Source organism: Drosophila ficusphila, unplaced genomic scaffold (assembly GCF_018152265.1).
Source record: "Drosophila ficusphila isolate 14025-0441.05 unplaced genomic scaffold, ASM1815226v1 contig_348, whole genome shotgun sequence".
NCBI lineage: Eukaryota > Metazoa > Arthropoda > Insecta > Diptera > Drosophilidae > Drosophila > Drosophila ficusphila.
The window spans coordinates 1,343,497-1,487,675 of NW_025064257.1; the positions used below are offsets into that span (position 1 = coordinate 1,343,497).

The following is a 144,179-nucleotide window of genomic DNA, read 5'->3' on the forward strand; positions in this document are numbered from 1 at the left end:
ATCAAAATGGGATAACTCTATCATTTAGCTGCCATATGAAAGATCGAAAAATATAAATATATAAATAATGGAAAAAAAATTATAACATCGTTGTTTTTAAACCCACGAGCATGATTTTCCAAATATGGAGTTTTTAATTACCGTTGAATCGAGAAAAAATTTCATTAAAATCCGAAATCGTTATCATATATGTAGCTCCCATAGGAAGGATCGAAAAATCTATGTAGAAGTAACGGAAATAAAATTGTAACATCTTTGTTTTTATCAGAAAATTTTTGGAATACAGAGTTTTCTAATGACTCATGATTTATTAATAAAATTTCATAAAAATCGGACGACTATATCATATAGCTGTCATATGAACAATTGTAGAAATTATCAAAAATTAATAGAAAAATCATCATAGCTTCGTTGTTGTTTAGCCTTTATGTATTTTGTTCAACATCTTTGATGTCTGCAAGGGTATATAAGCTCCGGCTAGCCGAAGCTAGCTTCCTTTCTTGTTTTATGTTAACTTTAAACTAGTAAAATTAAAAAAAAACAATTTTGCACTAACACATCTTAAATTTTCGTGACCATTATGCTCTGCTTTTTACATAATCTGACTTTTGATGAAGTTAAATGCAGATAGTTTTATAACTAAGAGATTAGTTAGCTTAGAAACATACAAACAGGAAGACTGATAAGCGCTTATTAAGTCGCTGATGTACTTAACATGACTACATACACATTATAGGGTCGGAAATGCCTCCTTTGCTGTAATGCAAACTCTAGACTGAAATTGTAATAGTAACAGTATTAAAATGGAAAAGCATTTAGTACTAAATATGCTGCATATGAGTAATGCGACATCAGAAAAAGACAGCTGATAAGTACTTTCCCAAGTCGTACCAAACAGCAGAATCTCAACAATAAGTTAAACTGGTTTTGCTTCGGTTTATTTTCAATTTTTATATTTCGCCTAGATCAGAAGACCGGCTGGTAACAAAGCATCAGCTGAGTGAGTATCTAGGTACGAGCGCGCTCTTTCGCATTTTTTATTCGTTTCTCTTTCTGAGTCTGCTCTCTATATGATAACACTTAACTAAAGCCGTAGGTTAGCTTCTTAATAAAGTATCGTCCGTGCTTTCATTCACAAGCGAGCAAAGCTTGCAAACGGACGCCAATGTGCTTTAAGATAAAGACACCTCGATAAAAAGTTAATTTAACCCTACGCTGCAGCAGCAAAGGCCAACAAAAGTTTTTAAGTGCCGCGGCTACGAAAATTAACCACGGAATCCATTTATAAATAACTAAAAAAATAGACCAACTGCAAATATGAAGGATTTCGGTAACCTTTTTGCGCGCCGATATAGTGCAGTTTGTGTCAACGACGATGAGACCAGAAGTCAGCGACAATCAATTATGACCTCTGGAATTGCCATGAGCGCACAATCCGAAAGAGACCCTGTGGCGTCAAGGGCCGCTCACGCCGCCTTGCATCGTATCCAGCGCCGCAAGAGTCTCAAAGCAAGTCGTTCAATGTTGCCTTTAGACATTTTGGGCAGCTTTTTCAACGAGCCAAATCAAGGAAAACGGAATAGAGTTCCTACTAGTAAGTTCTTACCAGTTCAGAGTCCATTATTTGTTCTTGAGAAATTATATTTAGTTGTTTCAGTGGTTAGATCTTAAACCATGTAATACTTGTTTTGAACTGCCAAAATGTGCCACTGCGGGACCTAAGCCTAAAAAAAAACAACAAAATCTGTTTAGCTTATTACTTCTTATCTGTTTTTATTTTGACTAGCAAATAATAGGCAACGGACACAATCAAAAGCTATTGTTTGGTTTAGAGTTTTCTCGAACTATCTTGTCAAACCGCAAAAAACGTGCTCACCGTTTGTATGATTGTATCAATTACTTATGGATTCAGCTCGACCCTGAACTTGACCATAAAGCAAGCTCAAACAACCTGAATTGGAATACTTTCCATATATGAGACGTCGGGTAGGTATGAGTTTTAAAAGTTACGCGATTATTCGGATAGCTGATGCCGAGGCTGGGGAGAGGATTTAAACAATCATCACTGACCTTAAATTGTAACTTACAACGAGTCTTAAATTATAATCATTTTACTGTTTAGGATAGACAAAACATATATCTTTTATTTAATTGAAGGCCTGAGTGAACTAAAACCCACTTTGAAAATATAACAGGTTACCTTTATAACCTTTTAACATAAATTTGTTTATTTTATGGTTCGACCAACATAATTTCTTTAATATACTTAATCTAATTATATTTAATAAAACTTCCGACCCCATAAAGTGTCTTGTAGCTATTGCAGGTAAAATTACATACTTAGGTCGAAATTACCCCAATTTTACGACTTTATTATATATCTCCCATAGGAAAGTTCTAAAATATAACATCTGTATATCTAATATGTATCTACATATACGTTACGTCGTAGTTTCTCAAATTACAGGCATGATTTTAGTTATTTAAAAAAAATTAGTGCTTTTGAAATAAAACATCATATCATATGATTTTTGAAAAAGCGTTTTGTTTTTATCAAAATCGGAAGGCTTCATGTACATGTGTAAAAAGAAAATTCGAAAAAATTATAGAAAATAAACGAAAAATCGTCAAAGTTTTTATATTCTTAAACTTTCATGCAGTTAGTTCGAAGCTAACTTTATTTTTTTGCGATAAAAGGTAATAAAAAGGTGTTTTTATAAAGACAATAATGGCAAAAGAAACTATAAAATAATGGGCACTAAACAAACGATAAGAACAAATCTTGTTACTATAGATTTGTAAAGTTCTAACTGTTTTTTTATACACTTGCAGAGCAAAGGGTATTCAAATTTAGGCTACAAGCTTGCAACGCAGTGAAAGACCCTCAGACCCCATAAAGTATATATATTCTTGATCAACATCGCGATTTGAATCGAAATATGTCTGTACGTCTGCTCGTCTGTTCATAAGACAGCTATATGGTATAGTCGTCAGATTAAGTCATTAGAAAACTGTATTTTTCAAAAATTATGCTTCATTTAATAAATAAAAAAGGTAAAAAAAATTTTTAAGTTAAACCGTTTCATGTAAAACATGTACTAAATGTACTAAAAGCCTAAAAATAATATAAAATAGATACAGACGTGGGAATTATAAACATATGCATAGGCTAGACTAAAATAAAACCGTGGGGCAAACAAACATTTTAATCAACGATTGTACACAATAGACTTGCCCCACGGTTTTATTTTAGTCTAGTCTAAGCATATGTTTAAATTTCCCACGTCTGTATCTATTTTATATTATTTTTAGGCTTTTAGTACATTTAGTACATGTTTTACATGAAACGGTTTAACTTAAAAATTTTTTTTACCTTTTTTTTTTATTTTCTAGTTTTTAGTTTTTATTTCGCTTTTTTATTTATATTTTTTTTACCATTTTGTTCCCACGAGTAATAGTCATTTAAACCGTCGACGCCCCCAGAGGTCCAATAATTAGTACATTTATCTTAAACATTGCAATGTATGTTTAACATAAAACCTTTTAAATTAAAAAGTTTTTTTAACAAATTTGATTAAGTTTTTATTAGTTTTTAATTCGCATTCTGTTTAATTCATTTAGTGATTCATTATTGCTTGGTTTCTTGCCCGTTAGTTTGTTGCAGTCCAACTCCTCTATACGTAGTCCCTGCAAAGATCTTACTCTACTAAGAGCCACGTAAGCTTTACCTTCTTCAAACAGTTTCGCACCTAAGTATACGACTGCGTGATCCACAGTGCTGCGCTGCATTTTATGTATTGTAGAAGCCCATGATAGTATTAAAGGCAACATTCTTCTCTCAGCCGTCCCGTAATTGTACTTAGCTGGGAACTGTATGGCTTTCGGGTGTATAAGATGTACTCCGTCTTTTTCGAAATCAATTCGGACGGAAGGTACATCTGTTGCATACATCTGAGTTCGACGAAATTGAGGCCAAACGATTTCGTTGATGTAGCCTATAGCGCCATTTACTAATCCCTTCGAAAAGTCAAAATTGGACCGTAGCAGTTTAGCCCCACAAATATTTCCAGTTCTGCTGGTAAACCTCCAGTTTTGTTTCTATCAACTTCACTTTCTTTAGCTCGTTTTGCTTTATAAAATAACAAATATTATTTTAACATATTGTGGATCTAAACCATCCTCAAACGCCCTGGAATACACACAAAAAATTTCATCAAAATCATTCCAGGCGTTGTTGAGTTATGCGCTTACCAACGATTCATTTTTATATATAAGATTTAGCTTACCCCGTTTGTTGTCAGATTGATCTGAATTAATCTGATGTGTTTGACAGTGACAATGATCCCCATGTTGATGAAATTGATAAAACCTAAGTTATCCGCCATTTTGCAGAGGCCGCCAGCTTAAATTTTAATTTTATATAATACATTGTACTCTACTTGTTGAGACCTTTCATTTGATACCCATATTGATGGGATTGATAGAACCTACGTTATCCGCCATTTTGCGGCCGCCATCTTGGATTTACAATGTTATTGACATTACTATTTTGTATTGTCATCGGAACTGAAGGTGTGTACCAAATTTCAGATCAACCTGACAACAGGAAGGTACTTAAATTTCAATTTCTAATTTTGACCCTAGGGTGACCTAAATAAAACAGTTTAAAAATGGAAAAGACAAACGACCCTCCGACATATACATGTTGTGTTAATAGCCTTCTCGAATGCCTGCAGATTATAAGCTCTGCTCTGTGTTTTTGATGCTTTTTGTTCCCGTCGTTTCTGTAATCGACCATTTCTATCAACTTCACTTTCTTTAGCTCGTTTTGCTTTATAATTTTCTTTCGCTTTTTGAAGCCTTCGTTTACGCTGTGTTGCAGTTTCTTTCATAATTATTATTATTATTTAGCTTACCCCGTTTGTTGTCAGATTGATCTGAATTAATCTGATGTGTTTGACAGTGACAATGATAGCCATGTTGATGGGATTGATAAAACCTAAGTTATCCGCCATTTTGCAGAGACCGCCATCTTGAATTTTAATTTTATATAGTACATTGTATTCTACTTGTGGAGACCTTTCATTTGATACCCATATTGATGGGATTGAGAGAACCTACGTTATCCGCCATTTTGCGGCCGACATCTTGGATTTACAATGTTATTGACATTACTATATTGTATTGTCATCGGAACTGAAGGTGTGTACCAAATTTCAGATCAATCTGACAACAGGAGGGTACTTACATTTCAATTTCTAATTTTGACCCTAGGGTGAGCTAAATAAAACAGTTTAAAAACACCGACGTTATCAAGTTATTTGCATTAATTCTATATATATTTTTCGATCTCTCGTAACGCAGCTATACGAAATAGTTATCCGAATTTGATAAAATTTAATTTGAAAATCGATAGTAGTTAGAAAACGCCATCTGAAAGAAATCAAGTCGATATGATCAAAAACGCCGTTGGCGTGAGAATTTTTTTTAATCTCTCATATGGGAGCTATCCGATATAGTTGCGCGATCCGGCCCCTTCCGACTTATATACTGCGGGCAATAACTGCACACCGTTTGGGAAAGTTTCAGTTAGATAGCTTTAAAACTGAGAGGCTAGTCTGGGTAGAAACGGGCAGATGGACAGACGTACAGACGTATGTATTTCGATTCAGATCGTCCTGCTGATCAAAAATATATATATTTTATGGGGTCTGAGGTACCTCCTTCACTGCGTTGCAAACTTCTGACTGAAATTATAATACCCTTTGCTCTAAAAGGGTATACAAACGTACTTAGCTCTTTCATATAGTTTCATCGAGTTTTCGTCACAAAACCCGGACAGACACTATAGGCGGAGTCGTTATAACAGGATTCAACATTATATATAAATAATGGAAAACAAGAAAGGAAGCTAGCTTCGGCAAGCTTATATACCCTTGCAGTCATGAAATATGTCGAACAAAACGCATAAAAGCTAGACAACATCGAAGCTAAGACGATTTTTCTATTCATTTTCCATATTTTCGACTATAGATCATATGTGAGCTATATGATATAGTTTTCCGATTTTGATCAAATTTAATTCGTAATTCAAGAGTCGTAAGAAAAAAACTCTATATTCCAAAAATCATACTTGTATGATGAAAATCAACGATGTTATAATTTTATTTCCGTTATTTCTATATAGATTTTTCGACCTTTCTATGGCAGCTATAAGATATAGTTGACCGATTTTTATGAAACTTTTTTCTCAATATAAACGTTGTTAAAAAACTTGATATTCAAAAAATTATGCTCGTGGGATAAAAAACAACGATGTTATCAAATTATTTTTATTAATTCTATATATAATTTTCGATCTCTCCTATGGCAGCTATATGATAGAGTTATCTGATTTTTATCAAATTTAGTCCGAAATTCAATAGTAGTTAGAAAACGCCATCTTGAAGAAATCAAGTCAATCTGATCAAAAACAACGGTGTGAGAATTTTTTATTTCATTCTCTCGTATGGGAGCTATCCGATATAGGTAGTTGGCCGATCCGGCCCGTTCCGATATACTGCGTGCAATAACAACACAACTTTTGGGAAAGTTTCAGCAAGATAGCTTTAAAACTGAGAGACTAGTTCGCGCGGAAACGGACAGACGGACAGATGGACAGACGGATAGACGTACAGACGTACCTATTCCGATTCTACTCGTGATGCTGATCAAGAATATATATACTTTATGGGGTCTTAGGTGTCTCCTTCACTGCGTTGCAAACTTCTGACTGAAATTATAATACCCTTTTGCTCTTCAAGGGTATAAAAATGATTATGTCGTTGTTTATAAACCAACGAGCACGATTCTTAAAATATGTATTTATTTTTTTAATAACACTGTGCGACAAAAAAATGTTTAAGTTGATTTTTTCTTATTTTTCACTTCTACTAGTCAAAATAAGAATATAAGTTTTTGAATTTGTTAATATCAATAGCCAATCAGCTTCTACGCACACTCAAATGTCCCAAAAACGCGTGTTTTTCCATATTTCACAGCCTTATAATCACATATTGGGAAAATATTTTTTCACCGTTATAAGCGTTTTATGCAAGTTCAATATCTATTAATTAAAATGTATTAAGCAAATATACCGTTAGGCTTTTATAACAATGCTTTAAAATTTTTTTCTCCCAGCTCTATACTCTGGTCGACTACGTATGGAACTTGTTACGCGAGGATACCTCTGAAAAAGCCAAAAAAAATCTGGAAAAAAATTCACTTTAAAAAAAATAATAGTTTATTGGAAGTAAAAAATAAAAATAATATTTTGTGTTAATTATTTTCATAATAATAATTTCATAAAATTTATCATAAAAAAAAGAAATCCTATCACTTAGAAGGTGGCATAGATATTTTTGTGCATAATTTATGCATCTTAACCGAAAACAATCAAAAAAGTAACTTAAACAAACATTTCGTTAAATTTTGTCGCACAGTGTAATTCTTAAGTCGAGAAAAACGTTTCATAGAAATCGGACAACGTTATCAGATAGCTGTCATAAGAAACATCGAAAAATCTTTATAGAATTAACTGAAATAAAAAGATAACATCGTTGTTTTTCATCAGACAATCATGATTTCTGAATATAGAATTTCGAATAAATTTCATCAAAATCGGACGACTATATCATATAGCTGTCATATGAAAAATGATCGAAAATGTGGAAAATAAAGGCAGGTTCTCACCTTGTAGGGCCGAAAAATTTACATTTTTTAAAAAAATTGCTTCGAGGAAACGGTTAAAGATAAAAATCTGAAATTTGTAACTTTATTTGAAAACATACTTATTTTGCGAAAAAAAATTTCAAAATTGAAAAACCAAAAAAGGGGCGGGAGTGGTCGTTGCTCAGTTGCGGATTTTGGAAAAAAGGTGTCCCGCTTACGGAAGTGATTCAGCCAAAACGGGCAATCGGAAACACAAAAACCAAAAAGATTCTTAAAGTGTAACATACAGTACTGTGCATAAAATGAACTAGGATCACAAAAAAAAAATGAAAATTGCTTTTGAAAAAAATTAGCTTTTGAAAAAAAATTTCGATTTTCGCGCTTTTTTTCTCACTAATTATTTTCTCAATTAATCAGTTTTCAATATTTTTGGATAATCCTAGTTCATTAGTTAAAGGAAACAATTAGGAACATTTAAAAAATTTGATGACGATTGGTTAACCCCAACGCCTTCAGTTACTTCCGTAAGGTCCGAAAACGTGGTTCCGAGATAAACGCGTTTAAAGTTTTGGCTTTCAATGGCCGGTGCTCGACATGTGCTCCATGTAAGGGCCTGTAACTTTTGTAATATTTCAAATTCGGATCTGAAATTTTTTGAGAACATTTTCGGAACATATCTATACGATAAGCCAAAAAAAAATCAATTTTTTTTTGCCACAAGGTGAGAACCTGCCTTAAAAGAAAAATCGTCATAGATTCGATGTTGTTTAGCCTTTATGTATTTCGTTCGACATACGATTTTTAATGTCTGCAAAGGGATATAAGCTACGGCTCGCCGAAGCCAGCTTCCTTTCTTGTTTCAATTGATTTCGTTGTGGTTAACATACTTATACTATAATATTATTTAAACAATTTAATTGATATTTATTTTTGAGGTGCACAAGTTAAAGAAACAAAATTCACGCAACTAAAAATTGATATTATCCCCACTAAAATAAAAATATTTTAACGATATCACTAGCAGAAAAATTTACCTCATCAAGAGTCATTAGAAAACTCTATACAGTAGAATCCGCTTATAGCGACTTTCAAGGTACCGACGAGTTTTCGCCGTTATACCCGGAAGACGCACTAAGCAAAGGATACAGTGGTGGCCATAAGTATTTTGTCAAAATAAAAGTGAAATATACTCGAAACCTGAACTTGCTTCTTTTAACTTTTGGTATTAATGGAAAGGTAATTCAAATGCCGTTTGAATGATACCATACTTTTCTCAACTCATTCGATATTTATTGAAAAGGGCAATTTTAAAAAAATTAAAAAAAAAACTTTTTCCCTCGGCTTCAAAACTAAAATTTTTTGATGCAAAAAGTTTCTTTTAACAAAAATAATAGGAACTGCAAAAAGAATTTTTAAAAAATAATTTTTCTTCTATTTTTTATGACTTTTTGAAAATGACTAGATATACGCATTTCAGCCATATTTGTCTCTTTTCCATACAAATTTTTTCTATTCTAATTTTTCCTAATTTCCGCAGCGCAGTGAAGGAGACACCTCAGACCCCATAAACTATATATATTCTTGATCAGCATCACGATCTGAATCGAAATCCGTCTGTACGTCTGTCCGTCTGTCCGTCCTTCTGTTTCTATGTAAACTAGTCTCTCAGTTTTGAAGCTATCGTGCTGAAACTTTCCGAAGACTTGTGTAGTTATTGCACGCAGTATATAAGTCGGAACGAGCCGGATCGGCCGACTATATCGGATAGCTCCCATACGAGAGAATGAAATCAAAAATTCTAACGCCGTTTTCGATCAGATCGAATTGATTTCTTCAAGATGGCGTTTTCTAACTACTATTGAATTTCGGATTAAATTTGATAAAAAAAACTCTATCATATAGCTGCCATAGGAGAGATGGAAATTATATATAGAATTAATGAAAATAATTTGATAACATCGTTGTTTTTTATCCCACGAGCATGATTTTTTGAATATCAAGTTTTTTAACAACGTTTATATTGAGAAAAAAGTTTCATAAAAATCGGTCAACTATATCTTATAGCTGCCATAGAAAGGTCGAAAAATCTATATAGAAATAACGGAAATAAAATTATAACATCGTTGTTTTTCATCAGACAAGTATGATTTTGAAATATAGAGTTTTCTTACGACTCTTGAATTACGAATTAAATTTGATCAAAATCGGACAACTATATCATATAGCTCACATATGATCTATAGTCGAAAATATGGAAAATGAATAGAAAAATCGTCTTAGCTTCGATGTTGTCTAGCTTTTATGCGTTTTGTTCGACATATTTCATGACTGCAAGGGTATATAAGCTTCGGCTTGCCAAAGCTAGCTTCCTTTCTTGTTTTTGTTTAACGTCAATAAAAAACTCATATAGAAATTTTTTTGTTTACGTGCTGAAGCTCATTTATGTGCAAATCGTCAGTTAACTTATATTTTGACCTCTCGATAGAGCCATATCGATGGGTGTATAACCGAAAACTTAATGCGACGTGGCCGGCAATACAAACAAACAAAATCTTTCGCCCTTCCATTCCAATTTCGATGAACGATTTCCTATGCAAAAGTCTATTTTAATACGGGGTGAGTTTTGTGCCTAAAAGTTTGACGTCTGCCCCTACCCCGAAACACGTACAAGGTATTGTATTGCATGCAAAGTGTTTAATTAAGGTTTTCCAACAAGAAAGAGGGAACCTATGAAAAATAAAGTTTAGTTACCATTGAAATTAGTTTAAAAGTAAAATCTGCATCATAAATTAAAAAAAACGTCAACAACAGTTTATCAGATATCTGTTATTAAGGAGAAAGTTATATTCAATAACATTTGAATATACTTTGGGGTGTACGTTGAAGACTGAACTTGTTTCTGTAATTACGCCTCCCACATGAATTTTGATACAGGTGTTCGAAAAAAGTGTTCCAACATAACAAAACAAACGATCGATAATCGAAAATTCGTTGCGAAATTCGAAAAGTGACCTTACTCTTTGAACGAACCTCGTATGGTATTAAAATAAAAAGGAAACCTGAATCTCTTTTCTAATGTACGCATATTGTATAATTTTTTTTTTTTTTTTTTCTAACCCCTTTATTTATTACATCTATTCAATAGAATATTAAGTGATTGTTTTGGAAGACAACAAGTGGGCTTAACTTATTACCAACACCATTGTGTCGGTATAACTTTTTTTAATTTCGCTTATTTTTATTTACTTAACTTTATTCTGTTATTGGTGCGCTAGTGCTGTGGGAGTTCTCCCTTTTAGTCTTCTTTGTTGTGCTTCTCTTCTCGGAATGTCTCTTAGGCTATGATTCTGGTGCGCAAGTAATTTTTGGATGTGGATAATGCAATTCTGCTTAATTATCTCTGAGATCGTCTGTATTCTTAGCTCTCTGTGGATGTGGTCATTTGTTGTGTATCTGTCTGAGTTAGTTAATATTCTTAATATTTTCGACTGGGCTGGCTGTTCCCCATATTTCTATACCATATGTCCAGATTGGTCTTATTATTCTTTTATAGATTAGTAGCTTGTTGGATACGTTTAGGTTTGATTGTCTTCCCAGAAGCCAATGGAGTTGTCGGAATTTACTTTTTACTTCGTTTCGTTTGTTTATTATATGTTTTTTCCACGAAAGTTTTGAGTCAATAGTGAGTCCCAGGTATTTTGCGCTAGTACTTAGTTTCAGGATTTCGTCATCTATTCTTATTCTTGTTGGGGTAGTTATTTTCTTTTTTGTGTATACCACCTGTTGGGTTTTGTCCTTGTTTATTTTAATGCCCCATTTTTCAAACCATGACATTGTTGTTGTTAATATCTCTTGAAGTGTGTTTGCTGCTCTTTTTTCTGTGTAACTAGAGGCCAATAGCACTGTATCGTCAGCAAAGGTTGCAATCATGGAACCATGGGTCAGTGGGTTTGGGATGTCTGCTGTGTATATAAGGTATAATACTGGTCCTAGTACGCTGCCTTGGGGTACACCCGCTGCCACAGGCATAAGGTCTGAACATTCATCGTCGCATTTGATATAGAAATATCTGTTAGTCAAGTAACTTTTTAGTATAGTGAATAGGTTAAATGGTAGGATGTTGTGAAGCTTATGGAGTAGTCCTGTATGCCATACTTTGTCAAACGCCTTTGCAATGTCCATGTATACTGCTACGCAAACTTTCTTGTTGTCAAAGTCTTCTGTTATTTTGTTGATAACTCTGTGCACTTGCTGCTCCGTTGAGTGTTTTCTTTTGAAAACCAAATTGATGGGGTGGGATTACATTTTGTTCTACTAAGATAGGGTTGATTCTGTCAAGTAAAATTTTTTCGAAGATTTTTGATAAAATTGGTAACAGGCTTATTGGTCTATATGAGCTAACAAGAGATGCACTTTTATGAGGTTTTGGGATTGCTGTAATCTGCGCAATTTTTCACGTCGAAGGGAAGAACTTCAGTCTTATCACTGCATTAAAAATGTCTCTTTTAAACTTAATCGTATTGTCTGGCAGCTCTTTTAGTGTTTTACCACTGATTTGGTCATAGCCCGGTGTTTTTTTGTCTTTGACTTTTAATATATGTTCTCTTATTTCGTTTACCGTTGTTCTTCTGATTGCACAGTTGGGTTTGGGTAAATGTGATGGAAGCTCAACGTTTTGGTTGTCCATACTGTTCGTAAAAATTTCCTCAAAGTGTTCTGCCAGTGTGTCAGCTTTTTCTTTGTTTGTTCTTGCCCATGAGTTTTTCTTTGTCTTTATTGGATGTTTATGTATAATTGCTTTTGTCAGTTTTTTAGTTGCTTTCCATAGGGAGTAGTTTGTAGATGTCGTTGTTCCCAGATTTTCCAGCTGACTCCTGATTTGGCTTTCGTTGTACTCTTGTAGCGTTTGCTTGAGATCTTTTGTTGCACGGTTTAGCTTGGCCTTGTCATTTGGGTGCTTGGTGGATTGCCATATTTTTCTTAGTTGGCGCTTATGTTTGATTTTGTCTTTTATGTGTGATGGAGGCCTTTTGGTTATTACGGGGATCAGAGCCGGCGTCGATTGCCATAGAGCTTTAATTATGTTGTCGTTTAAGTGCATTATAGCAGAGTCTAGTTCTTCATTTGTTTTTTAGAGAGGCCATGGTATCCATGTTGTCAAGTAATATCTCCCTGAATAGGTTCCAGTTCGTTTTGTGGTTGTGGCTCGGAGTGTTGCTTGTCAGGTCTGGTGTGCTTTTTATAGTTACTAAGATTGGTGAGTGGTCTGATGATAGGTCCAGGCTTGACTTTATTTTTATGTTTTGGTGTGTCAAGTTTTTGGTAATGCAAAAGTCAATCAAGTCGGGAAGTTTTTTTGTATCAGTTGGCCAGTAAGTTGGCTCTCCTGTACTTATTGTACGGCTATTATTGGCTTTGATAGCTTCGTAAAGTTGTCTTCCCTTTGCATTTGTCAGGCGCGATCCCCACATGGCATTCTTGGCGTTGTAGTCTCCTCCCGCCAGGTATCGATTCCCAAGCGAATTTAGGTAGTTTAGGTATTGCTCTTTCGTGTTATTAAATTTGGGTGGGCAGTAAACAGCCGATATGTTTAGTTGTCCAAACTGGTCCGAAATTGATATTGTCGTGGCTTGTATGTTTCCAGCCTTATAGCCTTCTACCTCTACACATTTTAGGTCATTTTTGATTATGATTGCTGTGCCTCCATGGGCTTTGTTGTCTGGGTGGTTGTGAAGAATATGTTATAGTCAAGAATGCTGATATATGTTTTGTCTGTGGCGTGGGTCTCTGAAATTAGCATTATGTCAATCTGGTTTTCTTGTAGAAAGCTCTTTATTTCTAGGATATGGCGCGATAGTCCATTTGCATTCCAGACTGCGATAATCAAATTATTGTTTGTCAAGTTTGGATACAAGTATGGTAACTATGTTCATCATGCTTGACATCTGTGCAATCAGTTGTTTCATAAGTGTCTTCAGTTCTTGCATGTCCTCTTGTTGTTGGTTATTGTTTGTTGGAATGGACGGCTCATCATTGTGTAGGAAGGTTTGGTGGGTTGATGTTGGAGGTTTGTTTTTTTGTAGGGCTTCTGCGTATGATATTTTAGGATTGATCAGGTCAGGTGTACTTTTTGTGGCAATTTCGGGTGGGGTCTGGATTTGTGGTATTTCTTTTTGCCGGAGACTTGGATATTTTTTAAGTTGTAGGGCTTTGTAGACCATACAACCTTTATAATTGGAGGTGTGGTTCTCGCTACAGAGACCGCATTTTATTTGGCTCTTGTCAGAGTTGGTTGTTTGTAGGTGGCAGTTGGCTGATTGGTGTTTACCAGCGCATTTTACGCAAATGGGATCTCTCGTACAGAAGTTTCTTGTGTGTCCGTATTTTTGGCAGTTTGTACATTGAGGTATTATACGTTTTTGGTGCGGTGGCTCAAAAACAACTTTGCAGTGTAGTAAATGGCTTATTTTGTATATGTCTTTATTGTTGTCTTGCGTTTTAAGTTCAATTGAGAAAAGGGGAGTGGCTTTTTTGTGTCATTTCGTTAGATGTTGTAGATGTTTAGTACTGTGTGCCCAAGGTCGGCTAGTTCGTTAATTATTTCGTTTTTTTCGGTAGCATGGTGTACGTGGCGGAGTATTACTTTAAATCCTCTCTGTTCTTTTGGTCTTTACGTGTAAAATTTGGTCTCTTTGTCTTTAAGTAACTTTAGGATGTTTGTGTAGTGTATACTTTCTTGTGGTTGTATTTTTATTTCGTTCGTTGAGAGAGCTTTTAGTTCGAACTTTGTCTCGGGCAGTGAGTTTAGTGCAGTTGTTAGTGCGTTAATATTTTTCACATTTTATACGTAGATCGGTGGAGGTTTGGGTTTTCGCTGTGGTATTTGCGTGGTTAGGTTCCGATCTGTTCCTTTGTCGCTTGTTTGAGCGTAGTTCTGCTAGCCAGTACTCTTTGAGTGTCTTTTGAGTGGCTCTTTGGTTTTTGCTCCGTTGTTTTTTGGTTGAGTTCGTGTGTTCGTTTACTTGTCCAGGCGACTGTCTATCACGAGTCCGTTTAAGGCTTTGTTGACTTGGTTGCGGGTTAATTTGTTCGGTATTATCCACTGTTGTTGTAATAGAACAGGACGGTCTGGTAGAGTAGCTTGTTGTAGTTGTTGTTGTTAGGGGTGCTGTCGTAGTTGTAGTTGTTGCAGATGTTGTGGAGAGTGGCAGGGACGATGTTAGGAGCTTGGAGTTTATTATTGTGGTACTTGCTGCGGTATTGTAAATCGTTGTTGGCAAATTTGTGGGTTGGGTTGACGTTGAGGTTGGCGGGAGAGTAGAGATCGTGGGCAACGGTGAAGTGCATTGCTCGCTCCAAGATAATTGCTCCTTAGGGAGAGCGGCTGGTGTGTTTGTGGAACCGTTTTGATTGTGGTTGTTGTTGTTGGGCGTTGCTTGTAAAAGCGCGGGAGAGCAAGAGCGTGCTCTCTGAGGCTGCACTGAGAGGGTGCTATGTGCATTTTTGTTGTCGGCGCTTGTAATTGTAAAATAAGCGTTGTTGATGCTTGGGCGAGGGCGCGCACTCTGAGTTTGAGTGCAACGCTCACTCACTTTGGCTTGGGGCTGCTTATTTGTTTATGTTAGGTATAATAAGGTAAACACAAGGGTTTTTTTTATATGGGAAAGCGTCTTTTCGCTGGGGTTTGTTGGGTGCACTAGTGAGCCTATAATTTCGCTTTTGGATGCTGGTAAAATAGGAGATTTCACTGAGCGATTGAAAAACACGTCTATACACTGCGGCGTTTCGACTATGAATGAATTTTGCCGAACATTCGTCTATATACGATCGTGTTTTTCGGTGCAATGCTCGCTTACAAAAGAGCGCATATAGATTTGTTGCTCCTGGAAGAAATTTCTCGTTTTTTACTTTTTTTCAACCAATTTTTGTTTTTAACTTCTTCTTAAAATAAACTAAATATAATTTTAGTAAGACTGAATTTATAAATTTATCTTAACATCAGGGGCATCTTCTTCTTCCTGCAGCATTCCACGAGTCCGATGATTTCCGGTGGTGGGCCAGCTTCATCACCAGCAAAATACGCCGACGCTATGGCGGTCGCTGGTAACTTTCCTGTGCCGCTCACAGTTACTGCGACACAGTCACTGCTTAGAAACTCTAAAAAGATATTATAATTGATGTCTTTCCTTATTAATATGCATGCTCTTGGGTGTGCACCCCGTTGGTCGCATATTAGCTTTGATTGTGTACAGGCCTTTAATGCCCTGATTGTACCAAGGCTCCTGTATGAGAGCGAGCCCGAAATGTTGAGTGGTGAACAACCTGGCCAGGACGGCTGATGCCGCCTTGGCTCGGTGTAGGTTCACCTGGGCTTGCCTCGTGCTGCTGTGTGCAGCCATCATTGGAGCGGATGCTCCATCTTTGGTGAAGGGGGCGGGTGTTCCCCTCCACTGCCATCCGTCAGAGTGATGTCGGCCTCCTTCTCATCGTTATCGTCCAGGAGAGGCGCCTGTGCCAACTCCTGGGAGGGCGTAGGATGCTCCTCATCCTCACTCCCACATCCGTTGAATCGAGAAAAAAAAGTTTATTCAAATTCGACATCGTTAGTTGCCATAGGAAAGATCGAAAAATCTACGTGTGTGTTCAAAAAGTATCGCGAATTATGTGTTTTTTCAAAAATTATTTATTTATTCATGAATATCTATTTTGTCCCCTTCAAAGTAATCCTCATGAGATATTATGCACTTCTGCCAACGGTTTTTCCAATCTTCGAAGCACTTCAAAAAATCATTTTTTTTATCTTGTTCAGCTCCTCCTTCGATGCCGTCTTTATCTCGTCAGGCGTAGTGTAACGTCGTCCTTTCATAGGCCTCTTCACTTTAGGAAACAAGAAAAAGTCACAGGGAGCCAGATCTGGGGAATACGGTGGCTGCGGTATCATTAGTGTGTTGTTTTTGGCCAAAAAGTCGCGCACAAGCAACGATGTGTGAGCAGGGGCGTTATCGTGGTGCAAAAGCCAATTTTTGTTCTCCCACAAATCCGGTCGTTTTTGGCGGATTGCTTCGCGCAAATTGCGCATAACTTGTAGGTAATATTCCTTATTGACCGTTCTTCCCTGTGGCAAGACCTCATGATGCACCACGCCCCTGCAATCGAAGAAAACTGTCAGCAAAACTTTCACATTGACCGAAGTTAGTGCGCTTTTTTCGGTTTTGGGTCGTGCGGCAGCTTCCATTGAGATGATTGAGCTTTGGTTTCCACGTCGTAACCATAAACCCACGATTCGTCACCAGCTATGACCCTCTGGAGCAAGTTTGGGTCGTCGCGGACAGAGTTTAACATCTCATTAGCAATGTTCATGCAATGCTGTTTTTGGTCGCAATTGAGCAATTTTGGTACGAATTTCGCGGCGACCCGTCTCATGCCCAAATCATTGATAAAAATCGAATGGCACGAGACAATCAATTTGTTGAGGTCCTCAGCAACTTCTCTAACGGTGATTCGACGATTGGCCAATACCATTTTCTCCACTTCATTAATTTTTTCTTCGTATGCCACAGTTAACATTCGGAATGCATCCACGCACTTTTTTTTTCTTCTCCTTACTAGACTAACAATAAGTGTATCAAATCTTATACTATAACCTAACAATCAGTCATATAGACTGGAACAGTAAAAATGGCCCTGACAAATTATGGCTGGGTTGGAAGGTCGTTACGTTGTAGGCGGGTTCTTCTGGAAACCCGAGTCAGATCCCATGCGAGGGGATTTGGATGGGCTGAGATTTTTTCCTTGTATGACGCTTTTTGCTTTTCTATTTCATCTTTTACTGCTAAAATGCCAAGATCCCTGTGGATGTTTTGGTTTCGAATATACCACGGTGCCCCGGTGATAGTTCTCAGGATCTTTGCTTGAGCGCGCTGTATGATGTCTATGCTGGATTTGCTCACGTTCCCCCAGAGCTTGGAGCCATACTTCCAGATTGGCTTAAAAGTTAGAGCAGTAGCTTGTAGTCCAGACATATGGGCGATCGGGCGTTTATAATCCAGTGGAGGCTGCTGACTTTTAGTTTTAAACGTAGTTTCTTGCATTCGATATGTCTACGCCATGTTAGAAGTCTGTCGAGGTGGACGCCGAGATACGTTAATTCTTTGATTTGGGGGATCTGTGAGCTGTTCATGTAGAGCGGAGGGCATGTTTGTCTGTTAAGAGTAAACATTATGTGTTTACACTTCTGTTCGTTTATTTTGATACGCCAGTCGGAAAGCCATTTCTCTACTACCGTGAGGTGGTTGGCAAATTGGGATGTTGCATGGACTGGGCGGCGAGGATTGCAGTATTGTCGGCGAAGATGGATGTTAGTAGTCGTGGGAATATTCGCTGTGTAAAGGACGAATAGAGTTGGTCCAAGTGCGCTTCCTTGTGGGACTTCAGCTTTTTTCTAGTTGTCGGATGTTGTTGTGTTGCATCTCTGTTGTAGAGATACGACTCACAAGTAATTTATGAGTGTATCCGGGAAAATGTGTTTTGACGTTCTGCATGAGACCGTTGAGCCAGATGCTGTCGAATGCTTGAGATACGTCGAGGAATATCGCGCTGCAGACTTCTCTGCGAATCTATGATGTTATTCTCTTAACTTGCTCAATATTTCCATGTTTTCTCTGAGGCCAAATTGATGGGCCGGGATAATATTATAAACTTATTATGCGTGTCAGAAGGTATTTTTCGAACAGTTTGGACAGGAATTTTTTAAATTACATTCTTTCACTTCACCCGGGAGCATAGAGCCTCTGCAATTTTTAAAGAGGATTAATTTATCTTTGGTTTTTCGATCGTACTGGTGATAAGCCAGTAGCGACTTATCTTAGCAGTGGGGTTGTCACCTGGCGCCATCTAGGAGTGACTAAAGTTCTATATTTGTGTCCATAGTAACGTGGACGAGGGGGTGTGCGGGTCCGGGGATCCGAAATTTGTTGTTATTGTTAAGTGAGCGATAGAGCATAGAAGTGGTGGAGATTTGGAAAAAGAGACCGTTTCTTTTTCTTGGGGAGCCTGGGATTCGAACCCGTGCCTTCCGGATAGGAGGCCAGCGCTCTACTTCACTTTCAGGTTGGATTTTCAGTAGAACAAAAGGACTTGCAGCAGGGTTCGGCTGGAAGACGCCCCTGTCTGTGTCGCTGCGCGCCCAGTATCCTGAAGAATTTTTTATCGGGAAGACAGATTAAACCGGACAGTTAGATTTGGGTGAGCCCTCCACAAAGGATGCTTTGCACTAGTTGGAGAGTACCTCTTCCAGCGTGGCGGCAGAACAGTCGATGTCCGCTTCGATATTGATTTAGGCGGTAAGCTCAATCAGGATGTAGGGGTGGTCCGTAATTTCTGGGCTTTAAAGGAGGGTTATCAATAATGGAGAATGGTCTAATAAGAGATCCGGTAGGGCCTTGGCGCTTATTAGGTTGCGTGGGATGTTTTTTGTCACAGCGAAATAAATTAGATCTAGAGTCTTTCTGGGATCTGCTGGCCAATATGTGGGGCTACCAGGAGAAACGTAGTCCAACTTATTTCTCACATTTTTAGGGCAACTTGCCTTCCCTTGGGAGAAACGAGGCGTGATCCCCAGAGCGTTGTAGTTGTAGTCTCCAGCAGCTATGAAACGATCCCTGAGTTGTAGATATGTATTGACCTTCAGAGATTGTAAAGCGAGGTGGGCAGTAGACAGCGGCGATGCAAAGGTTGTCGTTTCGTAACTGCACTTTTATGGACGTGGCTTGCAGTTAATTTGTTGCAAACCTTTGGTGAATGGTGTTTGATGCATGCTCTAATTAAGATGCCGATGCCGCCTTGGGCTTTACGATCGGGTTGATCTGTGCGGTAGAAGGTATAACCCCGTATGTGGAAATTAAATTTGCTTGAAAGGTGCGTTTCAACCAGCATCATGGCGTCGATGTGGTTTACATTCAGGAATTGTGTTATTGCACGTTTATGCCGTGAAATGCCGTTGGCATTCCACATAGATGCCTTTGGTGATACTGAGCGGACCGAAAGATGATCTGGCTGCCTTGGCAAAAAAATACGTCTTGCGTAGTTTTTGATTTAAAATACACATTTTGTGTATTTTGTTGACGCGTAGCTGTCGCTCGTCGCATGCGACTCTTCACCTCCTTGTAGACCAAACAGCCTCTGTAGTTTACCGTATGGTTTTCTCCTCAGTTTCCACATTTTTTTGTATGGGGATCTTCTTTGTTAGCAGGGCAGTGTGAGGAACTGTGGACTATGCAGACTGACCGAAGTGTGCAGTATGTCCTGGTGTGTCCAAACTCCTGAAAATGTTTGCATTGCACTGGGCCGATCCATTTGTGTTGTTTCCTTCCCGGAGATCCTCCGATTCAATAAGAACTGCAGCTTGTACATAGATCGGGGCACTTCATTTTTATTTAGGGTTTTGCTATCTGGCTCGAGCTCGACCTTGAAGAGTGGTTGAGGCTTTTTATTTGTGTGGACTCTGGCCAAATGCAGAGTTATTAGAAAAAAAAACGTTCGACTTGTTTTCTTCTCTAATATGCACTGATTTTAAATGTTCGATTTCGAGATTACAAAAGAGAGATATGTATGTATGTACATGTGTGAGCTGCATGTATAAAAGAGCGTAAGGCGATTTCAAAATTGAAGCATATGATTACAGTATGGGGTAGTTAAGTAGAACAAGTTGGCAAATAATTCAAATTATTAAGCAGCTTAAACAAAGTTATTTATAAAAAATAATAACAATTAAATGAAATTAATATTGACTTATGATGTCATCAAGCATTGTTCTTATTAGTAATGTTGCTAACATTCTTAGCAGAGAATCCCTTGTCTTTAAGGGCTTCTAGTATCCCAAAGAGGGCGACGTCGGGCTCGATTCCTTTTAGTACTACTGTAGTCTTTTGCTGCTTTTTAATTGGTACGTGTAAAAGTTTTTTTGTTTCCTCCAGGGATTTGGACACAGATCGGAAGTGTTCTTCATATTTGATTTGAACTTTAGTTTCGTGGATGTTCCCTTTAATATTTGGAACAACATGAAAATTTTCATCCCCGACCAGCGCAACAACTTTGTTGACCCGGGCGTTTGAGCTTTTTTTCCCTAATATAAATACGTGGGTGCTTTGCTACGGCTCAGCTTGGTTCTCAGCATCTGCTAAGAGGGAAAATCTGTTGCTGTTGTGAAAAATCCTGGTTTTTTCTTTGGTTTAGTTTGTACGGTTGATCTTTGGTTTGTTACCAACCGTGTTTGGCGGACTAAGCTTACGCTTAATCTGGATGTAGCGATCCATACCGGTCTGTATGGCCGGAACTGCTTGTTGCTTATCAAAGCTTACGGTTTTTGTTGCCTTTGCAGTTGGCGATGGAGCCGTTGACACCGTTTTCGCAATATTGGTCGTTGCTTTAGTTGTTGCCGTTACTTTTGCTGAGGTAGCAAAAATTGAAGCACTGCTTGTTGTTGGTGCGTCTTCCATAGAAGCCGGTGGCGGTGGGGTGTGGCATTGATAGCTCCAAGATGTAGGAGTTGGTAATAGAGAGCGAGCTCTAATGCTTTCTACGGCCAGTAGGGCCGGGTTGCTCTTTGTAGACTTTTTCTCTTCTTCGGTATCGCGAGTTGAGAAATAAGAATAAGAAACAATTCTTTGGTTAAGTTTCTATGCTTATTATTTTGATCGCCGCTCGTTTATTTGAGCTTATCGCGAGTGGCAATATTTATGAAAAACTGTATTATATCAATAATATTAGTAATTAGATATAGGCAACATGAGCACAAGTACCCACGCGTACCCTGATCGTCTTTTCGCCAAATAAAACTCAGCTATTTTCGAAGTATTTTTAGTTCTCGGCGGAGCGATTTAAAAATACGTCTGTTGTCACTGGCAGTTGGAATTTGTTTACCTGACGTCAGGTTTTTTTGAACAGACAATATAAGAATAATAATACGGACCATTGTGCCGTTCGCTTGAAAAAGAGAATCCCATTTTTGTTACGATCCTTCCATCGATTGCAGTGCAGATTATTCTGAAGCAAGGGATCCATGAACATTGTCTGTGTGCACTGTAAGGCACAGAAATTAGACAAGAAAGGAAGCTAGCTTCGGTAAGCCGAAGCTTATATACCCTTGCAGTCGAACAAAATACATAAAGGCTAAACAGCATCGAAGCTATAACGTTTTTTCTATTAATTTTTCATTATTTCGACTATTGTTTATATGGCAGCTATATGATATAGTTGTCCGATTTTGATGAAATTCAATTCGTTATTCAAGAGTCGTCAGAAAACTCCATATTTTAAAAATCATGATTGTCTGAGGAAAAACAACGATGTTATCTTTTTATTTCAGTTAATTCTATAAAGATTTTTCGATCTTTCCTATGCCAGCTATATGATAGAAATATCCCTTTTCGATAAAATTTAATCAGAAATTCAATAATAGTTAGAAAACGCCATGTGGAAGAAATCGAGTCGATCTGATAAAAAACGACGGCGTATGGGAGTATGGGAGCTATCCTATATAGTAGCCCGACCCGGCCCGTTCCGACTTATACACTGCGTGCAACAACTACACAACTTTTGGGAAAGTTTCGGCAAGATAGCTTTAAAACTGAGAGACTAGTTTGCGTAGAAACGGACAGACGGACAGATGGACAGACGGACAGACGTACAGACGAATTTGGATTATACTCGTGATGCTGATCAAGAATATATATACTTTATGGGGTCTGAGGTGTCTCCTTCACTGCGTTGCAAACTTCTGACTGAAATTATAATACCCTTTGCTCTGCAAGGGTATAAAATGGAAATGTCCGGCTAGTGTTGTGCAAACAATAAATTTAAATTGACACCCTTACTACAACCTCCAAACCATTATGCTTATTAGTTTCAGGAACAACCCCAAGCTCTGAACACTTTCTGACATATATCTATATAATCAAATGAGTTGAAGCGGGTGTTGGAGCGCTCATCACTTGAGAATGACTGAACCGATTTCGGATCTTTTTTTTGCTATCTTCAGATTACTGACTAAAAAGGCACACTCATCCAAAAAGTATTCCCGGGCATAACTTAAAATTATAAAAATCATAGCTCGTTGAGTGAACGTGCTATATTGGTTGCAAAAAGTATAGATATCGACAAATTAAATTGCAGAATCCAAAATCAGATTATTAATAAAACAATGATAGTGAGAATGATAGCCTCCATTACCCAACCGAATTTCTAACCTCGCTGGATGTAGCAGTGTTATAGTCTTATAACAAAAATTGAAAACTAAGATTTTCAAGTTCAACAACATGTGGTTTTTTAAACAAAATCAAATTATTATTAATTAGTGATAGTGAGGATGATATCCTCCATTACCCAACCGAATTTCGGTTGTAACCCTGACATTCTGGAGTTTTTTAGACCTCGGATTCGGATTCAGGGACCCTGAAAACATATAATAAACATGGTCTGGCCCACGGACTCGAATAAAATTTTGTATGAGGTTTTTTGAGGTTATGTCAGAACCCTGACGTGCTGGCGTTTTTTGGACCTCGGATTCGGATTCAGCGACCCCGAAAACATATAGAAAACATGGTCTGACCTCCGGGCCCGAAAATTTTTTTTTTTTTGTGTGGCTGTGTTATTGAAACACTGAGCTAGAGAGGTCTGTCCGTTCGACGAACAGAGTTTTGTGGTTGTCTTGGAGAAATTCATCAGACCCAAAAATCCCTCGGGCTGGACCTTCGAGCAAGACTTAGCGCTGGAATAGAGATCTCCCGTATGGCGGAGGTGGAAAATTCCACCGGCTGGATCTTCGGGCGAGGACGCAGTCGACAGAGTGATCTCGGAGCCGAAATGGGAATCACGCACCCGGCGTAGACGGAAAACTCCACCGGCTGGACCTTCAAGCGAGGACGCAACCGAGAAAGTACTCTGAGACTTGGGGAATTACTCGGCACGCGATAGGAAGAATTGCATACAGGGAGGATCCGCCGTCCCTTTCCCCTTCCTAACTAGGAAGGATCGTCCGACCCAAAAACGTTTATTTACTAGGGAGCATTCGCCGTCCCTTTTCCGACCTAACTAGGGAGGATCGTCCGTCTCAAAACGAATATTCACTACGACGGCGAAGAGGAGTAGCAGAGGAGGGGAATTTTAAGCTACCAAGTCTACGTTGTTTGGTAGCAAGATGGCAAGGAAATTAATATCAAGTGGTTAATTTTTCTACTTGCGTCGATTACAGTGATCCTCTAACCTGACGCTTGAATTCCACGTCTCTTTCTTTCTCCTTTTCCCGTTATCTTTCTTCTCGTTCGTCTTGTGTGCGTCCCGGCTTCGTATTCCTTTGGACGTCCGTTCTCGGTCTCGACCTCGTTAAACTGCCCCGATCTTCTTCCCCAGTGTGCCCGCATGCTTTTTCTTTCCCGCCTACGCTAAGCTTAATTTAGTATCTTTCTGGATTTCTGGTATCTTTCATAGAATCGATACCCGGGGCAGGTGTTCATGACCTTGCTTAATCGTGCTTACATTTATATCTAGTTTTATAATAGTTAAAATGTTTATTACTCTTGGCTTTTTGCCGCAAATTTCAAGGTTTTCTATTACTTAAATAACTATTTCTTACAACTATAAAACTTAAATAATACTTCACGCTGGATTTCTTTTAAGACTAGGATAATAATAACAATAAAAAAACAGAAGAGTTTCAGTGCGGTTCTAGGCTAAATGTGACGGTCTGACCGTCAGGCTGCAACTTCCAAATCTTGCAGTTCCCTTTACGACTTGCATTTGCAATGAAAATATTTAAGTCACAAGTCATTCAATGTTTGCGGTATTTATCTTTAAAACCCATGATTTTTACATGGTCAAACTGTCAGCATTATACATTTATTTACCAGAGAAAAAAATGAAGAAAGGTGTGTTTCATACAGCATTGCGGTAAAATGAATCAAGTAGTTATTCAGACAATGTGGCTGTGGAATAAAAAGCAAATTGTAACTTCAATCATTTCGAAAAACGGAACTATAAGCAGTCATAAGTAAATGTTTTCACTTTCCCAGTACATGCACGTCAAAGCCATTTCAGTAATTTGTACAACTATTACAAGAAAATGTATGGAATCGATGCCAGGACAACGTATGCCTAGTAAGTTTTATATGGATTTTCTCGATCTTTTTTATGATATTATTATCCGATTTTCATTAAACTTTTTCGACAGTCTTAAAAAAACACAATTTGGAACAAATCATGCCAATATGATTAAAAACAACGGCGTAATAATTTTATATCTGAATTTTGTTCGCTCCTACGGCGACCCGAAGCTTATAGGTCGTTACAGTCACCTCAAATGTCAAACAAAATTTATAAAGGCTAATATTAGGTTGTCAAAAAAGTCTTGCGGTATTTTCGCTAGTTGGCGCTGAAAGCGCATAGTTCTTGTTTTATTCGTTGCATAAGGTCATACTATACCTTTTTGGAAAGCTCATTTCACGCGCTTGATTGTGTTTTCTTTTAAGTCGTTCGTTAGTTATAGCGTCGCAATCATGGAGCAAAATAAAGAGAAAATACGGCATATTTTACAGTACTACTACGATAAGGGAAAATGCATCTCAAGCCGCCAATAAAATTTGTGCAGTTTATGGACCCGATAAAGTTTCCATTTCCACCGCACAACGATGGTTTCAACGTTTTCATTCTGGTGTAGAGGTGGTCGAAGATGCACCACGCTCCGGAAGGCCTGTCGTCGAAAATGGCGATAAAATCGCTGAATTGGTCGAAAGAGACCGGCATAGTAGCAGCCGTAGCATCGGTAAAGAGCTGGGCATGAGTCATCAAACCGTTATTAACCATTTGAAGAAGCTTGGAGTCACTAAGGCTGCAAACATAGTGCGCGCTGAGACGAAGATTAAGATGAAGATGAAGCTGAAGACGAATTGTTTGCGTTGCTAGCAAGCTAATAGGTTGCATAGTGCAAGACGAATTTATTGCGATTTTGTGATGTTAGTCTCAATGGATTTCGCATCAGATGATAAGCTGCTGTTGGAGGAAAGTTTATTTTTTAAATTAAAGTACAACAAAAAAGTGAACGAAAGAATTCACCCAATTAATTTGGGTAGAAAAGCGTTCGCCGAATTTCATCATATATTTAATGAGCTGCGTAAAGATGAAAAAAATTTGTGAAGTACACCAGAATGAAAATCAGTACATTTGATTACATTCTGTTAAAAATTGAACCGCTAATTATTAATAACAAAGGCAAAATAGCAAGCGATTCGTCTTCAAAAACAGTACTGCACCGTTTGAAGCTGATTGCTTGCGTATCGTCTTCGTCTTCGTCTAAGCCCGCACTATGTTTACGGACGAGCAAATTCATATAAATTGTTTTGCACTGTTTTTCGTCTTCAGCTTCGTCTTCATCTTAATCTTCGTCTCAGCGCGCACTATGTTTGCAGCCTAAGAAGCTCGATGTATGGGTGCCACACGAATTGACGCGAAAAAACATCTTTGACCGTATCGACGCATGCGAATCGCTTCTAAATCGCAACAAAATCGACCCGTTTTTGAAGAGTATGATGACTGGCGATGAAAAGTGGGTCACTTACGATAACGTAAGGCGCAAACGGTCGAGGTCGAAAAGCGGTGAAGCGGCCCAGACGGTGGCCAGGAAGGTTCTTCTGTGTGTTTGGTGGGATTGGCAGGGAACAATCCACTATGAGCTGCTCCCCTATGGCCAAACGCTCAATTCGGACCTGTACTGCCAACAACTGGACCGCTTGAAGACAGCACTCATGCAGAAGAGGCCATTTTTGATCAACAGAGGCCAAATTGTCTTCCACCAGGACAACGCCAGGCCACACACATCTTTAGTGACGCGCCAGAAGCTCCGGGAGCTCGGATGGGAGGTTCTTTTACAGTTGGCCACAAGAGAGTCCTGTAAAAATTGCCTCTCCGAGTTTTTTTGCCAATAGGGAAGCGAGCTTCTATGAGAGGGTCATTATGAAGTTGGCATCTCGTTGGGAACGCGTCATCGAACAAAACGGCGCATATTTGACTTGAGTCGCATTATTGTAACCAATTTTACGAACAATTGAAAATTCAATAAAAATACCGCAAGACTTTTTTGACAACCTAAAACTATGACGATTTTTCTATTAATTTTCTATATGATATATAATAAAGTCATGTGATTTTTATGAAATTTATTAGAAAAATCCCAAGAAGCCCTTATCTGAAAACAAGAAAGGAGACAGAGGTGTCTCCTTCACTGCGTTGCAAACTTCTGACTGAAATTATATTACTCTCAGCAAGGGTTTAAAAATTATGCCTGTGTAATAAAAAACGGTGTTATTATTTCGCTAAATTAATTTTATATGATTCCTTGAACATTTTCTATTGCAACTATATAATAAAGATGCTCGATTTATATGACATTTTTTTTCTGACCTGCTGAACACAGAAATTACTTTTTTGGACATTAATCTTCAGACCGGCCGAACGGATACAATCGGAGTCGGTCGGAGGCATTCGGACACTAGCAAAAGGTCGTCAAGGTAAATGAAAACCTCATTTTGCAGTTCGGCAGGGATCACTTTGTCCATTAGGCGTGACATTGTTTGCCCGGCATTACACAATCCGAACGGCATTACCTTGAATTGGTATAATAGACGACCTGGAATTGTAAATACCGTCTTATCCCTAGATGCTGGATCCAACGGGATTTGCCAAAACGCATCCTTAAGGGGTAGATTACTAATAAAAACTGCTTTCGACAGGCGGCTTCGAATCCCGTTAATTTGTGGAAGCGGATATGCATCCTTGACGGTAACTACATTTACCTTCCGACTATCAAGACAAAGTCTGGCCTTCCCAGGCTTCTGCACTAGGACCACCGGAGAGGACCACGCGCTATCCAACTCTTCAACAACGCCGAGCTGCAGCATTCGATCCACTTCCGCATATAACAGCTTTTCCACGACTGGCGACACGGGAAAATGACGCTGCTTGATGGGCTTAGCGTCACCCATATCAATGTGGTGCGACAGAAGGTTTATTTTGCCCAACCCAGCGGATGCAAATGACTGAAACTGATCTACCACTTTCTGTAGGGTTCTCCTCAGAAAGGTTATGAGCACTAAGCTCAAAAATTCAGTAGATCAAAAAGCTTCCAGAAATCTACACCCAAATATAGGTTCTGCTTAAGATACGGCACAATGTGTATATTAATCGCCTTAACCTGACCATTATATTCAATGTCTATGCTTAATCGTCCAATAGTACTCTGCTTTCTACCATCTGCAGTGGAAATATTATCAAAAACTCTGCAAATTGCAATTTTACTTCCTAGTAATTCCTGCGCAAACTCCCCAACAATACAGATCATGGATGCACCAGTGTCCATAAGCCCTTTAATTTTCCGATCAAGAATTGTTACCATTGTATAAAGCTGATGATCGACACCCAAGTTTCGAAGCGCATTCAACTCCTTTGTGACTTTCCAGAATCTGTTTAGTCTATTTGTATTTCGTGATTTATTTTTAGTTTTAGAACTGTAAGGGTTTAGCATATTAACATCATTAGGATAAGTAAATTTATTGCTAGTGTTATTAAGGTTCTTAACTCTACGATGCCACCCATCTAAAGAAGCATCTACAGGAGGTTGATGGTTCTTGTCAGTACGATCCTTAAACGGACTTACTGCTGCTCGTGTTCGGTAATCGTCGACTGTGTCTTCTGAACACACCGAGAACGAGTAACTTGGGTGTTCAGCTAAATGTTTTTTTTTTTGCATCTTTGGTGCGAAGGCTTGGAAATATTGCGTGCACCACATCCATAGCAAAACACATTTCGAGTGGCCGTACAGTCTTGGTACCTATGGCCTTCCTTTCGGCAATTCCAGCAAATTAATGATATTGCCTCGATTGCACCATCCTTGTCCTCGAAGAACTCCGATTCACCAGTTTTGTGCTGGTCTTCCAACAGTTCTGAGACATGGCTCTTAAATGGCGAACACTTTTTATAATATGGCCCGCTTTACCTCTTCAAGAACACATTCCCGTCTTCAGCATATCTCCCGAAGTTTTGAGATTGAGTCCGTCGGGAACTTCAAAATCTTATGCCTTATCTGCGCCCGCAAATTACGCCATAAAATTTCTATTAATGCCTTTTCATTTAACGGACAATCAAGGCTATCAGTTAACTGAACGACAGCATCATAAAACGAGTCAAAGCTTTCTTTTTCTTTCTGTTTCCGATCTCAAATTAATTCGCGGATGTCAACATCGGTTCTCGTATCTCTAAACTGTCGACGGAGAGCGTCACATAACTCGGACCATCTCACGGTTACGACCGACTTATGAAACCTCCAATAGAAGTCGTTGGCTTTACCTTCAAATAACGCACTAGCATTACCACACATAACTTTATATTGAGAATCTAGCGTTTGAGCAGTTTTTTTTGTGCGCTCCGAATTTTTATTTGTTTTTGCTAAAGCCACCGGTGGTTGTGCCAAGCAATTCATCAAACGGAGTACTCGTATTCCTTTCGCCGAGCAATAGCGGCTGTGAAATTTTGACTGATAGAGTGGACTGTATCATAAGGGACATCGTCTCCGATAACTGAGTAACCAACTCGTGTTGCATATCTTTTACTGCTTCTGCCACCGTACACTGCAGCTGCTCATTCGCCTGTTCTTGCCTGTCTTTTTCCATCTCCTTGGATCCCTGACTTTGGACCTCTGCTCTGCGTTCTGGTGTTCTCTGCGATCAAACTCTCTAGTCTTACCATCAGATCTCTTTGACTAGCAGTTTTGCAAGTTGGGCAGGATTTCTTGCTTCTCAAATATGTGCCTATACACTTTCTATGAAACCCGTGCCCGCACTTGGTTTTGTACAAATCTGTACCAGAAATACCTGCATTGCACAAGATACTAAAATTCGAAGATCCCCCAGCTTCTTCGGTATCTGAGTGATCCACTCCCATTATTTTCGCCTCTTATGTTTTCTTATTTTATTAATACAAAACAGTGCCAATTTTCAATTAAGATAATTAATTTTGGATTGCCTGCGCTAAATCGAAATCAAGAAACGCTAACAATTCGCAACACCCAAATAAAAAAAATAACCCAACAAATCGAAGTAGTCGAAAAAGGCCACCTGATGGCAACGTACTCTTCTAGCAATCACTGTACTACGACCTATGTTCCAACAACTTCGTTGGACTGTGAAACGGCGTGACTTCTTCTGACTTCATTGCGTACAGCTCGTGTATCAATTGCTCACTGGACAAAACACTCGTAAACAGAATTAATGATTTTACTTAATAATGAATGATTTTTGCCGTAGTTTAAATGGATTTAAAATGCTATGGTAGCGTGTTTTTTCAGTGTGATGAGGTAGTAACTCACTTTATATGCAATTTTTGGTATGTCGAACAGGATTTAAGAGGATGAAAAGAGGTTGATTCTCAGAGCTACTCAATACGCTCACAAAATTTCATGAGAATCGGTCAAGCCGTTTCGGAGGAGTATGGTAACAAAAACTGTGACACGAGAATTTTATATATTAGATAAAAATATATAATATAATAAAACAATTAACTCCATGCTTAACCAAGAGCTCATCTTCGAACTTTACCAATAATTTTTTTTGTTGAGTGAAGTTAAAAAAAAGAACGAAAAGTACCAATTTTAACGACAGCACATACGGGAATTTAAGCTATCTTAGACAAGCCTGACCCCTCCCGAAGCACTTGTAGTAATCTTTGGGATTATAGATTTAAGCACTGACTAATTTCAGCTAAAAAAAAAAAATTTCTCCTCACCCTGAAAATTCTTAACAAAGCAGATCGGCAATAATACCTGATTGGCTAATAGCTGTCGTTAATGCGACAAAACTTGGCATAGCCCTCTGACACAATTTCATGTTATATTCTTTTTTTATACCCTTGCAGAGCAAAAGGGTATTATAATTTCAGTCAGAAGTTTGCAACGCAGTGAAGGAGACACCTTAGACCCCATAAAGTATATATATTCTTGATCAGCATCACCATCTGAATCGAAATATGTATGTACGTCTGTCCGTCGGTCCGTCTGTCCGGCTGTCCGTCGGTCCGTCTGTCCGTCTGTCTGTTTCTATGTAAACTAGTCTCTCAGTTTTAAAGCTATCTTGCTGAAACTTTCCCAAAAGTTGTGTAGCTATTGCACGCAGTATATAAGTCGGATCGGGCCGGATCGGCCGACTATATCGGATAGCTCCAATACAAGAGAATGAAATAAAAAAATCTTACGCCGTTGTTTTTTATCAGATCGACTTGATTTCTTCCAGATGGCGTTTTATAACTACTATTGAATTTCGGATAACATTTTATCAAAATCGGATAACTCTATCATATAGCTGACATAGCAGAGTTCGAAAAATATATATAGAATTAATGGAAATAAATTTATAATATCGTTGTTTTTTATCCCACGAGCATGATTTTTTGAATATCAAGTTTTTTAACAATTCTTATACTGAGAAAAAAGTTTCATAAAAATCGGCCGACTATATCGGATAGCTACCATAGGAAAGATCGAAAAATCTATATCGAAATAACGGAAATATAATGATAACATCGTTGTTTTTTATTAGATAAGCATGATTTTTGAAATGTACAAAGTTTTCTAACAACTCTTGAACTACGAATTAAATTTGATCAAAATCGAACAACTATATAGCTCCCATATGATCTATAGTCGAAAATATGGAAAATGAATAGAAAAATCGTCTAAGCTTCGATGTTGTTAGGCTTTATGAATTTTGTTCGACATATTTGACGACTGCAAGGGTATATAAGCTTCGGCTTGCCGAAGCTAGCTTCCTTTCTTGTTTTTAATAATTTCACTAAAAATATTTACAATGTTTTGAACCTAACTTATTTATTTTTAAACTTAATTGATTTTATTTTATATTATATATACGTTTTGTAAATTCACATGATTTCGGTTGTTTCATGAGGCTCAAATTTAAACAAAATTATTACCGGTTTTTCGGCTAACATTTTTTTGTACAATTCACTGATTTGGCTTGCGCCTCTTTATTTAGCAACTTCAGGGTCTTTCAGTTTAATTGATATTACACGCAGGCGTTTGCTGAGCCACAACGACAATTTTGTACTGCACTGCGACAGGTATCTCGGACCACTATACTTTACTTGAACTTGCATTAACACATTTCAGGGGGTCTACAAGTGCCGACAGCAAGAAAAAAAAAGGAAAAAGAAAACACCTCCATTTAAAGCATTCGGCCACCTAATGCCACTCAGCCATTTATTGCCACGCTTCTGGCGAAGATCACCGACTAATCGTAGGATACCCGACAGGAACTAGCTGGTGAAAATAATCCTTAATCCTTCCTCCTATGCGCCACAGAAATTAACTTGAAGATACTGCTTGAAGACGGTAGCCTGAACTGCCCCCTTTTTGGGGAGGCAGTGATTGCTGACGTAATCGTAATTCCCGCCTCCGCGCAGGGAATACTTAAGATTTGCTATTCGGGTACAAGAGGGGAATTAATAGTCGAAGATCTGGTTAGAATCCCTTGTTCACTTACTCTTGCAATGGATTGCAGCTGCGTTATGCTATTTGCTACACGTCGACTGGTGAAGTCGCGCTCCAACCGGACCTTGATCGGACACAACATTAATTCTTCACTTTATATTAAAACCACTGGTTGGACTAGACCCAACCGTTCACGCCGAGCTTCAGAATTTGAAAAGGAAGTATGAGATTTCTCGGATGTGCATATTGCCGATTTAGTGATGCTAAAGTTAGCCAAAAATGACGTTAGCGTAAATGCAGCCGTACCTAATACCGAATAAACCTCTCGACCACAGTTGCCAACTAAAACCGATATTCCAACCAACACTGACATTTCCAAAAATTCTGTTATACTTAACGTAGATTACATCTCACGCCCACGATTGCCAATAAATACCATTGTCACAACCGACACTGATATTACTGCAAATGCAGCTGTACCTAACATAGATTAGGGGAGAGTGGGGATAGGTGAACCATGGGGATAGATGAACCACTAGTAATATTTCACCTTCTATCAGGATTTTGTGCACCATCTTCATATGTGTTGTTTATCCAGTCGGTATCTTAACATCACACGTACGCGTGATCGCGTCAAACAGTTGCTGTCATTTCTATCACTAATCAAAGTTTTTGTGCGCCTTTTGCAGTTATTTGCGACCTGACGTTTTCTTGGGAAAAATTTATTGTGCTCCGCCTTTGGCATTGAACTCTAGAAAAATTTTTGTTAACTTAAATAGACGCAAATTATGTTATTTTCACGTATATCTTACGCATTTCAAAATATTCCATTAGCCTGAAAGGTGGTTCAACTATGTTTGTGTTGTATCCCCACCCGTGGGGATACTTGAACCATTCGAGACAAAAATTTAAAATGCTCATAAAGTTCAAAAAACGTTACATATTATTTTCACAAAATACTTTAAATGCAAAGGAATGAATGCTCTTTTAGATTCCTATGAACAGCAGACCCTAACGTCGAATTGTTCAGACATAATAATGTTCAACAAAAAAAGTGGTTCACCTAGCCCCACTCTCCCCTACCTCTCACGCCAACTAATACTATTATTTTCCTCTAGGAGTGTTACCCCTTATTAAGGTTTTACCATAGAAATTGTTTGCTCTAATTTGATCAGTTACTTTTTTGACCAATTCAGAACAATTTGCCTGACGAGCGAAAATTGGTGGTGGGCTTAGTTGCTTGGCCTTAGGTTTTTGAGCTGCTGTTTTTGGGATGCGCCGCTTGGACATAATAAGGCGGGAGAGAGCGAGCGTGCTCTCGGCGTACTCACTTTTCATGTTGCAGTTGTTGTCCGTTCTAACTCTTCCGCTCTTATGGAGATGTAAGCATTGTTTCTAATGGTGAGAGCCAACGTTCGTCTTCTTGTTGTTGCTGAGCCCTGCTCATTATAGTACTTTGTTACAGCTCTTATGATCAGCTGTCTGATCAGCTGTATTATTGTTTATTTTAGTAATTTGAACACTACTTAAAATAATTCCATAGGCTACATGATAACATGTACCCACCCATGCGTAACCGTCTTTTCGCGAAATGAAATTCTGCTATTTACGATGTATTTTAATCTCATTGATCTCATTGACAAAGGTAACTGGACTTCTGCAACCTGTGTCTCAATTCGGAGACCTGAAGACTTATGTCCCGAACGTCTCGACTTAGCGATCCTACTTCTTGTAGACTTTCTTGACCTAACGTGGACGGGATCTGTGTTTCACTTGTTTACTTTATTCGCGTCTGGCTCCTTGCTTACTGATCTGATTTGCTTCTTGCTAACTGATCCCTTGAAGCTCGGGCCCCGCATATATAGGCTTCCTGGTCCCGTTTGTCCTCAGTGTTTTCTCTGTGCGGTTCCCTGGTCCGACTTTTTTCGGTTCGACCTTTCTGCGCACGACACCACGGCTTTCCGACTCCGATGCTGTGCCGTTATTTCTTTTTGAATATGGTTTCATCGAGACCACAGTCCTGCCACGTCCCATTACTTCCCTAGTTAAAGGCGCCATAGCCCTTGGCCGTCCCAATTCTCCGTTGCAGAGTGTCAATTGTGGGGAGTTATCCAACTCCTCATAAACTTATTTAAAAAAAAAAAGCGTAAGATGGGTTAAGCATCAAGGATTTAGATTAAATTTTGATTTTTCAAAATATTTATTGTATCCACTAAGTAAAAAAAAACCTTGTTTTATTTTATTTCTTGTTGTTTTAAATGGTGTGGGTTAAACGATTTAAGGTTGATTTGTACAAGACATTTTCATTGTTTCTTTAAATTTGTTGGTTTTTTACTTGTTAAATAACTGTATTAAAATAAAAAAATATGTATATACATATTATAAAAAGAGAAGACGCGGTAGAACAATTTGAAAGGAAAAAATAACATTTCGGGGCAGTTGGTTCCAATTCGAATTTAGAACATCTCAGATAATATTCCGAGCTTCAAAGATTTTGTATCAATCAACTTTGCTGCAGTTGAGTCTTTCCGTTTTTTAGATACCCTGTTTTATATTTTTATCTAAATAACTTCTAGTAAATCTGTTACGGATCATGGTTGCCCCATTATATGACTATGTTTCTTATTTATAGCATGGTTTAAACCAAGTTGACACTATCAACCAAGCACTGCCTGAATATATTGTTTTCCGGAAACGGGTTTGCCTAAAGCTAGAAAAGGAGTTGGATATTATAAAAAAACGATGGGTTAAAAGAAAAGGTCAAAAAACCAGCCAATAGAAAATAACTCAGCCACACCGACATGTTCTTGACCAGAATAATTAGACGACTTAATATAGTCGTTCTAGTCTGCAGTGTAGGGGGGTCGGTGGCCCAGCAGGTAGAGCACTGGCCTCCGATCCGGAAGGCCCGAATTCGAATCCCAGGCTCCCCGAGAAAAAGAAACGGTCTCTTTTTCCAAATCTCCACCACTTCTATGCTCTATCGCTCACTTAACAATAACAACAAATTTCGGATCCCCGGACCCGCACACCCCCTCGTCCACGTTACTATGGACACAAATATAGAACTTTAGTCACTCCTAGATGGCGCGAGGTGACAACCCCACCGCTAAGATAAGTCGCTACTGGCTTATCACCAGTACGATCGAAAAACCAAAGATAAATTAATCCTCTATAAAAATTGCAGAGGCTCTATGCTCCCGGGTGAAGTGAAAGAATGTAATTTAAAAAATTCCTGTCCAAACTGTTCGAAAAATACCTTCTGACACGCATAATAAGTTTATAATATTATCCCGGCCCATCAATTTGGCCTCAGAGAAAACATGGAAATATTGAGCAAGTTAAGAGAATAACATCATAGATTCGCAGAGAAGTCTGCAGCGCGATATTCCTCGACGTATCTCAAGCATTCGACAGCATCTGGCTCAACGGTCTCATGCAGAACGTCAAAACACATTTTCCCGGATACACTCATAAATTACTTGTGAGTCGTATCTCTACAACAGAGATGCAACACAACAACATCCGACAACTAGAAAAAAGCTGAAGTCCCACAAGGAAGCGCACTTGGACCAACTCTATTCGTCCTTTACACAGCGGATATTCCCACGACTACTAACATCCATCTTCGTCGACAATACTGCAATCCTCAGCCGCTACAGATGCCCAGTCCGTGCAACATCCCAATTTGCCAACCACCTCACGGTAGTAGAGAAATGGCTTTCCGACTGGCGTATCAAAATAAACGAACAGAAGTGTAATCACATAATGTTTACTCTTAAGAGACAAACATGCCCTCCGCTCTACATGAACAGCTCACAGAACCCCCAAATCAAAGAATTAACGTATCTCGGCGTCCACCTCGACAGACTTCTAACATGGCGTAGACATATCGAATGCAAGAAACTACGTTTAAAACTAAAAGTCAGCAGCCTCCACTGGATTATAAACGCCCGTTCGCCCATATGTCTGGACTACAAGCTACTGCTCTAACTTTTAAGCCAATCTGGAAGTATGGCTCCAAGCTCTGGGGGAACGTGAGCAAATCCAGCATAGGCTTCATACAGCGCGCTCAAGCAAAGATCCTGAGAACTATCACCGGGGCACCGTGGTATATTCGAAACCAAAACATCCACAGGGATCTTGGCATTTTAGCAGTAAAAGATGAAATAGAAAAGCAAAAAGCGTCATACAAGGAAAAAATCTCAGCCCATCCAAATCCCCTCGCATGGGATCTGACTCGGGTTTCCAGAAGAACCCGCCTACAACGTAACGACCTTCCAACCCAGCCAAAATTTGTCAGGGCCATTTTTACTGTTCCAGTCTATATGACTGATTGTTAGGTTATAGTATAAGATTTGATACACTTATTGTTAGTCTAGTAAGGAGAAGATTCAATAAACAAAGCAAAGCATTAAAAAAAAAAAAAAAAGTGCGTGGATGCATTCCGACTGTTAACTGTGGCATACGGAGAAAAAATTAATGAAGTGGAGAAAATGGTATTGGCCAATCGTCGAATCACCGTTAGAGAGGTTGCTGAGGACCTCAACAAATTGATTGGCTCGTGCCATTCGATTTTTATCAATGATTTGGGCATGAGACGGGTCGCCGCGAAATTCGTACCAAAATTGCTCAATTGCGACCAAAAACAGCATTGCATGAACATTGCTAATGAGATGTTAAACTCTGTCCGCGACGACCCAAACTTGCTCCAGAGAGTCATAGCTGGTGACGAATCGTGGGTTTATGGTTACGACGTGGAAACTAAAGCTCAATCATCTCAATGGAAGCTGCCGCACGACCCAAAACCGAAAAAAGCGCACTAACTTCGGTCAATGTGAAAGTTTTGCTGACAGTTTTCTTCGATTGCAGAGGCGTGGTGCATCATGAGGTCTTGCCACAGGGAAGAACGGTCAATAAGGAATATTACCTACAAGTTATGCGCAATTTGCGCGAAGCAATCCGCCAAAAACGACCGGATTTGTGGGAGAACAAAAATTGGCCTTTGCACCACGATAACGCCCCTGCTCACACATCGTTGCTTGTGCGCGACTTTTTGGCCAAAAACAACACACTAATGATACCGCAGCCACCGTATTCCCCAGATCTGGCTCCCTGTGACTTTTTCTTGTTTCCTAAAGTGAAGAGGCCTATGAAAGGACGACGTTACACTACGCCTGACGAGATAAAGACGGCATCGAAGGAGGAGCTGAACAAGATAAAAAAAAATGATTTTTTGAAGTGCTTCGAAGATTGGAAAAACCGTTGGCAGAAGTGCATAATATCTCATGAGGATTACTTTGAAGGGGACAAAATAGATATTCATGAATAAATAAATAATTTTTGAAAAAACACATAATTCGCGATACTTTTTGAACACACACGTAGATTTTTCGATCTTTCCTATGGCAACTAACGATGTCGAATTTGAATAAACTTTTTTTTTCTCGATTCAACGGATGTGGGAGTGAGGATGAGGAGCATCCTACGCCCTCCCAGGAGTTGGCACAGGCGCCTCTCCTGGACGATAACGATGAGAAGGAGGCCGACATCACTCTGACGGATGGCAGTGGAGGGGAACACCCGCCCCCTTCACCAAAGATGGAGCATCCGCTCCAATGATGGCTGCACACAGCAGCACGAGGCTAGCCCAGGTGAACCTACACCGAGCCAAGGCGGCATCAGCCGTCCTGGCCAGGTTGTTCACCACTCAACATTTCGGGCTCGCTCTCATACAAGCGCCTTGGTACAATCAGGGCATTAAAGGCCTGTACACAATCAAAGGTAATATGCGACCAACGGGGTGCACACCCAAGAACATGCATATTAATAAGTATGTAAATCGGTTAAGAGTTGCGAAAAGAATGAGATGATAATGAAGATAGATAAAATAAGATAAGCAAAGTTAGGCGCGATTGCAATTATGCGGGTGTTGGTAAACAACTTTACGTTTACGTTACGTTACGTTACATTAGCAGTTAGAATTTGAACTTAGGATAGAATTTACAAGTTAGGGGTTCTGCTCCGAACATGCTCCCCCCGCTGGAAGAGTCACGCTGACAGACGAGGTGGACTCAAAGGGCAGAACGGTCAACTTGCCAACAGCTCTTCTGATAATGCCTGCAGCTGTTCGAATGCTCTCAACTCTGCCCATGCGCCATTGGAGTAAACGAAGATTGTCGTTCTTAATGATGACTATGCTGCCGGGCGACAAATTTGCCTTTTCTGACCGCCATTTCCCACGTTCCTGGAGTAGCGATAGGTAGGCAGTGCTCCACTTGCGCCAAATCCTTAGCCGATCGATATTGAGATGGGTGATGTCGGGTTCGTCTATGGCGTCGAAAGCAGTGCCAATAAGAAAATTTCCAGGTGTGAGAACCTCTAAGTCGCTAGGATTTTTTGATATGGGGCAGAGTGGTCGAGAATTAAGCATGGCAGAAACTTCACCTGCCTGTGCTCCTGCAACTCGTTTCTCGCACCAACAAAGTTAGTTGGGTTGTCTGACCAGATCGTGTTGGGCTTCCCCCTGATGCTGGTGAAACGCTTGAGAGCGGCGATGAACGATGCGGTTGATAAATCCTCTACTAATTCCAAGTGAGAGGCCTTAGTTGCGAAGCAAATAAAGATTGCCACGTAACACTTCGCAGGCGCTCGATTCTTGACTTCCGATTTCGAATACAATGGGCCACAAAAGTCGATTCCAGTCGTTGTAAAAGGACGACTTGGTTGCACTCGGCTGGCCAGCAGGGGGCCATGTGCTCCATCATTCGAGTGGTCCTTTACGCCGCGTTTGCTTTTGAAATTTGAGAAGCCAGAACGGGTATATATATCCAAAAACTCGCTGCAGCTTTCCAAATGAGTTTTGAAATTTGCAATCGTATGAGATATCCTGCTTCTCGTTTATAACTAAAACCATGAGACGACGTTCAGGCAAGTTGCCCACAACAGGAGTTATATTTGGCCAGCACGATGAATCCAAACGTAAAAATGGATGGGTACAAGACGCCATGTCATGCTCTTGGTGCGATCCTGAATCTGCGCAATTCTGTTGGATACAAAGATATTAAAGTCAGATGGAGGTTTACTTATCCAAGAAAGCGTTATGGTTGAATCAGACCAACAATAAAAATTGCAATCAAATGAAATGGTTAGGGCAATGTTTGAGATGGGCTCTGATAACAATAGCGCTGCGCATAATTCCAATTTGGGTATGGTGAGGGTTTTTAGGGGCGAAACTCTAGATTTGGAACAGAGTAAATGAGTTGAGACACAGCCATGCACTTCAGATCTGACGTAAGCGCAGGCGCCATACGCTGCTAAGCTTGCGTCACAAAAGGCGTGTATCTCCAACGACGAGTTGGGCTGCATAACGAAACGAGGAAATTTTAAATGATTGACCGCTGACATCTGCTTCATGTGCTCCAGCCATGAGGAGTACAAAGATTGCGGAAGCGACTCGTCCCAATCCAGTTTGTCTTTCCAAAGAAGTTGCAGAAATATTTTCAATTTCGTAACAATCGGTGCTATCAATCCGAGAGGGTTGTAAAACTTGGCAACGGCCGATAAAATAGATCTTTTCGTTGAACCACTTTCTGCCATAGTTCCAGACAATGAGAAAAGCAAGTGATCCGATTTTGCATCCCAATATAAGCCGAGTGCTTTGAGGACATCAGTTCCATCATGAAACCTGAGCGTTTTCTCGCGATCAATTTCTGCTTCGCCTTCTAAAGCTGCTGCCTCATTTGAACACCATTTTCGAATTGGAAAATGACCCTTGGATAGCAATTCCTTCACCTGCTCACGAATTTGAGCTGCCTCCTCGATCGAGTCACCTCCAGATATGAGATCGTCTACATAAAAGTCTCTTCGAACTATTTTGGCTGCCAACGGGAACTCAGCTTTCTCATCATAGGATAGCTGCTGCATAGCACGAATTGCCAGAAATGCAGCCGGCTTAGTGCCGTAGGTGACCGTATCGAGCGTATAAGCCTTGACTTGTTGATTTGGGTCGTCACGCCATAAGATAGACTGCAAATAGTTATCAGGGGTAGTGACACGGACACATCGATACATTTTGCAGATGTCCCCGCATAATGCAACTTTGAAAAAGCGAAAACGAAGCAGTGTGTTAAAGATTTTGGGCTGTATTGAGGGACCTGAGAACAACAAATCATTTAAAGAGTAACCTGAGGTCGTTTTAGCTGAACCATCGAATACAACTCGTAACTTTGTGGTTGTACTATCTGTCTTCTGCACGCAATGATGAGGCAAGTAATATTGCGAGGCTACTGATTGCTCAGAAGCAAGCGACATATGCTGTAGATCGATGTATTCCTTGATGAATGCAGCGTATTGCGACTTCAATTCCACATCCTTGAGCAATTTGCCCTCTAGCGTCTTAAATCGACGTAAGGCACGACCGTATGAATCTCCGAGCATGTCGAAACTGGCTTTGGCAGGCAAACGAACCGAGTATTGCCCTGAACTGAGTCGAGAAAAGGTATTCTGAAATAGCTGCTTGCACAAAACATCTTCATCAGTTGCGACAATTGGAGATCCACAGTAGCTGTCGATTTCCCAAAACCGTTTGACAATGTCTGGCAAGGAATCGGTTTCCGATTGGATGACGGGCTCAGTGGTCACTGCAAGTGCTGAACGCTTCATGTTTGAGAACGAAATCCCTCCAGATGCGATCCAGCCAAGACGCGTTTTTTGCAAAATGGGCAGATTTTCGGCTAATCGCATTTGCCCAACGCAAAGCAATTCGTAAAAGATGCCAGCTCCTATTAACAAATCGAAACGCTGACTACTGTAGAACCACGGATCAGCAAGAACAAGATTTGGTGGGCGTTTAAATCAAAATGAGGCTGATAATCCGTAATTTTGCCACTAATTACTGCAGTCAGTGCTGTACGATATTTTTTATCCCTGGAGTGTGCTTCGAGATCGACGGTTGCGTTTGATGAAAATGATGATTCACCAACTCCAGATATAGATGTGTTAGCTTGACGAGTAGTGAGTTGCAACTGCTTAACGAAACGAGAAGTTACGATGTTAATTTGAGCACAAGAATCTAACAAGACTCTGCAGGGAACAAATGCACCAGATCGATTTCTGATGTATACGATGGCAGTGGCAAGCAGCACATAATCGGTCTTACTATCTGACGAGACAACAGGTGGAGCTTCAGAGAATGATGATGATAAAAGCGAAACGACATTTCGAGTGTTAGTAGTGGTAGTTGGAGAAGAGGGTGCGGCGATGGCATTAGAATCGATGTGAAGTAACGAATTATGCTTCGAATGGCAGCGTTTGCAAGAACCAGACTTGCACTGTTGCATACCATGGCCTTTGCGCAAACAATTAAGACACAAGTGCAGCCTTTTAGCCTTCTTATATCGCAAGGTGGGACTGAGGTTTAAAAACTGAGCGCATTTAGAAATGAAATGATCTCTAAATGATGAGGTGTTTAGTGATGATGCTACGAGTGCGTTATGAATGTTTTTGTTAGTGTTTGGTTTTCCCACCTGTTTGCTAGGTGTCGGGATTACCATTGCATTTTCAAGATTCTCCAACATGCGGCACCTCTTTTCCAGGAATGTAGCCATATCCTTCCACTTCAGCAGCTTATTTGCCTGCAGACCCTCTTCCCATTTCTCTCGAGTGTGGCGATCCAACTTCGAAGCTACCAGATAGATCAGAAGACCGTCCATGATCTCCTGTGTCGTTGCCATAGTATTCAGCGCACGCAGATGCGAATTCATCTGGTCGCTTAAGCGTCGTAAGCTTGCTGCTGATCCTTGCTCCACACCTGAAATTGCGCAGATTGACCGTATATGTGCCTGAAAATGCAAAAGTTTGTTATCGAATCTCGAAACTAATAATTCAATAGCTTTTTCATAGTAAGCTTCCGTGGGCTCCAGTGATCGAATTGTGTCCAACGCTGTGACATCCAAGCATGAACGAAGATGCTGGAACTTTTCCACGTTGCTCAAGTCATCATTATTGCCCACAATGGTGTTGTACACCGCGTAGAAATCAGGCCAATCGATATAGGCACCGCTGAACCTTGGCAACTTGAACTCTGGGAGCCTTGTGGCACGCGCAGGGGGTCTCGAATCACCACCGACAAGTTCAAACTGTGGTTATGTATACGAACAAGATCACAAAAGAAAGCGCGCCAAATAATACCCAAGCACAGGAATATATGTACATATGTATGTTTGGAGGCCTCTTCACTGAATTGCGAAGTGGTGTCCAAATGCACTGATAGGCCTTTTCACCGATTTGTGAAAACGAAAACGAAATAAAAAACACACCCCACGTAAATCACGTCGGGGTCACCAAATGTTCAGAGGAATGCAACTAATTTGTTGCTACCGCTTTGTGCACTTCCAAAAAAAGGCCAATGTTTTATGATTAGATGAGATATGTTTTTGTATTTTGGGTTTCTGAGTAGTATTTGGTTATTCTTGTGTACAATGTTTGTGTGTTTTGCGTTTACAAGATCGCGACCGACAACTTGCTTGCGAGGGTTTTGCGAGAACGAACGAAAGTATGTAAATCGGTTAAGAGTTGCGAAAAGAATGAGATGATAATGAAGATAGATAAAACAAGATAAGCAAAGTTAGGCGCGATTGCAATTATGCGGGTGTTGGTAAACAACTTTACGTTTACGTTACGTTACGTTACATTAGCAGTTAGAATTTGAACTTAGGATAGAATTTACAAGTTAGGGGTTCTGCTCCGAACATTGCTGATGCTAGTATTTTCTAGGACACGCAAGTTGGTCAAATTTGTTGGTTACTTCCATGCTTGAAGAGCGGATTAGAAGTCTGCTTCGAACATACACCCCCTGTTCGAAGAGGTACGTTTCCAACTTTATAGGAATCGATGGGCAGAACGGCTAGTTTGGCGACGGCTCTCTTAATGATGACCGTAGCTGTACGGACCATAGCTACTCTGACTCTGAACGCGCCCAAGTGGCCATTTTAACGTTGAAATGTTGTCCTCCTTCAGCAACACGAGGCTTCCGATCTTGATATTAGATGTTTCGGGCCGTCTTTGCTCCTTTCCTGAAGGACTGACAAATATTCACTGCTCCACTTTCTCCAAAATAGTTTCTGCATTTGAGTCACAATTTGCCATCTGCTGTGGCGGCCTTCGAGGTAATGCGTGACATCCGGCTCAGGAGATTTGGAACCCTTTAGGAAATGCGCCGGCGTAATAACCTCAAGGCGTTCACCGTTTTCTGAAATTGGACAGAGAGAACGTGAGTTAAAGATAGCAGAAATCTCGTAAGCAAGAGTTGTCAATTCATCGAGGGATAAGATGGATGGACCGACGACTTTATAGAAGTGAAACTTGGTCGATTTGACAGCGGCCTCCCATAGACCACCGAAGTGTGAGGCACGCGGAGGTGAGAACTTCCAATCTATTCCGTCCGCTAGGCACGAAGAAGCTATCGAAGCTATATGTTGTTCACTCAAGAAGACTTCCTTCAACTCGCCTAAATCGCTCTTAGCACCGACAAAGTTTGTCGCATTATCACTCCAGATAGTTCGCGGACTTCTTCTAAGGCTGATAAACATTCTCAGAGCTGCTATGAAGGAATCTGTTGTGAGGTCCTGAACTTCCAATTGAACGGCCTTCGTGGAAAAGCAGACAAATTCGGCGATGTAGCACTTGCGCGGTGCCTTGTTCCGGGACTCTGCTTTATGATAGAATGGCCCACAATAGTCCACTCCTGTTGTATGAAATGCTGGATTGGGTAGAACTCGATTCGCTGGAAGATTACCCATGACGTGCTCCTAAGTCACAGGCGTCATTCGAAACCATCTGACGCAATTATCGATGACGCTAGCCACAGGCTGGCCAATACTTTTGTCGTTATGTGGCAAGCAACGCCTGCGATCCTGCGTGCATGCATTTTTATGAAAACATACGATTATTGCCAATAAAAGTGCTGCTGAAAGTTCTAATCTTGAAATTGTTAAGTCCTTCAATGGGGCTACTCTCGACTTGGCGCAGAGTAGATAAGCTTTTTTTGCCTTCATTGTCTTTCGGCTGCCAATATAGGCACGTTGATATACTAGCATCCCAGAATCCATGCAACTCGATTGACGCTTGCGGACGTGTTACGAATTGGGGAAATTTTAAGTTCCGGACGATCGATAACTGAGAGGTCAACTTCGCCCATGACGAAAGAATGGGCTCTGATAATGCGTCATCGCATTCAAAAAATTTTGGATTTAGTAACAATTGACATTATTAAACCGAGTGGATCATAAAATTTGCCTATTGTTGACAATGCGATTCATTTGGTGATTCGATGACTTTATGATATCTTAGAAAAATTTAACAGGAATGCCTTGGCGATATCTGATCCATCGTGAAATTTAATAAGCTGCTCTTTATCGCAGTCCGACCCTCCTTCGAGGGCAGTTGACTCATTCTAACACCATTTGCGGATTGGAAAATGTCCTCGCGACAATAGATTCTTTACCTGACGATGAAATTCCTTCACCTCTTCAATCGTGTTGCCCCCAGAAATTAAGTCATCGACATAGAACATTCTATGAACAATCTTTGCTCCAATTGGAAATGATTTCTCTTCACAATGGTGAGGCAAGAAAACTATGCCCCTTGCGCAGTTTAGACAAAGGTGAATCTTCTTTGCTTCTCTAAATCGAATATTTTGACTCAAATCTAAAAACTGCGAACACTTCGGCAGGAAATGATCGTTACAACTACAGAACAGGCATAACGTACGATTAAAGGTCGTAGCAGAAGCCAGAATTGCATTTGAGTTGTATCTGTGCAACTTTTTTCTCACCTGTGAGCAGTCCATGTTGGAAGCTCAGCAATGGGCAAGGCCTCTTCCCATTTATCCAGCGTCCTCTTATCCAGCTTGTGAGCGATTATGTGAATCAGGAATCGGTCCAAAATTTGTTTAGCACTGGCCAAGATTCGGTTTGCTCGTAGGTGTGAGTTCATAAAGTCGTTGAGCTCCCGGAAGACCCATTGCAGATCCCTTCTTGACACCCTTCAACCCAAAAATAGTCTTTACGTGTGCCTGAAAATGCAAAACTTTATTATCAAATCGAGTGATCAACAAGTTCAAAGCTTTTTGATAATTTTGATTCGACGGTTCTAGCGAGCGAATAGTTCTCAGAGCCACGCTGCCTAAACTGGACCGTAAATACTGCAGTTTTTATACCTTTGCAGAGCAAAGGGTATTACAATTTTCGCCAGAAGTTTGCAACGCAGTTAAGGAGACACCTCAGACCCCATTAAGTATATACATTCTTGATCAGCATCACAATCTGAATCGAAATCCGTCTGTACGTCTGTCCGTCTGTCCTCCTGTCCGTTTCTGCCCAAAACTAGTCTCTCAGTTTTAAAGCTACCTTGCTGAAACTTTCCCAAAAGGTGTGTAGTTATTGCACGCAGTATATACATAAGTCGGAACGGGCCGGATCGGGCGACTATATAGGATAGCTCCCATACAAGAGATTAAAATAAAAAATTCTAACGCCGTTGTTTTTGATCAGATCGACTTGATTTCTTCTAGATGACGTTTTCTGACCTCTATTGAATTTCTGATAAAATTTTATCAAAATCGAATAACTCCACCATATAGCTGCCATACAAAAGATAAAAAAAAATATATATAAATAATGAAAAAAATTATAACGTCGTTGTTTTTAATCCCACGAGCATGATTTTTAAAACATGGAATTTTTCAATAACCCTTGGATCGAGAAAAAACTTTCATTAAAATCCGACAACGTTATCATATAGCGGCCATAGGAAAGATCGAAAAATCTATATAGAAATATGTGAAATAAAATTAAACCATCGTTGTTTTTCATCAGACAAGCATAATTTTTGGAATATCTAGTTTTCTAACTGCTCTTGAATTGCATATTAAATTTCATCAAAATCGGACAACTATATCATATCGCTGCCATACGAACAATAGTCGAAAATATGGAAAATGAATAGAAAAATCGTCATAGTTTCGATGTTGTTTAGCTCTTATGCATTTTGATCGACATATTTGATGACTGCAAGGGTATATAAGCTTCGGCTTGCCGAAGCTAGCTTCCTCTCTTGTTTTCGTTTATTTTATGGTTCGTAATTTGTTTTTAAAATAAGTCAAATTAATTTTTGAATTAAAACGAAAAATTTTATTCCAAAACATGGGTTTTTCAAAATACTGAAAACTGAATGAGCTTACTATCGCACATTTTGCATTTGGCGACTTTACACATTCAGTTTTACTCGGAAAAAAAGCAAAAAAAAACTAGAAATCTCATGGAATAGGCTATGAGGTTTGCACTCGCAGTGTGACGTCGGCATTGCACTTCGACTCTCTTTCTTTCTCTCTCTCTCTCTCTGCAGCAGCGTTGTTAAGGCGACAGCTAAAACTAACAAGGAGTAGTGACAGTGCAAGATTCTTCGTGCCGCTGCTACGCACTCAAGCAAGGGTGCCGATCACTGATAAATACATACAGTGGTGGCCATAAGTATTTTGTCAAAATAAAAGTGAAATATACTCGAAACCTGAACTTGCTTCTTTTAACTTTTGGTATCAATGGAAAGGTAATTCGAATGCCTTTTGAATGATACCATACTTTTCTCAACTCATTCGATATTTATTGAACAGGGCAATTTAAAAAAAAAGTCAAAAAAAACTTTTTCCCTCAGTTTCAAAAATAAAATTTTTGGATGCAAAAAGTTTCTTTAATCAAAAATAATAAGAATTGAAAAAAGAATTTTTCAAAAATAATTTTTCTTCTATTTTTTATGATTTTTTGAAAATGACTAGAAATACGCATTTCAGCCATATTTTTCTCTTTTCCATACAAACTTTTTCCGACATTGTAACCTTCAAAAAATCATTAAAAATAGAAGAAAAATTATTTTTGAAAAATTCTTTTTGCAGTTCCTATTATTTTTGTTTAAAGAAACTTTTTGCATCCCAAAATTTTAGTTTTGAAGCCGGGGGAAAAAGTTTTTTTTGACTTTTTTGTTTAAAATGGCCCTTTTCAATAAATATCGAATGAGTTGAGAAAAGTATGGTATCATTCAAACGGCATTTGAATTACCTTTCCATTGATACCAAAAGTTAAAAGAAGCAAGTTCAGGTTTCGAGTATATTTCACTTTTATTTTGACAAAATACTTATGGCCACCACTGTATGTACATTTCTACAGCGTGTTTTGATGCTTAAATCTGACACCATTGTACGGTATTTTTTTTTCGGCACGACGCAATATCCGGTTGGATTTTTTAAAGTTTTTCGTTCGTTCGTTCGTATAAGCGGTTTGACTAAGCTAAGGCCCTAAGGCACTAAGCGGAGGCCCTTTCATATAATATATTTTGTATGGGGACCAACCAACCCAACGAGTTTTCGTCGCACAACTCGGACGGACACCATAAGCGGAGTCGTTATAACAGGATTCTACTGTATATACATTTGTATTGTTTATGGCCGGCCAACGCACAATGAAGCTGCAACACCGATAAAGTGAGATATGCAGCCTGGTAAAATAAATTTATTTTTTGTGACTTCCACTGGGTATTTTTTTATGCACAAATCACGTCGGGGTCACCAAATGTTGAGCTAATAATTTTTTTTATTAGCAATTTAAATTAAAACACGAAAATTTAGAGTTTGATTTCTACAAAGGCAGCGAATTTTTATTTCAGTGAAAGCGATTGACAAAATGGTCCGCGGGATCGAAAAAAGAGTTCGATTTGAGAAACGGATTAGCCATTTTCAGCCCCAAAGTAGAAGCTAACAAGCAACGAGAGAGTGAATAGAAAGATAGAGAGAGAGCGATGGTAATTATGCAGATCATGGTACAATTATACAAGGTCTCGTCCATGATACAATTATACAAGGTAGTCCACTCGGCAAAATCCATAGTCCCCTATTTTTAGCTTTGACAAGTAAGTGTGAGTGAAAAATAAGGGACCAAACCCGAACGACTTCGGCAAGCCGAGTGGACTACCTTGTATAATTGTATCATGGTCTCGTCGGCAAAAAGCACTCCCCTATTCATTACTCACAACAAGTGCGAGTGAAACGACAAAAGAGCTTTTTGCTTAGCTTTGAAGTTTTTTATAAATTAATTTTTAATAGTTTTGAATTTAAAATTAAACGTTCTTTTTGTTTTGGAATAGCTTTTTTTTGTTTGGGTTCTTAATTAAAAAAAAAAATTGTACTCTTAAAGTAACATTTTTGAATATATAAATTAATGTTTCTTAGCAACAATTAATAATTTTCCCTCTACATTTTTGTTATACTAAAATAATCTGAAGCTACATGCAAAAAAACAAAAAAAGTTTGCAGCCAAGGGCAGAACGACTTCTTTGCACAAGGGTTAATACTCTGAAAAAATTCGTCCGTAAACAAGCACGAACGCACTGACTAAAAAGCCGAACGATTAGGCCGCCGACGAGACTACCTTGTATAATTGTACCATGATGCAGATAATGTAAGAGCTCGCAATAAAAGAAGATAATTATCTGCTGCGGCTGGATGACCCGACAGCTTAGTAGTTCAACATTTTCTTATTACCCGAAGATTATTATTGGGAGCCGCTTTTTGAGTCAAGTAAAATAAATTGTCATCTGTTTTTTTTTTTTTTACTGTTTTTTTTTGTGTAGTGTGCAGGTGATATTACATTTCCAGGATAATAAAAAACGTTACTTATCGGTAGCGATAGACATCCATGAAAGCACACACATTCAATATAAAATTTATTGGTGATCAGCATTAAGTACCGAATTGATCAAGACATGACCCTCTATAAAATTTCTCATAAACATTAAAATAGTCTCCTCTCGATTGAAGGTATTACTAAAAGTCGAACCGACCGGTTTTATTTATTATTTATTTTTTTTAACCTAAATAAAATTTTATTATACATATATGTTAAACACACATAATAGCATATAATAATGATGTAAACAGAAAATGAATTAAAAATATTATAAGTCTAGCAAAAATAAAAAAGTGTTTGGATGAACACCATAGCCCGTTTTTGGATCGTCCGTAATAAAAAAAAATGCGCTCCAAAGGTAATAATATACCCTGCCAATAATAGAACTTGTTATCTTAAACTTACAATAAGACAAAGATCAATTTTTTCTACAAATTTTAGTGCTTTTGGTTTTTAATACAAAAAACGTACTACCAATCGCATATTTAATTGTTAATAACAAAAAAACGGTACAAAATTTTCACTTTTCGCCAACGGATTTCGAAATTTTAGAAAAAACATCATTTGCATATTTTACTTTATTTTTTTTTTAGCTGTTTTTACCGTGAACCGCACTTGTAAACAAATACCAAAAAAGCTACCTTGGGACCTAAACATTAATAAAAAAGTGGCGGAAAGCGTGATTTTTAATTATTTATGGTAATACTTCGGAATTTTGACTCCAGCTATATTTAAGCCCCAAAAAAAACTGCGAACCAAATCAAGGGTTTTTTCATAAGATAATAACCCCCTTAAGAGGAGCAGGAGGTTTTTACCTTGGAAAATGAAAATTTCCTCGGAAAATCAACGGAAAACTCTTACATGCACGTCATGCATTGCATCACCCGCTACCAGCCCTCAATATTATCGGAAATATAAGGCTCGATATCTCATAAACGGTGCGAGAAATCGAAAAATTTTATTTATTAAAAAGTGTTTATTTTGGGCCAATTACCCAAAATATGTCCTCAAATCTAGCGCGGAAATGCATGACGTGCATGTAAGAGTTTTCCGCTGATTTTCCGAGGAAATTTCCATTTTCCAAGGTAAAAAACCTTCTGCCCCTCCTAAGGGGGTTATTATCTTACGAAAAAACTCTTGATTTGGTTCCCAAGTTTTTATTGGGGCTGACAATATAGCTGGAGTCAAAATTCCGAAGTATTACCTTATTTATTTGTTAAAATAGCAAAAAAGCAACTGGCCTTAGCTTTTCTGGATCTTCACTCAGTACTAAAAAATCACTCTGAGTCATTTCTCAACTTTTACAGCATTCAGTACTAAAATTGGCAGTGTCTGACGTGGTGAAATTATTCAATTTCTTTAACAATCTCGAATATACATAATGTAGTCCTTTTGAGAATCCAGATTTCCTGCCAAGATAACTGAATTAAATTGTTGTTGATAATTTTATTCTTTAAACAAAATAGTCACAGCGCATGAGAAAGTCACTTTTTGTTGCTTTATTCATGACATGCATGTTTATTCAATCAATAATGTCACAGCCACCGGCTTTCGTTTTAATAAAGGGTTACAGGAAATTTTAATTAAAAGATTAGAACAACTATAATGAAGAATATACATACTTTATTTTATCATGAGTTTTTTCGAACAGAAACCTTGGGGCTTAATCTTAATCTCCATTGTTTCTTCCTATAGCATCGTGAAGATTTATATACATAACTTACCTATCTCCGCTTTCTTTGATTTTATACGAATAAAACAGAAAATTTTTATCGGCCAAAAATTTACTAAAGAAAATGATTTGAATAAAAGTGCAGATAATTGCCATCAATTCCTTAAAGTATTATTCGGAAGCTGTAAAAATAAAACCCTGAGATTGTTTTCTTTTTAATTTTTTTTAACAAGAACTTAACATGTATAATACAACTACCTTCCCTAGACAGAGTAGTTATTTCACTGATCCTTCTTAATGGATTATAATAAACCCTTAATAATTATGCCTTTCTTATCCAATTGTTGGTCAACTATTACAAATGCGTGCAGCTTAATCATGTCGTGTTCATAAGCAATGGGATTGATATAATGACTTCCGTCAGATACCATATATGTACGTACTAATTATACCCTTGTGGAGGGTATTATAATTTCGATCAGAGGTTTGCAACGCAGTGAAGAAGACAAATTTCATAAAAATCTGCAAATTATATGATGTAAATTTATAACATCTTTGTTTTTCAACGACTCTTGAATTTCAAATTATATTTTATAAAAATATGAAAAAATAGTCGAAAATATAGAAAAAAAAAAAAAAAATAGTCATATCGTCAATGTTGTTTGGTTTTGAACCCTTTCCGCTCACAGTTGCCTATAGGCAACATTGGCTTTACATTCAAACTTCGGTTACGATTTAAAATTTTTGTTACTTTTTTTTATGGCTATAGGCATCATTGCATTAAGGACATACCAAAGGACTTAGAGAATCGAAAACCGGAATGAAAGCTACTTGGGGCTCCTATTTATTATTTATGGCGTTAAATATTTTCGATGTGCCCCATTTAAATTTGGGCATGAAAGGGTTAAGTATCTTGTTCGACATATTTGATGACTGCAAGGGTATATAAGCTTCGGCTCGCCGAAGCTAGCTTTGTTTCTTGTTTTTGTGTCAAATCGTTTTTGCTTCATGGTAATATTCCCGTTTTTTAAGTGGATTGTTCATATCCTCGTATCAACCTAGGTGCTAAATTACAATAAAAAAACTGATTTTTCTTATAACTCCAATGATTTTCCAATTGTTTTTCGTTTACTTCCAGGAGCGTTTCTTTTGCTAGCCTTTGGATTTTTGGCATTAGCGACGGCTATATTAGTTAAAGTGTTCGAACCCTACGATTTGATATTTAAGTGGGTAAGATTCAATAAAAAACCATTTCACTGCCGTTGTAGTTTGCAAGTGATTGGGTAGCAATAATAAGTCATTTCGACTTGTAAGCTTTAAGATCCCTCGATATCAGTATAGAAAAATTGCAACTACATTTTCCACAAATTCAGGCTGGAGCAATAAATAGTATTTTCGGTATCTTTGCAGAAGTTAATAATGACGGAAGGCGGCGAAATCTTCAATTTGTGGGCCCAACCTCCAGTTGATCTCTATATTAAGATATATTTGTTTAATATAACCAATGCCCAGGCCTTTCTTGCGGGTCGGGAGAAGCTAAAAGTGGAACAAGTTGGTCCCTATGTATACAAGTAAGATATAAAACCATAATTTATAATTTCAGTACTTTAATTTGGCATTTAGGGAGATAATGACCCACGAAAATGTCACGTTCAATAAAAACAACACTATGTCCAGCACACCCCGGCATCCACTAGTCTGGCAGGAGCATATGTCAAACGGTCATCGGGAGGACGATGAGGTTATTATGCTCAATATAGCCATGTTGGTAAGTATTTTAGTTAATTTAAAATAACGTCTATGTACGTATTTATTACTGCATATTTAAGGGGGAAGCTGTGCCTTCCTAAACTATCCAAGAATGTGTTCCTAAAATTTCAAAAAACAAACCCAAATTATTTTTGGAGTTACAGAACAAATAGTGAACAAAAAAAGTCGCGTCGAAGTTTTCGTTTATACGTATACATCCAGCAGGTATACGTATAAACTTCGACGAGAAATTTTTTTCGGTTTTTCATTTTTTCGATTTTTCCTAATTGATAGGAAAAAAGTTAACGTCCTATCGAAACAAGACAAAATGGATTGTATTCAGGATTGAATTTTCTTCTAGTTGAATAAACATTAAAAAACGTATAATTAAAAAACTTTTGAAACAACCTAAAAAAAATTTATATTAATAAAAATTTTTGTCCTTCTCACACTTTTTTTGATTTTCTGGGCCAAAATAGAAGATATTTTATACTATCAAAATGCAAGAAAGGAAGTTAGCTTTGACAAGCTGAAGCTTATATATGTACCCTTGCAGTAAACAAATATGTCGAACCAAATACATAGAGTCTAAACAACACCGAGCTATGTCGATTTATCTATGAAGATTCTGTATTTTCGACGATTTTTCATATGGAAGCTATATGATAAAGTCGTCCGAATTTCCTTCGTGCAAACTATAGCTGAATGGTTTAGTTTACGCAATAATCTTACATTTTGCCTTTGCTAATATTTAACCTCGTCTTTACATTCCAGGCAATATCACACCTCACTGCTAACCAGCCGTTCTTAGTTCGCATGGCTCTTAAGACATTGTTTGTGAGCACAAAGTCGGAGCCTATTGTTCGAACCACTGCAAGGGAGTTTATGTTCGGTTACCCCTCGGCCCTTGCCACTCTGGGCAACACTTTCCTTCCGAATTGGATATCATTTGAAAAGGTTGGGCTCATAGATCGCATGTACGATTTTTCTTCGGATTTTGAGACGTTCTACACAGGCGTTCCCAATCCTGCGCTGTCGGGACTATACGCTACCTATCGCGGAAAGACAAATCTACCACAGTGGGAGGAGGACCACTGTAGCAACATAGAGTATGCATCCGACGGCACAAAGTTTAAAAGCTTTATTCAGCCAAACGAGACAGTAAAATTTTTCAGGAAAAGCATGTGCAGACCTATAAATTTGGTGTGTTGCTACAAAAAAATTAACCCAATCGAAAAGATTTGAACATAATACATTTTGCTTGCAGTACCGTGTTGGCGAAGAGATAACATTAGGAAGTCTAAAGGGATACAGCTATGTGTTTGAGGAAAATGCTTTCGACAATGGTGTAAGCAATCAGGCCAACAAATGCTTCTGTAGAAATGGTGAGTATCAGAAAAATTTACCGGTAAAGTGTGCGGGTCCGGGGGAGCCGAAATTTGTTACTATTGTTAAGTGAGCGATAAAGCCTAGAAATGATGGAGATTTGGAGAGCCCGTTTTTTTTCGAGCCCAGGCCTTCTGGTTCGGGGACCAACGTTCTACCTGCTGGTCCACCGACCCCCAAGAGTCAAAAGTACTTCCTTATTTAGCCGCAAAATTAAAAATCTGGTTTGACGATCCGATAAGACATAGTGAGATCTCGGTAATCGGTAGGTGCTCTTATATGTAAGTAAGAGCTTATGGAAAAAAACAGTTAACAATTGTGTCATAAAATTTCAATCAATTTGATATTTGTGCCTTTAAGCTATGTACACTGGTCGGCATATATATTTTGACAATAATCAAAGTGAAATATACTCGAAACTTGAACTTGCTTCTTTTAACTTTTGGTATCAATGGAAAGGTAATTTAAATGCCGTTTGAATGATACCATACTTTTTTTAACTCATTCGATATTTATTGAAAAGGGCAATTTTGAAAAAAAAATTAAAAAAACAACTTTTTCCCTCGTCTTGAAAACTAACATTTTTGGATGCAAAAAGTTTCTTTAAACAAAAATAATGGTAACTGCAAAAAGAATTTTGCAAAAATAATTTTTCTTTTAAGTTTTATGATTTTTCGAAGGTGACAATGTCGGAAAAAATTTGTATGGAAAAGAGAAAAATATGGCTTAAATGCGTATTTCTAAGCATTTTCAAAAAATTATAAAAATAAAAGAAAAATAATTTTTGAAAAATTCCTATTGCAGTTACTATTATTTTTGTTTAAAGAAACTTTTTTCATCCAAAAATTTTAGTTTTGAAGCCGAGGGAAAAGTTTAAAAAAATTATTTTTTAATTTTTTTTTTAAATTGACTTTTTCAATAAACATCGAATGAGTTAAGAAAAGTATGGTATCATTCAAACGGCATTTAAATTACCTTTCCATTGATACCAAAAGTTAAAAGAAGCAAGTTCAAGTTTCGAGTATATTTCACTTTGATTATTGTCAAAATATATGCCGACCAGTGTATAACGAAAGCGTATACTGCCACCATTTTTTTTATTTAAATCTTATTTTCGTTTTAAAAGTTAAACATTAATTTAATAGTTTTTAAGTCAGCAATTTTGTGGAATTTGTCATGTATGCATCAAACTTGTAAAGTCTTGTATTATTTTGTTATTCTAACAAAAAATGAATATATTTCACAATACAAAAAAAATACCCTCTTGCAGGGTTGACCTCAGTCAGAAGTTTGCAACGTAGTAAAGGAGGAACCTTAGACTTCAGAAGGTATATATTATATTTTCTTGATCAGCATCACGATCTGAATTAAAATACGTCTGTCTCTCTGTCTGTTTCTATGTAATCTAGTCTCTCAGTTTTAATCTATCTAGGTATATAGAATTCACGGAAATTATCGGAAAAAAATTATAAAATAAATAAAAAGATGTGTAGTTATTGCTTGCAGTATAGTAGTCGCAACGGGGCCGTTTGGGCGCCTATCTGGTATACGAGGTGTGTTCAAAAAGTATCGCGAATTTTGAATTTTCGCGGGTTACCTCGTATCGAATTTCGATTTTTTTTGTGGCGTTATGTTGGTACTCATGTCTCTCACTAATGCCGACAAGCTCGGCCATTTTGAATGTTCACTTAATTGTTGACAGCTGCTTTGCTTGCACGTGTTTTGGATCGTCTTCGATTTTTACATATTCAAAAAAATGGATCAAGGAACCTGGCATACGGAGATGCCACCTTGGACCGAAGCAACGTTTATCGGTGGTACAAAATGTTCTCAGAGAAAATGTATATATAACATTTACAAACAAAAGCTTAGAGTAAAATATGACACCCCAGTATATATTAAAAATTATAGAACACCCGTTAGCCAAAAAGAAGAAATAGATTAACAAGTTAAAGAACTCACAAAAGATGACATAGAAGAACCCTTAGTATCCAAATACAATTACCCATTACTTTTAGAACCCAAATTAGCATTTCCTGGTTTGGAAGAAAAACGTGGGAGATTAGTAATTGTAATTTTGTCAAATAGACAAAAGGTTACCAGCAGATAAATTTCCACAAACAAGAATTGAAAGCGTATTATATCAACTTGGTAAAGCAAAAATGTTTTCTAATCTAGATTTAATGTGTCGATTCACCAAATTACTTTAGAAAAAGAATCCAAAAACATCACTTTTTCAATTAGCACTGGGTCGTACCGATTCAAAAGATTACCCTATGGAGTAAAAATAGCCATTTATTAATTTAAAATAAAAGTGACACCATTATTTTTGGAACTAGAACCATCCCAAGCTTTCCTGTACATGAATGACTTAGCAGTTATAGGTTTTTCCGAAAACCATATAATCAATTATTTAACCTGTGTCGAAAACATAATCTTGAGCTACACACAGAAAAATTTTAAATTTGCCACAAACAAAGGCATTTTACTTGGTGATAAAAAATATGACGTCATAACTTACAACAATAACCTAATTATCAGTCATATAGACTGGAACAGTAGCAAATAATTGTACGTTGTAGGAGGGTTCTTATGGATACCCGAGTCAAGTCCCTTGCGAGAGGATTTAGTAAGAGTTTTTCCTTGTACGACATTTTTTGCTTCTCTATTTCATCTTTTACTGCGACTGTTAAGAGTAAACGTTATGTGTACCTACTGTTCGTTTATTTTGACATGCCATTCGGATAGCCACCTCTCTACTACTGGTTGGCTAATTGGAATGTTGCACGGACTGAGCTTCTGAAACGGCTGAGGATTGCAGTATCGTCGGCGAAGGTGGATGTTGGTAGTCGGTCGCTCCAGTTTCGATTTTGTAGTTGTCGGATGTTTTTGTGTTGCACCTCACTGCGAAGACTCTGTTGTAGAGATACAACTCAAGTGATTTATGAGTGTACCCGGGCAAATGTGTTTTGATTTTATACATGAGACCGTTAATGCTTGAGATACGCGCTGCAATATTCTGTATTTTCGAAGAAGAATCTCTGGAGTTATTCTGTTAACTTGCTCGATAGTTCCATCTTTTTCTCTAAAGCCAAATTGATGGGCTAGGATAATGTTATGAGCTCCCATACATGGCATGATAATAAACTTATTGGTCTGTAAGGGGACGGAAACATGTGATCTTTTCCGGGCTTCGATATCATTATGATTATTGACTTTTTCCATTTTTTTGGGTAGTAACCGAGACTTATGATTCCATTGAAGAGTTTACGGAGAGCTTAAGCTTGGGCAAGCATATTCGACATCTTGCTTCAGAGCCCGGTTTAGTTTGCGGGTGGCTTCATTTAGACGTTGCTTTGAGCATGGCGATCTGCTGGTTTGCCACGCCCGTCGCAGACGTTTTTTTTCCAGAACGAGCTGATCGATTTGCAGGTTGGTTTTGAACTTCTTTATTTGCACATCCTTCCGTTGTGGTGTTGAGATCCTGGCTGCTGTGACGAGTTTATCTTCCAGGGCGGCGGTAGAACAGTCGATGTCTGCTTCGATATTGAGCAGGGGGTTAGCTTAATGAGGGAACTCACACAGCCTGCAGGGGTGGTCCATAATTTCTGGCCTTTAAAGAAGGGTTATTAATAATGCAGAGTGGTCTAATGAGAGATCCGGTAGGGCCGTGGCGCTTATTAGATTGCGTGGGATGTTTTTTGTCATAACGAAATCAATTTGATATGGTATCTTTCGGGGGTCTGCTGGCCAATATGTGGGGCTACCAGGAGAAACGTAGTCCAACTTATTTCTCACATTTATAAGTGCATTATAAAGTGGCCTTCTCTTGGGAGTAACGAGGCTTGATCCCCAGTGCATATGCTTGGCGTTGTAATCTCCAGCAGCTAATTAATCTCCAAGATGTAGAAATCTATGAATTGATCTTCACAGATTGTAAAGCGAGTTGGGCAGTAAACAGCGGCAATGCAACGGTTGTCGTTTCCAAATTGCACTTTTATGGACATGGCTTGCATGTAATTTTTTGTTCTCTAATTAAGATGCCGGTCCTGGTTCTGAACCAGCGTTTGCATGGTCGCTTTCCTAAATGACATGAGCTCCATCATACTTCGTTACATGGTGCACATCATAGTTTCCAAATTGCTTTGTGACTGAGACCTGCTGAGCGTTTTCTAAAAGTGGTTGGAGTGGATTTTCCATACTTGTTCATAGAGCATCAGCGTAGGAGATGCCGTTGGTGGTATTTAGCGTACCGAAAGATGATCTGGCTGCCTTGGCGAAAAATACTCTTGGCGTAGTTTTTGATTTATAATACATATTTTGTGTATTTTGTTGACGCTTAGCTGTCGCTCGTCGCATGCAGTTCTTCAGCTCCTTGTAGGTTGCGGTTTTTTGTTTTTGTTGATAATGCTGCTAACATTCTTAGCAGAAAATCCCTTGTCGTTAAGGTCTTCTAGTATCTCAGACGTCAGGTTCGAATCCCTTTAGTAATACTTGTACTTGCTGTATACTTGCTGTTTTTTAATTGGTAGATGTATTGTAAAAGTTTTTTTTGTTTCCTCCAGGTATTTAGACACAGCTCGAAAGTGTTCTTCATATTTGGTTTGAACTTTGGACTTTGAACTTTCCTTTAATAAGCGGAACAACATGAAAATTTTCATCCCCGCTTGAGCTTTTTTCTCTAATATAAATAGGTGGGACTTTGGTTTCTTTTGGGTCACCTGCTCTGGCTCAGCTTGGCTCTCCCCATCTGCTAAGAGGGAAAAGCTGTTGCTGTTATGGGAACTCCTGCTTTGTTCGATGATTTGGTTGATACGGTTGATCTTTGGTTTGTTACCAACCGTGTTTTGCCAACTAAGCTGACGCTTAATCTGGATAGCGGAAATTGTAGCACTGCTTGTTATTGGTGCATCTTCCATAGAAGCCGGTGGCGGTGGGGTCTGGCATTGATAGCTCCAAGATGTAGGAGTTGGAATGAGTAGGGCTGGTGATAGAGAGCGAGCTCTAGTGTTTCTCTTTGTAGACTTTTTATACCCTTGCAGAGCAAAAGGGTATTATAATTTCAGTCAGAAGTTTGCAACGCAGTGAAGGAGGCACCTCAAACCCCATAAAGTATATATATTCTTGATCAGCATCACGAGTAGAATCGGAATACGTCTGTACGTCTGTCCGTCTGTCTGTCTGTCCGTCTGTCCGTCTGTCCGTTTCCGCGCAAACTAGTCTCTCAGTTTTAAAGCTATTTTGCTGAAACTTTCCCAAAAGGTGTGTAGTTATTGCACGCAGTATATAAGTCGGAACGGGCCGGATCGGGCGACTATATAGGATAGCTCCCATACGAGGGAATGAAATGAAAAATTCTCGCGCCGTTGTTTTTCATCAGATCGACTTGAGTTCTTCAAGATGGCGTTTTCTAACTGTTATTGAATTTCGGATTAAATTTGATCAAAATCGGATAACTCTATCATATAGCTGCCATAGGAGAGATCGAAAATGATACACAGAATTAATGGAAATAAATTGATAACATCGTTGTTTTTTATCCCACGAGCATGATTTTTTTAAATATCAAGTTTTTTAACAACTCTTATACTGAAAAAAAGTTTCATAAAAATCGGACAACTATATCTTATAGCTGCCATAGAAAAGATCGAAAAATCTATATAGAAATAATGGAAATAAAATTATAACATCGTTGTTTTTCATGAGACAAGTATGATTTTTGGAATATGCTTTTTTTTACGACTCTTGAATTACGAATTAAATTTGATCAAAATTGAACGAAAAATTAGTCAAAAATATGGAAAATGAATAGAAAAATCGCCTTAGCTTCGATGTTGTCTAGCTTTTATGCGTTTTGTTCGACATATTTGATGACTGCAAGGGTATATAAGCTTCGGCTTGCCGAAGCTAGCTTCCTTTCTTGTTTTCTACTTCGGTATCGCGTGTTGAGAAATACGAATACCAATTTCTTCGGTTTGCGGAGTTTCTATGCTCATTATTTTGACCGCCGCTCGTATATTTGAGCTTATCGCGCGTGGTACTTAATAAAAGTAAAATTGCACACTTAACAATATTTATTTTTATTTAGCGCCTTCGATTTGCATATATTGAAGAAGGAACTCAACTCGGAGCTCTCAAAAAATAAGTCCATCCCCGTCGAAGACTTAGACTGACTGCTTGGACTTTTGAATGTCAAAAAAGAAAAAATACTTTATTACTTAAACCAGATCTTATTAAAGAATTTTTCTATAACAACAAATGCAAGTAGGCGGCAAGCGTGAGAAGCAGTCTTAACCCAATCATATGAATATACTTCCAAGTAATAAATCAATAACTGAACTGGAATTAACAGCAATACAATGGGCTGGTTGTCATTTTTGAGCATATATACTCGTATATGACAATCCATTTGCTATTAGAGCAGACGTAAGTTCCTAGTTAACACACAAACCTTAGAAACACCTTTAAAACCATTTGATAGAGTGTTAGTGGATACGAAAATCAGAGAATCGTATTCAAATTGATTTGGGACCCCGAAACGGATCTAAAAGCACCAAAATGTCAATTGTTTTCTTAAGTTTTTCAATAGCGATTTCTCTATAATAAAATTCGTTTCAAAATGCGTTCTTCATGTTTTTAAGGCATTATTGACGAAAATTTCTTTTCAATTTTTTTCATATTTCCTTTTCTTTGAGGTGACGTCATAGTCCCAATTCAGAGAATGACTTTGTTTCGCTCTTACGCGAACCATTGTTGACGTATAATTAGAGCTCGGATAGTTATGCACGAAAAAAGGCCAAAATATGCATGCAAATATGCACGAAAAATAGCAAAATATACTCAAGAATATGCATTCACAAATACAATAAAATATGAAAGAATCATGCAAAAAATAGTCATAATATGTTGGAAACGGCGGTTCTTTATTTAAAAGCTAATATTTTGCACAGATTTACATTAAACTTCGACAAATTTGGTGTGGTTTTGGTTCAAGATCCGATTTTAACGATTGGCTTCCCTGATCGGCATTTTCCTTCCTTCTATCTTTGGCAGCTTTGTGTTTTAATGATGCAATATGCTGATTTACTTGGAATTTTTTTTTCCTTGAACTGCACATTCACAATACGTACAAAATAAAACTGACCTATTTTTGACTTTCATTCTCAATATAAATTTGATTTGAAACAACCGATAACTTTGAATGCCACGAGACGAATGATACTTTAAGAATATAATAAAGCGTTTATTATGAATAGTCATTGAGAATCCATTAATAAGTTATCAATGTACCTAGTGTTGATAATTTGATGAAAATAAACAACGTGAAAGTCAATTTACTTATAAAACTTAAAATAAACAAAAAAACTTTACTTAATAAACAACGTGAAAGTCAATTTACTTTCAATTCCACGCAATAATCTTAAACACAATAAGATAGATTTGTAATAGAGTGTATTAAGTTTTTTGTTGTTATTCGCATCAGAATGATTTTCATATGTCACAGCTAAATTATTGTCAGTTTTTATGAATGAAATATTAAAATATGCTCGAACATGCATTTTCGATCAACATACATATGTATGTATATATGCTCTAAGGAATGAAATATGCACTATATGCATGCAACATGCATTTGCATGACTATCCGAGCTCTACGTATAACAACAAAGCAAAATAAATACACTCATAGAAAATACCATACTGGTATTTTTTAAATAATAAAAGAGTGCTATTTGCGCACGTGCCGAAAAATGAAACAGCTTCATAGCACAGATATTGGTTGAACAAATATTTATTTTACGGATGATGACATTTGTTCACCATGATAGGGGTGGAGGTTATGGTACGGTTTCTTTCTATTTTTTGATTTCCCCAAAGAAGCATTTCCTACAGAACAGAGTCAATTAATCTTCATTTACTATATAATTCATTGGTGTACCAATACTAAGTGAACAGATCCCCTAATGGAGACCCTTGAATCAAATTGACCTATGACACGGTTCTCTCTAAAATTTTTTTAGAGATTTTAGAAATTTTAAGAAATATTTTTGACGTAAGCTTCTCGGCGAAAGGCATTACCGTTCCCGTACTTGAGGGAATGTTTTTTATTCCCTCGACAATTGGAAAACCATCATCATCATTACCCCTATATTCTTCAATTGTTTTATCAGAATTTACACTTATTTTTATACCCTTGCAGAGCAAAGGGTATTATAATTTTAGTCAGAAGTTTGCAACGCAGTGAAGGAGACACCTCAGACCCCATAAAGTATATATATTCTTGATCAGCATCACGATTAGAATCCAAATACGTCAGTCCGTCTGTCTGTTTCTCTTCAAACTAGTCTCTCAGTTTTAAAGCTATCATGCTGAAACTTTCCCAAAAGTTGTGAAGTTATTGCACGCAGTATATAAGTAGGAACGGGCCGGATTGGGCGACTATATCGGATAGCTCCCGTACAAGAGGTCAAAAAATTACGGAAAAAAAATTATTACGCCGTTGTTTTTCATCGAATCGACTTGATTTTTTCCAGATGGTGTTTTCTAATTACTATTGAATTTCGGTTTACATTTTATCAAAATCGGATAACTCTATCATATACCTGCCATAGGAAAGATACAAAAATTTATATATAAATAAATAATGGAAAAAAATTATAACGTCGTTGTTTTTAATCCCACGAGCATAACTTTCAAAATATTGAGTTTTATAATAACCCTTGAATCAAGAAAAAAATTTCATTAAAATTCGACACCGTTATCATATAGCTGAAAAACCTTTGCAAAGGAAAGATCGAAAAATCTATATAGAAATAATGGAAATAAAAATATAACATCGTTGTTTTGCATCAGGCAAGCACCATTTTAGGAATATACAGTTTTCTTACGACTCTTGAATTACGAATTAAATTTGATCAAAATTGGACAACTATATTATATAGCTGCCATATGAACATTAGTCGAAAATATGAAAAATTTATACTAACATCGTCATAGCTTCGATGTTGGTTATCCTTTATGCATTTGATGAGCATTCATCAAAAATGACTGCAAGGGTATATAAGCTTTGGCTTGCCGAAGCTAGCTTCCTTTTTTGTAAGTTGTCGATTTCCTCTTTAACAGTTCCTACGAAATCTCTGTGAATGTCCTTTTTCCGTATGTACCACGGAGCAGCAGATATAGTTCTTAGTATCTTTGATTGGGCTCTCTGGGCCACTTCTGGGCGTTCCCTCATAGCTCGGAGCCGTATTTCCAAATTGGTTTGAGAACTGAAGTGTACAGAAGTACCTTGTACTCCAATTTGAGCGGAGAGCGAGCTTTTATTAACCAGTGTAGGCTTTTTGCTTTGAATTTTAATTGTGTTATCTTGGCTTCGATGTGCATTCGCCAAGAAAGCCGTCTATCAAGGTGGACTCCAAGATATGTTACTTTAGTTGTTTGAGGAATATGGATGTTGTTCAGAGATGGTGGGGTCAAGTTTGTCTATTAAGGGTAAATGTGACGTTTTTGCACTTTTGCTCGTTAACCTTTAACCACTTAGATTGACTTCGAATGGCAGTATCATCAGCAAATGTTGAGGTTATTGTAAGGCCGGTTGTCGGAAGGTCTGCTGTGTAGATTATATACAGCGTTGGTCCAAGCACGCTTCCTTGAGGTACTCGAGCTTCGGTTGGATGGTAATCGGAGAGGAAATCTTTACACCGTACTGCGAAACTTCTATGCACAAGATATGACTCCAGTATTTGGTGGGAGTTCTGTGGTAGCAAGTTTTGATTTTCATAAATCAAGCGGTCCAACAGTGCTATCGACTTTCATATTTAATTCGTATCTCGGTTCAATGGTTCCGTGTTTCTCGCGGAGACCAAATTGGTGGTTTGGGATGGTATTATGGGACTATAGGCGTTCCTTTATACGATTCAGAAGCATCTTTTCAAATATTGTTGATCGGCAAGGCAGAATACTGATTGGCCTATATGATGACGGCTGGTCCTTTCCAGCTTTATAGATCACAATGATGACAGATTTTTTCCATTGTTGTAGATAACAGCCCCATTTCATCATACTATTGAACATCGCGGTGGGAAGATTTACTGCACAGTCCGGCAATTCCATAATCATTTTTGGGGAGATTAGATCGTGTCTTAGCGCTTTATTTTTTTCTTGAGCCTTAAAAACTCTTATAACTTCTCTGGATTGGAATGTGATAGGTAGGTTAGCCTCTGGAGTGATGTTTGTTGGGAGCAGAAACCATTTGTTAATGGAAGCGGCTTAAAGACGTTTTCTAGATGTGCCTCAAATACATTTGCCCTCTCTTTATTGCTGCGAGCCTGTTTGTTCGGGTAATGGTGACTCACTTCCGATTTAGTTTTATACAGTGAATATCTTCTGCTATTTGGGGAGAGATACTGCAAAAAGAATAATTGAGATCGATTGTTTTCATCTTCTAGGGCTGTGCGTAGAAGATAGTTGGCTATTTTAAGCCGCTCCTTCGAGGCAGGCGATCTGTGGACTTGCCACTCCCTCCAAAGCCTTCTCTTATTGCGTAGCAGTTCGATGATATGCCCAGAAGCTCGACTGCTACTAGAATTAGAATTAAAATTACAAGCCGATATAATAGGTTTGGAGTGTTGAGCAGCTAGTGACATAACAGGCACTAGTGCTTAAACTGAGCTGTCAATCTCTTCTTTTTGGTACATGTTTGGCAAGCCATCTATATGGGAACTAACATACTTTCTGTATTTAAGCCAATTCGTTTTACTGGAAGATAGAAGATGTGTTCGTTTTGAAAACTGTGAATGGTCGCCGAGAAGAAATAAAATGAAATTTTTGAAATCTATACTGTTGTGTATATACACCAAAAAATGCGTGTGTTCCCGAAGACGATCTCAGTTCAAATGTGTTTTATTATATGTCAAAGCTTACAATCCAATTTAAGTATCTAACATTTGTGTGACCATTTTCTAATAATAATATAATCTTATGTACGTATTAATCTTGGAGCTTAAGTGGTTCGAATATCCAACACGCCCCTTCATAGGTTTGTTTTCTATTATTAACAAATTGTATTAACAATTGTACATTGTAATAATATGATAGCTATAATTCAATTATAGGGGAATGTCGTCAAGGTTGGACAGTTGTCAGGGTCGGACACTTGCAATTTTTCTATTAAACCAACTATCGCCATCTGTGTGCGAATGTGGTATTAATTGTTTCTACTGTGGGAAACTTTTCATTCCAAGCCGCATCCCAGAACTGTTAATTTTTTCTGTTTTGTTGACATAGTGTCGTGATAGTGACGAAAAAAGTTTCGCAGAACGCATAAAAAAGTGGCATAATTCAGCGGAAAATATGTCATCCGCAGGGTAAGTTTAAAAATACGTTAAGTGGTTCCCCCTTAACGACATCCTAAAAAAAAAAATTTGTTTTTAACAAAGCGATTTGGTGGTTATGTTGTGCGGTAGGGTTATGACTCATGTTGTCAGGGTTGGACACTTTTTGTTGTCAAGGCTGGACACCCTTGGTTTTTTCCCTTTTGTCAGAATATTTTTATTTTTCCAATGTTTTTTTACAGACTTTTGCATAATATGCTTACAAACAATGCCACGACACTTGAATCGCAACAACTCTCTTGCATGTAGAGAATGTAAAAGAGACGTTCACCTCAAGTGTGCCAAAATGACAAAAAGTTATTTTGTTTGTCCTAATTGCGAATCTGATTAATTTTTTTTGTACTTGGTTGTAAAATTGGTTGTTCACAATAAAAAAGAGTCAAAAGACATAAAATATACCTGATCCATGGATAATGTCCTCTTTTATTGCTACTTTTCTGAAGTAGCAATTCAAGTGTCCAACCCTGACTACAGTGGCCAAGCCTGACTACATTTTTTTTTTTTTTGAATACTCGCCATTTCTACGTTTTTCATTTCACAACATAATGTTTATTGTCAGACATACCTTTTGCCTTTACCTTTCAAACTATTTACGCAAATGATCTTAATTCTTATTAAAACGATAATTATGGGCAAGGGTCGAAAGTGTGTCCAACCCTGACGACATTCCCCTACTTTTCTTCCCTTTTTTCTTTTATATTTCTATAGTAACAATTTTATGCATTAATTTTAGTTATATATTTAGTTGTATAGTTATTATAATTATTATTTACAATGTATAAAATAGGTTATAATTTTACTTATTATTATTTACAATGTTCTTAATTTTAGTAGTTAGTTTTAGTTAGTGTCGATGAGGAACTTCATCTCTATCCCCGCTACTCTTCGTCTGATGAGAGGTAGCTGGGATTTTTGAAAGGGAGGTTTAAAACTCCATAGGTTCCGACTTGAAGTCGTTACTATTGCGGTGCTTATAGGCGTTTTGGTCTGAGTGGACCTGTGCCTTATATTGTTGTCTATTATATAACGGATTTTTGCCGCTTGTAACCTGGGCGTCTGTTTCCTGAGCTGCCCTTCCCTGCTGCCCCTTTTGCCCGTTTTCAATCGCACTACGGTCCTTAACCTCTTGGCTTTTAGCGAAAGTAGCCGCAAAGGCATATCTCTTGTGATTAGATTCAACTTCTTGTGCCAAAGCCAGGATCTTATGGCTTTGCTGCGAGAAGTACGCCTGTGAGGTTTCGTCTGAGACCCGATATGAAGACCCTCAACGCATCGTCACGGAATTTGTCTCTCAGGATTTTTGCCATACCTGTATCATAGGACATATTAACCTTATTGGTCAGCAAGGTGATCTTTTTCTCAACCTCGTCATAATACTGCAACAAGTTTAAGCCACCTTGTCCTAGGGTGCCCAATTCTTCTTTGATGACATGTATCGGACGCTTGTCACTGTAAGTGAAGTCAAGGCGACTTATATCGCATCTAAATTCAGTACAGTGTCGACAGCCTGATCATGGCGAGAACTGCCATTGTGGCGTCTGAATATTTCATAAGCAGCGACGGCCGCTTGTCTCCAAGAGACGTATGCTTCTTGGGCTTCCGAGAATTCCGGGAGACATTTGACGGCATGTAGAGGCTGGTTACAGTAAACCTGATCTATAATCTGTATGGCTTCATACACCCTTATTTCTGGGGCCGGAGCTGAGGTCGGTGCGACGCGCACCGCTTCTACCCGAACAGCGAGCACATCAACTATTCGCCGTAGCTCTTGTTCCTTACGCTCGTTCTGGGCGGCCTGCTCTGCTAGTACTTTGCCGACGGCCGTTTCAATGATGGTTTTAAGCTGTTCTGAGTCTATGGCTCTGGCCTTGGGACGTTCTGTTGTCTTGCTAAATTTGCAAGCGAGGCTAAGATATCTCCTTCACCCCCAGATTCCGAATCTCTAGAATAATGTTTCCCGCTCCTATAGCAATTGAATGCGTCATTCAATAGTAGTCAGACAGTCAGACTGACATATACGAGCAACAGTTCGCATGGGCAGACCTAAAAAATTGGAAAAAAATAAACTAAGATAAAACGAAACTGTTGCAGGTTTCGTATTACCGCACGGAGGCAGCGAAATAACAACCAAAGAAGGAAATAACAAAACCAAAAATATTTACGTTGCATTTAATGATTAAATTAATTTTTATTTGCACTTTTATAGTTGCATTTATTTGAGTTGGATGTTCCTAATTTTGATTTCTGACAGTCTTTTCAAAAGAAAATAAAATATATTTACCTCTGAAGTGGCGTAAAAAATTGCATTGAGAGATTGGTTTAATAATTATTTGTAAGTGTTAAGGGTAAATGTTGTCTTTATGCAAAATATTAATAAAGTAATTCAGTTAACTCGAATGGCTGTAATTGCTAGTTCCGAAGGGCTGGTTCCCTTTAAACTAGTCTCTCAGTTTCAAAACTATCTTACTGAAACTTAACTTAGAGTTTTGAAGTTATTGCACGCGGTATACTATATGAGTCGGTACGGGCCAAAAAGCTCCCATACGAGAGATTGAAAAAAAAAACAAGAAAGGAAGCTAGCTTCGGCAAGCCGAAGCTTATATACCCTTGCAGTCATGAAATATGTCAAACAAAACGCATAAAAGCTAGACAACATCGAAGCTAAGACGATTTTTCTATTCATTTTCCATATTTTCGACTATAGATCATATGGGAGCTATATGATATAGTTGTCCGATTTTGATCAAATTTAATTCGTAATTCAAGAGTCCTTAGAAAACTTTATATTCCAAAAATCATGCTTATCTAATAAAAACCAACCAACCAATTTTATTTTATTTATATAGATTTTTCGATCTTTTCAATGGCAGCTATAAGATATAGTTGTCCGATTTTTATGAAACTTTTTTCTCAATATAAGGGTTGTTAAAAAACTTGATTTTCAAAAAATCATGCTCGTGGGTTAAAAAACAACGATGTTATTAAATTTATTTCCATTAATTCTATATATATTTTTCGATCTCTCCTATGCCTATATGATAGAGTTATCCGATTTTGATCAAATTTAATCCGAAATTCAATAACAGTTAGAAAACGCCATCCTGAAGAATTCAAGTCGATCTGATAAAAAACAACGGCGTGAGAATTTTTTATTTCATTCTCTCGTATGGGAGCTATCCGATATAGTCGGCCGATCCGGCTCGTTCCGACTTATATACTGCGTGCAATAACTATACACCTTTTGGGAAAGTTTCAGCAAGATAGCTTTAAAACTGAGAGACTAGTTTGCGCGGAAACGGACAGACGGACAGACAGACAGACGGACAGACGTACAGGCGTATTCCGACTCTGCTCGTGATGCTGATCAAGAATATATAAACTTTATGGGGTCTGAGGTGTCTCCTTCACTGCGTTGCAAACTTCTGACTGAAATTATAATACTTTTTTGCTCTGCAAGGGTATAATATCACGCCCTTGTTTTTAATCATATCGACTTGATTTCTTCCAGATGGTGGTTTTTAACCACTTTCGAATCTGAAACTAAATTTTATCAATACCGGATAACATATACATAGCTGCCATAAGAAAGATTAAAAAATATATTTACAAATTATGGGGAAAAAAAAATGATAACGTCGTTGTTTTTTATCAAATGATCATGATTTTTGTTATAAAACATTGAGGTTTTTTAACTACCCTTAAAAAGAGAGAAGAAGAAAAATATAACTGCCATGAAAGATCAAAAATTTAAAGAGAATTAAGAAAGGAAAAAATGAAAACAGTATTTCATCAGACAAGCATAATTTCTGAATATAGAGTTTTCTAATAATTTATTAAAAATCGGACGACTAACAGTCGTCGAAAATGTACAAATTTAATAGAAAAATCGACATAGGTTCGATGTTGTTTAGCCTTTATGTCAGGGGTGCTCAAATTCGTCTTATGGCAGTGCGTTTACTAACACAGCCACAAGAAAACGTGTACATATGTAGCGGCGCGTTTGTGTTGGGGCGCAGCTGTGCACTGAGAGAAAAAAAGTTTTAAATATTTACTACGAAGCATATTACGCATTGTACTTCGCATTTAAAGTTTATGATAAAAAAACTGCTCTCTAATTCATCACTCATTTTGATCTGCCAAAAAATTTAATATAACACTTACGATGGTCCACCACGAAATAAATCAAAAGCCAACGCAGACAGAAAAATAAGTTCAAGTGCATGTGCTCGAGGAAAAAACAAAAACCAAATACATTGCGTTCAGCGAAGCGTGACGACGGATAGAGATGTAATGAAGAAACAAGCAAAATTGTTTTTGTTTCGCATGCAAATCGAAGCCCATATGCACGGTGCTTATGCGCGCACTACCCATAAGCACAGAGCATCTACAAAAGTGCACTCAGTGTATAGGCGTTGAGCACCCCTGCTTTATGTACTTTGTTCGACATATTTAAAAATATAGTTTATAGTTTTAGTTCACATTTAAATTGATTTCATTTTGACAAACATTTGCATTTTGCGACTTTTGGCTTCAGTTCGATCTTATTTGTATTATTATTAAAGGGGGAATTGCCTACCTCGACCCAAATGGATCTATTGTACCCCCTATCTGAGCTTAGAGCCCACCCATTAACCTGGTTCCTCTGATAAAGTCATGGAGCTTTGTTGGGTGATGCTTCCGGAGGTCCCAAGTGTAAAGGACCGGGAACCGAGAGCTCTACTGCTCAGGCTACTTAAGTCTGGGCAGTCAGAAGTTATGTGTAGGGAGGTTTCATCCTTGCTGCCATTGAATCTGCATGTCTTGCTGCTTACAATCCCCATTTTACATAGGTGACTCTTTAGTCTGCAATGTCCGATTAGTATTCCGGTAATTACCTTAAGTGTATTCTACCCTAATGGTATAAGTTCCTAGAACCTCTTCATGTCATAACTGACGATGAGAATTTTGGCTTGTCTTTTATGGCTTGGAATATGCTGGTGTATTGGCCTAAAGGTTCATGGTACTTGATTCGTGGTCCTATTACTCCAAAGCCAGTGCCTTGGTGCGTTAGAAACCCCTGTCCGTATACCACGCTATGGTGTGCCTTGCCATGGAGTGTACTTCCTTCATGGTGGTCCATTCTTTCTTGTTACTCAAATGAGCAGATTTGAATTCTACTGTCATTTCGTCCCTAGGATGTGAACTCAGGGGAAGTTCGACTAGTTGATTCGCTGCATCCCTACAGCTGAGGAAGCGGTCACTACCTTTACCCTCAGAATTGACTCTTAATAGGGTGGCTTTCCACTGAAGCTCTACTAAGCAGTGGAACTTCCAGTGCCGCAGTGGGACAGGTCCTCATTGCTGCTGTCATGCATACGCACTCCAATTCTTGCAGCTTTTGTAGCTGTTTTTGTGCGGTAATGAGCTTCGCTCTTTTACCCCAAGCTACTGAACCATATGTGAGTATTGGCCTCATAATCATAAGGTATAGCCATCTGATGATTTGGGGTCAGGTCCCCCATGATTTACCTGCAGTTTTCCGATAGGGGAAGAGCGCCCTGAGGCACTTGTCAACTGTCTTTTGGACGTGGGTTGCAAACGTTAGTTTTCTGTCGATGGTAACGCCAAGGTACTTAACTTCCCGGCTTATTGCTATGGGAGTACATAGTAGAATGATTTGTCTCATTTTCTGTAACTTGTACTTCTTTTTAAAGGAACAATGACAGTTTTTGCGGGGCTGAGGCTAAGACCAACTTCCCTGCACCAATCAAACGTTATCTTGAGTCCAAGTTGGACAATGTCGCAAAGCGTTCTTTTAAATTTCCCTCTGGCTACTATTACTATGTCATCGACATAACACTGACATTGAATTCCTCTATCGGCGAGTTTCCTTAGTAGTTCATTTACTAGTAGGCTCCCCAGTAGAGGAGATAAAACTCCACCTTGCGAACACCCTCTGCTTGTTACAATGGTCATTGTGCTATTGTGCCAATAGTCGCCATTGCCTGTCTGCAGCTTAGCAGGTCTCCAATCCACTTTCTTGTTGTTGCATCAATGTTTCTTCTGGTTTCGTAAATCAACAACAACGCGAAAAGGCGCTTTCAGCGATGAAATCGCTAATGTTTATATTGATTAATTAGTTAATTAATATAAAACATAACATTTAAAACTCGAACAATCTCAACCTCGATTGCAATGAGTCTAAACGACGTTCGCACACAACGTCAACGTGAGCAAGACGAAAGACGGCTCTCAGTACAAAGAAACAACGCTTACTTCACTTTTAAAGCAACCGAAAGTAATGCAAGCTCATCACAAACACGGTCAATAACCCCAAACTTGACCGAATTCTTAAACGTATAGAGCAAGAGAGCGCGTTCTTGCTCCCCATCGCTACCATCGATGTCTCAGCTTCTTTGACAACGTCAACCGTAACAACAACAACAACCGCAACTGTAACGACAGCGCGTTTAACGACGACATCAGTTAGCAGCGCAAACATAAATACTTCTGCCGCTGCGCTGCCCGAAATGGAGAACAAAAACAAATAAAATATTAAGCCGGCTGTGCAGACTGGTATGGATCGCTACATCCAAATCAAAAGGAAGCTGAGCCCCCTTAACTCTCAACGCAAAATAACCCGTGGCAATGGTAACATAGCTGCAATAGAAACGCCTACGAACTCAAACCGTTTAAAAATCTTGGCAGACTATGAGGATGACGCCGAATCTACAGAAGTCGAAAAAAGGAAGCCTAAGCCCCCGCCAATTTACATACGAGAAAAAAGTTCCAACGTTCTTGTCAACAAAATTATAGAGCTTATTGGCAAGGACAACTTCTACATAATACCACTCGAAAAGGGCAATATCCGGGAAACAAAAGTACAAACTAAGTCTGAAGATAATTACAGAGTATTATCGAAATACCTCACCGACAAAAAAAAGAACTTTTACACGTATCAGCTAAAAAGCAGCAAGGGCCTGCAAGTCGTACTTAAGGGCATAGAGCCCGAAGTATCGCCTGCAGAGATAACAAAGGCGCTACAAAAGAAGGGATTTAGCGCCAAGACAGTCTTCAATATCCTTAACAGGGATAGAAAGCCACAGCCACTCTTTAAGGTTGAGCTCGAGCCACAAATTAAGACCCTAAAGAAATACAAAGTGCACCCTATACACAATCTTCAGTTCCTGCTGCACCGCAGAATTACAGTTGAGGAGCCGCACAAACGCAATGGCCTGGTACAATGTGCGAACTGCCAAGAATATGGCCATACAAGGTCTTACTGTAAACTGCGCCCGGTGTGTGTAGTTTGTGGTGAGCTTCATGACTCCGCACACTGCCCAGCGAGCAAAGATGACCAGAACTCGAAAAAGTGCGGCAACTGCGGTGGAAATCACACTGCTAACTATAGAGGTTGCCCAGTTTATAAGGAGCTGAACCTGAGGGGACCTACTGACCGCACCCAAAATAGTCAGTTCATAGCCTCTAGGTCAAACCCTGAAGTCTTCTTCTCGACTGCAGCCAGATCCTCACTAGGACCCATAAATTCTGCCAAAAATGTCACATACGCAAGCGCTTTAAAATCAGGACTGGCTACCCGAGACTCAAAAAGCTCACTGCCGCAATCAGCACACCAAAAACGGAACACGGCTCAGCAGCATCAACCGCCGGAGCAGCCAAAAAGTAACTTTGAAGCTATGATATGCAGTCTACAACAAAGCCTTACGGAGTTTATGTCGTTTATGCGTACAACTATGCAAGATCTAATGCGAAACCAAAATCTACTAATACAAATGCTGGTTTCACAACAATCCAAATAATAATATACACGAGAATATCTACGTGGAACGCTAACGGCGTTTCGCAGCATAAACTCAAGTTAGCGCAATTCCTACTAGACAATGAAATCGACGTAATGCTGCTTTCAGAAACACACCTTACAAACAGATACAATTTCCAACTACGAGGAGATTCATTCTATGGAACAAATCATCCAGATGGTAAAGCACACGGCGGGACTGGAAATTTAATCAGAAGCCGTATTAAGCACCATTATCATACGAAATTTGCTAAAAACTACCTACAGGCCACATCAATAAATATACACCTAAATACTGGCAAACAATTAACTCTAGCCGCCGTATACTGCCCTCCACACTTCACCATAGCCGAAGATGAGTTAATGCAGTTTTTCAACTCACTCGGAGACCACTTCATAGCAGCAGGAGGCTACAATGCCAAGCACAGACACTGGGGATCTCGTCTCGTGACCCCAAAAGGAAAGCAGCTCTATAATGCAATTATCAAAGGTAAGAACAAGCTAGACTATGTTTCTTCTGGCACACCAACATACTGGCCGGCAGACCTAAAGAAACTTCCCGATTTAATAGACTTTGCGATTACCAAAAAAATTCCTAAAAATCTGATAAGCGCCGAATGCCTTTCGGATCTTTCATCTGATCACTCGCTTGTCCTTTTTACTCTATTCCGACACCCAGGAACATGGGATCACTCATCAAAACTGACCTCACATAAAACCAATTGGGTTAAGTAAAAGAAGTATATCAGCTCACACATTGAGCTGAGTCCTCACCTCAGCGACGAAGCCAACGTAGACAGTTTTGTTAAATCACTGGAGGCTGTACTCGTCTCTGCAGCTCGAGTTTCAACACCTTAAACTTTAAACACACAATGCATTCCATAGAAGACCAATCTACAAATCGAACAGCTCGTCCTCGAAAAGCCACGCTTACGTCGAGAATGGCAATGTCACAGATCGCCATCTGCTAAGCAACGCTTAAAACATGCCTCACGTCAACTTGTTTAAGCTCTACAGCAAGAGCTACATAGAGAAACTGTCAACTAATAGTACAAAACACTCACTATGGAGAGCACACCCAACAATGAGCTCACCGAAAGAAACCGTGATGCCTATTAGAAATTCCACAGGCGGGTGGGCGCGCAGCGACGCAGACAGAGCCAGAACGTTGGCCAAACACCTTAAAAATGTCTTCCAACCAAATCCTGCCACCAATGCGTTTACTTTGCCGACTCTATCATATGAACCCCAGCCTCAACATGAGCCAATCGAGTTTCGCCCAAACGAAATCGTTAACATCATCAAAAGGCAACTGAATCCGAAAAAATCCCCGGGCTGCGACCTCATAACTCCCAAAATGATCATTGAGCTCCCATACTGCGCCGTTTGCACTCTCACCCAGCTATTTAATGCCATCGCAAAACTTGGCCACTTTCCAGTGAGATGGAAAAAGTCAATTATAATAATGATAGCAAAGCCGGGGAAAGACCACACTATTCCCACGTCGTATAGACCTATAAGCGTACTCTCTTGCCTATCCAAACTCTTTGAAAAATGCTTAATGACTCGGATAAACACATACCTGAGAATCCAGGAAGGAATCCCGTCATACCAATTTGGGTTTCGTGAAAAGCATGGAACAATTGAGCAGGTCAACCGGATAACATCCGAAATTCCGAACGCGTTCGAAAAACGAGAGTACTGTACTGCCCTATTTTTAGATGTCTCTCAAGCATTTGATTGATTCTGGCTAGAAGGTCTAATGTACAAGATCAAGACTATGCTCCCCTACAGCACCCACAAGATTTTAGAGTCTTACCTTTACGACAGAAAATTTGTCGTGAGGTGCAACACTGCTACATCTGACGATTACACCGTTGGAGCTGGAGGTCCTCAAGGTAGCGTGCTAGGGCCAATATTATATGTCCTCTACACAGCAGACATCCCGACAAGCACACGTCTAACAACATCCACGTTTGCCGATGAAACAGCTATTCTTAGCCGCTCAAAATGCCCGAATCAAGCAACTGCGCAGCTAGCTCTTTATATGGTCGATGTTGAAAAATGGCTGTCAGATTGGAGAATTAAAGTGAACGAACTAAAATGCAAGCACGTTACGTTCACTCTGATCGCTGAACAGAAGGTAAAGTACTTAACCAAGCTATCGGTGCACCCTAACCACCTGGCGAGAGGTCTCACAAGGTTGAGCAACCAATCACGCCTTCGTCGCAATGACTTACCCACCCAGCGATCGACCTGAGGGACGCGCAACCAGAATGCAGTTTTAGTATACTGTTAGTTAAATTTTAATGTTAAGATTCGCCAACTTATTGTTAGTCTCAAAATTAACAGTAGATTCAATAAATAAAAGCAAAGCTATAATAATAAAAAAAAAAATATTTCTTCTAATGAGGGCCGCTAAGACAGCATATCTAGAAAGGCACAGATTGCAACTTCATTATTGTCTATTTCCCCTTCAAAAATATGGCTTAGTTGGTTCAGTTCTGCGTCTGTTGGTCGACCTGCTCTGTTTGCATGCTGCGTGGATTGCAGCGGACTATCCTTGAGAACTATGCTGCTGATATGGTAGTCTACCAGCTTTTCCAATATTTTGAGACAAAACCAAGTGAAGCTTCCCGACATTGGGGATGAAGACCACCCTAGCTCTAGGCCACGTATCCAATTGCTAGGCTACTCAACATTAGTTTCCTTAAGCGGGTAAGGAGTAGATCCAGCCCCTGCTGCATGAAGATTGGTGAGACACCATCCAGACCTAGTGACTTAAATGGTTGGAAGATCCCAATTGCCCATATAAGTCTCTTCGGAGCGACTATAGACTTGGCAATTGATTAGTCCCTTGCACACGGTCTGGGGTGTCTCGGAGTGGACACTACCTCCACTGGGGTTGACGCATCCTCCACCAGGGGTGAGCTTCCAAGGAAGTATGTTTGAAAGAGTAATGCTCGTTTATCCCTATCGTCGGAAGTTTAGCTGTTATTACTTTTCTTCAGGTTGTCCCTTCCTGGGCTGAGCTGATTGCGTCACAGAAGTCTCTATAGTTATTCCGTTTGGCTTTCCTGATCTCTTTGTTGTAGAGCATCAGGCTTTGCCCCAGTTTTCCTCGCCCGTTTTTGCTCTGTTGAAGAGCCGGCGGGTGGAGATTCGTAGCCTTTCCAGGTTGACGTTCCACCAGGGTGCGTCTTTTTCCCTTTTCTGTCTGCGAAGAGGGCAACTGTCCCCGAAGGTATTGGCTATTTTTTCGCAGAGGTTACCCACTGCCTGATCTATTTCTAAGGAATGTCTGGGTATATCTGACGGTTCGTTAGAGAGATTTAGTTCGAGAGAGGACCTAAACCAATCCCAGTTTGTTTTCTTGAGTTTCCTTTTGGAGGCGTCCCTAGAGGTGTTGAAGTCTAATTCAAATCTAATGATTCGGTGGTCCGACATTGCCCTAGTAATGGAGGTCAGTGTGGGGAACTGACATTGATTATGACGCTGCTGCTTTTGATTAGAAGATGAATAATTTAAAATTATAATGTTTATTTTTAATATATGTAGAGGAGAAGTGGGGGTTGTGGGCATGGGTCGGTTGTGGGCACCCCTACGTACCTATATTTTCACAAAATGAAGATTGACTTTTGTTGGTAATGTCATTCGCAAGCAATTACCCTATGTATAATTTATGCCAAATATCAAAGTAAACGAACTCGTTTGCTTTTTGAAATAAACGAATTGGTTTTTTTGTGCTTGGAAAAGGTGGTGAAACTTTATTCAAAGATTTTCAATAGTGTATCAATTAAAGTGAATCGATAAAAAGGTAAGTGTAATGCATTTTTATTTAGTCAAAGCATTATACTAAATGGAACAATATCGATTTGAACCAAAAAATTTATGCAAACACATTTTTTAATTACTTCTTAAAATGTCTGCGAAAGTTGGTTGTGGGCACCAAAATTGGGTGGGTTGTGGGCACCCGTTTTTTTTTTTTTTGGCAAATTTTTTTATTACCTACAATTTCTTATAAAATTGTTTTCAAAATTTGTTTGGAACCCTCTAGAACATTCTTGTAGAAATCTTAGGCTCTTGGAAAAGGATCCTCTCCCGCTGAAAGGGATTATCACTAAGATTTTCCCACTTTATTCTTCATTTTTCGGCTTCCAGAATATTCGTAAGATTTAGATTATTACTAAGAATTCCACGCTTTATTCTTTATATTTCGACTTTCAGAATATTCGTGAAATAAATAAATTGTCATTTTGTTGATATTGGTTGGGGTATTTTTCCATATTATTCCATTTGCAGCATTTTTTCCCAGGGTGCCCACAACCCCCCCAAAAAAAAATTTTAGCTAAAAATTACGATTTTAAAAAAGTCCATATGAAATTTTTTTGCATGACAAAATCAAGTATGTTTCTTCATAATTAGTTAGCTTAGGTCTCTAGCTTTACACAGATACCCATATGTCCAAATAATATGCACTAGTTCGGTAATTATAAGCCAAAAACAAAACTATGCCCACAACCCCCACATCTCCCCTACATACACGTTTAATCATTAAAGTTTTTATAAAAACATACATTTGTGTGTACTTCTTTTCCCAGCGGCTTATTTTACGTGTGCTGCTTATTAAAAGCAGCAGCGTCAAAATCAAAAGCAACAATAGGTCGAATGCTTCATTTTTTGAGGCTTCGACTACTGACGACTTCCGAAAGCCGACACCTGCTACTTTCGGCTACGATTGAAAGCAACATCAAATCAGAAGCAAGAAAACGAAAAGTGGGGCCTGCTGATGATTTTTTATTCTCGTTGCTTTCATGATTTTAGCCTATGCTTCTACTGCGACTTCTGATTTTTACAAAAGCAGATGCAAAAGCAATTGCTTATTTTAGAATATTGCACACAGTCCGAAAAGCTTTTATTTTGCGACTTCTGCTAATTCGACTGCAGTTTTTTAAACACTTATTTCTATATAATTTTTTCCTTAACATTTTTAACATTGACCATTTCAAACAATTAAAATGTTGTCTGTGTATCTATTTCAATTCTGCACAGGTGACTGTCAGCCAGTTGGATTGATCGACGTCACTGATTGCTACTACGGATTCCCAATATCTCTGAGCTTTCCGCACTTCATGAACGGCGACTTGGGGCTACAAGAAAACGTTACCGGCATGAATTCTGATCCAACCAAGCACTCATCAGTTTTCATCATTCAACCGGTATGTATTTATCTGACCTTAAATAGATGTGAGTAGCCGGCTACATTCAGAAACTAACCCAAACAACTGTTGCTGTTACTGTTGTTAACAACTCCACATATATAGTTTCTCGAATTGATTCTTACATATCTATATATTTGGTCAATCAGCGTGGCCGTTAGTACAGCTATATAACTTACTTAAAAGCAATGTCAGGAAGGAGACTGTTACCTTCTGTCAAAAAAGTACCGGGACTGGATTAATTAAAACGCCTGTGCTAAACCGATTTCGGAAATTTTTTTTTGTTATATTGGTAACACTGTTCTGCATTACTAAGTAAAGTTTGATCGCGATCTGTGAAGTAGTTTGTTTACAGTCGCTGGTTACGTCAGTCTATGTTCTGATTGCTTGCCGAATTTTATAATGAACAACTATATTGAACAAAGAATTTGTCTTAAATTTTGTGTTGCGACAAAATTTCTTGTACTGACGCGTTAAAAATGTTGCAGAAGGCTTATGGTGATGCAGTTTTATCGAGAACACGTGCTTTTGAGTGGTACAAAGCATTCCAAGAGGGTCGTGAGATTGTCGAAGACATGCCTCGTTCGGGACGACCATCCACCTCTCTCACCGACCCTAAAATCGATGCAGTGAAGGAATTTATTTTTGAAAATCATCATGTCAGCTTACGAGAGATAGCACAAGTCCTGAACATCTCTCACGAGTCAATTCGTACCATTTTGACTGACCGTTTGGGTATGAAACGAGTCGCTGCACGGCTTGTTCCAATGCGACGCCGCATCGAGCTACCATTGTCAACGAATACAAGGTCAAAAACTCGATAAATACCATCGAACAAGCTCCGTATTCGCCAGATTTAGCTCCGTGCGACTTCTTTTTGTTTCCTCGACTCAAGTTGCCGCTTCGTGGAACCCGTTTTAGCACCATTGAAGACATTAAACAAAATTCGGCACGGGAGTTGAAGGCTATCCCGGAAAACGCTTATAAAAAATGTTTCGAAGACTGGAAGAATCGCTGGCATATGTGTATTGCCTCTAATGGGGACTACTTTGAAGGCGACAAAATAAATTTGGATGAATAAATAGAAATTTTTGACAGAAGGTACATTTAGGTAAACTTATTAAATACTATATACATACATATTAGGTTGTTTGATAATGACATACCGGTTTTTTTTACTGATTTTTGACGACGATTTTAACATAGTTAGCATTGTCCGATTTAAGTGATAGATGGTCTAGATGCTCCGTAGCTTGTGACGCATCACCAAAGATGTACAACGCCCTTACGATTCACCATGGCTGGCCGCTTCTGTTCAACTGCAATTTTCAATCGCTCCAGTTGTTCACAGTAGAGGTCAGAATATCCCACCATACACTCAGCAACACCTTCTGAGCCGTCAGTCCTGGCTTTGCCACCGTTTGAGACGACTCACCGTGCTTCTTATGCATATGTGATCCATTTTTCATCACCAGTGACTAACCGATCCAGAAATGAGTCGAGTTTATTACGGTGCAACAAAGATTCGCAGATTGATACACGGTCGAAAAGGTTTTTTTGGTATAACTCATGAGGCACCCATGTCGAACTTTTTTGTTAAATTTTTCGACTTTAAATGCCTATGGACGATTTCCGTGCTTGGTTGCAGCTCCTCTGGTATGGTTCTAATAGTCACATGACGATCTCGATCCTCTATTTCCATGATTTTATCCGTATCAACGGTCACTGGTCGTCCGGAAGGCTTGGGTGTTTCGGTATCAAAATTGCCACTTCGGAATCGCCTGTTCGGCGGTTTGAATCGAAAGTTTGTTATCTCCTAAGACAGACTATATGTCATTTTAAAAGTGATGCCAATACCTTTCAAACGATATACAGCATTGCCAGATACGATTATATTTGACTTCACGCATTGAAGGAGACACCTCAGACCCCATAAAGTATATATATTCTTGATCAGCATCACGAGCAGAATCGGAATACGTCTGTCCATCTGTCCGTTTCCGCGCAAACTGGTCTCTCAGTTTTAAAGCTATTTTGCTGAAAGTTTCCCAAAAGGTGTGTAGTTATTGCACGCAGTATATAAGTCGGAACGAGACGGATCGGGCGACTATATCGGATAGCTCCCATACGAGAGAATGAAATAAAAAATTCTCACGCCGTTATTTTTTCTCAGATCGACTTGAATTCTTCAAGATGGCGTTTTCTAACTGTTATTGAATTTCGGATTAAATTTGATCAAAATCGGATAACTCTATCATATAGCCATAGGAGAGATCGAAAAATATATATAGAATTAATGGAAATAAATTTGATAACATCGTTGTTTTTTAACCCACGAGCATGATTTTTTGAAAATCAAGTTTTTTAACAACCCTTATATTGAGAAAAAAGTTTCATAAAAATCGGACAACTATATCTTATAGCTGCCATAGAAAAGATCGAAAAATCTATATAGAAAAAAAGGAAATAAAATTGGTTGGTTGGTTTTTATTAGATAAGCATGATTTTTGGGATATAAAATATTCTAACGACTCTTGAAGGTAGCTTTAAAACTGAGAGACTAGTTTAAAGAGAAACGGACAGACGTACATACATATTTGGATTCTGATCGTGATGCTGATCAAGAATATATATACTTTATGGGGTCTGAGGTGTCTCCTTCACTGCGTTGCAAACTTCTGACTGAAATTATAATACCCTTTGCTCTGCAAGGGTATAAAAATCGACATAGCTTCGATGTTGTTTAGCGTTTATGTATTTTGTTCGACATACTATATGCATCGGCTTGCCGAACCTAGCTTCCTATCTTGTTTTTTTATGTAAATTTCCATTGTTTGTTTAAATATTGCTCACAACTTGAGACCTGAAATCCTATTATGTTGATGTGTGGAAACGATCCGAAAGGGTTTATTATGGTGTCTTTACTAGTACATGAATACGGATTCTCATATTTAATATATATTTTAATATTAAATAAAGGTATAATGCCGCCTTTAAGGGAAAAACAACAAAAGAAGTACTAAACCAAAGACTGCACGCAATCCAAGGGTAACACCTTACCACACAAAAAAGATATATCTGAAATCACACTAATGTAGCCAATATTGTTTTTATATAGCTACCACTTCATTAGCTTTTAAATTTATTTGTTTTCCTACATTTTAGGAATCCGGACTTCCGCTTTCTCTCACCGTCAAAGTGCAAATCAATATGCACTTCAAGGACCTCAGTAATTTTCCAAAAGTTTCCAGGTTTAGTCATTTAACTGCGCCCATGTTATGGTTTGATATCGTGCGTACACTTCCAACTAATTAATTTAGCGTATGATTTAAATTCCCATTACAGATGATGACAAAACTGCCCGACTCCCTGAATTCGCGATTTAACTTCTACCTTAACATATTGCCTTTAATAAATCCCCTAGCGTTCTGGAGTGGACTTTTGCTGGGAATAAGTCTCCTAGGCTATGCTATTACCAAGGCAACATTGCATTCTTCTAGCTTTGCACGCCAGACACCAAATATTTCTGTAGGCAAATACGCCCGATCCAATCTAACCCAGAAGACACACACACATATTCACACTCCCTGTGAATTAAAGCTGATAGATGATTCCCCAGTTGTCAGACAGGGCGTTAACCTACGATCTGTTGGCGACCACTTGTCCTTTTCCCAGTTCCAGCAGAAACCTACATACGACCTGGACACGGAACCCGCCCTGTTAAACGCTGACGAGACCAACGACGAGGAGAATGACTTTGACGTTATCCCCTTGAGCAAACAATTAGTTTCGTCTAAAACATACGTAGCAGTAGATCACTACCAAGACAAGGACAATGTCAGCCATCTTAGTGCCGTTTTGGAAAAACAGGAACCATGTTCAGTAGACCAGCAGCAGGTAAGTGCAAATGACTAAGGGTTGCAAAGTTATTTATTTGATCAACGTCAAAAACGCGTTTCTCATTTTTATACCCTTGCAGAGGGTATTATAATTTCATTTAGAAGTTTGCAACGCAGTGAAGGAAATAGCTAAGACCACATAATGTATATATATTCTTGATCAGCATCACGATCTGAATCGAAATACGTGTGTACGTCTCTCCGTCTGGCTGTTTTTATGTAAAAAAATCTCTTTCGAATTAAACTTTAACAAAATCGGACAACTTATCATATGTATAGTCTTTTGCCTATTTTGAGTGTATATATAGATATATTTAAATATATTGACTGAAAATTTCAAATTAATCCAGTAAATAGTTTCGGAGTAGTGAGCGTATTTTTAAAGACGTCTCCGACATAGTTCAAATAGTAGCCAAAACTTTAAATGCGTTTTTCAAAGTCGGTGAGAAATATTTCTCCGAGGGCTTGACCGTTTGACTTGAAATTTTCACAGGCTCTTCTTAGATACTTTTGTCAGGTAATGACGAACGGAATAAAATATTTCGATTTTTTTAAGTAACTTTAAAGTGTAAATTTTCGTGCCAAAAAAGATGGTTTTTGGTTGGGAAACCGCCATGTTGTCTAAGATCGATTATCTTTCGGTTTTTTGTATTCTGATAATTTGGATCAGAGAACCAGAGAGCCAGACACCTTTTTGTGAAGGACCTTCAGGAGTTATCCTACAGGATCGACGGAACCCAATATATTTTTTAAACTGTTTTATTTAGCTCACCCTGTTTGTTTCTTGGGTCAAAATTAGAAATTGAAATTTGAATACCTTCCTTTTGTCAGATTGATCTAAAATTTGGTACACACCTTCAGTTCCGATGACAATACAATATAGTAATATCAATAATATTGTAAATCCAAGATGGCGGCCGCAAAATGGCGGATAACGTACGTTTTATCAATCCCATCAATATGGGTATCAAATGAAAGTGCTCAACCAGTAGAATACAATGTTCTATATAAAATTAAAGTACAAGATGGCAGCCTCTACAAAATGGCGGATAACTTAGGTTTTATCAATCCCATCAACATGGGTATCAAATGAAAGGTCTCAACAAGTAGAATACAATTTACTATGCAAAATTGAACCGCCGCTACCAAATGGGTTTTAGTTATAAAATAAAAATAGGTAAAAAAACTTTTTAAGTTAAGCCGTTTTATATAAAACATACATTGCAATTTTTAAGATAAATGTAGGGGAGGGTGGTCCCATACCGACCGGTCGTACCATACCGACCCCCCATGTTTCTCAGAGATGGCGATGCTAGCCGAATTGTCGGTAACTTCAGTGAAAAGCTGTTATAACACAGACATTTTGGAGATAGATAGCCACTTTGACTTATTTTGTTTCACTGCAATTTTTCCGTTTGTTTTGTTTCAACGCCTGTGACATTTATTTTTGAGCTTTACTGAACTTGAGCTTAAATTTTTTTTTCTCTGCATAAAAATCGGAGAGTACATTTTTCTGATCGTTGATAGTCCTAGCTTTCACTCACATAATTAGAATTACATCGCTCTTTGCGTCTTTAGTTAATGCCGAGCAGTTAATCAGAAAAGGTCGTGGTGGTCCGAAACCGACCGCTAGGTGATGGTCCGAAACCGACCCCCATTTATTGGCAGCTTAATATGTCATAGAGTATTTTTGAGGGAAAATATGAAAAAGTAAACAAGATTCAGTAAAGAAAAGTAACAGAAACAGCAAAAAGATCAGAAGAAAGCGTAGAGACAGTCATCAACGAGCGGCTTTCGAAAAACAACGCGAAAACAACGCGAAAACTTACTATGAGAAAGAGGACAACTCAGAGTTCATCAATTGACTACAGTGCCCTTTATTTCATACATTAATTTTTATTTTCTGGAAAGAACCTTCAATATATTTCTTAATAAACGTCAAAATCATTAAATTCTATTTTAAGTTATTAAATTTTTCTGTTAAGAAATAGGGGGTCGGTTTCGGACCACTACTTTTGAGTACGACCAAAAAGTGGAGTTTTATATTTGCCTGAATATCTAACGCTTCAAAGCACCCACGCACTTACTAATCATTTAGATGTATAGTAAACTGATCCCTCTACATAGTAAATTTTTGAACTGAACTGAAAAATTGATTTTTTCTCACCTTTATCGCCTTTGCCTTTTAGGGGGTCGGTATGGGACCACCCTCCCCTACTAAAAACCTACAAATAATATAAAATAGATACAGACGTGAGAATTATAAACATATGCTTAGACTAGACTAAAATAAAACCGTGGGGCAAACAAACATTTTAACCAACGAATGTAGACAATTGACGTGCCCCACGGTTTTATTTTAGTCGAGTCTAAGCATTTTATATTGGGTCTACAACTTTGCTTCCGCCGTTTTCCAATAGATGTCTCTAGGGTCAAGCACTGGTCGATATAAATCGATTAAATACTTTTATATCGATCTTGCACATCTGTCCAACAAAACCCAACTAAATATTTGTGGATATCTGTTTGCATCCCAAACTTATTCTCAACTGAAAATGTCACTTTTTGAGCCGAATTCTCGACATTTGCGGGAAATTTTGCTTTTCTTTTTTAATTCCAAGAAAAGTGCTGCTAAAGCTTATCGAATGCTTTTGGATACGTACGGTGAGGATGTTCTGAGTCAAAGAACATGTCGCGAATGGTTTCAACGTTTTAAGAATGGTGGTTATGAAGTCAAAGACCGGCATGGTGGTGGAAGGGAGAAGATTTTCGAAGATGCTGAATTGGAAGCATTACTCGACCAAGATGCGTTTCAAACCCAAGAGGAGTTGGCCAAATCATTGCAAGTGGCGTGTCAAAACGCCTCAAAGCCATGGGGATGATTCAGAAACAAGGAAACTGGGTTCCTTACGACTTAAAACCAAGAGATGTCGGACGGCGCTTTTTTGCATGAGAACAGCTGCTCCAAAGGCAAAACCGGACGGGATTTCTACATCGCATCGTAACTGGCGACGAAAAATGGGTCCATTACGATAATCCTAAGCAAAGAAAGTCATGGGGAAAGCATGGACATGCCTCCACGTCGACGGCAAAACCGAACATTCACGGCGCCAAGGTCATGCTCTGCATTTGGTGGGACCAGCTGGGGGTGATGTATTATGAGCTGCTAAAGCCAAGTGAAACCATCACAGGAGATCGATACCGAACGCAATTGATGCGTTTGAGCCGAGCAATTAAAGAAAAACGGCCACAGTACGAGGAAAGACACGATAAAGTCATTCTCCAGCATGGCAATGCTCGGTCTCACGTCGCAAAGGTGATCAAAAAATATTTGGAGACGCTGAAATGGGAAATCTTACCCCACCCGCCGTATTCTCCAGACGTTGCTCCATCTGACTACCACCTGTTCCGATCGATGGCACACGGTCTAGCTAAAGAGCACTTCAGTTCTTATGAAGAAGTCAAAAATTGGATTGATACTTGGATCGACTCGAAAGATGAGGAGTTCTTTCGTCACGGAATACGCATGCTGCCAGAAAGACGGTCAAAAGTAGTAGCTAGCGACGGCCAACATTTTGAATAACATTTCTGAAACCGTTTTTTTTACAATAGAGCCTTGAATTTACAAAAAAAAACACCGGTAGCACTCCGGGAGTGCCGGCAGAAGTGAAAACTTCAATATTAACGTTGTGTTTAATTATAAGTATAAAAGTACTATCATTTATGAGAGAGGTAGAATACAATGTTTATTTATTGCGCTATCGTACCAAAAATATGGAAATTTATATGTTGTTATTTATAATATTATATCGTTATTTATATCTCTCAGAAAAATCAACTTCCATCCATAATTTCGACGACTTTTACACCATCGCTATTATCAGAATCATCATTGCAAATTTTTACAACTGATACAATTGGTTTATGATAACTGAAGTCAGTGCCGGATTAAGCTAGCGCGGGGCCTGTAGCAAATTCTGTCAAGGGGCCCTTGCTTTGCTTTAGGTTCTCAAGTTTAGGGTATTAAATAAAACAAAATTGTTACAAATAAACTTTTCTGGATTTAATATGGGCAAATTTAGAGATAACACTTTCAATATCGACTTCTTTAAGCAAATCATGCTCTATATTCAACAAAGTGAGATGATTAAGACGTTCTTGGCCCATCGTGTTCCTTAATTCATTTTTAATACGTTTTAATGTTGAAAAAGAACGTTCGCCACTGCAGATAGTGATCATGAGAGACAAGTAAATGCGCAAGGCAATTTCTAAGTTTGGGAAACACGATTCTAAAGAATTATTTAATAAAAGTTTATAAAATTGCTGTTCCAGAGGCTCCTGTTTCGTGCTGTCAATAACAGTAGCCACATCTGTTTTCAGCAGCTCTGCGAACTGCACTAATTCGCCACCTAGGCTGTTCTCCAAATCATCTTCGTAAGCACTGACCATACTTAAGTCATGCAAATTATTTTTAGGCTCCTATCTAAATTTTTTTTTTTACGATCAGATAGGTAGGAGTTGGAGCGCGGCCGCGCGGGGCCCCCAATGCGCGGGGCCCGTAGCATTTGCTACTCCTGCTATATGGCTAATCCGGCACTGACTGAAGTAAGAAACAAACAGTTTTGATTTGAACCTATTTAAGTGTAAGTACAAGGTACTGTCGTCGGCTTTTTTTCCCCGCACTACAATGATGAGTGCGAGTGAGAGGGTGTTTTCCCGTAAGTGCGAAAGAAACAGAAGAAGATGATGTCGTTTTACCCTTATGCTGTGCACGGGGTTAAAAAAGGACTGTGATATGATCATGAGTATTAATTTTTCCGAAATATTTGGTTTTTACCCAAAGCTACCCTTCAGGACTCGCTCCCATATTGTTCACATTTCAAAATATTTTTCTGCAATATTACATGTTACGCCTTGTATGTGCTTGCTGCAATAATTGCAACACGTATTTTTCACAAGCACACAAGGGTTAACGTTTCACTTCGAAATCCCGAGCGCACTGAACCATAGGGGGAAAAAACCCGAGCGATTTTGCAGCCGACGAGACTACCTTGTATAATTGTACCATGACTCAGGCACGGTAGAAAGAGTGGGAGATACTAGTTCCTCTCCCTTCCCCTCGATCTTACGCTTTTTCGATCAGCATAACGGGACCCTGACGCGAGTTTGAATGTTTTTACCCTGCTCAACGCCGCTAAAGAAGTTTTCACTTCAAAAACGGCGGAAGCAAAGTTGTAGACCCAATAATTATCCAGCCTTTCGATTCCAAACCAAATTTAATTAAATAATAAACAACAATGAGCAAATTGGAGTTATAAAATTTTATAAGCCTTTTCGAGACATTTGTTGACAAAGATGACGCTCTGCACGATATTAAAAAATTTAACCATTTAATATAGTGTCTAGCTGGAGACGCTTTAGGCACAGGCAGGCCATTTCAAGTAACTGCGGCCAACTATCCCAAGGCCCTGGCTAGCCTGAAGCGGGTGTACGATAATGATTGTCTGATATTTCTTCGACAATATATCGACACTTTTCAATCTGCCAAAAATGTGCCAGCCATCAGCTACAGCCTTGAGAAACCTGATCGACACAGTCAGAGCTCTTTATGATTCTTTGCTGTCTATTGGGGATGACAAACCAATTACGAATGCCATTCTCATTCATTTAATAATGAGCAAAGTTTATGCAGGAACAAAGAGGAAGTTGGAAGAACAGTTGGACTGTACATCGCTTCCGCTTTGGAGGGAATGTGAGTCGGCTCTGGACAGGCGATACCAGCACATGGTCGCCGAGGAGGTTTCCAAACCGAAAAATGTTCAGCCAAGCCAGACTTTTCCGAAGAAGAGTGGAAACAAAAGGGTGTTCAAATCTTCACACCACACTTTGCTGCACATATACTCGCCTAAGACAAATCTCGCGTTGCCGCCTCCTCCTCAGCCCACGCTCATGCAATAGACTCCATTCACTTCACATGTTTTACATGCGACTGCAGCGAATAGAGTCCTTCTTGCTACAGCTGTCGTGAGCGTATTAACAAAAAGTGGCGAATTTGTGGAGGCTCGAGCGTTACTTGACTCTGATTCACAAATAAATTTTGTGACCGACGAGCTCGCTCAGAGACTACAAATTAAAAGAGAGAGGAGTGTATGATCTTGTGGGGCATTGGTGAAACGAATGCCCAAGCAACAAAGAAAATACACAAAATAGTGAAGTCGCGAGTAGGAACAGTCAGTTGTTTTTACATATTAAAAAAGATTTCTGGTTATCATCCGGATCAAGCGGTGAACACCAGCGGGTGGAGGGTGCCGGAAAATATTAAATTGGCAAATCCATTCTTCTTCAAGCCCCAAAAAATAGACATGCTTATCGGCGCAGATTCATTTTTTGAAATTCTGTCAGTCGGCCAGATAAAGCAGGGGCCTGAACTTCCCATCTTGCAAAAAAAATGTTCTCGGCTGGATAGTGTCAGGGAGATGTACCTCTGAAACCAAAATTAAGGCAGAAAATTCGGGACATCTCAGCTGTCAGGAAGAAGCGTTGGAGTCAATCGACACAACCCTGCAGAAATTTTGAACTGTGGAGGACCTGCCTCCTAAGGCTAAAGTCCATAATCCTGAGCAGCAACTTTGTGAACCACACTTTGAGAAGAATACTCAAAGACTGTCGTCCGGGAGATTTTCGGTTCGTCTGCCGTTCAAATCTGACCCAAATACTCTTGGTTCTTCGTATGAAGTTGCGAAACGTAGATTTTTGTCGCTGGAAACGAGATTGTCCAAAGATCCTTCATTAAAAAAATGTATCTGGATTTTATGGAGGAATATGCGTCAATGGGCCATATGTCTTCTACTGATGATAAAATTCCAGATGGTCCACACTATTTCATTCCGCACGAATGCGTGCTGCGGCCTCAAAGCACCAAATCCAAGTTGAGAGTGATGTTCGATGCCTCAAGCCGCACATCGACACAGGTTGCGTTGAATGACATCTTGATGGTAGGCCCCACAAAAGATGTATCGCCAAGTGATGGTTGACGAAGCTGACCGAAACTATCAGCTTATAGTGTGGAGACGAGATCCTTCTGAGTCTCTGAAGATCTTCATATGGAACATCGCCAGCACCCTTCATGGCCATCTGGTGTTTAATGCGGCTTGGAAAGATGACACAGGCTAAGTATCCAAATGCCGCAAAGGCATTTGTTGACAGGCACCGGATGCGTTGTGAACCTGCAAAGCCTTCGTGATGAAGTGTCTCAGGTTTTGCAAGAGGCAGGTTTCGAATTGGCAAAGTGGTTTTCAAACTGCCCAGAGATCTCCGCATCTGACAGCGCAATCATGCCATTATTGGCTGACTCAGATGTAACTAAACCCCTTGGAGTGGTTTGGTTACCTGGTAAAGATTACTTCCAATTTCGTTTGGATGACTCTTTCCAGGATCTTCGTCCGACAAAACGAATAATCCTCCCCGTGACTGCGAGACTTTTCGATCCACTGGTCCTGTTGTGTCCTTTGGTCACAAAGGCAAAGATGCTTTGACAGGAGCTGTGGCTTCGAAAATTATATTGGGACGAGTCGCTACCGATGCAGCTACAAACGTCGTGGGAAGCCTTTAAAGCAACTCTGCTGCAACTGCCCAAAGTTTAGGTATCGCGGTTCGTTCATACAGATCCGCAAGTCCCGATTGAAATACACGGTTTCGCTGACGCTTCCATGCGAGCATATGGAGCGTGCATCTACGTTCGCACTCAAATTGCTGAAGGTTTTAAATTGTCATTACTGACGGCCAAATCTAAAGTAGCTCCCCTCAAGACGAAAACTTTGCCTCGCCTTGAGCTGTGTGCAGCTCACCTTTTAGCAGATCTTCTTAATCGTGTAAGGCCATTACTAAATTGCGCTATTAAAAAAGTGGTCCTAAAGTCGGTCCTCCGAGATCACTCTGTATTGGATCAAAGCTCATCATTCGTCGTTGTTCGTTTTAGTCTCAAACCGAGTAGCTGAGATCCAAGAGTAGTCGGAGAATGCAATTTGACGACACGTTCCCATGACAGTTAACCCAGTGGATATAGTGTCTCGAGGATGTGACGTTGAAGATCTCTTAACGTCCATTTGGTTCGCTGGGCCGTCATTTTTACTTGACACAGAAAGTAATTGGCCTGTAAATCAACACCTCGAACTCCCTTCAGAAGTCGTATCGAGTGAGTTACGCAAGTCGGCGTTAACTCTTGTTGTTACACCAGAGCCCAACTACCTGCTTCAGAAAACAGAGTCCTTTTCGTTGCATTTGAAGCTGCTGAGAATTTTCGTGTGGGTTTTCCGATTTATTCGAAGGCGTAAGAAGTTTTACAGCCTTTCGAAAAAAGCATTACGCCAAGAGAACTGAATTTTGCTTTCGAGAAAATTGTAGAAGTTATCCAATCTCACGAAATCAGTGACGACATAGGCGAAATTCGAAAAAAGAAACCGGTATCAACGCATATTCAAAAGCTTAAGCAGGAAAATAAATTTGATTGGTGCTCTTCGACATTATTGCGAGTTGGTGGTCGGTTATTGAATGCTCTTATCTCGTACGAAGCCAAATTTCCGTTGTTGATGACGAAAAGCTTACAGTTCGTTAAAACTTACGTGTCATATCTGCCCGTTACGAATTGTCACGCTGGTCCTCGAGCTCTTCTGAGTCTTTTGCGAGACAAAGTCTGGTTGGTCAATGCTCAAGACGTATGTCACCGAACCGTTCGTTCGTGCATGCGCTGCTTTCGATGCAACCCGAAATTCTTGACGCAAATTATGGGGAACTTGCCATCAGACAGACTCCGAGCTCTCCGCCCTTTTAATATCTGTGGCGTCGATTTTTGTGGGCCATTTTGCACGACATCCGTGGTAAAGTACCGTACAAGTCATATGTGGCCTTGTTTGTGTGTTTTGCGTCCAAAGCGGTCCACTTAGAGTTAGTGTCTGACCAAACTCCACTGATGCATTTTTATTGGATTTTCAAAGGTTCGTGAGTCGTCGCGGGATTCCGGAGAAGGTGTGGTGCGACAACGCGACCAATTTCGTCGGCGCAGATCGTCACCTGAGAGAGTTCCGGGCCCGTCTGTAGGAGCAGGGGGCGGTGTAGAAGCATTCGCATCAAAAAAAGGATGCGAGTTTGCGTTCATACCGCCCAGAACACCTCACTTCGGCGGTCTATGGGAAGCAGGTGTGAAGTCTGCAAAGCACCTGTTCCTTCGAACGGTCGGTCGCGACCTCTTGATCGCGGAGGAGCTCGGAACTCTCCTCGCCAGCGTGGAGGCGGTGCTGAACTCAAGGCCCACCGGAGCGCTAAGCAGCGACCCCAGCGACGGCGAAATCCTAACCCCCGGGCATCTCCTGATCGGCGGTCCTCTGGTAGCTCCACCACCGTCGGCACTCCCGGACCAGATCAGCCCGACCTGCTGCGAAGATGGCACAGTGTCTCGTCGCTCAGGAGTACGTCTCCAGTCTGCAAACGAGGCCAAAGTGGAACCAGGAGGTCCGAAACGTCGACGTGGGAGCGCTCTTCGTCGTCGGCGAGGACAATCTGCCGCCCCAGTAGTGGAGGATCGGGCGCGTAGTGGCGGTGCACGTCGGCGCTGATGGGAAGGTCAGAGTGGCGGCCGTCAGGACTTCAGATGGAATATTTAGGCGGATGACTCGTCTGGCTCTACTGCCAATATTCTCCTGAAGGACGTCGCCTCTTCAGAGGGGGCGTTGTTTAGTTATATTTAAAGTGTAACGCGGGAGCGGGGCTTTATAAAGCTTTTCGCTCAGGCTAATTCGGCCGCCGCTCTCCCCGCTCATTACTTTTGGGTTGGCATGTAAGAGAATTTGTATGAAATTAAAGTTAGTTGAAAATTGAACTCCTTATCGTACGCATTGCGTAACTCTCATTTTCGTTTTTCGCTAAAACTTGCAAAGAAATAAACCACACGATTTAAATCTTGCCAAGAAATAAACCACTGCATCACAAGTTTCTCGTATTTGTTGTCAATATAAATGCATATTGTTTTTTCAATAATTATTATTGGTTAAAAATAAGTTTAAAAACTTGCAAAACTTCTGACTGAAATAATAATACAAAGGTATAGAAAAATGCATTGATTTCGTAGTTTACGATGTTAAAATTTGCCTTCATGTATAAGTTAGAAATTAATAATCTATACATTTTTAAATTGCTGTTCACATAAAAGTAACGGGGTTATCTTTGAGAATATACTTATTTTTTAAGACTATTTTTATTACGCAGAAATAATATTGTTTTGAAAATCGAACTCCCTTAGGCATTGGACAAAGGTAATTCGAGGCAATCGATTTAACGTTCTTGAGTAAAAGTAGAACAAAACACAAGTTATATACAAAATTTCTAGGTAAGAAACAAATGTGGAATATAATAAAAATTTAGGTAGATCCTAACTGGGGTTTTACAACTTAAGTCAGACGTTTACAGCGCAGTGAAGAATATATTTTAAGCCCCACGAATACCAGCATCAACTTTATTACAAGGAAGTTTATTACAAATAAGAAAAAATCTTTTATTTGCTATAGTGTTTTTTTATAACCTATAATGTATTCAGTCTTAGAACACTGAGTCGCCACTCGTTGCCCTTCTTAGAACAATGTTTCCCAATTCAAAAGTGTACAAACTGGTACAGTGGTCAAACCAACTATTCTATGCCGTACAGATACAGTGGGCAAAGTGACTATTCTACGACATATATATTATACATCCATATATCGCTACGTCCCGAGAATTTAATATACCGAGGAGGGCATTTCGGAACAAGAAAGATGCGAAATATGAAAACAAAGTTAATGTAAGAACAAAAGTATTGTTATAACTCAAAAAATAGTTTTCCATACAATATAGTGTATCGAACTGATTTGTTTATCTCTGCTTGCTACCTAAAAGTGCTCAGATAAATTTGTAGGCTCATCCTACCAAATTGATATGTGCGGGACTGCCCGTGCCCAACAAATTGTTTTTTTTTTTACATTTTAAACAAATAATCATTAATTTCAGATCTGAAAAGAAAGCAAGATTTTATTTAAAGCAATTTCAATTTTAATTTTCAATCGCTTACGAAATATAAAATAAAACACTTCGAATCGAATGCAAAAATTAATGTTAACGGCGACGTTCAATCTCCTTCACTCTGTAAAAACTCTGAGCACGTTTTAAAATCTGCTCAAACAAAAACCCGCCGAGTCTTCTGTGACACTTCGGAATATCTTAGTTCTTGGCATGTCCCCCAGCATTAAACACAATATCCACTTTGTACGGAAATCATCTTGCAAGGGGTATAACACGAGATGAAAAGAATAACCCGTAAACAATGGAGCGATTTGTCAGTTTATGGGCTTGGAAATAAGTCTTAATAAGAAGAATGTTTCATTTTTTTTTATTTTAAAAGCCCGACTTAAAGACTCCCCGCTACGTACTTACTAAAAGTATTTTGCAAATTAATTTTGTTTATTAATTAAATTGTCTTTCATTAAATCTTCAGGTCTCTCCGAATTTCGGGGTTTGTGGGTGTGGGCATCAGGGTTATTTAATTATTTAAATTCTAATGTTCTTGCTTTTATATTTTCAAAGATTAAAAAAAAAAAAAATACGGACCGATGGACGACATAGTTTCCTGAATTAAGAGCGTAAAAGTGGGCTTTAAAAGTTCAATTAACATTATTTGCACGCAAGTGTACTTCGTGACATTACAAACATGTGATGTAAAAAAAAGTGGTCTTTAAATTTGCAAATTTGCAGTTTGAATTGCTTATTGTACTGGTTAGTTCTCATTCTCATTCATGTACCTGTTCATTTGAATTCATTGTCCTAGTTCAGTTCTCCATAAAATTAATTTATTTCTTTTGTATAATTTTTTTTAGACTTTCTTTACCTCAAGCAAAATCCAAAGATCCGGGTCCGATAAGAACATTGAAAGCTATAGCAAAACCAAAGGATATATACCCAACACGGAACTTGTTTATTGGGAAAACACAGAGCAAGTCTGCAAAACTTCGTGAAGTTGGCTGTTGGTACATTTAATATATGTTCAGAATTACTTTATATTGTATCGCACAATTGGGTCTGTATAGCGTTATATTATATGGTATAGTTAAATAGTGTATACACTAGTTGGCATGTTTTTTCTGGCGAATACAAAATAGTAAACTTTTGTGAAAGATTTAAATGGGATTATGATTTGATTTGTGTACCTACAATTCATTTGATTTATGTACAACTTAAGTACATAGACTTTTAAGTAAACCAAATTTTTTGAGTGGACCTGAAGTTATAAATAGTAATAAAATTAAGCATTGGCCAGGTTTTAAATTAATAAAAATGACTCGTCAAAACAATTATGCCAACCAGGGTACATGTTTTAAATTCGTAATATTTTTACAATATAAAAGCATTTAAATTGTCAAAAGTATCAAAACCTTGTGAATGCTATGTAAAGTTCGCATTTTACGCTTTTTAAGGAAAGTATAAACTCAACTTTCTTTCTATATATTGTTAACCTTAAGACTTTTGTAACGTGGTTCGTATGCTCTGTAAATTGATCCATTTGAATATTACAAAAAATTTAATCAAAATTTTAATCAAATCAAACCAATATTATTAAGTTATTCTTTTATAAAAAAAACTGCTGTGATTTTGTAGTTTACGATGTTAAAATTTGCCTTCATGTATAAGTTAAAAATTAATAATCTATACATTTTTAAATTGCTGAACTAAAGTTCACATAAATGTACCGGGATTATCTTTGAGAATATGCTTATTTTTTAAGACTATTTTTATTACGCAGAAATAATATTGTTTTGAAAATCGAACTCCCTTAGGCATTGGACAAAGGTAATTCGAGGCAATTGATTTAACGTTCTTGAGTAAAAGTAGAACAAGACACGAGTGATTTACAATATTTCTAGATAAGAAACAAACTGCTGTACGGGTTTATTAGTGTGGAATATAATAAAACTTTTGGTAGATCATAACAGGGGTTTTACAACTTAAGTCAGACGTTTACCGCGCAGTGAAGAATATATTTTAAGCCCCACGAATACCAGCATCAACTTTATTACAAGAAAGTTTATTGAAAATAAGAAAAAATCTTTTGTTTACTAAAGTGTTTTTTTATAAGCTATGATATATTCAGTGGTATTTGACGGTAAAATTTGAGTGTTTTATTTTGTGTACAAATTTGTTTTTATAGCATTAGGGATAAGGAATAAATAAATAAGCAATCCCTAAACTACCTATATATCAAGAAGTGTTTTGATTTTTATTATAAGCAGAGCACGAGATATTGTGGTCCTTCTGGTTCAGAATGACCACACAAGAAAGTTTGTATATATATCCATGTGTCGCAGATGCCTACGGCAACGTCCCGAGATTTTAACATACCGAGGAGGTCATTTCGGAACAGGAAAAATAGCTTTTTATAACTCAGCCAATAGTTTTCTATACAACAAAGTACCGAACTGATTTGTTTATCTCTGGTTGCTACCTAAAAGTGCTCAGTTAAATTTGTAGGTTCAACCTACCAAATCGATATGTGCGGGACTGCCCGTGCCCAAGACAGAACACCCTTATAGAAAAGATTGTTTTTTTTTTACATTTTAAACAAATAATCATTAATTTCAGATCTGAAAAGAAAGCAAGATTTTATTTAAAGCAATTTAAATCGCCTACGAAATATAAAATGAAACACTTCGTTGTTTTACTGTAAAAACGAATACAAAAAAGAATGTTACTGCATTTTGTTTTTACAGAGCGGCGACGTTCAATCGCCTTCACTCTGTAAAAACTCTGCCGAGACTTCTGTGGCACTTCCGTATATCTTAGTTCTTGGCATGTCCCTCAGCATTAAATAAAATATCCACTTTGTACGGAAATCATCTTGCAAGAGGTATTACATGAGATGAAAAGAAAAACACGTAAACAATGGAGCGATTTGTCACAGTATTGGATGGCATGACTTTAGGCTCGGTAATATTTATGATTTATTTTAACTATTGTATGTCTAAATAATAAGAATGTTTAATATTTTTTTTATTTTAAAAGCCCGGCTTAAAGACTCTCCGCTACGTACTTACTAAAAGTGTTTTGCAAATTAATTTTCTTTATTAATTGAATTGTCTTTCATCAAATCTTCGGGTCTCTCCGAATTTCGGGGTTTGTGGGTGTGGCCAAGAGGGTTATTTAATTATTTAAATTCTAATGTTCTTGCTTTTATATTTTCAAAGATTAAAAAAAAAAATGGACGACATAGTTACCTAAATTAAGAACGTAAAAGTGGGCTTTAAAAGTTCAATTAACATTATTTGCACGCAAGTGTACTTCGTGACATTACAAACATGTGATGTAAAAAAAGTGGTCTTTAAATTTGCAAATTTGCAGTTTGAATTGCTTATTGTACTGGTTAGTTTATTACACTGTTGACCAATCTGCTTCTAAATAAATTCTTTAAATTTGGTCTGAAGATTTTGAATAAATTTCATACTCATGCATGTACCTGTTCATTTGAATTAATTGTCCCAGTTGAGTGTTCCATAAACTTAATTTATTTCTTTTGTTTACCTATTTTAGATTTTCTTTACCTCAAGCAAAATCCAAAGATCCGGGTCTGATAAGAACATTGAATGCTATAGCAAAACCAAAGGATGTATACCCAACACGGAACTTCTTTATTGGGAAAACACAAAGAAAGTCTGCAAAACTTCGTAAATTTGGTTTTTGGTACATTTAATATACATATGTTCAGAATTACTTTATATTGTATCGCAAAATTGGGTCTGTATAGCGTTATATTATATGGTATAGTCAAATAGTTAAATAGTATATACACTAGTTGGTATGTTTTTTCTGGCGAATACAAAATAGTAGACTTTTGTGGAAGATTTAAATGGGATTATTGGTTATTTTTAACCACTTATGTACAACTTACATAGACTTCTAAATAAACCAAATTTTTTGAGTGGAACTAAAGTTATAAAAAGTAATAAAATATAGCAACCAATATTGTCAATACAATTATGCTAACCAGGGTACATGTTTTAAATTTGTAATATTTTTACAATATAAAAGCATTTAAATTGTCAAAAGTATCAAAACCTTGTGAATGCTGTGTAAAAAGCTGGCATTTTACGCTTTTTAAGGAAAGAATAAACTGAACTGTGGTTCTTTTTATATATTTTTGTACCTTAAGGGGCACAACTAGTGTGACGGCCAAAAAAAAGGTGATTTTTGTGAATTTTTATTAAAAAAAACTACTTGATCAATTATTTCAAAATTTTCAAAAAATATATTTATATATGTTTTAAGAATATACAGTGAAATTTTTAAAGAAAAAAATTTAAATATTTTTTAAGTTAGAGCCGATCTCCAACGGCGCTAAAAAAGGGCCTTAACTGCTGCAGTGATTCTGGCCTTCTCCGTGGCTGCTCTTAAAATTGCTATAACTCAAAAACTATTTGAGATATCGATTTTAAATGTTAATATGTTATTTTTAAAGCTGCAATCTACTGTAGCGAGCGGAGTATATAATTTTAATTCCATTTTAATTACATAAATATATATTCGTTGTATGGGCACATGCAAATGATTTCAATTCATATTTTAATTACATAAATACATACATTGTATATGCCCATACAAACTAACACATTCCTTCTCAAGTGTCCGGCCAGCGAGCCGGCCCTAAAATGCTGACCATGCATTCCCACGGAGACGACTGGCCTTCACACCAACTAACACTTAAAGCCAGCCGTCTCGTGGTATATATAAACATAAGGAAAATATGCCAATGCAAGTATATACTCCTATCGCTGCTCACTTCAGTTTTCAGCCTTTAAGAATATATGTTTGAGAATAAAGTTCAGTTCAGAATACCACTCACAACGGCACAGTGTTATAATTTGTATCGATCTTACAATCTAATTGTACATGGCGACCGTGACAGGACACGGAATATTTTTTTTTGTCAAGTACTAAATGAACGATACTAAAGAATAAATGAGAAAGTGAATTAAAAAAAAAAAAACGAACAATAATGATATCCACTGACAACAAAAATCTGAAATAAAACAGAAAAACAATTAATCATTACAAAAAAAAAAAAAAAACGCAAAGAACCATTTACAACGCATGGTAGGCAGGACCGCCCACTATGCCAACGATCTTGGATTTAAAAGACGAGTATTAGTACGGCAAGCAATATCCGCTGGCTGTGTCACCGTTGGAAAAGTATGGATGGTACACCCGTACCCCAAAAAGACAAGCCCTCACTTCAAGAGGCACTGGAAACACAGCCGAAGGATGGACCAAGACCTTTGACCATTGCCGAATATAAAGCAAGGCAAGCAGCGAGGGAGCGTCAGCGAGCCCAGGACAGGGACAACCGGTTAACGCAAATACCGAAAACTACACCCCAAAAAAAAAACAAAGGGGAGGCAAGCGAGCGAAACTACTCAAAGAGCGGGCGGTGATCATCGGGGACTTGAAGGAAGGAAGACCCCAAACCAACCAGGAAAAATTAAAACAGCGACTAAAGGAATTAAATTGCCTTCTCCACCGGGAGAAGAAGAAGCGGACTAAGTAATTAGTTCACCGCTTGATTTTTTTAGCACTTGCAACGCGTTTACGCGGGGTGCGCTAATTAAGCTCATTAACAACTTATTTTTTTCACATAAACTCATGTACTAACACACAACTTTTGGTGTAAACTTAATATAAGTAAAGCTATTGTAACTTGAATATTGCCGATATGTAAACTAAAAGTTGTGCACCTAATAACCTCATCATTTATAGGTTTACTAAACAGCTTATTCCCCCTACTCACAAAAAAAAAAAAAAAAAATAATTGATCACATTATAAAGCAAAAATGGGTCTGTGGAGCTCAAAAGAGGAAGAAATAAAAGACAATACGGCTAATGTCGTGAACAATGTCATTGTCGACAACACTCCTCTTTTTAACTCCATGTATATTCTTTTAATAATAATAACTGTAGCTCTATTGATACAAGTAGTGCTTAAAGTGCATTACATTTATAAAAAATTTATCAAAAGGAACATTTGTATAAAGAACACATGAGCCAAGCACAAGACCTCGACACAATTTAAAAAAAACAAAAAAAAGAGAACAACTCAAAAATATTCTTCACGAAAATTAATAAAACGATTATATATGCATATATAAATATTTAAAAAAAAATATATATATATATATATATATATATATTACATATCTTTGCTTACATGAGGAAATGAAATACAAACTTTTAAAACTAAGGGAAATATTTTATCATAGCGGTATAGGGAAATGTCTACAACTAAGGAGGCTTTAGAGAGAGTAATTGTAGAACACCCAGAGTTCGTTAACAGAAATCAGTTCATTTTAGGAAAATATAATAAGCCGATGACAATATATGATTTTGAATATAAGTACATGGAAGAGTTTGGCTTACGGTTTTCACCATTGATAAGCTGCTCAAGCACACAAAAGGCAATAATACTATCAACTATTCCTCAAGTGAAAGTTGAATCTGTCCTAGACCGCAACGAAATGCTGGCAGGAAATATACAATTCAAAATCAGCCTAAATATTGCTAATCAGGCTAATGAGTAGCCAATGGTTAAGACTAGAAAAATTCTTGGCTAATAAAAAGACCTAGATTTTGAGAAGTTATAAGTGTGTTAATAAAAATACACACATAAGGAAAGAAACGCTCGAAAAACATTTGGGCGAAATTACCATTAACGCCAACAAAGTAAGAAGAGCGATAGCAGTAAGTCGAGAATCAGTATCTACTTGTCATGAAAGTCAAGTAATACTTATACATAATCAGATTATATCTATTGTAAGAAAAGCTCTCGAAAAGTATGAGATTGTTTTCCATACACCAGAGAACTTTAAAGAACCAATAGAGGCAAATATAACAATTGCCAACACAGACGTCCACGATAATTCGTTGGCTGATATTTTTAAGGAAGATACCTGTGAAGATTTCTTAGGGCTCGAAAGGCCATTAGAAGTCTGCAAAACAGAAGTAAAGGTGGATCCAGCTAACATTAATAACATAGCTGAGGACTTGGAAGAGACAACAATGGCCCAAACCAATGTCCAATTCTTAAAAACTGCGGCTTCACTCATTCCTGAGTTTGATGGCAAAGCAGAAAATCTACGGAGTTTCATAGATGCCTTGGAGCTTGTAGATGGAATAAAGGAGTCATATGAAAACACGGCAGTCCAATTAATAAAGACAAAATTAAAAGGACATGCTCGCAACCTTATTGGAGAGGAAAACACAATAGCAACAATTGTGGCAAAGCTGAGTAAATCAGTCAAAGGGGAGTCGGTTGAAGTTTTATCAGCCAAACTTATGAATTTACAGCAGAAAAACAAAACGGCAAATGCATATGCTAAAGAAGTAGAAGATTTGACCAGAGCATTACAAGGGGCTTATATAAACGATGGTTTATCATTAGAATTAGCATCTAAATATAGCACCCAAAATGCAGTAAAAGCAATGACAACAAACTGCTCAATCGATAAGGTTAAACTTATCATGCAGGCGGGAACGTTCACAAACATGAACGAAGCCGTAACTAAATTTGTCAAACAGTTGTACCGAAGCAACAGGACAGTCAAACGCCGTATTATTTTATAATAATCGGTATTACCATAACAATTCCCGAGGAAATAATACATACCGGGGCAGAGGAAACCGTGGTGGTGGACGTGGTAATTACAATAACCGTGGCTATTATCACAACAACACCACGCCGCAAGGAGTCCAAAACTCCTCAAACCGCGGAAATAACTCTAATCGGAGTGTTAGGGTCACACAAAAAAACGAGGAGGACCCCTTGACGGTAGAAGAAGAACAGTAAAAATATATAAAATCAATATCAGCCTCAGTTTTTTCATAAAAGTTAAAAATGAAAAAACCAACACAAACTTAAAATTGTTAGTAGATACGGGAGCCGAGATTTCATTACTCAAACAACGTAATCAAGAGTACCCCGATTAGACAGTTCTAAAATTTCGAATATAACGGGAATTGGACAAGGTTCTATAAAATCCTTGGGTTTAGCGCTAGTGGAGCTTAAAACAAAAAATGTCATTATACCACACGATTTTCAAATAGTTCCACCTGATTTTCCGATTCCATGCGATGGCATTCTGGGGATAGATTTCATTAAAGAGTTCAATTGCATTTTAGATTTTCAAGACTCACAGGGTTCTTTAGTATTAAGACCTAATAACCTGACTTTTTCAATACAAATTCCAATGCACAATTCGGTTTCCGAAAATACTCTCTTACTGCCATCTAGAGCAGTAGTAATTAGAACAGTGAAAATTAACTCAAAAGAATCGTCCGTTTTTATTCCGAGTCGAGAACCATTTAAAGGTGTGCTGGTTCCGAGCACATTAGTTAACACGGGTTGTGCAACAGTCCGATTTTTAAATACAAACTCCGAAACAATTAGTTTAAATGTTAACACAATAAAATTCGAGTCGCTAGAAAACTATGATATACAAAAGCCCAAGGTACTCAAACCCAAGTACAGTAATGATAGAACAAAAGAAGTATTGAAAAAACTAAGTTTCCCCTCTCAATTCCAAACAAAATTATCAGAACTGTGTACAACTTATAGTGATATATTCGGTCTTGAATCGGAACCGATATCAGCTAACAATTTTTATAAACAACAACTTCGTTTAAGCGATAAAACACCAGTATATATAAAAAATTATAGAAATGCAGAAAGTGAAAAGCCAGAAATAAACAAACAGGTTGACAAATTAATAAAGGATGGTATAGTCGAACCTTCAATTTCAGAATATAACAGTCCATTATTGTTGGTTCCAAAAAAATGTCTACCAAATTCAACAGAAAAACGATGGAGACTAGTGGTTGACTATAGACAAATAAACAAAAAATTATTAGCTGACAAATTTCCTTTACCACGCATAGAAGATATATTAGATCAGTTAGGACGGGCTAAATACTTTTCTTGCTTGGACCTTATGTCCGGATTTCACCAAATAGAGTTGTCCGAAAGGTCTAGAAACCTTACATCATTCTCTACAAATAAAGGTTCATTTCGTTATACGAGATTGCCGAACGGACTAAAAGTGGCACCAAATTCATTCATGAGAATGATGACCTTAGCATTTTCCGGTCTCGAACCATCACAGGCGTTCCTATACATGGACGATCTAGTAGTCATAGGATGCTCCGAACAACATATGTTTAAAAATTTAACAAAAGTATTTCAGTTATGCCGTAAATTTAACTTAAAACTTCACCCAGAAAAATGTTCATTTTTTATGCACGAAGTTACATATCTGGGTCATAGGTGCACAGACAAGGGTATATTACCAGATGAAAACAAATACGAAGCAATCAAAAATTATCCAGTGCCCAAAAACTCAGATGAGGCGCGTAGATTCGTAGCATTCTGTAATTACTATAGAAGATTCATAAAAAATTTTGCAGATTACTCTAGGCATATAACAAAACTTTGCAAGAAAAATGCCCACTTCGAATGGAATTAAGATTGTAATGATGCATTTAATTATTTAAAAGGGGCCTTAATGAGCCCAAAACTCTTACAATACCCAGATTTCAACAAAGAATTTTGTATAACAACAGATGCTAGCAAATACGCTTGCGGAGCAGTACTTACGCAGGAACATGGGGGCGCGCACCTACCAATTGCATATGCGTCTCGATCGTTCACGAAAGGAGAATCCAACAAGTCAACCACTGAGCAAGAATTAGCAGCCATCCATTGGGCCATAAAATATTTCAGACCATACGTATATGGGAGACATTTTATAGTAAAAACAGACCATCGACCATTAATTTATTTTTTTTCAATGAAAGACCCTAGTTCAAAATTAACAAGAATGAGGCTAGATTTAGAAATATACGATTTTACTGCGGAATACCTCAAGGGGAAAAATAATTGTGTGGCGGACGCGCTGTCCAGGATCACAATAAATGACCTAAAGTCAATAAACAGACAGGTAATGAAAATTACAACTAGGTCAGAAACTCGTAAAAACCAGGATCAGAAATCAGAAAAGGAACCCTTGCAGAAGCAAGAGCTTCAAGAGCCCAGAGTCTACGACGTTGTCAATAACAATGACATCAGGAAATATGTGAAACTTAAATTCGTCAAACATAAGTGTTTGTTTAAACGAGGAAACCGAATAATTTCACAATTTGGAATTGATGATTTGTACTCTAATGGAAAAATTGATTTAAAACAATTTTTCCAAAGGCTTGAGATACAGGCCGGAGTGCAAAACATAAAACAATTCCAAATGGCACCCAGCGCACTGATTCTAAAGTCAGTATTATTACGAGAATTTAAAGAAATGGGCAACCGTACATTACAAAAAGTACAAATAGCGCTACGTTCTGAGGTGACCATAGTAGACAAAACCAATGAAAAAAGTATAAGAGAAATCTTAAAAAAATTTCATGACGATCCAATCGAGGGAGGCCATTCAGGAATAACAAGAACATTATTAAACATAAGGCGACATTACTATTGGCCTAACATGACAAAAGTAGTCACCAAATACGTAAAAACATGTCAGACCTGTCAAAAATCTAAGACAATCACTCATACAAAAACACCAATGACCATTACCGAGACACCTACATCAGCTTTTGACACAGTATTAATTGATACTATTGGCCCATTACCGCGCTCGGAGGAGGGAAACGAATACGCAGTCACAATTATTTGTGATTTAACTAAATACTTAGTAACAGTACCGATTCCGAATAAAAGCGCAACTGAAAACTTTATACTCGTTTACGGCCCAATGAAGGTTATTCTAACAGACATGGGCACAGAGTATAAAAACAGTATAATAAGAGACTTATGCAAATATATGAAAATTGACAACATTTCATCGACTGCACACCACCATCAAACCTTAGGGACTATTGAACGCAGTCACCGAACGTTTAACGAATATGTCCGTTCATATATTTCAAGTGACAAAAGTGATTGGGACATATGGTTGAAATATTTCACCTATTGTTTCAACACTACACCATCAGTCACGCATAATTATTGCCCATACGAATTAGTGTTTGGGAGACCTGCTCGAAAATTTATAGATATTTCTAAAATAAATCAAATAGATCCTATATATAACATAGATGATTATGCTAAGTAAATTAAGTTTAGGCAAAGACTATAGAATATCAAGATGTTGCATCCCATACAAAAAATTTTTCGTTTCTGTTTCGAGCTTCATGATGCGGTCGGTCGGGGTAAAAAGGGAAAATCTAAAAATAGAAACACGACGAACTGCTGCTTTCGGCTTTCGTCTTCGTTTTTAATATTCGTCGTGTTCCCAAATTGGGAATTTGTTCACAGCTGGCAATTTTCAGTTTATCGGGCTTTATACACTTTACAATAGCAGAAGGGTATATCAGACTTGTAAAGCATTATTATTTTATTTTCTTTAATTTTCATTTAAACCATAATTTTTCGTTTGTAATAATTAAATTAAAGAATTCATAGGTGCAATATTAATAATGTTCCTTATTCAGATAATTGTGTCGTTAAATTTTCACACATGCGCGTGTACATACGCGTGTTAGGGTATTTTGCTGCTCACCATGATACAATTATACAAGGTAGTCCACTCGGCTTGCCGAAGGCGTTCGGTTTTGGTCCCTTATTTTTAGTGCGTGCCTGCTTGTCAAACTGAAGCACAATGTAGCCGTTTCACTCACACTTACTTGACAAAGTTAAATTAGGGGACTATGGATTTTGCCGAGAGGACTACCTTGTATAATTGTATCAGGCTGTTCACCACTTGCATGAACGCAAAAAAAATTATAAAAACAAAAAATTGAAAAAAAAAAAGTAAAAATAAAATAATTAATTAATTTACACAAAAAAAAAAAAAAAACAATTTATGATATGGCTGGGCTCGGCGAGGATACGAACCCGTGCCTTCATGTACACGAGGCAAAGCATCTACCACAACACCACCGGGCTTCATGAAGCGCGGCGAACTAATTGAGTATATGGTCTTAGCTGCCTTTAAAAGTGCAAAGTCATGTGGGTCTCCATATCAAGACCCACCATAGAACGATTTTTTTGAGGTCATGCAACATCTTGATATTCTATAGTCTTTGGTTTAGGTTAGAATCAGCATACAAACGGGCAAGAACCATGCTAGAAAGGGAAAAAGAAAAGCGAAAAACGCAATACGACAAAGACGTAAATAACTTCGACCTAAAAATCGGAGACCAGGTCTTACTCAAGAATGAAACCGGTCACAAATTAGATCGAAATTATTTAGGACCATTTAAGGTAATAGGTATAGAGGATAGGAATAATGTTAAAATCATAGACAGTAAGAAAAAACAACAGATAGTAAGCAAAGATAGATTAAAACCATTTTTCGAATAATACAACATAATTAAACAAATATATATGTATATGTATTATTATTATTATTAGGGGGGGGAAAAGGTTACCTCGACCCTACTGGATCTATTGTACCCCCTATCTGAGCTTAGAGCTCACCCATCAGCCCGGCTCCTTCGATAAGGTTAAGGAGCTTTATCGGGTCGATGCCTCCAGAGGTCCCAAGTTTAAGGAACCTGGACCCGAGGTTTCTGCACCTCAGGCTACTTAGTGCTGGGCAATCTGATATTATGTGTAGGGAGGTTTCATCCTCGCTATCACAGAATCTGCATGTTTTCCTGTTTGTAATCCCTATATTAAATAGGTGTCTCCTTAGTTTGCAGTGTCCGGTTAGTAAACCGGTCACTATCCTAAGTGAGTTCTTCCCTAGTAGTATAAGTTTCTTAAACCTCTTCATGTCATAATTGACGATGAGGGTTTTGGCTTGTCTTTGGCCTGTGGTGTCTGCCCAGCAGGCTTGCCTCATATGTACCTCTTCTGTTCTTAGGTAATCTTTGACTGTGTGTCTGCCTATGCCACAGTAAGGCTCGGGTCCTATAAGGGGTCTTTCCGCCTCTAGTTTTGCTAGCCTGTCGGCTAGTTCATTCCCGGATATGTCTTTGTGTCCTGGAATCCATCTTAATGACAGCCTGCTGTTGCTGCCCAGGAGGTTCAGCTTTGTTCTTACTTCTCGTACCAGCTTCGAGGTGATTCTATTGCTGCATAGTGCAGTAATAGCCGCTCGACTGTCCGAGAGGATCGCAATGTCCTTGTTTGTGTACCCACGCTTCATATTGAGCTCTGCACACCGTCCTATGGCGCAAACTTCAGCTTGGAATATGCTGGTGTATTGGCCTAACGATTCATGGTATTTGATTCGTGGTCCTACTACTCCAAGGCCAGTGCCTTGGTGTGTTAAAGACCCGTCCGTATACCATGCTATAGTGTGACTCGCCATGGAGTGTACTTCCTTCATGGTGGTCCATTCTTTCTTGTTGCTCAGATGAGCAGAGAAATTCTTTTCAAAGATGAATTCTACTGTCATTTCGTCCCTGGGGTGTGAGCTCAGGGGAAGTTCGACTAGTAGTTTTGATGCATCCCTAGAACTGAGGATGCGGTCACTGCCATTACTACAAGAAGTGATTCTTAGTAGGGTGGCCTTCCGCTGTAACTCCACTACGCAGTGTAGCGGAGTGAGTTCCATGAGAACTTCCAGTGCCGCAGTGGGGCAGGTTCTCATTGCTCCTGTCATACATATACATGCCAGTCTTTGCAGCCTCTGGAGCTGTTTCTGTGCGGTAACGAGCCTAGCTCGTTTACCCCAGGCTACTGCCCCATATGTGAGTATTGGCCTCACAATTATGAGGTATAACCATCTGATAATTTGGGGTGAGGTCCCCCAAGATTTCCCTGCAATTTTCCGACAGGTGAAGAGAGCCCTGAGGCACTTATCCACTGTCTTTTGCATATGGGTTGCGAACGTTAGCCTTCTGTCGAAGGTAACTCCGAGGTACTTGACTTCCCGGCTTATTGCTACGGGAGTACCTAGTAGTATGATTTGTCTCATCTTCTTTAGTTTGTACTTCTTTGTAAAAGGAACAATGGCTGTTTTTGCGGGGTTTAGGTTAAGCCCAACTTCCCTGCACCAGTCGAGCGTTATCTTGAGTCCGAGTTGGACAATATCGCAAAGCGTTTCTTCAAATTTCCCTTTGGCTACTATTACTATGTCATCGGCATAGCCCTGACATTGTATTCCTCTGTCGGCGAGTTTCTTTAGTAGTTCATCTACTAGTAGGCTCCACAATAAAGGAGACAAGACTCCACCTTGCGGACATCCTCTGCTTGTGGCAACGATCATTGTGCTGTTGCCAATGGTCGCCATTGCCTGCCTAGAGCTTAACAAGGCTCCAATCCACCTTCTTGTTGTAGCATCTATATTCCTTCTGGCGAGGGCCGCTAAGACAGCATCATGCGACGCATTGTCAAAGGCTCCCTCTATATCCAGAAAGGCGCAGATTGCAACTTCTTTGTTGTCCACTACCCCTTCAAGGGTGTGACAAAGTTGGTACAGTGCAGTGTCTGTTGAACGACCTGCCCTGTATGCGTGCTGCGTGGGTTGCAGCGGACAGTCCTTAAGAACAGTGCTCCTAATATGGTAGTCTACCAGCTTTTCCAACGTTTTAAGGCAAAACGAAGTTAAGCTGATAGGTCTGAAGGACTTTGGGTTGGTGATGTCTTTCTTCCCTGCTTTGGCGATGAAGACCACCCTAGCTCTACGCCACGCATTTGGGATGTGTCCAACTGCTAGGCTACTTAGCATCAGTCTCCTTAAGCGGGTTAGGAGTAAATCCAGTCCCTGCTGCAGGAATGATGGAGAGATACCATCCAGACCAGGTGACTTGAATGGTTGGAAGGTCCCAATTGCCCATTTAAGTCTCTCCGGAGAGTCCAGAGACTTGGCAATTGCCCAGTCCTCTGAGCTTGGTCTGAGGTGTCTTGGAGTGGACGGTGCCTCCATTGGGTTGGACGTATCTTCCGCCAGGGGTGAGCTCCCGGGGAAGTGTGTCTTAAAGAGTAAAGCTAGTTTATCCCTGTCGTCGGAAGTGTAAGAATTATCACATTTCCTCAGGGCTAGGTTACTTTCTGGTGCAACTTTGGCCATGGCCTTGTGCAATCTTGCCCCTTCATGGGCAGTGCTGATTGCCTCACAGAAGTCTCTGTAGTTCTTCCGTTTGGCCTTCCTGATCTCTTTGTTGTAGAGCGTCAGGCTTTGTTTATAATGTCTCCAGTTATCCTCGTTCGTTTTTGCTCTGTTGAAGAGCCGGCGGGTGGAGATTCTGAGCCGTTCCAGGTTGTCATTCCACCATGGGGCGTCTCTATCTGCTTTCCGTCTGCCAAGAGGGCAACTGCCCTCAAAAGCATTGGTTATCTTCTTGCAGAGGTTATCCACTGCCTGATCCAATTCTAAGGAGTGTCTGGGTATACCTGACGGTTCGTTAGAGAGATTAAGCTCAAGAGAGGACTTGAACCAATCCCAGTTTGTTTTCTTGGGATTCCTTTTGGGGGCGTCCCTAGCGGTGTTGAAGTCTACTTCAAATCTAATGATTCGGTGATCCGACATTGATTCCTCTGGCGACACATGCCAGTTCTTGATAAGTGGTCCTAGAGACCTGCTCATCAGAGTTATGTCTAGGACCTCCTCTCTTACTCTAGTAATGAATGTCGGTGTGGACCCGACATTAGCGATTTCTAGGTTACTATTTACAATAAACTCTATTAGCTGCTCACCTCTGTTGTTGACGTCGGTGCTTCCCCATATCACGTGATGTGCATTGGCGTCACATCCTATGATTAGGGGTAACTTCTTCCTTCTGCAGCATTCCACGAGTCCGATGATTTCCGGTGGTGGGCATGCTGCATCCCCAGCGAAATAAGCCGATGCTATGGCGATCGCTGGTAACTTTCCTGTGCCGCTCAGCGTTACTGCGACACAGTCACTGGTTAGGAACTCTGAAAAGATATTATAGTTGATATCTTTCCTTATTAATATGCATGCTCTTGGGTGTGCACCCCGTTGGTCGCATATTACCTTTGATTCCTTGGTGTACAGGCCTTTAATGCCCTGATTGCACCAAGGCTCCTGAATGAGAGCTAGCCCGAGATGTTGGGAGGTGAACAACCTGGCCAGGACGGCGGATGCCGCCTTGGCCCGGTGCAAGTTCACTTGGGCTAGCTGCGTGCTGCGATGTGCAGCCATTACTGGAGCGGGTGCTCCATGTTTTGTGAAGGGGGCGGGCATTCCCCTTCACTGCCTTCGGTCAGGGTGACGTCGGCCTCCTTCTCGTCGATATCTTCTCGGAGGGGCTCTTGTGCCACCTCCTGGGAGTGTGAGAGAAGTGTATATGTAAGAACATACAAAGTTTTTCTATATCCTTTAATTAATTCTTAATTCCTTTTAACTTTCAATTATTTTACAAAAAAAAAAAAAAAAAATTTTGAAAATTAAAAATAAGACCCACATAAAAACAATTCAACACCCAACATATATGCATCATCATATCATTACATACAATTGCATTCAATTTTATTTCTTTTTAATTTTATATTCATTCTTTTTTTTAAAAAAAAAAAAAAAAAAAAAAAACTATTTTAGAATGACTTCATAAATATACGTCATTCATTTTAACGGGGGAGGTGTAGCGAGCGGAGTATATAATTTTAATTCCATTTGAATTAAACTAACACATTCCTTCTCAAGTGTCTGGCCAGCGAGCCGGCCCTAAAATGCTGACCATGCATTCCCACGGAGACGACTGGCCTTCACACCAACTAACACTTAAAGCCAGCCGTCTCGTGGTATATATAAACATAAGGAAAATATGCCAATGCAAGTATATACTCCTGTCGCTGCTCACTTCAGTTTTCAGCCTTTAAGAAGATATGTTTGAGAATAAAGTTTAGTTCAGAATACCACTCACAACGGCACAGTGTTATAATTTGTATCGATCTAAAAATCTAAAGATTTTTTGAAATGTCACATTAGTTGTGCCCCTTAAGACATTTGTAACGTGGTTCGTACGCTCTGTAAATTCATCCATTTGAATATTACAAAAAATGTAATCAATGCTTAATTAAACCAAACCAATATTTAGTTATTCTTTTATAAAAAAACGGCTGTTATTTTGTAGATTATTTAGCAGAAATAATGTTGTTTTGAAAATCGAATTCCCTTAGGCATTGGACGAAGGTATTTCGAGGCAATCGATTTAACGTTTTTGAGTAAGAGTAGAATAAGACACGAGCGGTATATAATATTTCTAGATAAGAACAGACGATTGCAGTAAAGAATATATTTTAAGCCCCACAAATACCAGCATCAACTTTATTACAAGCAAGTTTATTAAAAATAAGAAAAAATCTTTTAATTGCTTTTGTTTATGGGGAAGACAACCAATATGCCACCCTTGTAATTAAATAACGCACGAGTAGGTTAAGTTAATTAAAGTATGTTTATTTTGGAGTTGCAACCTTTATGTTTTTTCGTTTTTTGATATTTGCGCGAACAATGTATGCGAGATGAGTTGGTGTTTGATCTGAGGTGAGATAAGCCGAAAGCGCGGCTTCTTTATACCATCGTTCTCACGAGTAGAGATAACATAGATAACATAGTTAAGAGAAGCTTGAAGAGCGGATTCGAAATATGACTGCAGCGGTACACCTATGCGCATCAAATTATGTGCTGGCGTTCTGCTCCGAACATACTCCCCCCGTTGGAAGAGGTAGGGTTCCAACTATATGGAAATCGATGAGCAGAACGGCTCGGAGACGGCTCCCAGGATGATGCCCGTAGCTGTACGGACCAGAGCTACTCTGATGATGTCCAAGCGGCCATGCTAGAGATGGAATGTGGTCCTCCTTTAACAATACGATGCATCCGATCGCAGTCTTCAGGCAACGAAACTGGCTTTCCTGATGAGAAGTCCTCAATATTCGAAGACCGCTTTCCTATGGAAGTAAAAGCAAAACAATCAGTAGGATCCTGGACAATGGCAGAGGAAATAGATCTTTGATTTGGCAGCCTTGACATCCTTCCAGAAACGATCCAACCAAGCTTGGTGTTCTGAAGAGTTGGCAAGTTGCTATCCAAATGCATTTGCCCCATGGCAATTATTTCGAAAAATAGACCAGCTCCAATTAGCAGGCCAATATGTTGCGATTTATCGAAGTGAGGATCAGCGAGCGAAATATCCTTTGGAATCCTCCATCCTGTTGCATCTATGTCGAAGTGAGGTTGATAGTCAGTGATACTTGGCGTCACAACTGCTGCGAATGAAGCACGATAGCTTGCATCTCGTGATTGCGCAAGAATGTCGACTGACCTGTCCGACTTTACGGACGATTTTCCGATCCCCGAAATGGGTGTAAGCGATGGCCTATGCTTCAACTTTAATTGGCTAGCTAGGCGCGAAGTTATGAAGTTGGATTGAGAACCTGAATCCAATATAGCTCAACAAGGTATAAACGTACCAACTCTATTTTTTAGGTAGAGAATAGCAGTTGGAAGCAACACGTAGTCAGTCGGCGTAATATTTGAGGTTCTGGGTGGAGGGTTTGTCAAATGATGATGAGACTGTGATGAGGTGGATGGCAATGGCTGAGAGTTCAGGAGTGGGTCGGATGATGGAGACGAAAATGATTTGGAAGATGCTGAAGGCTTCGGGGTCATATGCAATAATGAGTTATGCTTCCTGCGACAATGCCTGCAATGAGATGCCTTGCATTGCTGCAGTTGATGCCCCTTGCGCAAGCAGTTTAGGCAAAGGTGCATCTTCTTTGCTTCTCGAAATCGATGGTTCGAACTCAAATTCAAAAACCGGGAGCACTTCGGCAAATGATGGTCCCTACCATTGCAAAATAGGCATACCATGGGATTTGAGTTGCTAGCAGAAGCGAAAAGTACATTCGAATAATGTCTATGCAAGTTTTTTCCCACCTGCTGGCCTGGTGTTTGAGTTACCAAGGCTTGATCCAAATTTTCCATCATCCTACACCTCCTCTCCAAAAACGACTCCATGGCAGTCCATGTTGGAGGCTCAGCAATGGGCAAGAACTCTTCCCATTTTTCCAGCGTCCTCTGATCCAGCTTGTGAGCGACGATGTGAATCAAAAGTCCATCCAAAATTTGCTCCGTAGTAGCCAGGGTTCGGATTGCTCGAAGATGAGAATTCAGTGAATCGCTGAGCTCCCGTAGACCCTTGGCAGATCCCTTATCGACACCCTTCAAACCAAATATAGCCTTTACGTGTGCCTGGAAATGTAAGATTTTATTATCGAATCGATTTAGGAGTAAATTCAAAGCCTTCTGGTAATTTGCATTTGACGGTTCGAGCGAGCGTATGGTTTCCAAAGCCACGCCGCCTAAACTAGACCGCAAATACTGAAGTTTTTTCGATATCAGCTAGCTCTTCGTTATTTCCAATGACCGTATTGAAGGTGGCGAAAAAGTCCGGCCAATCTGAGTAGGATCCATAAAAACGAGCTAGCTCCAGAGCTGGTAATCGAGGTTTTCTGGGCCGAAAACAAAATTCTGCGTTATTCGTCATGTCCAAATATGTTGAATTGGAAGCTGTGGCACCAGCAAATTGCAATTTGCGTTGGGCCGCTAAGCATCGATTTAGCTTAGCCTCCACATCCATGACGACTTCCGAAAACTCCATCCTTGTGGCACCCGTCATCTCGGCAAAGTCCAGCCTCTCCAGAGCTGCCTGGGCAGAATCAAAGGCCAAGTTTTGTGCCTCGATCCATTTCAACCGCGCGAGAATATCGGCTTCATCAAACTGGCTAATATTTTTGTCCACTAAATAATTTTTTAGCGAGTTGGTTTGCCGTAAAATGGATTGAACTTTGGCCCGAAAGAATTCTATTTCACTTGGTCCATTTTGAGGCTGACTTTCGCTCACAGAATTTTGCATCTTAGTTAATCACAAAAAAATAAAAAGCAAAAAGTAATTTCTTAACGAGTTTGCTTTGCACACAACACCCTGTGGCTTGAAGCGCGAAAATTTAGAGCACCAAGCGTCGCCAAAAGGTTATGGAACTTTGGTTTGTTGTTGTTGTTTGTGCACAGCTTTTGCCCGATTAGCAAAAGCGAAAGAACATCGCGAAATGTACAAAATCAAACGCCCGGCTAAATGCACTTTGTATGCGCGTTTGTATGTTTGCGACCGAATGCCCGCAAACGACGACAAATGACAAAATGTTTAAGCGAAATTAAAACGAACGAAAACTGAGTTGCAGACTCCGATTTAAACGAAAATTACGAGAACGAATATCACGTCGGGGTCACCAAAATGTTTATGGGGAAGACAACCAATATGCCACCCTTGTAATTAAATAACGCACGAGTAGGTTAAGTTAATTAAAGTATGTTTTTTTTTTTTTTGATATTTGCGCGAACAATGTATGCGAGATGAGTTGGTGTTTGATCTGAGGTGAGATAAGCCGAAAGCGCGGCTTCTTTATACCATCGTTCTCACGAGTAGAGATAACATAGATAACATAGTTAAGAGAAGCTTGAAGAGCGGATTCGAAATATGACTGCAGCGGTACACCTATGCGCATCAAATTATGTGCTGGCGTTCTGCTCCGAACAGCTTTAGTGTTTTACATTTTTTCACTCCACCCGGGATCATGGCGCCTCTGCAAATTTTGTGGAGGATTCATTTATCTTTGGTTTTTCGATCGTACTGGTGATAAGCCTGTAGCGACTTATCCTAGCGGTGGGGTTGCCACCTGGCGCCATCTAGGAGTGACGAAAGTTATATTGTTGTGTCCATAGTTACGTGGACGAAGGGGTGTGCGGGTCCGGGGATCCGAAATTTGTTACTATTGTTAAGTGAGCGATATAGCATAGAAGTGGTGGAGACTTCTTTTTCTCGGGGAGCCTGGGATTCGAACCCGGACCTTCCGGATCGGAGGCCAGCGCTTTAGCTGCTGGGCCACCGAGCTATGATATATTCAGTCTTAGAACCCTTTGTCGCCACTCGTTTCCCTTCTTAGAACAATGTGTCCCAATTCAAAAATGTACAAACTCGTACAGTGGCCAAATCAACTATTCTATAGTGGGCAAAGTTACTATTCTACACCATATTATATCCAGTGGCGTAACTACTGGTGTTCCATGTGTTCCAGGAACACAGGCCCCCGAACTTTGGGGGTCCCGAAAGGGTCCCGAAAGGGCCCCCAAAGCTCGGGGACCTGCAAGGCTGTGGCCAGGGAAAGGGGGCCCCCTCCCGTCACCGAACACAAGTTTTTCTGACGTAATTACGCCACTGGTCATATTAATATTAAATATGATAAAGGAAGGGAGGGTAAAGAAATGGGAGAACTAACATCTAATTCCCAGTCTGAAGAACGAAACACCACTTGGCTATAGTCGTTAGCCTATTACAGTTATTTTATTTGCCAACCCCACAACTTTTAATAGTCATAAACTATCGATTGGCATATAGGAGAGTATTAAGACCCCACGACAATCCGGCGAGCTAGTTTGAGCACAGCAAAAGGTACACTTCTCGAAATCCTGTCAATCGTCTGTGTCGTCCGAAATCAATACATTTTAGCTATTTCCCCTGCAACAACTTCTTTTTTTTCGACACAGGGAAACCACCCACAATACATAATTGGCGCCCGGAACATGTGGCCTTTAAAACCAGGAGAAAAAATAAGGTTTTAGATACCTTAAATAAAGCTCTTCCAATTCCACCCAAAAACAATAGTATTTTGCAAATAAGTCGTGCTAAACTGCGTCTGTTCCTTTTAAGTTCTGGATGATATTAACGGATATACGGTGTTTAAATCAAAATTGGATTAACCAACCTTAATTAACTCAGAATATAAGTAAATGCAAACTCAGTAAGGCTGACAAAGTTGACATAGATATTTAGGTCAATTTTAATTTGCGATTTTACGTCATCCATTCGGAGTATCAGGATAGGGCATCCAAACTGAAGATTCACAATAGTTTTTGTGAGACGATATTTAAACACTGCCAAATTTAAAGCAATAACGACACGAGTTAGACACGGGAAATATGACAAGTTTATTGGTATATAAATTTCAAATTAAATAGCGGATAGAAACGACTTAGAGCGGGTGCGTGCGAGACGATCAGAATCTAAACGAGACTGGCTTCATTTATTTCATCTCCTACTTATTTTCCTTCTTCCCGCTTAAAGCTAACGAGATCCACATTCAGCGTTTGTACTTCATTTTCTCTTATACTTATTTTCTAATTGCTTCATTACATTCCATTTCATTTAGTTTCTTCTGATTTAATTTTCTTATGGTATTCTAAATTAAGTAAAGGGCTGAAATCAGCCAACATCGCCCGCGTTGAGCACCTCCTCTACTTCATTCGATGGGCAGGGGTGCCAATTTGTGGATGGCCCTTTTAATGTCGCCGTTGGTGGTTTTCAGGTCGACGTCCCTGACCATTCCGTCCACCCCTGCGTGTACGGCGGTTATCCGACCCACCAGCCACCTCTGTGGCGGGCAGTTGTCCTCGGCTACGAGCACCAATTGGTCCACCCTGACGTCCGGGTACTCCTTGGTCCATTTCGAGCGAACCTGCAGGCTCCGACGATAACTCGTCGACCACTTCCGCCAGAACTCTTGCTTGAGCGAGCATACAAGCTGCCATCGACGCAAGCAACTTATTTTTTCGGGCGCCTCCTCCTCCGGTGGGGCCTTCAGCGGACCGCCGATCAGCAGGTGCGCTGGCGTCAGCGCTTCTCCATCGTTGGGGTCCTGGCTGAGTGGGCCTATTGGCCTTGAATTGAGGGTTGCCTCCACGCCTACGAGGAATGTCGTCAACTCGTCCGCGGTGAGCAAAGCGCGACCTGCCGTTCGTAGGAGTAGGCCTTTCGCAGACTTCACAGCGCCCTCCCATAGGCCTCCGAAGTGAGGAGCCCTGGGCGGTATGAATGCAAAGGAGACTCCTTCTTCGGAAGCGTAGCGTTGGACGCCGGTCAACTCTGCTTTCAGCCTCTCGCCGAACTCCTTCATGCGATTGCTCGCGCCCACGAAACTCGTGCCGTTGTCGCAGTGCACTGTCTTCGGAAGTCCTCTCCGGCCGACAAACCTTTGGAAACATGATAAAAAGGTATCAGTTGACAAGTCGCTAACAAGTTCAAGATGAACAGCTTTGGACGCAAAACACACAAATACAGCGACATAGGACTTATATGGTTGCTTCCCTCGGATCTTCAAAGTGGTCATGATTGGCCCACAAAAATCTACTCCACACACTGTAAAGGAACGAGCTGATCTTAGTCTATCAGCAGGCAACTGCCCCATGATTTGTGAAAGCAGCTTTGGTTTGTATCGAAAGCAGTGCAAGCATTGGCGAACAACTTTTTTACATATCTCCCGAGCATCAACCACCCATATCCGCTCATTGAGAAGACTGCCTAAGTCTTGCGCGCCGACATGGAAATTCCTTCTGTGCAAATGTTCAACGTAATTCTTTAAGAACTGCGACTGTTTGCTGAGTAAGCACGGAAATTTCGCGTCAAATGGAATATCGGCTTGCAACATTCGCCCGCCGACTCTCACCAAGCTAAATGTCAACTTTTCTAGCTTGACTTCTTGCAAAAACGGGCACAACTTCTGCAAATTTGGCGCGAGTAATGACTTCTTGCGAATTTTATCAATGACTTCTGCATACTCGAAGTCCTGCACAACCTGAATGATTTTGTCAAATGCCATTTTCAGCTCAGCTGCTGTGAGCAGTATATTCGCCTCACGAGCCGCTTTCCGACATCCTCTTATAAATCGAAGTACATATCCAATGACCCTCACTGTCTTAATGTACGACGAATGTTTTTCTATGTGTTCTAAAAGATCACTTTGCATGCGTGGTTCTGCACAGACAAGAGCTGATTTTCTAATTTCCAACTCTTGCATCCCTTGCGATAATTCAAAATGACTATTAATAGGCCATTTATCTTCTGGTTCAGTTAAAAATGTTGGACCGTTGAACCACATAAGATCCTTGAGTTCCTCGACTGATGCTCCTCTCGATACAATGTCTGCCGGATTTTGCCTTGTCGGAACATGACGCCAAATTGAGTCTTTGCGCCAATCCTGAATCTCAGCTATTCGGTTCCCCACGAAAACTGATAAACTCGACGGATGAGTCTTCACCCAATGAAGGACTATTTCCGAATCCGACCAGAAAGTTACTTTTTCAATTGGGCTTGATACTATAGGCCTGATTTTATTCTACAGATCAGGTGCAACATGAGCCGCACAAAGTTCAAGACGGGGAAGTGACCTTGTTTTTAAAGGGGCTACCTTGGATTTTGCCGTTAACAACATGGCTTTAATTCCATCAGCTGTGCTTGTACGAACATATATACAAGCACCATAAGCTTTAATTGAGGCATCGGAGAATACGTGCAGTTGAATTGGTTGAGATAGTGAAGTTTTTAAATATCTGGGAATCCTTAACTGATGGAGGTGCAACAAATTAACTTTAAATTCCTCCCAGCTTGTATGAACCTCAGTGGTACCGACTCATCCCAATCTAACTTTTCCATCCATAGCTCCTGCAGTAGAATTTGTACTTTTGTCGCTAAGGGACATAGAAGACCAAGGGGATCAAATAACCTAGCTGACACAGACAAAATATTGCGTTTTGTAGCACGAAGATCTTGAAGTGAATCCTCTAACTAGAAATGAAATTCATCTTCTCTGGGAAACCATCTTATTCCTAAAGTTTTTGTTGGATCCGATTCGGCTACTGCCAACGACTTGTCTGTGCTTTCGGAAGTACATAGCTCCGCACAATTGGAATACCATTTGGCGAGCTTCATCCCGGCCCCATGCAGGATTGATATTACATCCCGTTGTATCGTACATCCCGTTGTATCGTTTTTAAATCCTGTATACTTCCAGCACCAGTTAACAAGTCGTCGACATAGAAATCCTTCTGAATCACTGCTGCTGCTGCTGGGTTAGACGACCTTTCCATCTCAGCTAGCCGCATCAAACATCTTATGGCCAAAAATGGTGCAGACGCGGTTCCATAAGTAACCGTGTTGAGGCGACACATTTGCAAAGGCTCAGAAGGACTTCTTCTCCACACTATGAGCTGGTAAATCCGGTCATCTTCATGTATGCTTATTTGGCGATACATCTTAGTAATGTCCGCAGTTAATGCGTATTTATGGTAGCGAAATCGCAACAAAGTGGAAAACAGCTCCTCTTGAATGGTTGGGCCTACCATCAATATGTCATTTAACGCAACTTGTGTAGTTGTACGACTTGAAGCATCAAAGACAAATCTAAGCTTAGTAGTTGTACTTTGAGGGAGCACTACACACTGATGCGGAATGAAATAGTGTGGAGGAGTCGGGACCCCATAATCAATTGGTGACATGTGCCCCAAAGCGAGATATTCCTCCATAAAATCAATATACATTTTCTTTAAATTCGAATCTCGTAATAATCGTCGTTCCAACGAAAGGAATCTACGTTTGGCAACTTCAAATGAGGATCCTAAGGAACTAGGTTCTTTTTTAAATGGAAGTTTAACTTCAAATCTTCCATCTGACAAAATTTGGACATTTTCAATAAAAGATTTCTCACACATTTGTTGTTCCTCTGTGTAACGTGCTTGGAAATTTCTTAAAGGCATCTCTTCTAAATCCCAAAACTTTTGTAGTGTGTTGTTTATGCTACTTAAACTTTCTTCCTGACATGTAAAACTGTTAACAATTGGCCCAACTGGTGTTTTGGGACACCGATATCATCCAGACACAATCCATCCTAACAAGGTTTTTTGCAGTGTGGGATGCTCAGGGCTTTTCTTAATTTGTCCAACCGCCATTAACTCGAAAAACGATTCTGCTCCTATTAGCATGTCTACCCTTTGTGGCTTATAGAACTGCGGGTCTGCCAAGTTAATATTTGATGGTATATCCCAGCCCTGAATTTCTATTGCTTGATTTGGCTGATATCCTGAAATTGTTTTGAGTATGCAGAAATTTGCCATGTAGTCGTTGCTATTAAACCTAGATTTTATAGCTGTGTGAATGCTTTTCTTAACTTCAGTATGCTGTTGACCGATACCAAGTAAGTTCACATTCGCATCATCTTTCTTTATATGCAGATTACTAGCGAGCTCCTCAGTCACAAAATTTATTTGCGACCCTGAATCTAGTAGGGCTCTAGCTAGAATGTACTCTCCATCTTGGCGTTTGACATGTACAACTGCAGTAGCAAGTATTACCTTATCTGGTACTGTGGCATGCATAGCATGCGAAGTAAATGAGATTTCTTGCACTAATTGAGATGATTGCTGAGTACTTGACGATGAAAACTTATGCAATAATGCGTTATACCCTTTTCCGCATATCCTACATTATGGAGCTTTACATTTTGAAACTGAAACTGAAAGGGGAACACTTTTTGCAAATTCAAATCGTTGCTGAACCGAAAGAGCTGCATATGGCTGGCAACCTGTTATCTCATGTTCTCCAGAATTGCAAAATTGACAACAAGAACTGCGTAAGTCTCGTTTTTCAGCAGCGCAGTTAAAAGAATGCTTAATATTTTTACTCGTGTTAGCCCTGCGGTCTTGATTTGGTTTATTTTGCTTAAACTTACTACCTTCTTCTCCAGATAACTGCTGAAATCTTCGATTTAATACCGATTGACAGTCACTCCACTTAGGCAGCTTTGAGTAGTCAAGCTGTTCTTCCCATTTCGAGCGAGTCTTACCGTCAACTTTCGACAGCACTAAGTGGATAAAAGTAGCATTGATGACAATAGAGAGTCATAAACCGCTGATGCTGTATCAATAAGTTCCCTCAAAGCAGCTGCTGAAGGTTGAGAGACCCGAGTTAAATCGAATAAAGTCGCGATATTATCAAAAAATATAAGGCAATCGTTATCATCAGGGCTAACAGAGTTATGTTCTTAAAAACGTAAAAATATGTATGGATATATGGACGAAAAAATAGAGAAATATGGACGAAATATGGACGAAAAAGTTGACAAATATGGAATAAAATGGATAAATATAGGTAGTATAGACGAAAAAAGGGATAAATATAGGTATAAAAATGGATAAACGTAGACGATTATATCGATCATATTAACTTTTTATGACAATGAACAATTAGAAATCGCTACAAAAAAAAGTGCGCCGTTTGTCTTAAAGATCATTGCAGAACAATATGACCTGTTGTGTCAGATTAGTAAAAACAAAACTACGGCGTTTGTCACTCAATATGTGTTTATATGATGAAAATGAACGCTCAACATCGAAAGATGCAACAGGAGCATTTGCATATGCATTCAGTTCAGCGGGTGATAAATTCAGGAATTCTGTAGAACAATCAATGAGATTTCCTGCTAACATTCGCGATATGTCCTGAAGAATAAGAACTGAAAGCATGAAATATGAAATAAAAACTGAATCTTAAAATATAAACTGCATCATAATTGTTACATTCGATGATACATATTTTGATTGATTAACGACGCAACGATGTTTTGTCTACATTATTTATTATCGAGTATAAGGCAACAATAGAAATTTCATAATATTTGAGCCAAACATATCTTTCTATAGGTTTACAGACACTTTTATGCTCAAAATATGGATTTATTCAAGTGATTGTGTAAAATATGGATTTATAGGAAAAAAAAGGGGAAAATATGGAAATAAATATTTTTTCATTTAAAAACATAACTCTGTTAGCCCTGGTTATCATACTCACGTTTGAGACTTTCTAAAGCTTTAGGGTAATTTTCCTCTGACATTTGGAATGCTTTGACTGTTCCTAATGCAGCTCCAGATAAGCATGATATGAGGTGGTTAAATTTTTCGATGTCTGGTAGAGAACTATTATTGTGTACCAAAGTATTAAACAGCTCTATAAAATTTTTAAATTCGGAATATTTTCCATCGAATTTTGGAAGAGACATTTTTAGAAGTCTACAATGAGAAGGCGCTGTTGTGCTACTTTGTTCTGTGACACTGTTATTAGCGCGTGGTAACAGCGATTTTAATTTTGCCTTCGTTAGTACGCACAATTCTTCCAATTCCATTCTATAATCGTCCTCGTCATCTTTTAATTCGATTTTATTTTGAATCGTTAATGCATCTTCAACATATTTTCCTAACATTTCCAGACGACATTCGAGCTCACACTGGTCTTTTGAGATTAAGTTTTTCTCAATAGATATTTTTATGCGCGTAATGCTAGCTACTAAATTGTCTCGTCGTTTGAGCAATGATTCCAGATCATTGGACCCTGATGCTGGAGGAGCCATTTCAATATTTTCTTTTTTAAATATAGATTCAAAGAAAGCCACTTTTAATTTTTATTAACTGGACACTAAATAATTTATAATGTCTCACAAGTTATTTTCACACAATTCACCAAATATTTTATGGGAGAGTGAATAAAAATTAACTGAGCAACTGTTCTTGGGAATTCATAAATTAAAGCTGAGAAAATGTAGAAGAGCACTTTTTTTTTACATGTACAATAAGTTCCAGCTGAGGCAAAATTTATTTAAGGTACTGTAGTAAACGCAACTTTAAAATATGTATGTTAGCCACGAACAATATTTTAACTAAAGTTTGTTTGCATTAATTCGAAAAATTGTTTATTCAGCACCAAATAATTTATATGTATGTATATGTGCTTGTAATAAACGAATTTTAAATAATCAAAAAAATGTACAGAGTACCTGCAAGTTACCACGGGGTGAGATAATACTTTTTACCAGCTGCTTATCCATGCCAAAATTATTTTTTTTTTTTTTTTTTTTAAATTTTTTCCGGCCGACGCGGTTTAATTGGTTTTTTTAAGTTTTTAATTTGGGGCTTCTAGGGTTAATTCCCGCTCTTTTTGTTCCGCTTTGAATCTACCGCTTATCCACCGATTTCTGTATGTATGTATGTTTGTGTGCGTTATGTATTGCACTTACTTGTCCACTTTTTCCGTTACGTACGTATACACTGACGAGCAAAACTATAACACGATTTCATTGTTTCAATTTCAAAGGTCTGTAACTTTTTTTCTAATGCACGGATTTTGAAGATCTTAGTCTTGTTTTGTAGGTTATACAATTTACAATTTGTTGGATTCATGTCGGGAGATTGTAGTCGCCACTTCATAGATTGAAATTTCTGTTTTGAAATCCATTTTTTTACCAATATGGACGTGTGCTTGGGGTCGTTGTCTTGCTGAAAAACGCATTTTTCGACAGAAAGACCCAACTTTCCAAAATTCCTTTGGAAGATTTTCTTGTAAAATGGATAGATATTGCTCCTTTCACATTATTCCATCGATTAATAACAAGGAACCAACTCCATTTAAATTAATGCACACCAAACCAATTTTAATAGTAGTAAATGATATAACCTACAAAACAAGACTAAGATCTTCAAAATCCGTGCATTAGAAAAAAAGTTACAGACCTTTGAAATTGAAACAAAGAAATCGTGTTACAGTTTTGCTCGTCAGTGTATATGTATTTATTTGCACGTCACCGTTTGCTGATTTTATTTAACAAATATTAACTTTATTTGTTAAATTAGACACCAAAACACTGTTTTAAATTTGTTGCCACTGTTCACTTGCAATTCTTTAAATTTGGCTAAATTTGTCCCTGCTCGGGCGCCATGAAGATTCACAATAGTTTTTGTGAGACGATATTTAAACACTGCCAAATTTAAAGCAATAACGACACGAGTTAAACACGGGAAATATGACAAGTTTATTGGTATATAAATTTCAAATTAAATAGCGGATAGAAACGACTTAGAGCGGGTGCGTGCGAGACGATCAGAATCTAAACGAGACTGGCTTCATTTATTTCATCTCCTACTTATTTTCCTTCTTCCCGCTTAAAGCTAACGCGATCCACATTCAGCGTTTGTACTTCATTTTCTCTTATACTTATTTTCTAATTGCTTCATTGCATTCCATTTCATTTAGTTTCTTCTGATTTAATTTTCTTATGGTATTCAAAATTAAGTAAAGGGCTGAAATCAGCCAACACAAACTATAAACCGTATATCACCAAAGTTTGTGAAAGGAAATTAAATCAGTCAGTAGGATATTTAATTTGCTAGATTTATTATTTGGAGACTAACCACTACCAGATTAGTTTCTATAAAAGCAAACCAAATGTATATTAAATTTCAAAAGGAAGTGTTTCGTTCTAATCTAGTAGTTTTATATTTTACTTACTAAAACATGATCAAAAGGGACGAATTATTGTAATTGATTATATAACAAACTTTCTTGAGTTTAGAGAAAAACTAGTTCAGAACAATCAATTTCGAAGCGCAACAAATTTATCTATATTTAAAATGCCATTACAACGCACCCCAGAAGGTGGCGCAGTAGTCGGCGATCTGGAGGAACCTGCCCCCGAATTTTGCTGCATTTGTAAAGAGACATTAACTACAACACAGTTAAATTGTACCACACCAGGTGGACATCGCTTTCACGATAGCTGCATGCAGGAATTTTCGAAAACGAGCCGAATATGCAGTATTTGCAAAATCAAATTAAATCCGCCTTTGAGGAAAATACTCTAGCAGCTGAACTATCAGATATTATAAATTTTGCTCCAGCTCAATAAAATTTTGAATTTCTATCAAAGCAAAGACCTAGAGGTCGAGGAAGGGGACGAGGAGTTCAGTCGTGACAAAACCGTATAGATTTCGATCACAGGACGATGAGAACCAGATCACAGACCGGATCCTCAAAGTGTACAAAGGAATCAACTTTCAGAAAGAAACGCAGAATGATCAGGAAATCAATTTAGCAGCGCATCTAATAGATTAGTGGCACCAGAGAAGGCTTCAAATATTCTGGCCAGTTGGCGTTTAAAATTCAATGGATCGAAAGACTCCATGTACGTTGACGAATTTCTGTACAGGTTGCGGTCTTTAAAATCTTCAACATTAAATAACGACTATGGATTACTCTGCAATAACCTGCATCTGTTGTTCTCAGCCAAAGCCAGTCTGGAACTTTCATCCGAAGAATCCGCTCTTTTCGTGGCAAACCTTTTCGGTAGCATTCAGACAAAGATTCGATGATACGAGAGATGACTTTGACTTGTGGGAGTTGATAAGGAGAAGGCGACCAATCAGCCATTGAAGACCTAGTATCTCGTCTTTCTAGTGAAGTAGCAGAAGATAAAATAGTGGATATTTTAAAGCGCAATGCTTAAGTCTCACTTAGATACGAGCTTCTTCACCTAAAAATTAAAAACCGCTGCGAACTGCGTAAAGAAGTTAAGAAGCATGACAATTTTTGTAGAGAAACTAACAATGCCATACCTGGAAATAGGTTCGGAAAACAACATGTATCCGAGGTCCTAACCGATACTGAAGAGGAAGAAGAATCCGTGGCACAGATAGTAAATAGGGATTGGAATAAACTGGCTTGCTTTAACTGTGATCAGATCGGCCTCGGTTATAAGGAGTGTTTGGCGGTAAAGCGTTTGCGTTGTTACGGATGTGGTGCTAACGAAGTATACATGCCTCGGTGTCCAAAATGCAATCCGTCGGGAAACCGGAAGCAGGATGCCCAGAACCAGCATCGATCAGCGCATCCGACAAAGTAGAACCATTTAAAATGTTCGACATTAACTTCGCGAAAATAGACCAAATTTCTTAATAACACTTTTATCTTTAAAAATTAGTCAGTTAAGCCGCGACTCAAACTTTAGACGAACTATTAGATAAAAACGAAAAAGAACTATATAGTAATCCATTACTCAATATACGAATCAAACCCAAGCGACCTACATTAAGTAGTCGAGAGTTCTGGAAAAAAGTATGATCAGATCAGATCAGAATAATATCAGCAGTCATTTTGAGTTCAGACAACCGTTTATACACTGACATTATAATAGAAGGTACAACTTTTAAAGCGCTTTTGGGTTCGGGGGAAACTGTAAGTTGTTTAGGGGGAGCCGCAGCCAAAACCTTAGCACATCATCAGAAAACCCGCAAATGTTCAGGGAAAATACGAACCGCTAGCAATGCGTCTTGTTCAGTTATCGCAAAACTTTAAGTCCCAATTAGGTTTCAAGATAAAGTTAAGGAAATAGAACTTTTTTGATTCCGGAATTAAAACAATATGTTTATTTAGGATTTGACTTGTGACAGAGTTTCGGTCTTTTAGCTAAGATACTTAATAAAGAAGAAACAGTAGGTGAGTTAGATACAGGAGATGATTCCTCCAGAAAAGAGGATCCAAAAATGCATTTAATAACGGAAGATCAGAAAGTTGAACCCAGTCATAAAAACATTTCCATCATTTGAACGCAAAGGACTGGGTCGTACATCTGTGTTTGAGGAAGTGGAAAAGATGATGGCCTTAAATGTCATAGAACCTTCAAATAGTCCGTGGAGCAGTAATTGCGTATTAGTTAAAAAAGAAAAAAAAAAACAGGTTTTGCTTAGACTCGCGCGAAATTAACAAAAACACACGAAAGGACGCATATCCTTTGCCCCATATAGATGGGATACTTAGTCGGCTGCCTCCAGCCAAGTTCATAACATGCCTCATCATGCCTACTGGCAAATACCTCTAGCTGAGTCTTCTCGACCTTACACTGCGTTCACTATACCAAACAGGCCACTTTACCAGTATAAAGTTATGCTTTTTGGGCTAACGAATGCCGCTCAGACTCTATGTAGGCTTATGGATCAAGTGATACCCGCCCATCTGCGAACGCGTGCTTTCGTCTGTTTAGACGATGATTTTGAATCCTATCTTATTAACGGAGCAAAGTCCCATTTCTGTATGCAGGAAATTAAGTATCTCGGGTTCATAATTGGATATGGCCAACTGGTGGCTACCTCCACCCAACTGGATCTATTGTACCCCTTATCTGAGCTTAAAGCTCACTCATCAACCCAGTTCCTCCGATAAAGTCAAGGAGTTTTATTGGGTCGATGCTTTCGGGGGTCCCTAGCGTAATGAACCTGGACCCGAGGGTTCTACTTCTCAGGCTACTTAGTGCTGGACAGTCTGAGATTAAGTGTAGGGAGGTTTCATCCTCGCTATCACAGAATCTGCATGTCTTGCTGTTTGCAATCCCTATATTACATAGGTGACTCCTTAGTCTGCAATGTCCGGTTAGTAAACCGGTAACTACCCTAAGTGAATTCTTCCCCAGTGGTATAAGTTTCTTAAACCTCTTCATGTCATAATTGACAATGAGGATTTTGGCTTGTCTTTGGCCTGTGGAAAACAAGCAGGCTTGCCTCATATGTACCTTTTCCTTTCTTAGGTAATCGTTGATTGTGTGTCTGCCTATGCCACAATAAGGCTCGGGTCCTATGAGGGGTCGTTCCACCCCTAGTTTTGCTAGCCCGTCGGCTAGTTCATTCCCGGATATGTTTTTATGTCCTAAGATCCATCTTAGTGACAGCCTGTTGTTGCTGCCCAGAAGGTTAAGCTTTGTTCTTACTTCTCGAACCAGCGTCGAGGTGATCCCATTACTACAGAGTGCACTAATTGCCGCTCGACTGTCCGAGAGGATCGCAATGTCCTTGTTTGTGTACCCGTGCTCCATGTTGAGCTCCGCACACCGTCCTATGGCACATACCTCAGCTTGGAATATGCTGGTGTATTGGCCTAAAGCTTCATGGTACTTGATTCGTGGTCCTATTACTCCAAGGCCAGTGCCTTGGTGTGTTAGGAACCCGTCCGTATACCACGCTATGGTGTGACTTGTCAAGGAGTGTACTTCCTTCATGGTGGTCCATTCTTTCTTGTTGCTCAGATGAGCAGGTTTCTTCAAATTTCCCTCTGGCTACTACTACTATGTCCTTGGAATAGCCCTGGCACTGCAGCGGACAGTCTTTAAGAACTGTGCTCCTAATATGGTAGTCTACCAGCTTTTCCAATGTTTTAAGACAAAACGAAGTTAAACTGATAGGTCCGAAGGACTTGGGGTTGGTGATGTCTTTCATCCCTACTTTGGGGATGAAGACCGCCCTAGCTCTACGCCACGCATTTGAGATGTGTCCAATTGCTAGGATACTCAACATCAGTTTCCTTAAACGGGTTAGGAGAAAGTCCAGTCCCTGCTGCAGGAATGATGGAGAGATACCATTCAGACCAGGTGACTTAAATGGTTGGAAGGTCCCAATTGACACTGCTTCCATTGGGATGGACGTATCTTCCACCAGGGTTGACCTCCCAGTGAAGTGTGTTTCAAAAAGTAAAGCTAGTTTATCCCTGTCGTCGGAAGTGTAGATGCTATTACATTTCCTCAGGGCTAGGATGCTTTCTGGTGCAGCTTTGGCCATAGCCTTGTGCAATTTTGCCCCTTCATGGGCTGTGCTGATTGCCTCACAGAAGTATATATATGTTTCTTCCGTTTGGCCTTCCTGATCTCTTTGTTGTAGAGCGTCAGGCTTTGCTTTCCCCAGTTATCCTCGCTCGTTTTTTCTCTGTTGAAGAGCCGGCGGGTGGAGATGCGGACCCGTTCCAGGTTGGCGTTCCACCATGGGGCGTCTTTTTCCCTTTTCTGTCTGCCAAGAGGGCAACTGGTTCTCTTCTCACAGAGGTTATCCACTGCCTGATCTAATTCTAGAGAGATTGAGCTCAAGAGAGGAATTGAACCAATCCCAGTTTGATTTCTTGGGGTTCTTTTTGGGGGCATCCCTAGCGGTGTTGAAGTCTAATTCAAATCTAACGATTCGGTGGTTCGACATTGATTCCTCTGGCGACACATGCCAGTTTTTAATAAGTGGTCCTAGAGATCTGCTCATCAGAGCACTATGGGGAATTTGCCCGATTTCATATTATTTAGTCATTTATCAAAGTTAAAATATTTGGGTTTTTTTTTATGTAAACATATTAAAAACATATAGCTCCATATGACTCTATACCAAAAATGTTAATTAACAGTGCACTGTTAGGGCTATGCACTGTTAAAGTCAGCTGTTGCAGCCCAAAAGCACGTGGTTGAGAAGAGGCAGTTTTTGGTTAGCTACTTTGAAAGTGCGATCATGGGCGACGTAATCACGTCGGCATGGGACACGGCAGTTGCGTTTAGGGGCATCCACTTCAGGGTAGGATACCTCATAATCGACTGCCTGGACCAGGACTCAGCGGACTGGCTGAGGGCCGTTGTGCCCTTGCTCAGGACGTGGAAGGGCGTGCCCCTAGAAACCAAGGTGGGAGAAGATATTCCCGCGGCATATAACGTCACGGTCTTCTGCCCCAAAAGCGCGGAAAGAGATAATGAGGAACTCCTCATGATGCTCGGGCGCCAGAACAGGCTGGAGACGGACGCCTGGAGAGTGGTCTCCCGGAGGAACGATGGAGGCGGAGCACTCCTTGTCATCGGGATCGACCAGCTCACCCGAGACGAGATCGTAGCTAGAGGGCATCAGCTCAACTTTAGGTTCGGTACCGTCTCGGTGAGTGGGCTGAGAAAGACATCACCAACCCAAAGTCCTTCAGACCTACCAGCTTAACTTCGTTTTGCCTTAAAACGTTGGAAAAGCTGGTAGACTACCATATTAGGAACACAGTTTTTAAGGACTGTCCGCTGCAACCCACGCAGCACGCAAACAGGGCAGGTCGTTCAACAGACACTGCACTGTACCAACTTTGTCACACTCTTGAAGGGGTAGTAGACAACAAAGAAGTTGCAATCTGCGCCTTTCTGGATATAGAGGGAGCCTTTGACAATGCGTCGCATGATGCTGTCTTAGCGGCCCTCGCCAGAAGGAATATAGACGCGACAACAAGAAGGTGGATTGGAACCTTGTTAAGCTCCAGGCAGGCAATGGCGACCATTGGCAACAGCACAATGACCGTTGCCACAAGCAGAGGATGTCCGCAAGGTGGAGTCTTGTCTCCTTTACTGTGGAGCCTACTAGTAGATGAACTACTAAAGAAACTCGCCGACAGAGGAATACAATGTCAGGGCTATGCCGATGACATAGTAATAGTAGCCAATGGGAAATTTGAAGAAACGCTTTGCGATATTGTCCAACTCGGACTCAAGATAACGCTCGACTGGTGCAGGGAAGTTGGGCTTAACCTAAACCCCGCAAAAACAGCCATTGTTCCTTTTACAAAGAAGTAGAAACTAAAGAAGATGAGACAAATCATGCTACTAGGTACTCCCATAGCAATAAGCCGGGAAGTTAAGTACCTCGGAGTTACCTTCGACAGAAGGCTAACGTTTGCAACCCATATGCAAAAGACAGTGGATAAGTGCCTCAGGGCTCTCTTCACCTGTCGGAAAAATGCAGGGAAATCTTGGGGGACCTCACCCCAAATTATCAGATGGTTATACCTTATAATTGTGAGGCCAATACTCACATATGGGTCAGTAGCCTGGGGTAAACGAGCTAGGCTCGTTACCGCACAGAAACAGCTCCAAAGGCTGCAAAGACTGGCATATGTATGACAGGAGCAATGAGAACCTGCCCCACTGCGGCACTGGAAGTTCTCATGGAACTCACTCCGCTACACTGCGTAGTAGAGTTACAGCGGAAGGCCACCCTACTAAGAATCACTTCTTGTGGGAATGGCAGTGACCGCATCCTCAGTTCTAGGGATGCAGCAAAACTACTAGTCGAACTTCCCCTGAGCTCACACCCCAGGGACGAAATGACAGTAGAATTCATCTTTAAAAAGAATTTCTCTGCTCATCTGAGCAACAAGAAAGAATGGACCACCATGAAGGAAGTACACTCCATGGCGAGTCACACTATAGCATGGTATACGGACGGGTCTTTCACACACCAAGGCACTGGCCTTGGAGTAGTAGGACCACGAATCAAATACCATGAATCGTTAGGCCAATACACCAGCATATTCCAAGCTGAAGTTTGCGCCATAGGACGGTGTGCAGAGCTCAATATGAAGCGTGGGTACACAAACAAGGACATTGCGATCCTCTCGGACAGTCGAGCGGTCGAGTCACCTCGAAGCTGGTACGAGAAGTAAGAACAAAGCTGAACCTTCTGGTCAGCAACAACAGGCTGTCATTAAGATGGATTCCAGGACACAAAGACATATCCGGGAATGAACTAGCCGACAGGCTAGCAAAACTAGGGGTGGAACGACCCCTTATAGGACCCGAGCCTTACTGTGGCATAGGCAGACACACAGTCAAAGATTACCTAAGAACGGAAGAGGTACATCTGAGGCAAGCCTGCTGGGTAGACACCACAGGCCAAAGACAAGCCAAAACCCTCATCGTCAATTATGACATGAAGAGGTTTAAGAAACTTATACTACTAAAAGAAGAGATCACTTTGGATAGTTATCGGCTTACTAACCGGACACTGCAAACTAAGGAGACACCTATTTAATATAGGGATTACAAACAGAAAAACATGCAGATTCTGTGATAGCGAGGATGAAACCTCCCTACACATAATAGCAGATTGCCCAGCACTTAGTAGCCTGAGGAGCAGAACCCTCGGGTCCAGGTTCCTTACACTTGGGACCTCTGGAAGCATCGACCCGATAAAGCTCCTTAACCTTATCGAAGGAGCCGGGTTGATGGGTGAGCTTTAAGCTCAGATAGGGGGTACAATAGATCCAGTTGGGTCGAGGTAACCTTTTCCCCCCTAATAATAATAAAATTATAAATGACATCTTTCCTTATTAATATGCATGCTTTAGGGTGTGCACCCCTTTGGTCACATATTACCTTTGATTCCTTGGTGTACAGGCCTTTAATGCCCTGGTTACACCAAGGCTCCTGTATGAGAGCTAGCCCGAGATGTTGCGTGGTGAACAGCCTGGCCAGGACGGCTGATGCCGCCTTGCCCCGGTGTAGGTTCACCTGGGCTAGCTTTGTGTTGCTGTATGCAGCCATCATTGGAGCGGATGCTCCAAAGTGAGCTGGTCTATCCCGATGACTAGGAGTGCCCCGCCTCCGTCGTTCTTCCGGGAGACCACTTTCCAGGCATCCGTCTCCAGCCTGTTCATGAAGAGTTCCTTATTAGTTCTTTTCATTGTCGCCGCCGCCTTCGAAGTGCAAGGCCTTGGACGGGAGGGAGGTGACTTTACTTGGACGGGAGGGAGGTGACTTTACTTTTTTTATTGCCCTCTGATTTCGACCTTTTTGGGGTGTCCGCCGGAGGGGTGAGGGTGCTGTTTCCCTGCTTACTGGCAGGTACACTACTTTGGGCCGCTCGTCGTGGCTCCCTTGCCTTCCTCAGTGCCTCGTCAAGGGTCATGCCCTGCTGGAGGTATCTGAGGTACCACTTGACCTTGGACCCCGGCAGGCCTCTCCTGTTGGGGTCGTCTAGGCCTCCTGGTTGTCCTTTGGTTGGGAGGACATCCACCTTCATGGCAGGACTGGTCCTCTGTCCAGCCAGCCGGGATGGTCCTGCTGGTCGCGCTCGTTCCCGGACTGAGACAGTTGACCATTGTGAGGTCTGTCCGTGACGCACTCTGCGTCCGTGACGCACTCCTGGCTGTGGCTGCGCTTCTAGGTGGGGATGGTCCTACCTGAGGTCGCTCTCCGTCGAGGAGTTGGTTTTCGAAATGCCTTGTGACACTCGAGGCAGGGATGTCCTGCGGTAGCTTGTTATTGTTGCTCTTCTTCATATTCTAATCCCACGAGTTGAGGAGAATGTAAGGTCCGCCCGGGCAGCGATCCGCCATACCCGGGTAAGGCATAGTTAGGACAGGCGGTTGCCACTTGCTTAAACCCTCCGTGAGAGACTGGGCTAGTTGTTAATCCGGGCCCCCAGCCAGGCTAACTATCGGCACGGGTCGGATGACACCTTAGTCCGGCACCGGAGTGAGATTGTGGGAAGGGAAGTTGGTAGGTAATTGTGAGGGAAGAGAGTGTGTGAGGCTACAATTTGAAGATTTGAAGGCCGTTCGCTATCCGCAACCTGCGACCCGCCTGGTGGCCTCAGCTAAACCCCCTCTTGAACATCCCACTAGTTCTCAAGAAACAGGAGCTAGAATGTTTGGCGGTAAAAAAGGAATCCGTAAGTTTCGGGCGTACGTAGAGGGTCAGAATTTTGAAGTAGTTACTGATTACGCGTCTCTACAGTGGCTTAAAAGTCAAAAGGAATTGTCTGGTCATCTGGCTCGTTGGGCAATACAATTACAAGGGTTCTTCTTTCGTATAACCCATAGAAAAGGAACCTAAAACCTTATAGCAGACGCGCTTTCGCGAAAAGATGAACGTGTCGTATCCGAAGTAGAAGAACAGGGACCAATAGTCGATCTTAATTCCAAGGAGTTGAAATCAGAGGAGGAGAATCTTATATAAAATATTCGTACTAATCAGGCGATTTAAAGATTGTAGATGGGATAATTTATAAAAGAACTGAACCAGTTAGGGGCAATGGCATTGAAGACCAATTAGTTTGGAAATTGTGGGTACCGGCTGGACTTAAATAAGATGTTATTATCAGAGCCCATGACCCGCCTAACGCAGCTCATAGTAGAGTATGAATAACTATTAAAAAAATCAGAAGATATTTGTTTTAGCCAAAGATTGTAAAGCAGATACGGGAATATATAACTAGTTGCGATGTTTGTCGTCAGACAAACGTAGTCTTAAAACCGCCTATGGAAAAGCCCATGATGTCCGATCGACCTTTCCAGAAGCTTTACATGGATCTTCTATCACGAAATGGAAATATTGGAATCCTTATAATAGTAAATCACTTTACAAGTTTCCTGCACCCTTCGAAAGTTTACCTCAAACCGAATCTGTGCATTTTTGGAAAACAGTCTGTTTTGTACTTTTGGCGTACCTGAAACTATATTGACCGATAATGGGTCACAGTTTGTGTCTAACTATTTTAAAGCATTCACTACCCGTTGTGGAGTTAAGCATACTTGTACCGCGCTTCACGCGCCTCAGGCTTATGCCAGCGAGCGGCTAAATAGATCAGTTTTGGCCGCAACACGGGCCTAAATAAACCAGAATCACACCACTTGGGATGTAAAGTTACCAGAAATTAGCATTAATTGGCACCAGTCTTTGTACCAGCCATTGTTGAACAAGGTAAAAAGTAAGGAATTTTCATCTCAAAGATATCCAAGTAAGAACATAAGAAACTGTCCTTCTTTCTGTTTTCTCATTGCCAGTTATATCTATTGTAGCACTCGCAAACTGGCTGTAGTGGTCAGTTTAAATAGAAAGGGCAAATACCTATCCTCCTAATGTTCTCTTTATAATTTGCATTGAGTGAAACTTCAGAAGTATAAGACATTTTATGGTTCATATGCAGAAAGCTTCGCCTTGCAAGAGTGCATCGGGAAAACAACGCTCATATAAGATAGATAAGACAGTCAGGTAGAAAATCGTATGATTCCTCCGTTATCGCATTCGGTGTCGGCAGCTCTGCACGAACTTTCAAAAGCTCCGTTCCGAGCCCAAAACTTCTTTAAGCGACTAAAGACAATTTCATTACCGTCGATCGAGTTATTGTGAACACAACGACGAATACAAGTTGTCCAAAATCTATTACATAAAGCAACCTCATGTCACACGGAATCTATTACTTAATACTCCAATCCTGATACTTTTAATTGGAAATAACTAAGCCAGGTTTTATTGGCTAGTGGAACCACAGAGCCCAAGCTATCGGAGAGACTTATTCTCCACGCCGCACAGTGGTCCGGATGCTGCCATAAATCCAATTTTTCAATAGTCCTGGATTTAAAAATGTCTATTTCTAATCAATTCTTGAATATTTGAACTATGGTTCCCCAAAGTATTAGCTTGTTTTAAATCCTATAAAAATATAATATAATTTTTTTTTTTATTTACGAACATTTTTTCGATAAATTTTTTTTTAACAGTTCATTATTACTGTAAACTATATCACCAATAAAAATTTTTATCAATATGTATTGTTGTATTGATGGGATTCTCATTTAATTAGCAAAAAATTGTTTTTTTTTGAAAATAAATTTTTTCGAACCGAATTTTTTAGCCTTCCATCAGCTTCCAACCAGAGACCATATAGGTAATATAAGTATACATCTGTACTACAATACCCAATTTAAAACTTTTGCGCAAAATTGCGCAAACGCAAATGCGAACATTTTTTCCACACCTGTTGCCGAAATTAAGCACCAGCCTAATCAGCAGCGACAGCGAAAGCGACGAAAACAAAAGTTACTGATTTTATCTTCCCTAGTTCTCCTTTGCGCTCATTCTCAATCTCTCACGTGTGCTTATGCATATGCAGTAACTTTAATTTGGGCAGTTGTGCTGCTCTATTTTAAGTATACTGTTGAGCTAATAAGCTTTTTTTATTAGCTGTTGAAATAATTATGCACGAAGAAATTTTGTTTTCGAATTCTGTAGCAGCGATTTTATTTTCGACGAAAAAGAGTTACAAATGGTCCGCGGGATCGAAAAGAAGTAATACAATTAAAATTGAGACGCGGATCAGCCGATTGCTGACCCAAAGTAGAAGCCGACAAGCAACGAGAGAGAGCAAATAGAAAGATAATTAGAGAGCGAGAGCGATGGTAATTATGCAGATAAGCTAAGAGCTAGCATTAAGAGATCCTAAATATCTGCTGCGGCTGGATGACCCGACATACTCCCCCGTTGGAAGTCTGGCTTTCAACAGCATCCTTAAGGGGCAGCAGACACAGCTTATTAACTGCTCGTTTTGTCACTCCTGATGCTGTCTTGAGGACTGCAACACGAGCAACTCCATCTCTACCACACAGAAGCTCAACGACTCTCGCTAGGGGCCACTTCATCGGAGGCAAGTTCTCGTCCTTGACCAGCACCACGTCACCTACAACCAGGCCAGGCTTCGGGGTGCGCCATTTGGAGCGCTGCTGCAGTAGCGTCAGGTATTCTTCCTTCCATCGGGTCCAGAAGACTTGCTGCAAATAGGCCACACGTTGCCATCCATCCAACCGATTGAAGTTAAGGGCGGTCACATCCGGCTCGATGAATGAGGATGGTGGACCACCATTCAGAAAGTGGGCTGGCGTTAGCACATCCAGATCAGCGGGATTTTCTGAAATTGAGACTAAAGGCCGAGAGTTAACTACTGCCGAAATATGGCACAGAAGAGTCCGCAGCTCGTCGAAGGCCAGCACTGAAGGTCCAATAGCGCGGTAGAAATGGTACTTCGCTGTCTTCACCGCTGCTTCCCAGAGACCACCAAAATGCGGCGATCTGGGAGGAATAAAGCGCCAATCAATAAGCTCCGCTAGGCAAAAGTCCAACGTCGCTTTCTGATGCTGAGGAACAAGCGTCTTAACTCAAGCAGCTCATTGCGTGCACCGACAAAGTTGGTTGCATTGTCCGATCAAATCTGCCGCGGTCTTCTCCTGGTGCATATAAATCTCTTGAGGCCATGCAGAAATGATACTGTTGAGAGATCCCTGATCAACTCCAAGTGAATGGCCTTTGTTGCGAAGCAGATAAAGACGCAAACGTAGCATTTCACTGGGGCCTTATTTCGCACTTCCGGCTTGTAAAAGAATGGCCCACAAAAATCAATGCCAGTTACTTCAAATGCATGCGATCCATCCAATCGCTCCTTTGGGAGATCCGCCATTACATGCTCGACTAATCGAGGCTTCGTTCGAAAGCATCTGACGCATTTGTTCAAAACCAATACTGGCCAATACTGGGATCGAATTATGCCGAGTAGGGCCCGAGGTCCAGTGTGCAGATTACGCTCATGAAAGTGAGTAATGACGGCGGCTGTGACAGGATGGCTCCGTGGCAATATGATTGGATGACGGCCATTGAAATCCAGCGACGAGTTTTTTAGTCGGCCATCCAATCTAAGAAGCCCAAAATGATCGATAAAAGGAGATAGAGACGCAAGCGAACTAGATGGGGCTACAACTCCCTTAGACTGCAAGGATTTTATGTCTTCCCATAAATGAGAACGCTGAACCAGCCGAAGCAATAACTGAGTACCGCTTTGGATATCCGACACCTTAAGATCCGGCTGCCGAATGCGATTAATAAATTTGCAGACGTATCCGAAAATCCTTTGAAGCGCCGCGAAGGAATTTGCAAATTTGGAACAGGCTACGATATCTACGTATAGCGATTTTATAAACAGGACCTTTCGGCGAAGCTCAAGCGTTGACTTCTCAGCAAGGATTGGGGAAGGCCAGTCAAACTTGGGTCTGCAAAGAAATGCCGGCCCATTAAACCAGACAGGGGACTCGCTAAGCTCAGTGGGAAGGACACCTCGGGAGAGAATGTCAGCCGGATTCAAAGAAGTTGGAACGTAACGCCACTCCATCGAATCGGTTCGCTCTTGAATGGCAGCAACTCGGTTTGCCACAAACATGTTGAATCTGGAGGGCTCGTCTCGGATCCAGGACAGCGCAACCGCAGAGTCACTCCAACAATAATGCTGTCCCTTGAATACTTTGGTGCCAGCTACCTCTGAGATGAGCTTAGATAAGAGATCGGCTCCACAAAGCTCCAGCTTGGGCACGGTGAGTGTCTTCAAGGGAGCAACCTTTGACTTTGAACAAAGCAACCGCGACTGTCCACTGCACACGATGTAGACACAGATCGCCTGCACGGCCTTGAGGTTGACTGCAAGACAGAAAAAGAGAACAAGAGCTGATCAGAAGCAGGATCCCAGGCTAAGTCCAGAGTTTTGGTAAAGTCAGTGCCGTCATCAAACTTCAAATATGACTCCTTATCTTCGTCAGACACTCCACACAAAGCCGCTGGAACGTTTGAGCACCACTTCCTAAGTTTAAAGCCTCCTCTGGACAGAATTTTAGAGGTCTGATCTACAATGATGATAGCCTCGTCCACGGTCTGGGCTCCAGATATCAGATCATCTACGTAAAAGTCACGCTGAATAACCTCAGCCCCAAGCGGAAACGAAGAATGCTCGTCTCTTGACAGCTGATGCATAGCCCGCACAGCCAGAAATGATGCAGGCTTCGTGCCATAAGTGACGGTGTCCAGCTTGTACACTTGCAGCTTGTCCTGTGGGGAAGTCCTCCATAAAATGCATTGCAAATAGCTATCCTCTGGATGTACCTTGACACAACGGTACATCTTACAAATGTCTCCAGTGATGGCTACCGGGTATGAGCGAAACCGAATCAGAATCTGGAACAGGGTGTGCTGAATTACGGGGCCTGCCATGAGCAAATCATTAAGAGAGTAGCCTGATGAAGTCGCGGCAGATCCGTCAAAAACTACGCGAAGCTTTTTAGTGGAACTCTCCTCCTTTATGACGCAATGATGAGGCAAAAGGAAGCGACAAGAAGCGAGGTCTGCGCCAGCAACTGTTGACATGTGTCCCAAGTCAAGGTATTCCTTTATACATTCCGCATATTGGGCCTTCAAGGCTGGCCGACGATCTAGTTTCCTTTCTAGGGACAGGAATCTACGATAAGCTTGCTGGTAGGACTCACCCAATAATTCCAGGTTGAGCTTGGCAGGCAAACGAACAGAATAGTCTCCAGCAGAAGAGCGAATGAAATGCTTTGTAAAGTGCGCCTCACAGTCCAGTTCTTCCTTAGTAGCATGTGCAATTGGCTCCACGCAGCTTTCCACCTCCCAAAATCGACGAAGAAGATCATCAAGTCGATCCAAGCTATTATCCTTATTAATGGTAGGCAAAGCAATGGTCGAGAATAACGATGAGCCATTGGAGACGCCATATCCTCCGGAAACAACCCAGCCCAGGCGAGTTTTTTGTATAAGCGGTAAGCCAGGTGGGAGCTTAATTTGCCCAACGCACAACAGCTCGTAAAACAAACTGGCTCCAATCAAAAGATCCACACGCTGAGGGACATAAAACGTCGGGTCAGCTAATTGTATGTTTTGCGGTATTTTCCAGCTACCGATGTCCACATTGAAACTAGGCTGTCGCTCAGTTATATTGGGAGCAATAACTGCGGTTATGTTCACCGTGTACTCAGACGTTCGGGACTGCATCGTAATATTAACTGCGTGACCATTTGTAACAAAGCTGGAATCACCTATTCCAGTAACAGAAGCCGAAGTCTTTATCTTCTTTATTTGAAGCTGATCTGCGAAGCGAGATGTTATTAGATGCAGCTGAGAGCCGGAGTCAAGAAGGGCTCGACATGGAACGAAAACTCCAGACCGGTTTTTAATGAGAACGGTGGCAGTGGCTAGGAGTACAATGTCAGTACTGAAATCCTGAGAAACAAGAGCAGTGGATGAGGAAGGCACGGCAGAGGGTTCAACGACAGTATTGGATGCGACAGCGGCAATAGCTTCTGGAAGCTGTGGTCCTGCCTGAGGAGAAGCTGAGGATAAATTTCCCAAGTGAAGGAGGGTGTGGTGTTTAGCTCCGCATGCCCGACAATTGCTGGAATTGCAGTGCCTCAATTGATGCCCTATCTTAAGGCAGTTTATGCAAAGAGAGAGCCTTTTTACTTCTTGAAGCCGATTAGCAGGGGGCAGGGCTTTAAAATCTTGACAATAATGGATGGGATGACCAGAAGCATTACAGAGCGAACAAAACCAAGGGTTACTATTTGTGGCAACAAAAGCAGATCTGCGAAAATTAGACGTTCGGTTATTTCCCACCTGATTGCCAGACGCATAGCTTGCCATGGCGAAATCCATTGTCTCCAATGTTCTGCATCGCTGCTCCAAAAATGATGCCATGGATTCCCACGTCGGAATTATATTGACGACTGCTGGATCCTCTAACCGCTCCTCCCATTTTGCCTGGCTCGCAGGATCTAGCTTTTGAAGCAGTACTTGGACGATGATGCATCCCGCGATTTGTTCTGTCGTGCCCAATCCCTTTAAAGCACGAATATGCGTTAAATTTGTCGGACAGCTCACGAAGCATCGAGACGGAACCACTCTGCACTGCCTTAAGCCCCAGGATCTCAGTAATGTGTGCCTGAAAAACCAAACGACGGTTATCAAATCTGTTTTGCAGTAAGTCTAAAGCAACAGAATAATTGCCATCCGAAATTTCCAGCGAGCGGATGGTTTCCAACGCAGAATCCCTTAGACATGAGCGTAGATGTTGCAGCTTTTCAATGTTGGTCAGGTCAGGATGACTATCTATGATGGTAGTAAACATAGAAAGAAATCTGACCAATTCGCATAACCTCCAGCGAATTTCGGAAGTTCAAGAACGGGAAGCGGAATCGCTCGGCGCAGAGCTTCCCGCTGCTGATGGCCGAAATGACCGGGCGTATTGCCATCAGCAAAGGTTGAGTGCTGAAGCAGTTGCGAGGAGCGCTTTGTGATCTCCGATCGAACCGTCGACTTCAGAATTACGACGACGTCATCAAATTTCTCCTCCAAGTCATTTCCAATTTCCTCAAAATCCAATTCTTCCAGCTCGTTGAGAACCTTTTTAAACGCCCTTTGAAGCTCCTCGATAAGTTCCAACCTCACATGAAGGCCAGAATCGTCAAAAGAATTCAAAGCCGAACTTGAAAGGGATTCCATTAACCGCTCCACTCTATTAAACATTGAAGTTGCCTTGCGCTTCAAAAATGTCACCCTGTTTGAATTGCGATTGTCGGTGACGCTAACCAAATTTTCTGAAGCCAAGTTAAGCAGCAACAACAACAAAATAAATGCAGCAAATTCGGCGGGCAAAATTCGGCTTCAGCGGGAAGATAAGCGTAACGGGGAACAGCGAAAAATCGGTCCGCTACTGGTCTATATACCTCCTTATGTAAAGCTTGTGTAACCAGGAGTGGTATTATTTGCATAAATCAATTAATTTTATTGTTTTGTAACAAACATAAAGTGAGATATGCAGCAGACTCAGCGGGCAAAATTCGGCTTCAGCGGGAAGATGAGCGCAAAGGAGAATGCGAAAAATTGGTCCGCTGCTGGTCTATATATCGCCTTATGTACAAGTCCGTGTAACCAAGAGTGTTATTATTTTCACAAATCAATTTATAAATATTTGTGTTGTTTATGGCAGGTAAACGCACAATGTAGCTGCAACACAGATAAAACAAAATATGCAGCCTGGTAAAATAAATTAATTTTTTTTTTTTTTTTGTGACTTGCACTGAGGCCCTTTTATGCACAAATCACGTCGGGGTCACCAAATGTTGAGCTAATAAGCTTTTTTATTAGCTGTTGAAATAATTATGCACGAAGAAATTTTGTTTTCGAATTCTGTAGCAGCGATTTTATTTTCGACGAAAAAGAGTTACAAATGGTCCGCGGGATCGAAAAGAAATAATACAATTAAAATTGAGACGCGGATCAGCCGATTGCTGACCCAAAGTAGAAGCCGACAAGCAACGAGAGAGAGCAAATAGAAAGATAATTAGAGAGCGAGAGCGATGGTAATTTTGCAGATAAGCTAAGAGCTAGCATTAAGAGATCCTAAATGTCTGCGGCGGCTGGATGACCCGACATATACTTTCTACTATACATATATATGTATATATATTTGTTCATTCCAATTTATGCGGTGACATTGAGAGGAGGTTAGGGTAAAATCAATTGTTTTTTTTAGTTAAAAAAATGTCTTAAAAATTAAAATATAAAAGTCCAAAATAAAAAGTAACAAAACCACAAAAAAAACACAAAAAAAAAAAAATTTTTCAAAAAAAAAAAAAAAAAAAATTAAAAGAAACATTTAAAAAAAATTAAAAACAAATTTTTAAAAATTTCAAAAAAATGTAAAAAAAAAGGACAGTCCAAATTTACTGTAAAACTCCACGTGGTACTCTCTGGGGTCGTGAAAAATGAGATAATATATTCAGCAGATAATTACGGAAATCACAACTGCAATATTGGAGCCGCCATTTAGAATTTTGAAATTTCCACTTCATATTCGAAATCAGCGACCCCCAAAACCCCCGACTACAAATTTTGAACTCTCTACGTTGAGTTTCTGATTTATGACCACTTTTTCCAAACAACCGGACCACTGTGCGCCGGATCAATGACCGGATCAAATTACATAAACCGTCAGAGCAACCCCACCAACAAGAAGAAATAGTGCTCCAACGACCCCATAATTGTGACCAGTTATACTCCTGGTCGTCTTCAGGGAACTCGGATGACAATAAAGTTCAAACTGTGCGCGGACCATTTGGTAAATCGCTTCTGCTAAAATAAAATTCGCTGCCGTTGCAGAAATCAAAACCCAAACTTTCGTCGTTTAAATTCAAAAGCTAATAAAAAAGCTTATTAGCTCAACACCCATAACTTTTAATAGTCATAAACTCGCAGTCATACGTGTACCTAAAATATTATGCTAATGGAATCGATTGGCTTATAGGAGAGTAGAAAGACCCCACGACAATCCGGCGAGCTAGTTTGAGCACAGCAAGATGTGCACTTCTCGAAATCCTGTGAATCGTCTGTGTCGTCCGAAATCAATACTTTTTAGCTATTTTCCCTACAACAACTTCTTTTTTTCGACACTGGGAAACCACCCACATTACAATTTATCTATGTGCTCGTCCCATTTGTACTTATTAGTTATAGTAATATCTAATAATTTTAGAGATTTTTAATTTTTTACCCTTGCAGGGCAAAGGGTATAATAATTTCAGTCAGAAGTTTGCAACGCAATGAAGGAGACACCCCAGATCCTATAAAGTACATATATTCTTAATCACCATCACGATCTAAGACGATCTGTCCTCTTGTCTGTTTCTACGCAAACCAGTCTCTCAGTTTTAAAGCTATCTTGCTAAAACTTTCCCAAAAGTTTTATAGTAATTGCACGCAGTTTATAAGTCAGATAGACTTTATTTCGGATTAAATTTTATCAAAATCGGATAACTCTATTATATAGCTACCATAGGAAAGATCGAAAATATATTTAAATAATGGAAAAAAAAACTATAACATTGTTGTTATTAATCCCAAGATCATGTTTTTCAAAATATGGAGTTTTTTAATAATCCTTGAATCAAGAAAAAAATATCATTAAAATCCGACAACATAATCATATAGCTGCCATACGAAAAATCGAAAAATCTATATAGAAATAACGGAAATAAAATTATAACATCGTTGTTTTTCATCACACAAGCACCATTTAAGGAATATAGAGTTTTCTAACGGGTCTTGAATTAAAAATTAAATTTCATCAAAATCGGACGTCTATTTCATATAGCTGTCATATGAACCATAGTCGAAAATATGGAAAATTAATAAAAAAAATTAGTCGTCGTAGCTTCGATGTTGTTTAGCCTGTTCGAAATATTTGATGACTGCAAGGGTAGCTAGCTTCCTTTCTTGTTTTTTGTAAAATTTCAATATTTTCGACAAATGTGTAGGTGTTTTGTTTTCGGTAAGGAGAGCTCCAAAGTAATTGCACAATTCCTGAATGTCTGTGAGAAGGGGATTTATGTCTAACTAGTTATCTTTTTTGTTTAGTCTTTTTAGTGTTGCATAGTCGTCATTTTTACTTAACTTTTGTTAAGTTAATCGTAAGCATTGTTATCGATAGAAATAAGTATTGTAAGGAAAATATAGTATTTTGCTATTTTTTGGCCCCTTGAAGTGACGGCCTACTAATATCGTATAGAAAACGCCGCCAAAAATGTGCTTTCACAATTTTGTGAATTGTAGAAGGGCACACTGCGGTAAGCTTAAGTTAGTTTAAAATGTATGAGGCTGTTTTGAATTTTTCACAGAATAAAACGACCAACCATCAGAACGCACGCCGCCTTTGAAGTTTACCCTTCGGACCTACGCGTGTGGGGTAGTCGTTAAAAAGGCAACTTCATTTGACACAAGACAACTCCTTTTATTTGCAGTCCAAGGGAGACTTTAAGGGCAATTTCTTGTGGAGGACGGCATGAGAACCAGCTACAGAGTTGCAAGGAGCACTTCCATTACCAGTAGAGGAGTCGCAGCCAGCGACATAGAGGGGAGCAGCCAGCACCGAACACTGTGTACGGACGGAGTCGCAGCCAGCGACAGGGAGACGCTGCCAGCGGTCAAGAGGCGCAAGTAGCGCCAAGCATCGGCGTCCACAGCCAGCGGCCATTTTGGCCGCCATTTTGAACAGCGCTGAAGCAGCGACATCTTTGGACCTGTTGGGATGCAGCAATCCCCCAAGAGGAGTTCGCGGCTGAGGGGACTTCCCCACCCCTACAGCAACGCGAGCGGATCAGCAGCCAGCGAGTAGTGAAGCAGGAAACCGGCCGCGAGTGAACGTTACCTCGGCGGCGGCCATTTCTAGCCCAGCCCCTACGGTGGCTACAGTAGCGTCCCAACCCAGGAGTACTGCTTTCACAGCTGCGAGTTCAGAGCTGGAGATGAGCCAGCCCCCCACGTCGGACCTTCTGAAAAGGATTGTGGCGTTGTAGGAGAAGCTGAAGTAGGTTAAAACCCTGAACAGTGCGAGCACCGCCAATTGGCGTCAATCGCAGTTGGCCCAAGCGCAGATTGCGCCAACAGTGAAGCGTCGGGGCGGCCTCCATCTTGGAACGGACCCCCATTTGCCACATCTGGAGGCGAGGCCTCAACTAACGGGGTCGGGCCGGTCAAACATAGCGGTGTCGGTGCGAGCAGTGCGGCCTGCACGCTGCCGCTGTCTTGAAGTGGACCGCCATTGCTATCGACTAGCGGCCTCCATCTTGGAACGGACCCCCATTTGCCACATCTGGAGGCGAGGCCTCAACTAACGGGGTCGGGCCGGTCAAACATAGCGGTGTCGGTGCGAGCAGTGCGGCCTGCACGCTGCCGCTGTCTTGAAGTGGACCGCCATTGCTATCGACTAGCAATCATCTTTTGGAGCCACTGTGTGCTACAAGTGTTGCGCAGACAGCGCATGGATTCGTGCTACCGGGCGAGAGCATCCACAACGTGGCAACATCATCGCCATTTGTCGGATCCTACGCCTCGATGACGCGGAATGGATCCCAAGGAGTGTACGGGCCAAGGAGGCTTCTGGATTTGCCTGTTTTTGGAGGGCAGCCCTAGGAGTGGCCGATCTTTAACTGTGCGTTTGTGGACGACCCAAGCATATTTGTGGACGACCCAAGCATATAACTGCACCGACTTGGAGAACAACCAGAGGTTGTTGAAGGCGCTGAAGGGTGAAGCACGCGAGACAGTGAAGTCGCTGCTGATTCACCCTGGGAACG

General features: G+C 39.6%; 1 protein-coding gene across 4 annotated transcripts; it reads left to right on the plus strand.

Annotated features, from left to right (window-relative positions):
- Nucleotides 1-1,123: 1,123 nt before the first annotated feature.
- On the plus strand, nt 1,124-96,940 carry LOC108096154 (scavenger receptor class B member 1). Of its 4 annotated transcripts, none has more exons than XM_043207882.1 (10): nt 1,124-1,594; nt 51,798-51,889; nt 52,070-52,230; nt 52,283-52,427; nt 53,183-53,611; nt 53,676-53,793; nt 78,038-78,204; nt 81,370-81,495; nt 81,550-82,101; nt 96,705-96,940. In XM_043207882.1, the coding sequence occupies exons 1-10, from the start codon at nt 1,318-1,320 to the stop codon at nt 96,840-96,842; spliced, it is 2,205 nt and encodes a 734-aa protein (XP_043063817.1). In that variant the 5' UTR covers nt 1,124-1,317; the 3' UTR covers nt 96,843-96,940. The 4 variants fall into 4 exon arrangements, with proteins under 4 accessions (XP_043063817.1, XP_043063816.1, XP_017053042.1 ...); XM_043207881.1 differs by lacking the exon at nt 96,705-96,940 and adding an exon at nt 94,001-95,374 and having other exon boundaries at nt 1,125-1,594; XM_017197553.1 differs by lacking the exons at nt 1,124-1,594; nt 96,705-96,940 and adding exons at nt 49,012-49,118; nt 94,001-95,374 and having other exon boundaries at nt 51,798-51,885.
- The last annotated feature ends 47,239 nt before the right edge of the window (nt 96,941-144,179 follow it).

What these genes read in the sequence shown, in the direction of transcription:
- LOC108096154 (XM_043207882.1), top strand. Translation starts at nt 1,318, where the DNA reads ATGAAGGATTTCGGTAACCTTTTTGCGCGCCGATATAGTGCAGTTTGT. An exon ending in GTTGGTCCCTATGTATACAA is followed by an intron (nt 52,231 to 52,282) that starts GTAAGATATAAA and finishes TTTGGCATTTAG; the next exon opens with GGAGATAATGACCCACGAAA. An exon ending in TGTGCAGACCTATAAATTTG is followed by an intron (nt 53,612 to 53,675) that starts GTGTGTTGCTAC and finishes TTTTGCTTGCAG; the next exon opens with TACCGTGTTGGCGAAGAGAT.